Source organism: Cololabis saira, chromosome 20 (genome assembly GCF_033807715.1).
Source record: "Cololabis saira isolate AMF1-May2022 chromosome 20, fColSai1.1, whole genome shotgun sequence".
NCBI classification, from domain to species: Eukaryota; Metazoa; Chordata; class Actinopteri; order Beloniformes; family Belonidae; genus Cololabis; species Cololabis saira.
In genome coordinates this window covers 21,064,021-21,168,876 of record NC_084606.1, presented here as the reverse complement: position 1 = coordinate 21,168,876, position 104,856 = coordinate 21,064,021, and the positions used below count along the sequence as shown (strand labels likewise).

Here is a 104,856-nt window from a genome sequence, read left to right as displayed (position 1 = left end):
GAAAAGTTTGATGCCGCTGTCATGCCCACCCAGTGTGCCATCAAACTTTAGGACCCAAAGCTGATTCCCTCCCCTTTCGTTCAGCTTCCATAAAATATGTTCAGTCACAGGCTCGTACAGTTTGGGGAGAGTAGTTTCTGAGATGTATTTCCGACCCAGCCAAATGTACTGTGACTCCAGATGTTCAATTATGTGGTGAAATCCAAACGTCTTCGATGACTGACGGGGCTGGTCATGTCGGATAATGAATTCCACAATTTTGTCTGCTATTGCTTTGGCTTTCTGACTTTCTTTGGTGAATTTCTATCATTTATGGAAAAGCTATCTCCAGGGTTGACTGCTGGATTTTCTTTTTTCTGTCTTTGCACTTTGACTTCAAAAACTCCTCGTGCCCTTTCGCCTGATGGCTCATTAAATACTCAATATTACATTTTTAACATTTTGCAACACTTTCGAAACTGCACTCTTGCGTAATAAGTATCCCAGTGTAAAATTATATCATAGCGCTGACATACGGACAGACGGACAGACAGAGGATAAAATTATGATTCTGTTTGAAAAATTATACGGTGTGGAGTACTGCACAAAGAGACAAAAAGACTCACAGACCCCCATAATGCTGTTTTTGGCTAAATCAATCGATTGGAATCAGAGCAATGTGGTCCAATTCACTGTGCTCATGAATGATGCATGATGATTAAACTCTCCCCATTACCACAGTCTTCGTCTTTTGCACTGCAAAAACTAACTTCTAAGAAAATTTGCCCTAATTTTGATCTGGTGAGTTTTAAGAGTCAAGAAAAATGTCTTATCTCATTGGAAGTTTTGTTTTCTTAATATAAGACGGTTTAATTCGATTTAGGAATAGCCTATTAAGTTTATTTCTAAATAGTCTGTTTTTGCAGTCTACACTTTCTTCACTGTTAGATTTTTTTTCTTTTTGTAAATTGAAAATACTGTTTAAGTCGCATTTATATGCCTGTAAAAATGTTTCGTTTTACTCTACCCTGGAGTATTGCAGATGTTTTACAGATGTAATGAAAGCCGGCTAAATTTGCTAATATCCGACAGTGTTAGCGAACTTCAGAATGCAATGCAACGTAAGTGATGGACATTTCAATGTGTTCTCCTTTATTTCTCTGACAGGTTTAAATTGTTTTCAGGTATCGTCAGATTTTAGTGAAACACTGCATTGAAGAAGAATATCGTCACACAAATCTCTTGCTACCTTTTAGCAGCAGCTAACATTCATCTGCTTTCTGTTGAGATGTGTGCTGTATAGCACTGACTTATATTCAAAAAATTGCAAAACTTTATAAATAACTAGCAGTGAAGCCGGTCTAGATTTTTTAGATATAGAATTTCATGTGAAATGTTGTCATTATTGTTGCAGGATCGCATGAATCATTAAAACATGTCTAATAGAAGTCATAGTGTCTGACCATCAGATTATAATCAGTTCATCTTTCGAACCCAAACAGGCATCTGTGCCAAATTTAAAGAAAATCCCTCAAAGCACTTCTGAGATATCATATTCACAAGAATAAGTAGCACAAACCAAAAACACAATGTCTCCAGCCACAACTCTCTGCAGCAAGGAAGCTTAGAAATGTTGTGGAACTGATTCATGTGACAGTTCATATCTCTGTCTGTAACATAACACCATTCTGTTGTACACACTGTGTGCACGACTTGCTCTGTAAAGGAAGAACACTCTCCTTAAATTTGTGACATAATAAAAAAAAAATCAACTCGTCCATAACAGGTTTCAAAATTAGGTAAATATACCTCGAGTTAATAACAAATGGCATGTAACACTGTAAATGTTTATTTAACAAAAAGCCAAAATTCAGAAGCGGTTAGATAAATCGTAAGTGTTTCCTAACTGTTTCCATAGAAACTGAGGGTGACTAGGAGACAGTACTGTGAAATAAATATACGTAATTGATCCTCAGCAAGTATGACCACCTCTACAGGAGGAGGTTTTTTTTGTTTTGTTGTTTTGCAATTTGCCGATCTGGAGAATTCAGGTTTGTTACCACAATGTCAGGGAGGAAAGACATCAGCACTCAGTAACCTGGAATCCACCATACCATGATGAGAAAAAGCTTTTTCACATGTGAAAAACTTTCAAGGCATTTGCCGATATTCCCAGGAGTCGGTGTTCCAGCAAGTTCACCCCAAGGTCAGACGGTGGAACGGTCAGAGAAACTTATAAAAACGTAAGAGCTTGATCACAGACAATACAGGCCTCCGTCAGCATTTCAAATGTTCAGGTTAATGACAGTCCAGTTAGAAAAAGACTGGAAAAGCTTGGCTTCTTTTGAAGGTTTGTCAGGGGAAAAGAACATTGCAGATTAGCTCATCTTAGGTTTGTTGCTTCACAACAAATTAAATATGTCTGGAACAATGTCCTTTGGACAGATAAGATCAAAGTAGGGATGTTTGGCTATAATACAGAAAACCGCATTTGGCAGAAACCAAACACAGCATATCATTATAATACCTCATACCAACTGTCAAACACAGTGGTGGAAAAGTAATAATTTGGGTTTGTTTTGCAGCTACTGGACCTTGACATCTACCAGTCTTTGAGTCGACGAGAACCTTCTCTGAACACCAAAGTCCTGTAGCCCGAAAAGTGGACAGACGAGTTATGCCAGAAATGAATCACCCTAACAGGAATAGGAGTTCAAATGCAGCTTAAATATTCTTAAAACAGATATGGTCGGCAATAAGGCTCAGATGGAGGTGAGGGTTTGCAGATACAGGTGCAAGCGAGACAAGCTTGCCCTTAGGTCATCACAATCACATAAAACAACACTCAGAAATTAAATAACTTTAAGTGAGATTTGCAAAGTTACGAAGGTTGTTGCTCTGGTTTACCAGAAGAAAATCCTTGTTGGATGTCAAATTGGCAGCTTAATTCAGAGCAGACACTTAGTTCTGTTTTGTTTGCATTTTGGAAATGAAATAAAATAAACTCCATTACCCACGCTGTTGGAATGCCTGGAATCAGTATCACAAGTATCCCAGACACATTGTTTTAAAACATTTTTGGCATAAACTCCATAAAACAAATGAGAGTTCAGGATCTTCCCATGTTCTTTTATGACGCTGAAAGATATAGAAGTCTGAGCTCTGGCCCCTGTGCAGCTGATACTCGACAGCTACTGGCTCATCTCCATCTTTATCTTATCCATGCAAAATACTATTGCTCAAAGAGATTATTACATTTTAAGCAGTTAAGTATGGATTTTGAACCTCTCTGAAATCCTGTAATTTCCTTTAGGTTTTCAGAGAGGTTCAAAATCCATACTTAAAATCCATACTTAACTGGTGTAGAGAAAAGGATCATAACTGCTAAAAGTATTATGTATTATGGAACTATCCATATGATTTATAGTTTTGAAATCACTATTTAAAATCATATATTTGTTTTAAAGGGATCCAGTGAAGAAACGTCATGATAGCAGCAACATACTGTGACTTTTCTTGTGACAGGAGACTTCTGCATAAACTGGAGTTTATTGCTTTGTTTATCCAGAAAAAATATTATTGGAATAATCTAATCAACTAGAAAGGAAATGGTGAAGCATGATAGGAGATACTAAACTTCAGATGTGTTTCTGAGATGATACAGTACTAAGGCTCCAATGTCCAAAGTCACACCAAGACTTTTGATAAGCTCAGAAAATTCACCCACAAATCAACGGAGTGACTTTGATTTAAACCAAACTTTAGAATTCGTTAATACATTGGATAAAATCCCTCAAGATTTAGGTTCAAGAATATGTTATCACTGTAGCAGTTATATGTTGATTAACCGTTACACCATTTAGACTGCATTGGGAACAAATACAAATTCAAAACAGAGGAACGAGAACTGACCCCTGAGGGACTTCTTATGTAATACCTTTCTCAGAGTCAAAAGAAACTAGGAAATATCTAAAATAGGAAGATTAGCAATTAGCAATAGTGGATCTAAAACACTGTTTAGATTACTGGTGAAGAAACCAGTTTGTATCAGACTGCAAGAAGCACCTAAGAATATTATCGTTGAATATTATCTTAATTTCAATAGTTGAAAATTATGATCAGAGCAGTCTAGGAGATATAGTTAATTATGTTTGATTAAATGTTTTAGCTGAGAAGAAGTCCTAAAGATTCTAGACCACCTTGTGATTTACTCTTCTTTAGAGCTGTTTCTTGATATTTCAGTTGAACTGAGAAGCTACTGAATCCAGTGAGTCATTGTGGGTATCACTGGAAGCGCTGGAAACAAGGATTCAATTTGTTATTTAAATGAGAGTGGAAGGTTGGACCAGTGTGGTAGAGCAGCACAGAAACACTGTTTTTATCACTCCCCTATAGGTGATTGAGTCACTTTTTACATTCTGTAATTATTTTATTGATTCAGTCTCCTTTGCAAAGATGACGCTTAGAAAATGCTTCATAAACGCAAGCAAACATTCTTTCATATTTAGCAGAAAATTATGTTTTACAGCTAACGTGAGTCTTTTGTGCTGCTTTAAATTATCTTTGCCATTTTTTTTTAGACAATCTCTCAAATCTAAAATACTGACACAAAAACATTTAACACTGACAGATAGAAGTGGAAGTGGTAAATTCATGTCAGGCTCTGCAGGCCTCAGACTGTATAAGTACATTTTAGTTCTAGTTTATGGCAAAATACTGAAGAATTGACTAATTGTGTTGAAAGTTTCATGTAGCAAGATTTGTTGGTCTTGTAAGTATAACAATAAATCATCTGCATAAAGACTAATTTTATGTTATGAGCTATGGTCTTCAATTCCTTTTCTGTTTGGTCTTATTTCTGTTTCATGTGGCACAATAAAGATGAGAAATAAACAGAGCGAGAGGGAGAGAGAGTAAGCATTCTTTCCTGGTTCTGTGGTGAGCCTTTGGGATTCGAGCACATGTGTGGTTATTTCTCTAAATGAAATGTGAAGTGTTCAGCGCCCAGTTCTCATCCAGAGGATGAACGGTAAGGTCCTTGATGTGAAGTGACAGTGCTACCAATTACACCCTTGTGCTGCTTGTGGGCATGATCATAAGAATCACTAGAAAATTCAGAGCATAGCTTGATGTCATAGCAGAGATATTTCAATCTGGAGAAAATCTTCAAAGCAAAAACAGCATATAATCACTCACTTTCACTCACTCATCTTCTTCCGCTTGTCCGTTCCCGGGTCGCGGGGGCAGCAGCCTCAGCAGGGATGCCCAGACTTCCTTCACCCCAGACACCTCCTCCAGCTCTTCCGGGGGGAGTCCGAGGCGTTCCCAGGCCAGCCGAGAGACATAGTCTCTCCAGCGTGTCCTGGGTCTTCCCCGGGGTCTCCTCCCGGTGGGACATGCCTGGAACACCTCCCTAGGGAGGAGGGACATGCCTGGAACACCTCCCTAGGGAGGTGTCCAGGAGGATACGATACAGATGCACAAGCCACCTCAGCTGACTCCTCTCAATGTGAAGGAGCAGCGGCTCGACTCCGAGCTCCTCCCGGGTGACCGAACTCCTCACCCTATCTCTAAGGGAGCGTCCAGCCACCCTGCAGAGGAAACTCATCTCGGCCGCTTGTATCCGCGATCTCGTCCTTTCGGTCACTACCCAAAGTTCATGACCATAGGTGAGGGTAGGGGCGTAGATTGACCGGTAAATTGAGAGCTTTTCCTTCGACATCAGCTCCTTCTTCACCACGACGGTCCGGTACATCGACCGCATTACTGCGGACGCTGCACCGATCCATCTGTCAATCTCACGCTCCATCGTTCCCTCACTCGTGAACAAGATCCCGAGATACTTGAACTCCTCCACCTGAGGCAGGACTTCTCCACCCACCCGGAGAAGGCACGCCACCCTTTTCCGATGGAGAACCATGGCCTCGGATTTGGAGGTGCTGATTCTCATCCCTGCCGCGTCGCACTCGGCCGCAAACCGCCCCAGCACATGCTGGAGGTCCCGGTCCGATGAAGCCAACAGGACAACATCATCGGCAAAAAGCAGAGATGAAATCCTGTGGTTCCCAAACCGGATCCTCTCCTGTCCCCTGGCTGCGCCTAGAAATCCTGTCCATAAAAATTATGAACAGGACCGGTGACAAAGGGCCGCCCTGCCGGAGTCCAACATGCACTGGGAACAAGTCTGACTTACTGCCGGCAATGCGAACCAGACTCCTGCTCCGATCATACAGAGACCGGACAGCCCTTAGTAGAGGGCCCCGGACTCCATACTCACTGAGCACTGAGATATTTCAATCTGGAGAAAATCTTCAAAGCAAAAACAGCATATAGTTGTTTGAAATCAAATCATCTACAAAAAAACTTAACTCTGTGATTTTTTAATCATTTCTTTCATTTTTATTACAAACAAAACAAAAAAAGAAAGAAAGAATAAAGAATAAAAGAAGATGCGCCATCATTGACATGTTTTACTGCCATCCATCATGTGATCGGCACCACTACATACACAGTGACACAAGATACCCAGAAATCAAGAAAACAAATCCTGGAAAGAGGACAAAGTAAGTGTGAAAAGAGAAAAGTGCTTATTTTTGAAGTAACATTTTAGTTCAGGGGTTGCCAAACTATTGTTTAGAACAAAACACATTTGTAAAATGCGCTTAGACTACGTCCTTGAGTAAAGTTTATAGGATAAGTTAACTTCTAGCTAGCCTTCCTTTTCAGTTTTAACTTAAAACAGACAATTCTGACCAGAATTTACAGATTGACATCAGTTGCTTAATTCATCTTTGTGACTTTACATTTCTTCAGCTAATGTTTATTAAGGCGTTTTTAAATGATGTAATGTATAAAAGTCCAGTCTATGATTTTCCAGATAGCAACCATGTTCTTTAATGGATATAGATGTTCGTTAAAGCATTTAGGGTTACACATATTTTCTATTCATGTGTGTCCTTGAAAAGCCCCAAATCTAAAACGTACACAACAAAAATTTGCTTTCTTGTAATATATTCTGAACTATGTTCAACTTCTTCGTTTGCATTCACTTGTAGTGATGGAACAAATACAGTGAAAGGGGTGCATCATGTGTTGTGTTAAACACATTGTGTTGTTTTTCAAAGTTTTTTTTGTTACAAAAAAAAGTTTCTTTTGGTAGAAGCTCTTTCTCAAACAGCAACAGCGAGAACAACAGTAACATCGACAACAACAATACTTATAACTGGTAAGAGTAAAAATACAAGAGAACACGAATGAGTTGTTTAAATATGCAAAGTTTGTCACAGGATTTTGTAGAAAGTAACAGAAACTTGAAAAAGAAATAAAAAAAAAAGAAAATAAACAGGCGACTGAAAGGAGAAAGAAGGAAAGGCAAGGAGCAGGGTTGAGGTCGATAGGCTTTAATAACACTGACTTGCTTTTGAAAGGTTATAAACATTCATAGGGGGTTTCTGAAAAACAGCGACATCGCAAGGCCTTTTCTGGAACAAACCCCCCCAAAATACCTCAAAGCTCTGAACATAAACCGGAACCTGGGAAACGGGATGGGATGTCGAGAAACACTTTGTGGTCGAACGAGTCCTGAATATATTTATCATTTCATGCCTTTATGCATGTTTTCCATTTAAACATGTACCATTAAAAGAAAAAAAAAGAAAAGCAAAACATAGACAAAAAAAAAAAAGCTGGCGCTGTGCTTGGAGTTGCTTGGACTGTGAAAACAGAGATTCAGCCTCTCTCTGCGAATTAAGAATCGTATTTAAACGACTGTAGGCACAGCTTGATAGCATTTTTTTTCCTTTCCACGAGACAGCATTGTTGTGATTAGAGCATGCTTCGGGGGGTCGAGTGCAATGATAGAAATGAGTTTTATTTCACATGCAGCTTCCTGTTGAAGAATATGAAGAACAGGGGAGGAAGAGGAGGACGGTTATATGGTCGGGTGAGAAATCTAAAAGGTTAAGATTGAGGTGGATTTTAGCATTGTGTGAGCGTGTGTTTGTGTGTATGTCAGTGAGGTTAGAAACATCCCGAGGAGGAAGAGGCCCGTGTAAGGAGGCCGCTCATGAGGAGTATAATGGTTTGAGGCAGACTAAGAAAAGGTCACAAGAAATTAGGAGACAAGTTGGATTGTGTGTGTTGTATATGCGTGCTTGCTTGTGTGTAAAAGTGCCCACAGACAAGAGCACCTGTGTGTGAGTGCTTGCGTTTGAGTAATAGTAGTTATTTGGGTAGTACCAGTCAGCAGAGGAACATATTTTTAAAGGACTCTTGTGTTTGTGCGCCAAATGAAGCAACTACAATCACTAGCAGGTGTATGCGTTCACCTTCAGTCAGTCAATTTGTTGTAATACTTGAGGTGTGGTTTGCTGCTGCTAGTTTTTTGCTACCAAGACTTCATTCTTCTGGAGAAAAGTTGAAGATATTTTTTGCAGGATGTGGGTTTCGGGACGCGGGTGTGCATGAGTGCGTATATGTGTGTTGTCTAGTCGTCGATGCAGATGACCTCGCCGCTGCGCTGCTCCCACCGGTTGACCAGTAGTTCTGCTTCCCGTTCCTTCTTTACAGACATGGGAGGCCCGTTCAGTACTGCAGGGGGGAAAAAAACAAAAAGAGACACAAATTCAGTTCATCCAGTTCAACCAATTTTTTTTCTCTCAATGTTTTCTCTCCTTCTGGAGACGGAGGAGAGAAATTGTTTCTAGACTGAAACAAACTATAAATCATAACTAAAATGTAAAAGTACATTCATGTGCAAAGGTTAGTACCCTTCTTATCTTATGTTTAGTGGGTAAAAGATATATTTCAAAATCATCTGGGTCTTTGTTTTAGAAAAATACAACTGTAGATGAAAGCAAGTTTATTTATATCCCACAATTCAACAACAGGGTGATTCAGAGTGCTTTACAGAGACATTGAAACATCAGCAAAAGGAATGAAATAAATTAAATAAAAAGCATGATTTAAAGCATGATTTAAAATTTAAACAAAAAAGAAAGAAAGAAAAAAGAACAGATTAAGCAAAAGTAGTTAAAATACGATCAAGTTTTGAAACTCAAGCTTAAAAGTAGCACTGCAGATTTGTAACTTTATTTAAAAGCACCTGAGAACAGGTGAGTCTCCAACCTGGGTTTGAATAAAGTGTTTGAGTGTTTCGGCTGATCTGAGGCTTTTTGGGAGTTTTTTCCAGACATGTGGAACATAGAAGCTGGATGCAGCTTTTCCATGTCTGATTCTGACTCTGGGAACTGATACAAAACCAGATCCAGAGGACCTGAGGGGTCTGGAAGGTTCATACTGGGTCAGGAGGTCACTGATGTATTTTGGTCCTGGACCTTTCAGAGCTTTATAGACCAGCATCAGAACTTTAAAATATTCCCTCTGATGGACAGGCAGCTAGTGTAAAGACCTCAGAGCTGGACTGATGTGGTCCACATTTTTGGTTTTAGTGAGGACTCAAGCAGCAGAATTCTGAATGAGCTGCAGTTCTCTAACTGTTTTTTTATGGTAGACCTGTAAAGATGCTGTTACAATAATCAAACTACTAAAGATGAATGCATGGACTAGTTTTTTCCAGGTCCTGCTGAGACATCAGATCTTTTAACCTGGATCTATTCTTAAAGGGGACCTATTATGAAAAACAAGTTTTTTCTTGCTTTAACATATATAAAGTGGTCTCCCCTCAGCCAATTCAGAGAAGGAGGAAAGCAACCAAATTCTGCAGTGTCTGTACAGCCGCCCGGATGAGCCATCCAGTGTGATCTGGCTTCTACGAGCCGTTCAGATTCTGCTGATTTTCGTTACGTAACCAAAATGCAAACCACGCCCACAACTAAACACCGTGTAACTAGTGAAATGAGGAGGTATCATAGAGATAACTTCTCATTTCAACTAACTGGATCAGCCGTTGCTCATCCATGACTGTTTCCTACAGCGCTTTCAAACGGCTCAAAAATGTTCAGCTCAAAACGGTGCGCTGCGTCCCGCTGCGTCGCTGCGTCCCGCTGCGTCGCTGCGTCCAGTTAGGACAGTCCAATAGAAAATAAAGCAAAGGAATTGATTTTGTCGCTGACGCTCGCTCGCATCGCATGCAGTTAGGACACGGACACGGTGTAACTCCGCCGGCCGGAGCTTCCGCCATTTTTTCGTAGCGGTGTATCACGTCATTCAGGCAGCCAATCAGCACAGAGCCTCATTATTATAGCCCCGCCCACTCAGAATCCACCATAGAGAATGAGGTTAGAGAATGGGAAAATAAAGACATGGCTCAGAGGCTGAATTTCTAATTTATTTAGCAAAAACATTCAAAAGCTTGTTTTTAAGAAATTCAAGGCCTGTTTAGAATAGGGATTAGATGCCATAATAGGTCCCCTTTAATTTGATAGAAAGCTGACTTTGTTATCGCCTTAATGTGTTTTTCCAAATGTAGGTCTGATTCCATCACTACACCCAGATTTCTGGCCTGGTTGGTAGTTTTTAGGTGTATAGATTGAAGCTCTGTGGTGACCTGTAATTATTTCTCTTTGGTTCCAAAGACAATTACCTCAGTCTTGTTTTTGTGGAACTGAAGAAAGTTCTGGCACATCAAGTCATTAATCTCCTCAATGCATTTACCAAGAGCCTGTACAGGGCCTGTGTCTTCTAGAGACATTGTAATATATATCTGGGTGTCATCTGCATAGCCATGGTAACTTCATTTGTTGTTCTTTATAATCTGTGCCAGTGGGAGCATGTAGATGTTAAATAGATGAGATCCCAGGATCAAACCTAGGGGAACTCCACATGTGATTTTTGTCTGCTCAGATGTTAAGGTACCTATTGAGTACTTCCAGTTCTCTAAGTAAGGTTTGTACCAGTTTAGTTCTGTTCCAGAAAGACCCGCTCAGTCCTCCAGTCTTTGAGTAATGTATTGTGGTTGACTGTATCAAATGATGAACAAGAACATATAGCAGATTTCAGATTTATGAAACATAAACTAAGCCATAAAGAGAAGGGACACAAATCTAGTGTACAATACTAAGCGCTCTTTTCTGATTGCATTGAATTAAAGAGGGTGCATTGCTATTCAGTGCTGCTAATTATCAGCCCTTAATACTCGGAGAAATACCTCCCCCCAAAAAAAAACAAGAAAATCATCTCAGGCCCAGGAAGCTTCATGGAGGCTGTCTACATCAAAAATGACCAGCTAATCTACATCAAATACCTGAAAAATCAAAGATTCAAGGTTTTGTATTAATGGCCTTATTCAGGGGTGTCAAACTCCAGTCCTCGAGCGCCAACATCCTGCATGTTATAGATGTTTTCCTGCTTTAACACACCTGCTTCTAATTAATGGTCATCATCAGCTTGTCATCAAGGTCTGCAAAAGTCAATGAGTCATTTGTATCAGCGAGTGTTGAATCAGGGAAACATCTAAAACACGCAGGACTGCGGCCTAGATAAAGTCCAGATATCAAGTCTATTGAAATGCTGTGGCAGGACCTTATGGAAGTTTTACATACCGGTAAACTAATCCCTACAAACCTCAGTGAGCTGAACTGTACAGAAGAATGGGCTAAAAGTCCTCTAAACGATGATAGAGACTCATGAAGTCAAATAGTAAACAAATACTTCCAGCGATCGCTCACATTATTTTTCTTTTCTTTTTTTTAGCTTCACTGGTGGCAGAATTAAATATATTATACCGTATGTGTTGTTTGTCAGAGGTTGCATTTGCTGAATACGATCCACTATGATTTTTATTTTTTTAACAAAAACACAGGATTAAAAGAGGGAGAAATTATTTACAAAAATGACTGTAAATCTCTTCCACCTGTTTGGAGACCAGAAAAGCACATTTCTAAGCCACTGCTTCTCATATTATTGAACGTATAGAATGGTTTTATAGTATTAAAGTATCAAAAAAAATATGTGACTCTTAAAAGCATCTGAGTACTACCCTACAAAGACTTCAATTAATTAATTACAGAAGTGTTTATAACACTAAATCCTCTGGCTGTTGTTAAAGTGGAGGACATTTGCAAGGTGTCTTACAGCAAATAGCAGAAACAGACAGAGGAAGTTTATATCATAAATAATAGTTCTTAGTAGCTGTTTGAAGTGGCCACCTGGGAGCATTGAAGGAAAAGTCTGTTGCCGTTGAAGGAGGGAGGGAAGAAAGGATGTGATATATTTTGAAAAGTGAACGGTAGTGCATATTTTCACACACTGAAAGTGTTTTCACACATCCGTGGGAGGTGACCGACTACAGCGCTGCAGTTTGAAAACAGCTTCTTCCCTGGAATTTAAATCCTAAAATGTAATTTGCAGGATAAATACTGCTGAGTAATTGCTTGTTTCCATTTTACAGAAGTCATTTTTCCACTAAGAAATGATGTCTCTTTTCTTTTATCAGAGACATTTATTCTTTTGTTGGTGGCACCTTAGTTCCAGTTCCAAGCAAGATGAGAAAACACTAAAAGGTGAATTAGAAACACTTTGGATGACTGATCTCGTATGATCAAGCACGGATTAATCATTTGAAGGTTTGCACCTTGCACTATTCTTTGCTTGCTGAAGAAAGATGATTTGCAAAAGCATGTGTGGGCTTTGCACAAAAAGCTGGTGTGGATTACAAAGGTCCTTACAGTGATACATGCACAATCCCTCTCTATCACTGCAACCAGGATCTTCCTTTGAATACTAGGCCAAGTCGTACCCCTACATGGGGACAGGAAAGTCACTGAAAAGATCTTATAGTCTTTCTTTTATGGTTGTAACTGCATGTTTTCTGTAAAAAACTGGCGCAGCTTTGAATGTAAAAGGGAGATGATGTGTGCAATAACTACTGTGGAGAGCAAAAAAGCACATCTCTTTAAAAACAGAATCTTAATGGCGGCAACTGTGAGTATTATGTTGAACATTTGGATAATCAGAGACATGAAATCCTTCTAAAATAAGGTTTGAAACCAATGTATATTGTATTTTGGAACATGAAAATCAGCAATTCAGACATAATTGCTTCTGGAAAAATAAAAAGATATAGTTGTGGAGTCCAGCTGAGAAGAAATGTGAGGTGCAACTGTGTCTTTTGTGAAATAAATCTTGAGGTAAACGTGGTAAATGTGAGTTTGACATTGATGTGATTTTCAGTTATCTTCATCTTGGTTTTGTTTGCTGATGCCGGACATTCTTGTTTTGGCATCTAAATTTTTCAAAACGCTACAATAAGCAACATTATGAACGAAGATAACTCCACGACATGAATGATACATTTTAATTAAAAAAGTTGCATAATACAGTACAACAATGGATCATATTCTATATACAGCATCATGTTTACAATAAGGGCAAAACCTCAAAATGCATAACTGTTAACTGGGAGTGAGTGAGGCCAGCAATGAGTAAACATACTTTCACGCGCAGGCACATGAGGACACAGACTCACAAATACACACATGCAAGAAAACTAACATCTTTCTGCACGGCTGCACAGCTGGCCAGCTCAAGGAATCTGTGCTTCCCACATTTGTCCGCTATCATGAGTGCGCTCTGGGAATGGAACGGCGAGTTTAGCGCTGCTTTCAAAACAAAGCCAGGAATAGACCAACGGTGCACGGCTCTCGTCTGTGCTGCAGGGAAAGATAAACTGTCATAACGCCTCCAGGTGCAGATCAAAGATGCGATAAGGAGTGTACGGAGCTGAAGACGTCTGACAAAGAGGCTGAAACTGTGTGTGTATGTGTCTAAAAACAGAGTAGGGGCCACTTATGGGAAAATGTATGGCTTTTTGCCAGTAGAGGCCAACAGAGGAGATGGAGAGAAAGAGCCAGAAAAAGTGTGTGTGTGTGTGTAAATGAGGGGGGGCAGACAAAATCTGATAAGAGGGAAAACAAATCAAGGTAAAGACTGGGTGAAAGAGCAAGAGGAGGAAAGGATTCAGAGGCAGACAGACACCGAAAGAGTCATTCTTGGAGGATAAAACTGGACGTGCACATTCATACTTCAGGGCCAGTGGATCAGCAAGAAACACCAGTGCAGATCTCACGAATGCTCCAGATGTCTTTGAGACAATTCATCTACCAGAGATTGCTGACAAGCCGGATTTTAAGTCTGGGCCTTTTTTTGGTTCAGTGTTCAAAAAAACAATTGTAGCAACAAAAAAAAAAGTAAACTAATATTAAAGATGTTTAATAAAAAAGAAAAACCAAAGCTTTTAATTGTGGCTACTCGGTGGTGGAGTGGACTCCACCGACACCAGTAATCCATCTTCTTCATTGTTCCCTCAGAGAGGAGGCTTATCAACAATAGTGGCAAAGAAGGCCTGCAGATAAAACAAGTGGAGGAATTTAACGAAGCATGAGAAATACACAAGATAATCGATTCCCTCTGTGACATCCAACGTCAGACATTCTCTCTGCTGCCGTTTCTGTGCATCCGGTCCGCATCAGTCTGCCTGCAGCCTCCCCGTAGCAGCACACAGTGAGTTGACAGATAACGTTTTTTTTCCCGTCCAAGATAACATTGGCAGTGATATTGAGCTAAAGTAAGATCAAGCCCACATCTTTCGTAAAGGGTACATCTCCACAAGCTCTTAAACGTCAAACTAACTCGTCTCCGAGGCCTGAAACTGTAAACTACAATGGATGGAGCATTTGAAGCCCAGAGAGGCTGTTAAAGAGAAACATTCCAGGCCAACATGTCGAGCTTGGCCTCTACCCTGTAGATCCTGCCTACTATCTGACAGAAGTAAATGTTGCCATCTTGGCCAGAAACACACTATTATTGCTCGCTGAAAAGCTTTGAGCGGTTGCATCTGCACCAGAACCGTTCACAAAGAACTCCTGTGTGTCTCTGACCCGTCAGCTCTTCGGGAACTTCAAAATTTCAAAACAAGATTCTGTCCAGTAGAAAACGGTTTTGACAAACCAATGACTTGTTGGAATTTCAAAAAAAAGCTTAAAAGTAGGAAAGTTGGAAGTAAATCCATTTCATAAAGATTTTGATGTTGAATGATCCGTGTGGGAGCAGCTTCTTCTTCTTTGAAAAAATAAAAGCTTTGAATGAGCTTTAGTTGAATTTTTTGAGCACTTTGGTTTCCACAAATGTGCATTTATTTGCATTTCAAAATATTTAATCAAAACGGTTGATGGAAATGACCAAATTTGATAAAAAAAAGGTTGTTGCCATTATTTTGAAGGATTATGAGATTAATAAAACGTTGATGAATTTGTTTGATTTTGGGGATCGAAAAAGCATTTTTGAATTGAATTGAAAACAACATCTAGACTCATTCATGACCCACTGAAATTGTACGGTGGTGCATTTCTCTGCAGAGAATCAATGCTGCAGATTTTAACGCACTTATTTTCCTCATTTTGCGTTTTGCAAGAAAATGAGTCACCCCTATGCAGAGGCCCAATAGTGAAGGACCTGCATGTGTGAGGGTTTGAGTCCCTGTTTGCGAGCATGTCTGAGCGCCTCACACAAGCTTAATGCTGAATTTAACCCACTAACTATCTAACCACTGTAAAACAACGAGCCATTCAGTTGCTATTTCTTTGATTTATTGCCGGCTACACGCTTTAAGTCCCAGTTTAGAGCCTGTTTTCTTCCCCGCAACACTAACAGTTTACTTCACATCTGTTTGGTAGCATGGCTATTAACAAATCATCCCTTTTACAGAACCGATATGGCTACTATACTAGCTGCATTTATTTACATATCCATGAGAGCCCTGTTGTGAGGCAGAACAGGTGTTACAGGGCCGTTCTCCCTTAGGAGGAGCCCACCGAGGGGTAACAGGGGTGAAATAAGAGCTAAAAATGGGGAAAGGTGTAATAGGGTTAGAATGGCTTCAAATACATGCAGACAGCCACATCGGTCCATCACTGAGACTTGGACATTTTGGTCTAGGGGCTCGGTGGGCCCCCGGACAATGCAGTGGGCTGTCTGCAAACAGGATTAATGCAGCGCACCAAAGAAATAAATCCTTCCACGTCTTTAAATAGTTGTTTGATGTTGGACTGGCTGTGTTAGAAACTTATGAGTGATCGAGTGTGGCATTTCCTCAGTAACCCTGCCTAGGAACCTGGAGGAGACACCTGTGGTCACCACAACCCACAACCGCCTCCTGCAACAGTACAAGGTGCCATGAGCGGCAGCAGCAATGGCATTATTGTTTGTTGGCGTTTATTCAGTTTTTATTGAATAAAGCAACTAATTGCTAGAGATCTTAAAGACCTGCTGCGGGTCGTGGACCACGTAGTTGGGGCAAAGCATCCGCTTCCGATTGTAAAGCTCTGTGAGAGCACACACTTAATGTGCGTGTGAATGCTTAGCTGAGGAGTGGAGGTGGAATAATCTCTGTGGAGCTTTATGCCCCGATCTCTGCCTGGAAATGACTTATATAAGAAGGTACAGACTTTAAAACCAGAACAATGAGATAAAATAAGCTTAAATGCTGCCGGGGGGCCCCAGGAACCCCAATATTACTTTGAGCAACACTTCTTCTGTCACATTTATCCATTGGTCATATAAAAATAATAACATGTGCGGCATTACATCATAATTTGGCTCATTTAAAAAATGAATGCCCAAAAGTTTAGCTTACTTTGCAATATTGTTTGGTAGAAAAACATGTTTGTGTTCATCCAACTAAGGAGCAAAGAAAGTATTGATTTGCAACTGGAAAAAAACAGGAAACCTCATGTATCCACTTGTAACCGGTATCTATAGCTGCATAGGATAATCAGTTTTTGATAAGAATGCCAGAACGACTACACATCACAAATATTTACATATGTTCATTATTCTCAATGCAACACAAGCTTACAATGTTCTCATTGCAGGTCGCACCTCCGCATTCAGACCTAAAGGGAAACATCACCCACTTCCAGTTTAAAAATGCCCGCACTCTTCACATGAGTCTTGGAACTGGCAATTAGCTTTTGTGACATGCAGAAATGACGCAGAAGGGTTCACCCTGCCTCTCCGCTCGGGGGATGCAGCTCTGATGTACAGTACAGCTTTACTGCGCGCACACCGAGCTGGAAAAACGATGACACAGTCCAGTGTTTTATTTTCGCTGGGATCAGGGGACATTTTCCACAGCATGGAATCCATCACACTGTCACAATAAAGAGGCTCGATGAACAAAAATGTCTCTCCCGGCTTCAAAGAGAGTTTCCCTCTTTTCTCCCAGTGATAGATTACAGTCCTCTGTCTTTGAGGAAGAGCTGCTCATAAATACTGCTTTTGGTTTTGATGCGGTTTAAAAACAGGAAATGTGGGTACTTCAGAAGAGTGATATTTCCCTTCAAGTCACCGTCTCACTAAAAAAAGGTGCAATTGTAAGTAATATTTTACCACTTGTAATACAGTACATATTTCAATGGTACTCCATCAGAGTTAAAGTAAAGTTGCTACTGACTGCTGGACAAAAGGAAAAAAAAAAGAGTTTTTTTTTATGTCTATGGTTCTTGCTTCCATGCTCGGTTGGACTGAGGAATGCAAGACGGTCCACGGGGAAAAGCATTTTCAACTAAGAAAACTCTTTTCCCTTCTTTTTCTTTCTATTTTTTTTTTTTCAAGGTGATTTAGTTCCAGTTGGTCCTTCTCTCAGTTTGGATTTCATCCGCTTGCATTCGGCACATAAACTGAGTTTTTTACAGGTTTTCAGGTCGTGTGTGAGGTCCAAAGTGTGTGTACATATATATATAGAAATATATATGTATATATATAAATATAAACATACTGTATATGTGTGCGCGTGAGACTTTAAAAGGGAGACGGAGGAGTGGAGGACTACGGAGGAATGAGGGAGTGCAGGGTCAGATCGCGGGGACAGGCTTGTTCACTCAGCCGGCGGATGAAGAATTGATCCGGGGGGAAATCTTTTGGCTCGAAGAAGGAAACAGAAAAAGAAGTCTCAAGAAATCTGTGCGAGGAGGTATATAAAAATTAAAAAAAGAAAGAAAGAAATCCTCCTGTGCTGCATTTTTCTTTGATTCAACCTTCATACCTGAACTTCTATAAAAAAGAATTAAAAAAAAACAAAAAAAAAAAAAGAAACACTGACTGCATTAGCAAACAGCTCTTTTTCCCTCCTGTCTTCGGTCCACTTAGGTTGTTTTGGGCTTTATTTTCTCAGTGGCACCTTTTCACCTCTCCCTTTTTATTTTGGATCCGCTCCTGCAGTTGATTGCTTGTTTTCTTTCGTGGGTCAAAGAGCCGCCACTGCTTTTCATTTCACATTTCACGTCATTTTCTCTTTTTTTTCCTCTCTTTTTTTTGCCTCCCATCTCGAGAGCTTTCTTTCTCCCCTGATACTCCTCACATTCCAGCGGAGTCGAAGTTCTCAGGTCCTCCTTGGATTTCCTTCTCATGCATTAAGGTTCTTATCCCTTTTTTAAAGTCACCTCTCCAATTTTAAGACATTCCATAGTTTCAGGGTTTCTTTGGTCGGCCGTTGCGCGGCAGGTTCTCCACCGTGTTGCTTAGCCGGTACTTGACGATGATGCTGTGCACCGTCGACTTGGGCATCCTCAGCTCCTGGCCTATGGCCCCCTCTGACTTGCCGTCCTTCCAGAGGTCCACCACACGCTGCCGCTGCACCACATCGTGCTCCTTGGTCTTCTGGCAAACCCCGGCGGCGTTTGGCCCCCCGGCGGCTCCACCTGCAGCTCCCCCGGTGGCCCCAGCAGCAGCGGCGGCTTCTGTGGGGGCAGACAAGCGGCAGACTGTAGTGGAGGCTTGGAGAGGGGGGGAGCAGGACAATGTGACACGTTACTGGTCCCTTTAGGGATTTCTCTTTTAGTCTGTCTCCGTCCTCTGTTCAGAGGTCAGAGGTCAGAGCTACTGGAGCTGGTGGGGTCGGGAGGGGCGACCAGCAGGGCAGGCGTTCGCCGACATGAGGAACCCATGTGGTCCACTCCATCTCTTTAATTCTATGCACCTCAAGGATGACACAGATGTGTAGCTTCCTGGTGGCAGAAACGGGTTTTTCAAAATCCGCTATCGCTAATCCACAGTCGTGCACTTAGTGCATTGATACACCTTCCAGCAGATTTTAAAGAAAATAGCTGAAATAGACGATGTGAAGTTTAGTGCCACAGTGGAGATGCATTATTATGGACATGCTTCAAGTAAAGTCAGTAAAATGTTATTTATATAGCACCTTTCAAGATGAAAATCACTAAGTGCTTCACAATAAAAAAACAGTACAAAACATCAAATATAAAAACAAATAGAACTAAGGAGAAGCAAGTTGAAAGTTGTGTTTTGAAGTGAGTCTACAGATCTGAAGGGGAGAGGAAGGGGGCTCCAGAGGGACGAGCCGCTGCTGCCAAGGCCTCGCGACTGGTCACGTGACCTCAGGGACCCGCGGGGGCCGTAACGCTGCAAAGGGTCCCGTCGGAGTTTTCTACCGTCAAGTGCAGGAGCGTCTCTCAGGGCAGCGGCGTTAACTCAGGGAAGCAAAATCAGAGCTTCATTAACTGAACTCAGCCCATTCCTCGTGCTCACGTTTCCTCCCTCGGAGTCCAAACACTAAAAACAGCAGGACCCCAATCAGGGATCGTAAATGTGGTCTCATTTTCTGCGTGCAGGCGTCCCGCTCAAGTGTTTGGGGCTGCGCCGCCGCTCGGGCCCGAGCTGAGCCCCCGGCCGCGGGGGCCCCCCGGGCGAGCGAAAACCCACGGAGCAACACAACTTCGCGAGCGACTATTTTCTGAACCACCAACGCCGGGCCCAGCCCTCTGCCAGTTCACAAGTCACAGCGCGACGTTTACACAACCGAGCTGCTGCGGTTTCTGTCCCTCTCAAAATACCTTGGTACAAAGTCCGAATGTTTTCTTGGCACAGTCAGACTCAGACAGGCTGAGCATAATGACATTTTCAGAGATAGGCCCTGGCTCTTTATAATGCAATGCATTTGACAGATGTCTCAGTCTACAATTACAAAAATCAAGATACAGTGAGTGAGAGGCAGACGCAGCCTTGAGAGGTCCGACTGTAGTGGTTTTTAGGGCAAAGCTACTGGGGAATATCAGGTTTTACCAGTTATCTCTGCTATCTAAACATCTCCAAACACGAATACACATGCAGGGCAGGGAGTGCGTCTGGAGAGCATATGCTGTTACCAAACTAATTATAAGAAAATAAATTTGCAAACTGCCAGCGAGCTCTGACAGAATGCAGACGAGGGGTTCTGGACGGGAGCCCAAAGCAAAATAGATTTTCTGTCCTTCGTTTACAATTTTAATCCAAAAACCTTTAACTTAATAAGTAATAAGAGCCCTAATCAGGCTCCACGGAAGAAAATAAACATGCCCCCTCCAACAGGTTTGACTGAACTTAAGGCTGCGTTTTATCGTTGCACAATGTGTCGTTAGACCCTGTAACTGCTGAGCCGAGTATTTAGGTTTTGAGGCCGGGCATGTTCGGAGATGAAAATACCTTAATATAGCAGCACGGCACGTTTGTGTTTGATTTTAGTAATGTCTATTTCAGGTGTGTATCTGGCAGCCACATCAGAATCTCTGGAACAGATGGGTTGGGTTTTTTTTTCCCTTGTTGTTTTTCAGATATGCACTTTCTGGATCTCAAGGTTTCACAACCCGAAGCTGTTCAAGCAGATGAAGTCTCCGCTCGAGAGCCGCTTGGAAGCCGCCAGGTCGTCACTTTGTGCCACACATTCAGGGATAACAGTGAAATTTGAGACTTAAATCATGCTAGAAAATATGGCGTTCACATTTCCCAGAGACAGTCATTTCCACAAAGCTTAAGCAGACGTTTTCCATTATCTTTGCTGAATGTTTTTTTCCACAACAAAATAACCATAAAAAGACAGAATTCCTCCAATGGTATTTTTAAGGAAGGAGCAGCATTTTTGGTTTGATTTTTTTCCCCTTCCAACAGTTTCTGCTGCCAAGTAATCAAGTCTTGATCTCCAGCCAGATCGGCACAATTAAAAAGATGCCCCCCCCTCCAACACCCTATGAGCTGTGGTGAGGTGAGCTCACTGCTGACTGTTGGGCATCCATGCCGTTCGTACTTGGGCCATTGCATGAACCAAATTAATAGAAGAATCACCAAAGCTGTTGCAGCAGAGAAATCCGTGCTGCAGAAAAGGTCCTACACTTCCCATGATGCCAAATCTGCACGTCAGCCTCCGGGATACCATGACCCTAGTCTGCAATGCAAATATTCCTCACATCCAGTGATCTCAGGCGGAGGTTTGGACTGCCGCTGGAGCAGTGTGGAGTTTGTCCATCCAGAAGACCGTCTAAGAAGTTGTTTCTCAGGACGCAGATTCTTCACAAAGATGCGTCACGTCTTTAAAAATGTCTCCAACACCGACTTAGTTTTATTCATTCTGACCTCTTGCAGAGGACCACCATGCAAGGAGAAGATCTCCTCCACAGACAACTCTAGAGCCTCAGTACAGTTACATCTCTTTAAAATACATATTTCACCCATTTCAAAGGATTTAAAACAAGTAGAAAAGCTGCAAATAAAGTAAGTACTGTTTTCTTTGGCATTTGTCAGTGTTTCTAATACAGACGAGGTTTTATAACAGAAAAGCATCAAGCAGCATTTCTAAATGCAGTTCTAGACCCAGTTCATGATAAAGCTTCTGAATCATGTCCTATGTGTGGGAGTGACATATGAAAGTGCACACAGCTTCCCTTTTTTTAAGGTCATGTTCAAAAGTTTTGTCACAATAATCCTGCGCTCAGCTTCGGACTTTTTGCTGCTCTTTTTGTTCTGCGCCAGGAAAGAACTGGTTTCAGCCCGGCGACCTGTTATCCTCGCTGGGAATGAGGATTTTCTGGCGCCTGAACATGACGCAGCGATGAAAGATTATCTTTGGTTAAAAAAATAGGGGGCCGCGATGACGTTTAGCTCACCGTGATGAGCAGGCGCCCCCTAAGCGGAGGCCCTCAGTCCTCGAGGCTGTGACTCATCACGGCAGGTTTTGTCCCCATGTCACATCAACATAACGTTAATAAAACTAGAGACACAAAAACTTAAAAAAAGGGGGGGGGGCTAACATTTTCAGCATTTTCTTTCTAAAAAAAAACACCCAAAAAACACATTAAAAGCCAACCTGCATGAGTAAAACATGAAGACAGCTCCTTTAAACATGACAATCAATCACAAATTAGTTCTAAAACCACTTCTAACATTTGCCTTTGTCAAGAAGCGAAGCGTAAGAGCACAGAAAGGCCCTCTAAGTATGAGATTAACTCCACAACGTTGTCTAAATGAACTGAATCCGCCGTTCTAGTGGTGCTCTGACAATTATGAGCTTAAACTCATGTGGCAAGATGTGATCAGTTCCTGTGCCCGCGGCGGCACGTACGCTGAAATAACACCTCCTCAAAGAAGAATAAATCTGTCTCAAACAATCAGCCTGCCAAGTGTCAAACAGATGAAACAAAGAGGGATTTTCCTTCTGTAAATTATCCCAGATACTATAATTACCAAAGACTTAATATCTTATGATTTTCTTTTAATACCTGTAACTCACAAACCTGTTTTCCTCCCCCGCCTTCATTTCCACAAAGGTTCATTCTTTCCCCTCACAATGAAACAACAGTCCCTGTTCTTCCCAGGCGCTTTAAAGCCAGTAAATGCATGACTGCATCGTCGACGGGACGCACTGACCTGATATGAAGGATCCGGGTGGCATCTGACTGTAGTTGGCCCCCCCCATGTGTAGGGCGCTTGGGGGCGCCGGGGTGAAAGGGGCTCCGTAGTTCTGAGGGGTGGCGTATGGTCCTGGAGGGATGGGCTGTGTGAAGAGAAAGAAAGGCCTTTCTTCAGAGGAGGGATGGTGTTTTTTTTTGCTTTTTTTAATGGAAGACATAACAAAGAGGGAAAAAGAATGAACCACCTCTATGTTTTATAAGCTGATAATAAAAAAAGTAGCTGACTAAGCAGTTGTGGAGCGAAGAAGCGCAGGTGGGTGACAACATAAAGGCCCCAGTGTTTTCATTGGACGTCCTCCATCTATTATTTTTCCACTGGCAGCTAAGAGCAGGTTTCGTCTTGCAGGTTTGGAGTTCTGTTTGGATGTGCCTTAAATGTGTGTGTGTGTGTGTTTGTGTGTGAGCGCGTTGAAAAGCAGGCCCGCTGACCGGGGGGGTGTGCGTCTCGGTCCCCTTGCTGGCGAGTCGACTGAGGATGCTCCTCTCGGACATCTGCAGCCGCGCGGCGATGGGTGGGACTCTGGACAGCGTGGCCGGCAGCCGAGTCACGTCGGCCTTCATGTCACTCAGCAGCTCCTCCAACTGGTTCAGCACTGCAAAGGCAGCCCACACGGAGAGCACTCACTCGCTTGGTTTCCTTCTTTTAAATAGTCTGCATTTTAATCTGATTATTTCAGGCAAACATTTGTTTAGTCTTCCCAAAAACGCCCGTTCATTACAGTGAGTTTTTCTTATTTTCATGTTCTTTCAACACAGTTTGCTAAACTATCAGGCCTAAATATCATTTGCAGGTTCCCAACAATAACTAATCTGTTCAAGCTGCTTTATTTGAATAGATTTGCTGCATTTACTTTCCAAAAACACTGAGAAGCTGATATTTAAAAAGCAGCTTCTCGGTATTGCAAAAGAAGATCGCTGTTCCCACAGTTTTGTTTTTTCTTCTGACCTTTTTGTCATCACATCCCAACTTGAAATTAATCACCGACTGCTTGCAGTTGGGCAAAAAACAAGAAAAAACAAAAACCGGCTTCATGCAGATGTACAAGCTGAGAACAAGAACAGTAGTGTGCTGGGCATGTTATCCGTCTGACAGCGTGATATAAACATGGAAAGGCTTGCTGTGGAGCCAGCGAGGAAATGTTTGGAGCTATCACTTGACAATGTGAGAGCTTATCTGCTTGGCATCGCTGCAACAGGAAAAGATTGCACAACAGATGGGTTTATGTGTATTCCTTTCATGGATTGCCTGAGATTATCTGTCTGCTGATTTACTCTACTTTCTCAAACTTCGCATCCTTTCATTTTATTGGTCAGGCTTCTACGCTCCTATCTTTTTATGGACGCTGCCACCACAAAAGGATTCAAACGAGCTAATTCCATCCATCACTGCTGGCATTATCCTATCATTGCTGACCTTTATGCAGCACGGCGTTGGCGGGCTTGTTGCCTGCCAGCGACTCCTTGCTGAGGTGCTGGTGTGACTCCGCCAGGCACTCCACCTCTGCGAAGCGTGCGTTGAGCGCCATGGCCGGGTGGCTGGGGTCCTGGGTCATGTTCAGGTAGGCCGCCCGCCGTAGCTGCTCCTCTATCACCAGAGCCTGCTCCAACAGCTGCACGACGGGGATCGGGAGAGGGAAAGAGCGGTTCGTTAACGTGGGGGTCATGCGGTTTTCAATAGCGGAAAATTCAGAAGAAACACGAAAATAGAATACGACCACTGACACGACAGAGAATTGAGAAATTCCTAGACAGAGATATAAAGATAAATAAGCTGGGATGGTGAAATATTAAATACTGATAGGATTAGTAATTTAAAACTACTAGGGACTCCAAAATAACAGTGCAATAGCATTCCTCAGCCTCAAATGCCTGACCAAAGACACATCTGTCATTCACGTCCTGAAATGTGGTTTCCGGCAACCACTGAGTGATCAATACTCAACACCAGTGATTCATCTGGGGAAACTCAGCAGCAGAACGAAGCTTTAAGCTGAAAAGATCCCACAATCAGCATCTAAGTGTACATTGTTCAGAAAAGAGAGTTTTCAGATGAAAGGTCCCTCATGCATGTATTTCTGCACGACAGTCTTTAAAAGATTCAGCAAAATCGATGAATTGCTTCATCGGTTCTGAAGAATTCTGTTCCACTTCTGCAAACGACAGCTGAAACCGCCAAAGAATCAATACGTGCTCTGAATGCAGGCAATGAACACCAGTAAAAGGTGGGTGTCCAATTAAAAGTAAAGGAAATGCACTCCTTAAATAAAATCTCAGCATGAGCTACGACTAACGTTTGTTTCTCACGTCACACTTGTAGGAATCAAAAGGATCAAATCCACGAGAATCAGAATTCATAAGAAAAAATATTCTCATCCTGTGATACTTCTCTATAATTAGAGTTATAATAATAATAATACGAGCACTTTCTTGGAAGTGGAGATCTGACTGGTGATTCAGTTGTGTAGAAGTACATATTTATAGTAAAGGCGTTGCAAAAGAGGCTGCCCTGTTGCACAACCAACCACCACCCCAGCCGGCCAGGGGCAAACTGGTGAGAGATATAGGAATATTTAGCGCTGTCTTGTGGATCACTGATGTCAAATTTGCATAAAAGCTTCCAATAATTTAGCATAAGAGATAAGAAGACGTGCCAACAGTGGGAGATCCAGTAAATGAGGATGTGATGGGAAGGATCTGAAACATGTGAGCTGCTCAAAAACAGGATGACAGCTTTTCCTGAAACGCAGCGGTCAGCAGTACTCTGCAGCTCATATGTGGGTCCAGGGGCATCCGTCATCCGACCATCCAACGAGTCAGGTGGTTGGACCTCAAGACTTTTATTTTAGCAACCGAAACCCACATGTCCGCAGGACACGGATTTTTGAAGAACTGTAACGTACCCAGAGTGGTTTCAGTTGGTACGTCAAGAATAAAATTTTGTCAGTTCAAGACAAATTTGTTTTGACCACAATTTGGAAGCTTGAGTTTCTTTCGAGAAGTGGAAACACGTTATGGAGGAAAAAGAGCAAACTTCACTGAAAACCATGGGAATGCACATCTACCATTGCATCTGGAAGCGAATGTGTAACTCGTGTGTTTCTTACCTTAAAGCGGCGCGCCAGAAATTTATTCTTCATCTCCAGGAAGTTGCCTTTATTTGCCTGCGACTTGAAGGGCTCATTGACGATGGCAAACTGGGGGTCGTTCTGGATGTCCTGCCACCGAGCATAGCCGTGTCTGGCGCAGGAGTCAAGGCTCATGACTGACGTGTGAAGCAGCTCCTGTCTGGCCGCCGCCACAGCTCACAATCACAACTGCAGCGTCACAATCAATCCCAACAGCCTGTTGCTCAGCTTTAAGAACCTTTTAAACCACACTGGAATACATTTCAACGTTCATTCACCTCATCGCTCCTCTAAGAGTTTGGCACCACTTTTCTGTTCATAAAGTTGGTTTAACATAAAGATGGAAAGAATGTGGAAACAGCCAACGCAGCTCTACGTCAAGTTTAAACATCCATCTTTCAAAGCAGCTTCAAAGCTCTCAAACTAAATAAATCAATTTTATTTGTTCAATATTTAAATAAGCAGTTATTAAGTCAGTCTTAAACCCAAATCCTCGTGCTTCGGATCAACGCTTCTCTGAGGGGGCTACGGTGTGTTATTAACTCTAAGTTATTAAGTGTACCTGCATATTTCCAGGTCCACGATCTGCATCTCTAGCCTCACTTGAGAAGCTTTGCATGTTTTAAAGTTTACACGATCTGCATTTATCACAATTATGCAAAGGTTTTGCGCTGGTATTATGTGCTTCTCCAACTGGTGTCAAATGTCTAAAAATAAACTGGAAATGATGTGTTAGGACTTCTCTGATTTATGGGAAATACCAGCTTGTGCAATGAATCTTGTTCAATAGGAAATGATTAAACACAACAGGAAGATCTGCAACAATTACAAAAGAATTACAAAAGGATGCGCTTACTGTATGGCCATTGTGGGAAATAATACCACTTGCATGTCACACAAAGGTTATCTGTGTAGCGGGGCACATGACATGCCTTGAGCACAGAGGGACAGCGGACTTCTGCTCCCCATGTGTCATTTATATATCTACGTCTGTGCAGACAGTTTATTTTGGGCCTCGGCTGAGAGTTAAATCTATTTCGAAAGCATCCATCATCTATACCTGCCGCCTCCTGTTCAGGGTTACGGGGATCTGCTGGAGACTATTCAGATTTGGAAACAGTAATTAGGCCACGATGTATGTTTTGGGACTGTGGGAGGGAACTGGAGTATCTTCAGGAAACCCAAGCAAGCATGGCGGGAACATGCACGCTCCTCTTAGAAAGGCCCCAGCTGAGGATTTGAACCAGGAGCCTTAAAGCTGCGAGTCAGCAATGGCAACCACCAACCCGCCACGCTGCCCCTGTTTCATATAATTATAACCTCCCTCCCAATTACCATGATAAAAACAACTGCTCTGGCATTTTTGGCAAAACAATTTGGTTCTTGATAGGATTATAATAAATTACACTCTCAACTGTCCTTCCAGTTTAAAGTCGTTAGTCGAGATCACGCGTGTCAAATCCGGCCCGCCGAACTACTTCTGCGGCCCTCGAGAGATTAAAAGCCATCATCGTCTGATCAAAGCAGCTGCTCTCCATCATGCAGCGACCTTAAATCCCTTTGAGGTCACTCATGATCTTGATGTGGCCCCCAAATGAAGATGAGTTTCGATTATAAAGTGTTATAAAGTGTTGGATGATATAAAACATTGAAAACCATTCTGATTAAAAAGCTCAGCCTGCAAGCTCTTTGTCCAAATTTGAAAGTCTGGTATTCCTTTAAACTGAGAGGTTTTTATTTTCCTTCAAAGTTTCACCGTGTACTACATCAATGCATTTACTTTAGCGATAAGTGGGCCCGGTGTTAACTCGGAGAATAATGGAAAGGGCTAACATGCACAGCGCGTGGTCTTAATAACCATAACAGAGAGAATAACATGAACCAAATGACCTGCTGCATCAGCCGCCGCAGACAGTTTTCTGAGCACAGAGCACTCGCTGGCTTGTTGACTTATGAAGCCCGGTTTTCTGCTCGCCGACAGAAAAACAAACAGAGCGGGGTCACGAGGCGGGCAACCGCTGTCAAGGATACATCACGATTCCTGCCAGCAGCCAGAAGTCGTGCCGGCGGTGCCAGATCTCGTTCATCTTCCCCGAGGAGATGGCAGCCCGCTCCTCGTTCTGCCAAAGCGTGTGCAGCTCTGCCGGATGAAGCGAGAACAAGGTGAAAACGAGCCCCGCGCTCACACTCCCCGCAACCTGCCTGCGAGCGCTGTCCAACAAAACACCCACAGCTTTCCCGGGTTCGTGATCCAGTTTAAGATAAATTTGGTCCGCAGCTGCTTTTTGCTCTCAAAAAGCACGAGGCGTGTTTTATGTGTTCCTTTAAGCTTTTATGATGTTTAGACTTCCTCTTTGGTCAGCCTATTAAGTTATTTCCAGACCTACACCTTTCTCTCCGCTTTATTCACGGATTATTCTAAACAGAGAGCTTCAGTCTTCAGCTTTAATGGGAAAAGTGTGTTTGAATCAGATTGCAGTCGAGAGTCTTCTCTTGAAGTTAAACATGAAATAAAATCACAATTCTTCCGTTCAGATTTTCTGTCAGTGACCTTTTTGCTGTCCTGTTAAACATTCGGGGAAATGAGGAAAAGTCTGCTAAACAAAAAGTTTCCGACCACAAGGTTCCCTTATATTCGTAATCATCACTTGTTATTTCTTGTGAAATTTCATCAAACCAAAGACAAATGTGACCTAACAGAAAACATGCTTCACTTTTTTGTGTGGAAATGATCTGGAACCACACATCTAGACGGACCGACGCTGGGGTCGTCGTGTTCCTCACACTCAGTACTGGAGTTGAGGGGGGATGAGGGCGGATGGCATCCCCCCCTGAAATAAAAACGGTCCAAATCATCCCCCCTGTAAAACTGCCATCCCCCCTTTCCATCCCTTATGTCATTTCATCAATGAATGTGGTTTTACTGCTATTTCAACATTTAGAAACATCACCAGAAAAATAACACCAGAAAAATGTGACAATTTTCACCTGTTTCAAGTAAATTTTCACTTGAAATAAGTAGGAAAATCTGCCAGTGGGACAAGATTTATCTTCTCATTACTAGCAAAAAAATCTTATTTTAAGTGAAAATCTACTTGAAACAGGTGAAAATTGTTGTTTTATCCAGTGATGAGTCTTGTTTTAAGTGTAATGAGATTTTTTTTACTAAAATGAGACATTTTAACTAGAAATAAGACAAATATTCTTGTTAAGATTTTGAGTTTTTGAAGTGATCCATATTACTTATCCTGTGAAGGACAGACATATTGATAAGTTCAGAAAACTGTTTTTTATTGTTGTTTTTATGTATTTGATGTAAGCCCAGTGGATATTTAACTGCTGCTATGTCATTCCTGCAGTATTTCTACAGGTGTTTTGGTCAGTGCTATTATTTGTAATATATTATATTATTTGTAATCAGCACAAATTATCTGTCCCCATATGATAAAATCCACCATCCCCCCTGATTTTCTTTTACAACTCGAGTACTGCTCACACTGATGCGTCATTTTTATCATTCTGACGCGGAGGACGTCTCCTTAATTCCTGAGCGCCAACCTGAACTCTGATTAGTTCAAAAAGTTAATTTCAGTCCATGTTTGGGCGTTATGTTTAGGAAATAAGCATTGTTTTAGAAGAAATGCGGCCAAAGCAGATCAGAAACTAAGGGCGGAGGTATCTAATGGTTACCTGTGAAGCCTCCGTCTGCAATGTTGAACATGAAGCGTGGCCGCTCGCTCGCAGGCTTCCCGTTACCCTTCGGCGTTTCCTCCTTAGCAGGCTTGACTTCTCTCCCAGCATCCTTTTCACCCTTAACCTCTTCTGTCAACAAGAATGACAAACAGGGCATGAATCAGCTTTGTTAGACATATACTGCCACAGGAGCACGGGTACGATGATGTGCACCTTTTTTCATGTCGGCCACTTCTGTCTTATCTTTGGCATAAGTGGCGTCCGTTGCCGCGTTTGTCTCGTAATGCTTGTCTTTGTCCTTTTCTTCACCGATCTTCTCTTCCTCTGCGAACACAAACAAATATACGTCCCATTGAGGCTGTTTTACACATTTGCGGATTCACTCTTTTCTTGTGGTTTTTACCTGGTTTCTCCTTTTTGACGTCGGCTTCTTGTTTGGTTTGTGTCGCCTCGTCTTTACTCTCCTCTGACTCTCTCTCCTCCTCTGCTGCGGAAGCCGAGGCGTCGCTCGTTTCTCTCCTCTCATCCTCTTTCACGCCGCTCTCTTCTTTGCCGTCAGGTTTTGGACCGGGAGATGCAGCTTGTGTCGTTTCTTTAGACGAGGAGGACAGCTAGGGGAACGCAGAACGACGGGCTTGAACAGGTCTCACAATAAAACCTTCAGCTTTTGACTGACAGCCTCTTCAGTTCACGTGGTTTATAACATTTCCCAGCTATTTGTACGTCCCACACTTGTATCTTTGCATATTCTGGCCTGTGAACAATGGAAAGCTGTTAGTGAATGTATTCTGGTATTTGGATGGGATTCTTTCGCCCAAGGAGCCACTACTTCAGGGTTATTTTTACACTTCAGGACAATAACAGTGAAACTACGGTGAAAGCTTCCCACGCAATTATGATGTCATATTTGATTTCCAGTGAAAGTGTGAAAGTGAACAGCAGCCAACGTCTGCCTGACAGGAAGATGAATAACTCTTGGCATTGGATTTGATTTTTTTTTCTTCTTCGATGATCTACAGGGTGTGCTATTCATCACAAAATAAATGTAAAACCCCGACTCACAAGACAGCTTAAAGTTTTTGAACCAAAGAAAATTGAACCAATATTTCAGCTGTTGGTCCCGATGTCCCACCTTGTCAGCGTCTTCAGTCTTGTTCCCATCCACCTCTTTCCCTTCGTCCTTCTCCTTCTGTTTCTCAAGGGAGGCCTCAGCATCCGCCTTCTCCTCCTCCTTCCCTCCCTCCTTCCCATTCTTTTCCGACTTCTCTAACGGAGCAGGGGTCGCTGCGTGTGTTCATACAAATAGACACAAATCCTCATTATAGAGGTTCGAACCCGACACCGGCTCTGCCGGTATGCTACGGTATATTGTGGGCGCCCCCTGCTGGACGTGCAGGGTGGTGTTTGCAGGTCACCTGGCTCGGAGGTGCATGGCGTGTTGTTATAGCTGGCTTCGGGGGTGGGCGTGGCGGTCTTCACGGCGGGAGACGAGGCCCTGGAGAAGGATTTGTCCACGCTGATCTCAGGTTTGAGCTCTGGGAGACTCCATCGCCCGTTGATGTGCTCGAACTCCTGGACCTGAGCACAGAACAGGAAACACAGGCATCCTGAGCCCAGGTATCCCTCTCCATGCCTGCTAGCAAACCTCCAGACGATGAAGTATACACACCGAATACAAGGAGAGCATACTTGTTTAACTAACTACTGCCAAAAAGATAAACTGGAAGTCCAAAAACTTACCTTGTTTACGTTCTGTTCCTTTAGTGTTTGTTTTTATTGTTTATTCTCATTATCAATGTAATTAATCTCGTTATTATTGCAGTTCTGTATATTTATGACTAAAATGAACTTGCCAGAGTGCCTTTCCCTTTTTTCTGACTTTTCTTAATTTACACAATAACTCCATTGTTAATATCGTCACTTTCCTCCAAAAAAAAAAAAGAAAGAAAGAAAGGAGAAAAAACTAAACCTTGGCAATGCTCTCCCTTACTGAATAGCAGCTCTTTTGAACACACCACCCACACGTCCTGTGAGCCTGGCAGAGGATCAAACCTTCCCTGTGGCACAGTTAGCAGAACTGAACGTCTGCAGGTCTAAACAGGCTGGGCCCAAAACCGAGGAGGAACATGTTTGGATACACAAATAAAAGAAAGTGACTGAGTGAGAGTAGCGGCTCTGCAGATGAACCGCTCTGACACTTTACCGGAGAGAGGATGACCTCAGAAGAACTGCAGATGCCCTTTAATATGAAATACTCTAATAAGTTTACTAACCTTACCATTTTACTTATCTTCTGTTTTACTTATGTAAACAGCAGGTTTCCGTATAAATGTGTGAACCAATAGGTGAGTGGAGACTGCTAAATTAAAGGAACATTTGGGAGTAAATACGACTCTAGTTCAGTTGTTGCAGCTTTGCAGAACTTCAACATGCTAAGTCCATGACACCCCATAACGAACACATTAGCTGCTGAGTATCAAAACCAGTACTCGAGTTGTAAAAGAAAATCAGGGGGGATGGTGGATTATATCATATGGGGACAGGTAATTTGTGCTGATTACAAATAATATAATATATTACAAATAATAGCACTGACCAAAACACCTGCAGAAATACTGTGGAATGACATAGCAGCAGTTAAATGCAGCCTTCTGTAAGCTTTAAATATCCACTGGGCTTACATCAAATACATCAAAACACAACAATAAAAAAAACCTTTTCTGAACTTATCAATATGACTCTGTCCTTCACAGGATAAGTAATATGGATCACTGCAAAAACTCAAAATCTTAACAAGAATATTTATCTTATTTCTAGTTAAAATGTCTCATTTTAGTAAAAAAAATCTCATTACACTTAAAACAAGACTCATCACTGGAAAAAACAACAATTTTCACCTGTTTCAAGTAGATTTTCACTTAAAATAAGATTTTTTTGCTTGTAATGAGAAGATAAATCTTGTCCCACTGGCAGATTTTCCTACTTATTTCAAGTGAAAATTTACTTGAAACAGGGGAGAATTGTCACATTTTTCTGGGTTTATTTTTCTGGTGATGTTTCTAAATGTTGAAATAGCAGTAAAACCACATTAATTGATGAAATGACATAAGGGATGGAAAGGGGGGATGGCAGTTTTACAGGGGGGATGATTTGGACCATTTTTATTTCAGGGGGGGGTGCCATCCCCCCTCATCCCCCCTCAACTCCAGTACTGATCAAAACACGTTTGCAGTTTCCTTGTTTCACCCAAAACTGACACTTGTTATGACTTCAAGGAGGCGGGGACAACAGATGTGCTCTGACCTTCTTCTTGACCAGAGACATGACTCCGATACGGGTGAGGACCGGCTGGCGACACAAGCCCTCCCTCGGGACTCCGTCGGCGAACGTCTCGGCCCCGTCTGCGACCGGCTCGCACAAGTGGCGCATAAAAAGAGACACATAAGCTCTAGGGGGAGAAGAAGAGGCAGGAGGTGGTTGAGTGGAAGGGGACCAGATGAAGACGACACGCTTGATGCACAGCGGCTTTTCACTTCACTCACTTGAACTCCTTCTCGCTTTTGCCCTTGAGGTCTCTGACGAGCCACTGGGAGGAGAAGGCGTCCTGGGACGGCATCCCCCATCGCATCACTGCGTTCAGGAAAGCCTTGCGTTGGCGCGTGTTAAAGCCCAGAACCTATCAAAGGAAATGACAGCATGTCATAGATCCTCCTGAGAGAAACTGGCTCTGAAGAGTCAAAACAGATCCACAGATCTCCTTCTCATTAATATAACTGCAGATTACTGTATATTACATGTAAATGAAACATTTGTTTATCTTTCTTCAAACATCTGTTTATTTCTGTTTCCCAAACCTCTGATTAACTTCTTTAAACGCTGTCTGATAAAGTTAAGTAAACTGAATTCTCCCATCAGCCATTATCAGGATGATGGACGAGCTCGGAGGTTGTCGGAGATGTAACGGCATTGCTGCCGGCTCCAATTTAAGAAAACGCATTCGTCTTTGTTATTCTTAGAAAGAATGTTCAAGAATTCCAGTTTTGACTTTAAATTAAAAAGCATCAGACTCAATAATTTCACTCTAAATAAGCTTCAAAGTGAAATCAGGACCAGCTCCCAGAGATGTACGGACCTCAAGGTTGCCTCCCACTCTAGCCAGGAGAGGAGGCAGAGGTTTATCCTTGTCGTTCCTCAGCTGGCGGCGCGACTGCCTTCGACCTGCACATAAAAGTCAGAGTGCAATTTGAGCTGTCAGAAAAGGAAGATAATCTCGCTAACAGATAAAGTTTACTCTGAATTTACTGCAGGTAGACTTCAGCGGCATAGAATTGGAAAAAACTTAAAAGTCTTTTCTTGAAAATGTCTTTTGTAGGAGGTTTGCATTTTTTGGCAGTCTGACGTGTGTGGTGCTGCCAGGAAATTGTAAGTAAATCAATGTCAAACAGTAATTCAGAACAGACCTGAGAATGTGTCGTACAACATTTCACTGCTCCTGAGCTCTGCGTGAGCTGACACATCTTTCTATATTGCTTTTTCTTTCTGTCTGATCTCTTCTTACCCTCTGGCCGATCGTCAAAGTCTTCATCCTCTTCCTCGGAGCCCACAGAGTACTCGGACTGGTTATCTGAAATGTCAGCATGCCACTCTGAAACAGCACACGGTGGTCGGTCAATAGGCCAGGCCCATTCACTTCCACTGTGCAAACCACAACCCTAGCAGAAGGCTTTTAATATGAATGAATAATTAAAACGTCTCAATAAAATGATACTTTTCCATTCCGCTCCTCGTGCTCGGGTGACCTCCGGAGCTGCCCGGCCTTCCTCACCTTGGTCTTCTTGTGCAGCGTCGTTGTAGTTGACGGGCTTGCGGTTCCTCTTGCCTTTGCCCAGTTTGCTGGCCAGGTCCTCCTGCTGCTGCTCGTAGTGATGCCGCAGCAGCTTCTCCCAGTAATCCGGGTCCACGTTCTCCTCCTGCTTGATGATCTCCCGCTCAATCTCCTCGATCTGCAGCGGACACAAGCGGCAAAGGACAGAGGTTAGGGGACTGAGCGGTAAAGACGCTGTAATGTGAAGGTTTCTTCACTTTCACAACTGGACATCTGTGATACAGAGATCAATGAAGGCATTGATGGGTAGTGGAGTAATGAGAACATCTGATGAATGAACGAGTGCTGCTGAGTTTAAATAAAACAGAACAGAAACAGATAGTCAATCAAATTATTGGATTTTAACTGTAAAGCACTTTGGTGAACAGTGGTAGTTTTAAAAGTGTGATACAAAGATTGATTGATTGATTTAATCAAATCTCTTATTTAAAATTTGATATATTAGTATATTTCATCTTTTTTCTTTATTATAATTTAAGGGGGTAAAATTTAAGGGAGAAAAATGAAATTGACACCTGAAAAGTCTAACTATTTTATTTTAAAGTCAATTGTTTGTTGCCCCCCTTGTTTACAATCAATTCAGTTTACTTTTAGTTCGTTTTACGAGTGCATCGGTACTTTTAGATTGAAAAATGTGGTAGTTTTAGTCTCAGTTTTAGTTTTTAAGGGACTGACTTGGAGATATTGATGAAAAATCTGAGATGAAAGAATCTTATCAATGGTGCTATACAGTACAAAAGCCCTTTATTCTCTATTTTAAGTCATTACAATTAGAAAACAAAAACAAATGATGCCACATACACAAAAAAAGGCACAAAAATTAAAACAAAGTTACGTTATTTTGCAATTTTATTCCATTTCAGTTCTTTTTTCATTGATTGATTTTAGTTTTAGTCTTAGTTTTCAGTGACTATAATAAAATCCAGGAGCTCAACACTTCCTGGTTCTCTTTTTTTCATGTGCCAAATATTTTCAACGGCTGACAGATCTGGACTGCAGTTTGTATTTGTCTACGAAGTCGTGTCTTGTAGTAATAAACGCAGGATGAGGTCTGGCCGTGTCTTGCTCAAATCAGCAAGGGCTCCCCAGAAAACTAGCGTGTTATTCTAAAACCTGCATAAATCGATGAGCATTAACTGTCCCTTTAAAGAAGACGTTACCCCTCCCCATGAAATTATACGCCTGCATGCCGTCGCAGATTTTACTCTTTGAATCGTGATGAAACAAGCCTGAACAATGCAGTATTTTACATTTCTTTTCCACTTCATCTCCATCCATTTGAAATTAGTCCAGGTCCAGGCTTTGAAACTGCGGTGAAGAAACAAACTAACAAGTCTTATTTTAGCAACGATTTTATCCACAAGATCACGTCTGCTCTTAATACAGAGCAGCCCGAGCGCCCGAGGAGCAAAACAGTTCAGGACTGGTTTCCATCCGTGTCCTTCACGTTCACAGATCCATCAGGATTCTCCGAATTTCTCTGATAATGTATACACTCCAAACCACACAATTATATGTTGAGAAATATAATCCTGTCATTTATTTTCCACTGCCACAGACTTTACCTGCATCTTTACATCTGAAACCCTCTTAGATGATTTCTAGATAAATCTTAGATGTTTTTACTGCTTGATCCAATTTAATATGATGCTTTTTTTTTTAAGCACACAACTTTTGCAGAATTTTGTTGGCCCAGTCCAAACGTTTTTGACTCAAGCTGGAAAATAAGCTCGTATTTGTAGTTTCCAGTCATGAGACACAAAGCAGGACTACTTTTAGTTTACGACAACAAAAAGAAAAATCCTGGAAATAGAACAAATCAATTCTTGTCACGATGGACCTAAACTGAACCTGGGTCACTCACTCTAAATGAATAAATAAAATGTTTATTGCCTATATAACATTTTCAGCACCCTTCAGTTTACTTGAACAGATGCATGTTTGAACTGGTTTAGTCATAATCGCCTTCCTATGTGCACGCAACACGACATAATCAATCTCTACAGTTTATCGAACTGCAGTAACGTCAGAAAAAGTACGGATATCCCCCCTCTGCGGCGGCTGATTGATGTTTTGACTGCCCTGCTCTCCGTCTCACCTTGTCCTCCTCTCGGACCATGTACTGCGCCACTTTGAAGGAGCTGAGGTACTCGTTCATGTTCTGGACGTCGGAGTCGTCGGTGTCGTCTTGGCTCCGGTCCAGCAGCCTCTCGATGGCGACGCTGTCATAATGGATCACGTTGCCCTCGTCCTCAACCTTGTCCCCCGAATTGTTCTTCATACCTGTTAAACGTCAAATTTAAAAAGGGGATGAAACTTTTTCTTTTCTTTTCTCTTTTCTCAATTTAACATATAAAATGTAATTAAAGTTAAGATGTGCCGAGAAATTCCCTGACTAAATACTTGAATCCATGGAACGAAGCCTCCCAGAGCATCCACACATATAAACTTGCCCCAGCTTATGCAGTTTCCACATCAAACAGCACTTTTTTTAACCTTCTATCTCGTCTTTGAAGAGTTCTTCTGTCCCGAACTTGAGGATATCGTCCAGCTCCTGCTTGGACATGGAGCCAGCCTTGGATCCCAAACCGGGCCGCACCACCAGGTGGGTCAGCATCATCTTCCTCTTGGCCACCTGGGTGATGCGCTCCTCCACGCTGGCTCTAGTCACGAAGCGGTAGATCATCACCTTGTTGGCCTGTCCGATGCGGTGAGCCCGACTGAACGCCTGCGTGGGGAGACACGATTTCAGTTTATAAAGTTTTGATGAAGGAGCTATTTCTCTTCTACAAATGCCGGTCAGACATCACCTGTATGTCGTTGTGAGGGTTCCAGTCGGAGTCGAAGATGACGACAGTGTCCGCCGTGGCCAAGTTGATGCCTAAACCTCCCGCTCTGGTTGAGAGCAGGAAGCAGAACTGACAAGCACCAGGCGCTGCGGACGGACGGCAGGACAGACACGCACAAAGCTTTATTAACTGAGAAGTAGTCTTAAATGCATCTTTCAGTATTTAGATATTGCTTCTCCATTTTTCCTGTATGACTTTAATGGTGAATACATTTCTTTTGCAGTTAATATATCTTATTAACATGCACACATGAAAACCGAGGACCTGGCTCTCCAGATACATAATGAAGATCAGGAGTTCACTTGTTGCAAGAATAAAGCCAAAACGCTACAAAGCCATTCAGAACTATTGTGTTTAATAGATATCACACTGCAATGCATCTCTATCTCTTTTGAAATTCTGCTTTAACCAGCTCACTTTCTCGACCTCTGTTTCTATGAAGGGGGACGTGCCTGTGTGGCGAGACGAGTCCATAACTCACCGTTGAATCGGTCGATTGCCTCTTGTCTCAGAGCTCCTGTGACTCCTCCATCAATCCTCTCGTATTTGTAACCCTCAAAGTCCAGGAAATCTTCTAGCAAGTCCAGCATTTTCGTCATCTAAATGCAGAGGGAGACACTCGTGTGTTACACGTGAGCATCCATGCAGCCGCGCAGCTGGAATCACAGCCTGCGGCTCAGTCAGCTGGAGGTATCATACGACTAATCCCACCCACATTAGTGTGCGTGTGTGTATTTATGCTTTTCTACCCTTCTGCGTCACCTATTTGTGTGGGCGTGAGTGTGTACCTGTGAGAAGATGAGTACTCGGTGTCCCTGCTCTTTCAGTTTTCTCAGCATCTTCTGTAACAGCGTCAGTTTCCCAGACGCCTTAGTGAGAGCCGACCCCTCGTACGCACCGCTGGGTGTTTTCTGGGCCTCCTGCGAGCCAAAGATCAAATCAAATCCTGGCTCTCCTCCATTCATCCATTATCTATACCCGCTATATCCTTTAGGGTCACGGGGGTCTGCTGGAGCCTATCCCAGCTCATTTTCAGGCGAGAGGCAGGGGTTCACCCTGGACAGGTCGCCAGTCCATCGCAGGGCCACATACAGACAAACAACCAGACACAATCCAACCTATGGGCAATTTAGAATCACCAATCAACCTACCGGTACTATGCATGTTTTTGGACTGTGGGAGGAAGCCGGAGTACCCGGAGAAAACCCATGCAAGCACACTCTTGTCTACGCTTGGACGACTGCAACTCCCTCCTCTTCAGTCTCCCCCACAAGTCCACCCAGAAGCTCCAACTGGTCCAGAACTCAGCCGCTCGCATCGTCTCCAGAACTCCATCTATCAATCACAACACTCCTGTTCTCCAACAACTCCACTGGCTTCCTGTCAAACCCTGCTCCACACTTTCAAGGCCATCCACAACTTATACAAATAAAATGTAATACAGATCCACACTGATGGACTAATATGTCCTCCAAACATTGGGGACTCCTGAATGGGCCTATTACACTCAAGTCTAAGGGGTTAACCCTAAGGGGTTCAAAGGGTCAGAGGAGTTTGGGGTGACTGTTTAGCCTTTTTGTTTGGAAAGTAAGTCAACTAAATGAGATGAAACTGCTACCAAGAGACACATCCTAACCTAAAACTAGTTATAATTAATAAACTCTAACTTACAAACACAAAGTTAGTAGAAATGGTCATAAAGTTACGACAAACACAAAAAGTTGTTGCTATGACCCCAAAAAACTAAAATAAATGCAATTCATCCACCTATTAACCACCTCCATCCCCAGACTAAAACCTCTTCAGCATCTCCTTGGTCCGAACGGCACGCTGTCTAGAAAGATCCCTAACCACATGCTCAAACCATCCCAACTGGTTCCTCTCAGTCTGGAGGAGCAGCAGCTCTGCTGCAGCAGTCATCCCTCCTGGATGACTGAACCTCTCACCCCATCTCTAAGGAAAATCCCACCAATGCTGGACAGGAAACTCAAATTACAAAGCACACAGACTCAGGCAAAGGTGAAGAGCTGGTCCAACATGTCATGGTCAAGATCACTTATCTTAAAAATGTGCTGGAGTAATTATTATGTCATATTAGTCATATTGCAATTAACTACTTCACACTTTAAGGGGAAATTATGAGAGAAGCACTACCACTTTTCACCACCAGATGTCCCCATCCTGTAACTCAGGTTTAATTCAAAGCCAATTTTAAAGAGGAAAGTGAAATATTGGCCAAGGGAGACAAACTTAAACTTTTGATGACTCTTTTTACCTGACTCTGAATAAAGCGCGTGTTGGTGTTCATGCTCTCTCACCATGGAGGCGACAGGGAAGAGGTAGGGATGGTTGCAGCACTTCTTCAGGTCCATCATGATGTTGAGCAGAGAGACCTGGTTTCCTCCGCCTTTCGAGTTCAAGGCCTCGAAGTTCTTAGTCAGAATCAGCTTGTAGTACTTTCTGCATTCAAAATCACAGAGACAAAATCAATAGCTTTTGATTTTTCTATTGGAAACAACTGTCTTGCACATTAAAGTGCACCGAAATCGGCACGCTTTCATATCTGGATTTGTCTGTGTCGCACTTCTGCATAGGGCTCAGCTCCACTCGGACAATCAGCTCGGTCTTGGCCGGCATGTTCTTGAAGACGTCGGCCTTCATTCTCCGCAGCATGTGAGGCCCCAGCAGGTCATGCAGTTTCTTGATCTGGTCTTCCTTGGAGATGTCGGCGAACTCCTCCAGGAAACCCTCAAGGTTACTACTCAGAGACAGGGACAGGGGGGAAGACTGATTAAGGCCGTCTTTAATAAATACATGAATATCATCCGACTTCTTCTTTGGAAACATTTATAGCAAATGATTGGTGCAAACAATGAAAATGATACCGCCTGTTACTGTTTAAGCTTAACTTGAGAGGTGTGTGCTTGTGAACTACAGAGAGAGAAGTCGTACTTGAAGCGGTTGGGCGTGAGGAAGTTGAGCAGGTGAAACAGCTCCTCCAGGTTGTTCTGGAGAGGAGTTCCTGTCAAAAGCAGCTTGTAATCAATCTTGTAGTCGTTCAGACGCCTAAAGAACTGAAAATATAGGCAAGAAAACATCATTTACTCATGGTATACTTCCACAGAGAAAGCAAAGACACGAGTACACCATAAAAGAAGAAAATATGTTCTGCATATTTGTTTGACGTACTTGTCACAGACACCATCCCACTTCGTTCAGGTATTACCAGAAAATACGTGAACCTTTATTTTTTTTCACAATTATTATACAAAGCTTCAAATTGCAGAGATCAGCCCCGCCCCACCGCGACCCCAGTAATTGGATTTGAACGTGAGAAAATGAAAAATGATTATGAAAAAAAAATACAGTACAGTAGTACAGTAGGACAAATTGTGACTCGCGGGGATTTCACTGCTGTTCTGACTGCCGCTGCATCCTGACTCGCTCTGTAGCGTCTTTTTCTTCTAATGCTCGTGGTGCAGGTGTGTTGTTTCGAGAGAAGAACATAGTTATGGGTAGTTGTTGTCGCTCTTTTTTCCTCTGGGCAAAAATATTCTTATAAACCGACATGCCACCATGGATTATATTTGAGAACTGTAATGAACGATTCATCAAAGGGTCCCGTTCTTGAGCTGCTGCTGAAGCTCATTGGCCGTTCTCAGCATTGTTGCTAAGCAACCAACGTTATTGACACAGGAAGTGAATAAGCGGGGAGACTATTTAGCCAATGAGAATGCAGAACACGATGCACGCAGCTAGACCGTGAAAGGTGAACCGCGTTATAGCGAGGGATTACTGTACACTGTGCAGCGTTGCTATGAAGGTTTGACCGCTAGAGGGAGACGATTGCAGACACATAATCGGTACCTTGGACTGGTTATTCTTCAGGCGATGGGCCTCATCCACCACCAGACAGGCCCAGTCGATGGACTTGAGCGCCGTCTGGTCGATGGTCACCAGTTCATAGGAGGTCAGAAGGACGTGGAATTTGATGGTAGCTTCTCGCTGCAGAAATAAAAAGCAGGGAGGAAGAGGAGCTGATACTTTTCTGTGTGATGTTGTTTTGTTTCATTTATTTTGCAGTGTCGCTGAGTCCTGCTCACCCTCAGTTTGAAGGACTTCTTTCCTGCTTTGATAGCCGTGTCGTCAAAAGTGAACTCGTTCTCTCTGATGATGGCTCGGCTGTCTTTGTCTCCCGTGTAAGTCACCACGTAGAAGTCCGGAGCCCACATCTCAAACTCCCTCTCCCAGTTGATGATGGTGGAGAGGGGAGCGCTGACCAGGAACGGCCCCTTCGTGTGGCCCTGAGGAGACCGGAGATGGAGACGCCGTGTCACACTGTGATGCGTCCGGCAGTTGTGAGGTGACAGAAGTATTGGAAAGATAAAGGCTCATACCTCTTTGAACAGTGAGTAGAGGAAGACAATGGTCTGGATGGTTTTGCCCAGGCCCATCTCATCGGCCAGGATGGTGTCAGTGCCCTGAGCCCAGGAGAACCGCAGCCAGTTGAGGCCCTCCAGCTGGTAGAGATGCAGCGTGCCCCCCGTCGCTGTGACAAAGTCGGGCTGCTCCTCGTACTTTATTGTAGGCTAGAGGAAAATAACAACTTAATATCAAACTCTTAGGGCCCGATTTACTAAGATCCTAAATAAAGAGTACTAAATTGCGTGTGCACTGAAAAAGTTTGCACGTGCTGTTGTTGTGTGTTTTGCAGGTGATCAACTAAGTTTGCGTGCGCAATTGATAAAAGGTGCAAACAGCAGTATTTAAATTAGGTGTTGCGCGTCTTACGGTTGGCGGCGCAAACTTTGCGCCATGGAGAGTGGATGGAAAGCAGGATATAGTCGCAAGCGCAAAATGAAATTTGACGAGTTGGAGTTAGAGATATTAGTGGAAGAGGCAAATTGTTGTATTCAGCACCCCTGCCGTGAAAAGCACCCCCTCGTATATTCAATGATAAGTAGACCAAGAAAAAAAACAACACACTGACACTTCAATATATTTATATATACACACTCACACAAACACATACTTAGGAGTTTATATTATATATATTTACAAATATTATGGAAGACAACACAGTAAGCAGGCTATTAATTAATGACATCAATAACCATTTACCCGATTTTTGTTTTTTACCCGAATCCATGAGCGCATTTAAACATGAAACATTAACACAAAACTGGACGCTAAACAGAACATGGACAACAGAACATGAACAGAACACGGAATGAGAATATCATTTTTGTCAGACGAGGGGGTGCTTTTCACGGCAGGGGTGCTGAATACGGCACGACACCGGACCGGGGTATGACTGCAGAACAAGTATAGGCGCACAATGAGAAACACTTTTTTCTCCATGAAAACACGTGATTTATTTATTATCACAAATAAAAAAATGAATGTGCCTCCTGTGGCAACCTTTTGCTGAATAATACTCGATTTAACATTCAAATAAAATATTTCTCCTTTTGCATGTGGAGATTAGCACCTTCCTTTCGAACGTATTAAATACAGACGCAATCACAATCCACGCAAAAACTTTCAGGCTTGGTAAATCTCATTGCGCGTGGTAAATGGACCAATTTGCATCTTTCCCTCCCAGTATTTAGGACTTATTTCTGGTGGGTACGCCCCATATTGATTATTCATCAGGGCAAAAGTACTAAATGAACAGCGTGTGCTATTTTGCGCATTTGAGAGGCGCAGTCCTCTTTGCACGCTGTTAGTAGATCAGCTGGCACTCAGCTGGTTTGCGGGTGCTGTCAAGTTTGCACACGTTTTTACACACGCAAACCTTTAGTAAATCGGGCCCTTAGACTCTATTATTGTGCAAATATATAAAATATACAGAGATGGAACAAAGGTGGCATTGTAGTCTAGGAAAAAGGTGTTTTTCTGCTTACAATACACAAGTAACACCAAACAAATCCAAACCTAAACTGACAGAAACTAAAGTTAGTCAAACTCACGTCTGTGAGCGGTGACGGGGGAGACTCCTCTTCACCCTCTGAATTCTTGTTCTTCAGCTTCCTGGGTTTGTCTGGATCCTCCTTCATGATGAGATCTCTGTTAAACAGCAACAACGTTACCATCACTTCAGTAGATTTAGCCCCTCCCTGTCCCGATGTCCCTGCAGTCTTACCTGTGTCTCCAGTAGCTGGCCTTGTAGACGGCAAAGTCAGGGACGTCCATGTCGTCTCTCTCCCAGGTACACTGATCGTAGGTCAGGTCTCTCCACTTGACCAGGTAGTGGTAAATCCCCTTCTTATCCACACTAGGATGGAGGCAGAGGCAGGACGGTGAGTGGTGCTACGGAGGGATGAGTAGTGGATGCTCACGAGCTCGTCTCCTCACCTGTGGTTGATGATGCGGTGAATCATCATCCACTCCGGCTTGATGCCGTATTTGTAGTATTTGTCGTCCAGGACGGCATACTGAGGATCTTTGGCCCTCCTCTTCTCGCTCTTTCCCACTCCGTTCTCGTCCTCGCCCCCCGAGCCGTAATCCAGGCTCGGAGGCTCGTCCATGTCCGTCTTCCTCTGGTAGTTTCTGTACATCACCGAGTGGAAGATCTCCAGCTGGAGAGGGACATTTGGAGTTGATCAGGAGCAAAACACTGTTTTGAAATGTGTATGTTTGCACATCCTTGACAAAAAAAATTACCAATATCTGAAGGTTGCTATGTTTGTTAAACAAAAGCCAACAAATAGGATGAATTGGATTAGATACCATCCATCCCATCCATTTTCATTCTGTTACCGGGTTGCGGGGGCTGCAATCTTAGCAGAGATGCCCAGAATTCCCTCACCCCTGACACTTCCTCCAGCTCTTCCCAGGCGTTCCCAGGCCAGCTGAGAGACATGGCCTCTCCAGCGTGTCCTGGGTCTTCCCCGGTCACCCGCAGGAAGGGTCATAGGGGGAAATGTGGCCTCCACGACCCAATCCCTGGACCAAACCTCTGGTTTAAACATACCTGTCAAGTCGCCTGTTTTGACCGGGAAACTACCGTATTTTACCCCTCTTTCCTGACGCCTTCCCATATTAGTATTTTCCCGTAAATTTCCTGTTTTATGATATAATAATTTTTAAACAGCAAAGTGAATTGTCACTGGCCTCGCGAGAACTGCCACCTGCTGAAGCCTGGGTGGCAGTTCTTGGAAGTTAGTGGCAACAACGAGAACAAACTCGGAACAACAAATCCGAGATCGATGGATGAAACGAGGGTGAAGGAATTTCTGCCAAAAAAACGAAGACTTCGTGTAAATATCTCTAAAAATGGGAAAACGAACTTACTTTCCTAAAGAGGAGCAGGACGGGGCTCAGTTACGCGTTCTAAAGGATTTGTAACTGTGATTTTAATGTCTCTCACTGACTCCGTCAGCAGCACCAGCGCGGCTGGAGGAACAGAAACATGCGTCTGTGTGAGAGCTGCATGATGGCAAATGACAAATTAGTCAATTTAAAAATGTAAATGTTTCACTTGAAGACAATCAATGTGTATATAAACTGAAATATTTAAAATAAATACATGTGCTTCAATTCCCTTTTGTGTTTTCATTGAGGCTCTATTATAGGAATTACATACATAGGAATGTCCTCAACATTTTAGTGTCAACCAAGGTCGGCCTTTCAGACATAATTCAGCACATAATTGTAGTTTGTAGTTGACACATAGTTATTTTAGATTTCTTGTAAACCTGTCTTAAAATGTAATACTGGACCTCGGGTTGAGCTGGTGGGACAGCGGCGGAACATTTCCCGTATTTTTAAATCCAAAACTTGACAGGTATGGGATTAAATACCACTTTCTCTAATTTTGTTGGATTTTTTAAACTTCATCGGTGCTTTGCTTTAAGCTTGAAAGTTAAAAGCAGGTGCAGTTTGCATCAGGTCTTATTAGTTGATACGAATGTATATGTTTTTCTCTTCCCGCCTCACCTGCAGCTCAGTGATCCAGGTGCAGTGCCAGTACGACTGCGCCACCAGCTTGACGAAGAACTCCCTCTCGGCTCTGCCCTTCATGGGCGGTGGTGCGGGGGCATCGGCTGGAGCGTCGGGGGCGGGAGGAACGGGAATGGGAGGCGGGGGCTCGCCCCATCGCCAGTGAAGGATCCTCTGGACGCGTCCTTTGATTGGCGGGCACTGCAGCGAGAACACGTTCCCCAATCAGATCTAATCATCACAGCTCATTCAAACACGCTGCTGAGAGTTGGTGCGTTGCCTAGCAACAGAGTAATCCAAAAAGATGAATGAATGAGGTAAGAAGAGAGGAGAAGCGTCACCAACCATGCATCGTGGACACAGCCATTCTCCGTTGGGGATCTCAGGCAGAGGCGGGTTTAGACAGTGGATGTGGTACGAGGACGTACACGTGTCGCAGCACAGCAGTTCACCTCCGTCTTTGCACACCCGGCAGAACTCCATGTGGTCGTCTTCCTCATCCTCCCCACCAGTGGGGATGCCCGCCACGACATCGGCTATCACTCTGTCCTCACTGTCCTCCTCAAAATCCTCAAAGTCTTCGTCTTTTGCTTCCCACTGGATGCCTTCTTTTTCCTGGAGAAAACATTTCATTAAAACATCCTGACTTTATATAAAGTGAATGAATTTTGTTTCTCTTTTAATTCCTCAGCGGAGCTGTTGATCTCTATCTTTGAGAGTGTGAAGGATGGAGATCATGAAAGCAGATCACTGCTCCTAGTCAGCCCATCCTCAGTGAACAAAGGTTAAAGAAACAAGCACCTGCTTCATGTAACCCATCGGTGTGGGTCGTTATCCCAGAGCAACAAAGACGGTGGAAGCAAATGGCCATCATTTACAGGAGGATATTCAAGGGCTCATACCCAGAGACAGATGTTCTCCATATGTCAGTAGAAAAGGTTCAAAAAGGTCTTTATAATAACAATCAAGCAAGTTTGGGAAAAAAACAAAGGTTTTCAGTCTTAACTATTACAATCACTCTCCTCTGCCTCAAACGATGAGGACATTGCTGCTGTGACAGCACGAGTAGATGAAAATAAACTCTGACTCAGCACATAGGAATCATACTTCCACAACAACTTTCAACGGTCCTCTTAGACGAGGATTGTGACGGTACAGAACTGAGCAAAAGTCTTACAAAGGTTGTCAAGAAATGCTTTAAGATCAAAAGGTTATTTTTTTCTCAAAATCCAAAGAGAGAACAGAAGAAAAATCTGAATCAAATCAACATTTCTTTATCTTTCAAACAGCATCTCTTTTTTTTTTTACGTATTTGGGATCATAGTCTGGTGTTTGATTAATCAGTTATACCAATCAGGTGCTAATGACCATCAATGTGTTATCAAGACTTGGCAGGAGGCAGGAAACTGGCTGAGGAACAGCCAGGATTCATGTCACAGGTCATACACCAGGCCAAGACTGTCAATCACCAAGAGTGCTTCCACATGTGGATTTCAGACAATCAAGATGTCAAAAACGTGCAGCTCGAGCTCAAGCATGAAGAAACCACCAACACGGCACAGCGTATACACAGCAGACGTTCAAATGCACGTCATACTTGATTGATGTTCTACATCAGCTCTCTCAGAACCAGTAGAAACCAGTGAGACCCTGGATCCCCGTTTTACCGGTCCAATGTGGTCTCTGTGGAAGAACTGGAGCACAAAAGTCAAACCGGGATGCTGATGTTGAAGCTTCGGTTTTTCATCTGTTTGTTGACTTTGCGTTTAGTAAATTGAAAAATAAAACAACTTATATTTCTGTAAAGGATTGATACATTACAGCATTTCTTCCCACTTGCCTAAGACTTCTGCAGAGTACTGTATGCTAGACCACGTTGCATGTTGGGACTAGAGACTAAAGCCTCCTACCGTTGTTGCCTACCTAGATTTTACTTTGTTAGGTTGAAATTGGGTCCAAATGGTGAAAGAGGAGAGATGGAAGGAGAGAAATGAAAAAGAAGATGGACCTTTCTGAGAAAATGATTTTTATCTAATAACTGAAAAACCCTTTCCTAGTAAGGTCCTGCTTTCCTCGCCTTCGCCCATGTCGTCAAAACCAGAAAAAAGTCTATCTGTGCAACAACAACAACAACAGGAACGAGAACGAGTAAGAGTGACGGGAAATTCATCAGGGGACTGTTGTTTCTAAATGTCACTGTTTCATTGGTGTGGGTTGAAATGAGAAGTTGGGGAGAAAAAACTAATGAAACCAAAATCAGAGATTCCTATCAAACGTATTCAAACTAAAGAAACAAATCTTTGAGAAACCTACAGAGAAAAAGGAAATCCCAGACTGTGACTCATTAACAGAGCTGCTCGGTCCCGTCTGCAAACATCACAAACTACAAAGCAACATCAGAGCTTTGGCTGATGTTTGAATAAATGAATGTAAATGTGTGACGAGGAACAAACTTTGTTCACCATCTACTAAACGTTTAAAACGTCTTATTCCAGGTGATGGTTGTGTATAATTCTCAGGGTTTCATACCCATCCATTATAGAAATGTCCCTTGCACAAAAACGCAGCCTTTAAACGCTGAACTCACAGCTGGATATACTGTAGCCACCATGACCTCAACATTTAGACGTTGGGTTTTACAGCATTTGTTTAAATGAGTCAAACCTGAGTAGTGGAGGAATACAGTACTGTCACTGAGCCTCTTCCACATGTTGTGTGACATCATTCTACGGAGTAAACATTATTGCTCCATTCATAAAACAGCGTCCTCGGGACATCGTACAGCTGTTTCAGGGTTGTTTTCGGTCTATTCACTAATAAACCTGACCTTTACAAGGGAGCAGAGAAAACGTCTGGTTGCTTTGACGCACAGTCACGTGGACTTTCTGTTGATCTCTCCTTCTCTTCCTCTTCCTCTTCCTCCATCATGTTTTCAAAACAGTTTACTAAACCACAGCAGAGCCAGGCAGGCAGAGTGTGGACTGTCCCCACCTCCTCCCTTTGCAGGGTTAACCTTGCAGAGCTGGTTATTATTCAACCAACAATTATTTACGGCCTCTGAATCCTCCAAAAGCTGCTACTATCAAGTAAAACTCTGCACACAGAGGACAGCCTGTGTTTTCTTCCTTCCAGGCAGCGGTTTTTCACTTGCCTTTCCAGTTCAGCTTAATTGACTAATCTGTTTTGCCTCACTGATTCAGTACAAGACACTTCACTGTGTAATAGAAACTAGAAAGGGGCATTCCCACTTTTAACCAAGACGTCACTGAATCAGCCAGCACTCTGGGCTCTGCTTTAGCTCTCTGTCTCTGTCTCTGTCTGACAAATCCCTGCTGCTGGTCATTTTTCTTTCTCCCCAACCGAGGCTTGTCAAATCCCTATGTCCCTTGGACATAAATGCAGGAATAATAAAGTGAAGCTGAATCAGAAAAGAGGAACCGGTGAAGCTCCTGTACTCACACAATGGGGGCAGCTCCACTTGCCCTCGGGGGCCTTTTCCAGCTCTGGCTCGAGGCATACGAGGTGGTACGCCCGAGGACAGGTGTCACACAGGATGATCTCCCCGCCCTGCTGACACACCTCGCAGTAGTCTTGATGATCCGTCTCATAGCCGTCCCCCTCCTCCTCACCTGGGACTGGAGACGACAGGGGGGCGGCAACATGGGAAACGTTACGGAAACCGCAGGAAATAAAGGAGACGGCTGACTCAAAGGTAGCCGAGTGGTTCTGTTTGAAGAGCTGTAGGAGCAGTGTTATCAGTGAAGGGTGTGATGTGTCAGCTCTGCATCTGCATCGATGCAGTGAGCATAATGCAGCAGAAAGACACATCAGTGGCAGACATTCAAATGCGCTTCATTCTGAACAAGTACACTTTGATTTATGAGGCTCTGGATTGAATAAGTAGCTCAGAAACAGTTGATAGTGTGTATTATGAACACGCTTCCTGAGAGACTTATTTTTAAGTGGAGACACGTTACACGAACATGACTGCGGACCATTACTGCGTTCAAACACAGGTAGACATAAAAATGGTACATTTCACCAGCTGGTTGCCGAAGTAAAACAAGTAGGAATACTTCAACCGCTTGAAGCAATGCATTATTATTCTCACTGGTACAGAGCAGCAGGGTTGTTTTTTGTTTCATCCCCTGAACAGTCGTCATGAAAAGAGACAAAGGACAGATTAGAAACGTCTGCAGGAGCAGGATGAAGCTCAGTGACCAACAGCCGGCTGCTTTAAATTTATACTCTCTGCAGAGTCTCCTAATGTCTGAAACAGCACATAAGATCTGCTCTGAATGACTCTTTTGCGTTCAAATCTAATAAAGTAGACAGATGTTATTACATTGATTCAGTTACAGAGACTGCCCGGCGTTAATAATCGGGCACTCATTTAAAAGTGATGGTGGCTGTGTCAAAGCTGTATGATTGGTGCTGTATGTGCTTACTCTTCTTCTTCTTTTTGGCGGGACGCCCCCGCTTGTTCTTCTTCACTCGGCCGGAGCTGTCAGAGCGAACCGAGGAGCTGTGGACGCTGGAGTCCTCCTGCTCCGACTCTTCATCCTCGATGTCTTCGCTCTAACACAAGGAGACAATGGTGGAGGCGAGCATTGAAAAGGAAAATATGGCAGGTACACAGGTTACAACACACATAGGCATACACTTTTGAATTTATCGTCCTGAATCAGGTGTTTTCAGCACACTAAAACTCACAGAGCAGCTCTTCTTCCTCTTGGCACCTACAGGAGACAGCTTAATACGAATTGGTGCCATCTTCTTGGCTTTGGCTGCAGCCAAAGCTTTTTTCTTGTCTGAGACTCGTGGACTTTTACTGCGCTTCTTATAGCCTACACCTGCACGGAAAAAAGGATGCATCAAATATCAAAAATAAACGCATAACAATAGAAATGTCACTTTTAGAAATATCTTTGATTTAGATGTTAATAAACAATAACCACAAAGCTTAAGAGAAAAAGCAGTGTAGCTGATCACTGACCTTTCCCCTCTTTTGTCTTGGCCTTTCTAACTGGAGGAAGTTGAGGCGGGGGCTCGGGCGAGGCGGTGGCTGCAGAGACCTGCTCGGCAACAGCGATGGCGGCGGCAGCAGCAGCCGCTGCGACAGCAGCAGCGTTGCCTTTGAAAGGGTTGTTAGAGCTGAACTCCCTCCACTTGACCCCCAGGATGGTCATCATCTTTGACATGGGGATCTTGGGGTTCTTCTTGGCGATCATCGGCCTGGCAACAGCGGGATGGGACACTCAGCTGTATTTCTATGGGCTGTAGCTTTTTATTTCTTTGAGTTGGCAGAGTGGAGACGACCAGATCTGCCAAGCAGACGACTCCCCGACATAAACACGCGCTGGAAGGTGTTGATTACTGAACGTCAGATCAGAGTCAGCGCGGGTTTTGATTAAGCTGCACACACCGATGCTCAGGCAGCCCCCGACACACGGCAGCGCTGCCGCCTGACTGTCAGACGAAGAGCAAGAAATCAAACTCAGCACAAGCTGTTTCTGTGTTAGTGTGCCGCCGGAGAATTTCAGCTGGCAATGTTTTGATCGTTGTAGCAAGGTTAGCCTAGTCGTCATCCGAGCAGAAATTCTTGATCTTGCTGAGCCGACATGACACGCAACCACAGAACACAAAGAAATCCTTCAAATCTCCCAACTATGCCTGTAATGTGAACCACACACTGGAGCGGAGCTTCTCTCGGTGGGGAACCTTGTCACCGAGACATCAACAGACTCATTTGCAACGCTTTCTCTTAGTCTCTGTTATACTCCAGATCAGTCTCCACACTCGCCGTCTCCACTCAGCACAAACTAAGAGCTGTTATTGTAAGTCACTAATCTGCGTGGACGGATTAAGATGCGAGGCGGTTCTGGACTCAAACATGCAGGAAGAGCCCTCTTACTCCTGCAGCTCCAGGAGTCGGGACGGAGGCCGACACAAGGGTCGTTTGTGGATGTTTTGGTAATTTTGTTGCCACTTGTACTTATATTTTGAACCAGTAATCTTCAGAGACAGTATCAGAGAAATGCGGACACAGATTTAACACCACCGGCGTGCCAGCAGTCCTCGAGGGAGGTCAAGACCTCTGGCTGTTGACACATCTTGCTCTCAGCAGGATGTGGCATCAGGATGATGTCATGTGAAAAAAAAAAGGGATTTACCTCATAAACTGGCTGAAGGCTTTGTAGTTGGTGAGCTCCCTGTAGTCCTCCTCTGTGAAGGTATGATCAACATCCTCCAGACCCCAGTCTTTTGCCAGCTGGGCAGATGTTTTCTGCTCCAACGGTTGCTGAGAAGAAACCACCATTCGGACCATAAACAACGCTGGACTCGTCGAACATCATTCACAGGGGGCTTTTTTTGGTAGGCAAGGAGAGAACCCTTTACCTTTGTTGTTTCCTCCTGACTGCTGTCTCGGTCCCCATCATCTTTTTTCCTTTTCTTGGTTTTCTTCTCCTTCTTTTCTTTGTGTTTCTTCTTTTTCTTCTTCTCGCCAGAGCCATAGTCGCTGGCCACGCTGTCTGAATGCTCGCCGTAGTCTCTTTCCCTGTCAGAGTTCCTCTCTACATCGCTGTCCTGCGCAGCAGACGAAAGCACAACTGTTAAGACAGTGACCGCCGTCATCAGATAGAAACATCCAGACAAAACTTACAATCTTCTTGCGTTTTTTTGCTTTGGCCGGTTTCCCCTCTTTGTCTTTCTTCTTTGGGTCCTTCTTTTTCTTGGGTCGGCCTTTCTTCCTGCACGGGACCTCTCTGTCTGATATCTCTGCCTTGTCGTCTGGGTTAAAGAGAGCGTGAAAGGAAGACAGCTATCAGAATCAGTTGAACAATAATCTTGTTAAAACGCTTCCCAACAAGCCGGCTAATCCCTGCCGAACATAATTACACACAACAAAGGCTGAGTGATAGCCGCAGTGGCGTCGGCGACCTCTGACCTCATCTGATTCATAACACATGCTGAATTAGTTTGTCAGAAGGCTGCGAGTGGATCTGACAGCTGGTATCAGTGAAACTACGGGAAGCATTGGCTTACGGCAGGGCGAGCATCACCTTTATAATTAAGATGTTTGATAAGATCTCTCTGCCCTCATATCACACTCTGTCTTCAAACTAAATCTGCAACAAATTACAGTTGAGTCTTGCACCTGTTGATCAGGCCGACTTGCCACATCCCAATGTCTTAATGTTTTTCAATGTTTTTGTATTTATATTTATTGTACATTTATTGACACGCTTTTAATAGATTAGCCATGCAACAATAAAGGCATTTTATTAACCTTACCCTCATGAGTGCCTCAGTTCTCTGTCTACAACTATTTATTGTACATATTGATTGTATTATTATGCAATTTTATATAACGTATTTCTAGCACTCCTCTTCCCCTCTCCCCTCAAAGTGCCTTTGCTCTTTGTTTAGGCTGCATTTGCAAATAAGAATTTGTTCTTAAATTGCTTGCCTGGGCAAATAAAGGTTAAATTAAAAAAAAATGTTTGATAAGGACTCAAAGGCAGCTTCTTCCCTGACCCTGTGCAATAACATACACTGCAGTCCTGACGTGTACTGTATGATTTGCACATTTGATATGTGGCTGCTGCTGAGCAAAGTTTGGCTGTATCTCACTGTACAATAACAACAAAGCCCCTATAGAAAGCAATAGGCAAGAGTTAAGCTGAAATATATGACAGAGAAAGGCTGAAGGAGACAGCTGCTCGGCTCCACAGAGGAGCCAGCAAAGCGTTAAAGCGTAGCCACAACATGGGCTGCGGTCTCCGCCGGGGAGGCAGCTTGTTTGATAGGTTACACGTTTATGTGGGATTTTATTGTCTGCCAGCCTTTGTTGGTGCAGCAGCGGTAGCTGGAGCCCCCCTCCGACACGCCAACCGCCCCCCCCCCTCTCCCTCTCTCCACTCCCGTGCGCCGCTTGCCGGGTCTCCGTGCGGCGCGTGGCCGGCGGAGGAGCGCCGGGGGCCGGCGGCGGCACGTACGCGGGGCCCCCGGCTTCCGAGGCCGCCGGAGACATGAACTACAGCCACTTCCCCAATTCCCACCCGGGGACGGAGACCACCGCTGGCGTGGGTTAAAGTCCTCCCTGGGAATACTAATCCGTGTCTAACGAGGGGGGTCGAGCTACTTAAATAAAGACTTGTATTACTCATCCATGAAATCACAGCCTGCTTGCGTCTTGGGCCACATTCCTCAAAATCCTTATTTCCCCATTTTAGTTACAACATCACAGTCATCACACCACTTTCCCTTTTCACTAATAAATCATATCCCCGAGGCTTATTTTAAAAGCCTTTTCTGAATACTGCAACACGTTTAGCAAGTTCAGAGTCACAGAAACTTCCAGACCGTAAATATTCCCACTGCGTTTAAACGCACCATCGTTTAAACACGCAGGTTTTGGGGAGAAATGTCGATAATAAACACGTTTATTGAGGGTGTTTTGGGGCTGATACGTGAGCAGTCACGCCGTTATGCAGCAGCAGTGTCCTATTTGGACCTGTCACCGCGACAATGCGGCGGGTGGTGACAGTCATTTCGCAGCATCAGCCTATAGGAGCAGCTGGGTGTCAAACTCGCAGCCTCCGGCGGGGGATCCGTGTTCCTGCGTGTCGCTCCCGCAGCGAGCTTTATACCCTTCAGGGCAGGGGCGAAAATCCCGTTTCATAGTTGGGGGGGACAATAAACAGTAACATTTTAGAGAATAAATCCAGGGGGGGACAAGGAATAAAAGTTTTAGCCTTCCTTTAATACAGCATTTTGACATTTTCATCTCTATCTCGCAAACAGGCAGAAGACCTTTCTTAGAGTAATACAAAACAATGGTATTAGGTGGAAGGTGGCAATAATACAGCACATCTGACATAATACACTGCAAAAACCCAAAATCTTAACAAGAATATTTGTCTTATTTCTAGTTAAAATGTCTCATTTTTAGTTAAAAAAAAATCTCATTACACTTAAAACAAGATTCATCACTGGAAAAAAACAACAATTTTCACCTGTTTCAAGTAGATTTTCACTTAAAATAAGTAGAAAAAACTGCCAGTGGAACAAGATTGTTTTGCTTATAAGATAAATCTTGTCGCACTGGCAGATTTTTCTACTTATTTCAACTGAAAATTTACTTGAAACAGGTGAAAATTGTCAAATAACAAGTTATTTTTCTGGTGATGACTCTTGTTTTAAGTGTAATGAGATTTTACTGTTTATTATTGTTTTCGATTTCGGTTTCGGCCGCAAATTTTCATTTTGGTGCATCACTACTAAATACTACTGCATTGTTCCAAAATTATTAATTCTGTCTCAAATTATTCTAGGGGGGGACAGCTTTACTAATGGGGGAGACTTGTCCCCCCTGTCCCCCCCGGGATTTTCGCCCCTGCTTCAGGGCGACCTTATTAACCCCGCGCCTCCTCCCCCTCCAGCTATTTACACGACCTGGGTGTTTAGGAGCTGTCAGACAGCCTCATTATAGGACAAACACTAACTTTTTTATTCATGAAGTTATTTTAAACTTTTTTCCTGGGATGCGCACGGGATGAAGAGGAAGTGGAGGAATGACAGATGTGCGCACACGAGACACAGGCAATGCATTTTGCTTGTGTGTGTGTGTGTGTGTGTGTGTGTGTGTGTGTGTGTGTGTGTGTGTGTGTGTGTGTGTGTGTGTGTGTGTGTGTGTGTGTGTGTGTGTGTTTATGTGTGTGTGTATATGTGTGTGTGTGTGTGTGTGTGTGTGTGTGTGTGTTTATGTGTGTGTGTGTGTGTGTGTGTGTGTGTGTGTGCGTGCGTGTGTGTGTGTGTGTGTGTGTTTATGTGTGTGTGTATATGTGTGTGTGTGTGTGTGTGTGTGTGTGTTTATGTGTGTGTGTGTGTGTGTGTGTGTGTGTGTGTGTGTGTGTGTGTGTGTGTGTGTGTGTGTGTGTGTATGTGTGTGTGTGTGTGTGTGTGTGTGTGTGTGTGTGTGTGTGTGTGTGTGTGTGTGTGTGTGTGTGTGTGTGTGTGTGTGTGTGTGTGTGTGTGTGTGTGTGTTTATGTATTTGTTTCAAACTGGAGTTTTCCAAGCGCGCACTCGACGCTTTGCAGCTTCTGGTGTATTATAGCAGCCAAAAACAAAAAAATAAGAAAAAGAAAAGAAAAGAAAAGCATCTACAGCAACTATAGATGCAACAACTGGACTAGTGTTATTTTTTCTTTCAGTCCCAACTATCAGAGAGTGCTCCTTTCCGCCTGTGCGCGCACCCGAGCGCTCGCTGGTCTCCGGTGCTCGGTCCCTGGACACGGACAGGCGCGGATAACGGGGCTACTTCCAAACTGCACCTCTCTTTTTTTTATCACCCCCCCTCACCCCCCACCCCCCAGCTTATTTTTTTTCCCCTCCTCTACAAAGTGTGTTTTTATTCCCCTTGCGCGCTCCCGCAGACTTTTCCTTTACTGTACCTGGCGCGGCCGGCGCTGCAGTTTCCCGAGGCGCCGCCGGAGAGTTTATGTCGCTTGCGTTCTCGTCTGGGTCTCCGTCGTCGTCTTCTTCATCAAAATCTCCTCCCTCGGAATTAACCACCATGCCCTCGTCTTCCTCGCAGGAGCGGAGAGGAGAGGACATTATATCCCCGACATCGGATCCGTCCTCGTGTTTTAAAAAAACCCCAAAAAGCGTATTCTTGTCCGAATGTGTGATATTTATTTCATATTCAAATCGGCACAGTAAAAAGTGGGGGGCGTTTTGGAATATTTTACACTAGGCAGAGCAACAAAGATGGCCGCCCTCTTATATTTATTTTTTAACAACCCCCCCAATAAGAAAAAATCCCCTTACATAAAAAATGGCTGACTATATTATTTCAGAACGCACCCCCCTCCTCCTTTCTCTATCTCTCCCCTTCTCTCTTTCTCCCTCTCCGCGCCCCCTCCCTCCTTAAAAACGTACACATTGTTACAGGAGAAAAAAAGGGGTGTGTGACTGCATGTAAGTTACATTGTTACTTGTTTGTTTCTTTTCTGTCTGCACCCCCCCATCCTCCTCCTCCTCCTCCTCTTCCTCCTCCCCCCCTCTTTTTCTCCCCTCTCCCTCTCTCCGAGTCCGGATCAGTCACGAACCCGACCTGTCCCTGCCACTTGCAGGGATCCCAGCGGCGGCTGCACTGCAGAGCCCGACACAGATCTGTCAAATATGGCCACCTTACCCCCCCCTATCCCAAAAAAAAAAAAAAAGAAAAAAACCCACCCCCGCCGCAGTGGAAAGGAAAATATATTTTGGAGCGTCGGCTGTGTTGAGTCCTGGGGAGGGATTTGGGAGAGAGGGAGGGTTGGGGGGGGATCTGCCGCAGCCATGCCCAGACTTACATCAGATTGTATTGCTTAAAAATTAACTGCTTGTGGTGAGGATGGGAGGGAGTCGGAGGAGGCGAGCTGCGTCTCCCCGCAGCCCCCCGGCCGCGCAGGCCCGACACGGACACGGGGGTCTCCTGCTGCACCGACCAGGCTGGAGCTGGGGACTCTCGCTGGCAGCAGGACGTGTCAGCTGGATGGCAGCAAGGCCATGGGAATCCCTCCCCAGCCGGCCAGCCCTCACTGGCTGCTGCTCCTGGCACTTTGGGTTTCACAAAAAGGGAATGTCCCCCACCACCACCACCACCCACCCCACTCCCCACATCCAAACATCACGACTAACTAAGGTTAACATGCAGACACTCTAATTTCACTGAGATGAAACATGAAAAAATATATCTTGTAAATAAAAATCACTCGATTGCTGTCATTTTTGCTTCATCGCATTCAGCCAAAAGCCCCACCTTTACCTTTATTTCCCTCAAAACCTTTGATTTTGTTTACTTCCATATGATTGCAAAGATGTAATGAAACTTTTATGACATTAAATAACACAAACATGTGCCTAATGCATTGGTGGGGTACCTGAGTAGTTCCTTTGTTTCCGGTTAACCATTTGAACACTAGTGCATATTGATAATCCTGGAAAGCCAAAAATAAATTCAATGATCAATCAAAACAGAATGAAAAAACTGTTACCTTAGTTACTGAATCAAACAGCAAGTAGCCTACTGGCCCATCTGATGATCCTGTTGATTAGCTACACTAGTATCCTTGAAACATACCTGTTTGGCATTTAAAGCAGCACAACGTAACTTTCAGCTTTTGTTGAGTTTGGCGGCTCCTTTGGACAAAAGCGGTAGTGCTTTACCAGTAGTGTGGCAGGGTTCCTACCATGCTCCTCAAAGTTACATAGTGCCAGTGAAGGCGATACAGACCCCTCAGACCATGACAGAGGTGTCATTTAACCTGTTGGAAGTTGATGTACCATCACAATGACTCTGGAAATATTATATTAAGGTGGAAAAGTTACGTAGTGTCGCTTTAAGGCAAAGGTTCAGGGCTTCATTCTCTAACATGATAGTGTGGGGGGGGGGGGGTCGTGGAGGTTCAAAGCAAGTCTCAGCTTGGGCCTTTTATATGCTGAGTTTGCACGATCCACCTTTACCAGTGTGGGTTTTCTCTGCACACACACACTCCCACAATCCAAAATAATGCATGTTAGATTGATAGAGGATTCTGAAATGACATCAAGTGTATTTCCTAATAACATCTGACAAATGTAGATAAAAAGCTTGTCATCGTTTCCTCTTTTGGTGTGCACACTCCTCTCTCTGCTGCAACAGGTACAGTATCTGAGCTGCTCCAGCTCCCACAAATGAGGAGAAGAATTCATGGGTGTCTGATCCAGCAGCCACATTTGCCAAGTGAGAGTCAGTGCACGGCAAAGGCCGTGCAGGGAGAAGACGTGTGTGTACGTATGTGTGGTGGGAAAGAGGCTGAGTCTGTGTGACTGCAGCCCCGGAAATAAGCCTCTGGCCGGTGAGGTGTTTCATTGTGCCAAACTTAGAGGCTGGCAAGACGGCCTGTAATTGGTGTGCAGCTGAAAACGCCTCACCCATCTGATGTCACAACTGTGCACGTGTGTCAGTAAATTAAGTGTAAAAACAAACAAACGAGGAGGTGAATCCAGCCATGAGTCTGAGAGCTGCAGGCTGTGACCGCAGCACTGTGCTGACAGTAAACCCTCCGATGCCACCCCGTGTCCGTCTGGCAGGGAGGCATGTTAGGGATGAGAGAGGAAAGTGCTTCCCCAGGGTGCCGTGCTCCAGCTAACCCATATTTTATGCAGCATGACGCACAGAGGAAGACATTGGCTCCTGCGCTCCATTCAGAGCAGGGCTGTCTGATCCGGGGGACCCAGAGAAGAGGTACAGGAAAGATAAAACATGCAAGGGGAAGGAAGGGAAAATACACCAAGGAGACGGAGAAGTCTTTATTGCTTTAGTTCTTTTTATTCAAATTAAGCACATTTCCTGACATTAATATATGACTTCTGTTGACATTTATTGTCATTGAAGTGTTTGAAAAGGAGCTGACATGATCATTTTGTCTGTTTGAAATAACAAATACTGAACAACTACAATCTGTGAGATGCCATTATGTTTCCGCAAGAAGACATACGTAGAAATAACACAAATATGAGGCTAAAATGTGCTTTCCCAAAAGCTAAAAAGATGTATGATGTGTTTCTCCACTGTGAATGAATGCTGTTTGTCTTTAATGTAGAGATAGCACCATGCATGGGTCAAAATGAGGAAAATCATTAAGAAAATTAGTAGGTCTCCTTTCGATGCAGAAATTAAACTCTTGTTTAAGCTGTTTGGATTTTAAGCAAACATGCGCAAAAAGAGACATCTAGTGGTTATTGTCATTTTTTTTTTTTTTACATTTGGGATCAAGCTCACCTTTAGGTGCAGGGTAAACCTAAGGGGCGAACAACAAAGGAGAAGCATTTAAGAGCCCTCATGACACAGAGGTGTTGAAGACCAAGTTAAAGTATAAGGAATCTTTTATAATGTACGACTTGTGTTTATCAAATTGGCCTGCTGTTCAGACTTGCTATCTTGTAACGGGGAGACATGCAGCTTTTTTGGTTTTCAGACCTTGTGACTGCAACTACACCAACCTGACAATGACTTTGTCACCTCTCTGGTCTCCAAAACATCTTCTGTCAACAAAATACATATAAAAAAGGACGTGTGCAAAACACGAGTCACATATTTGATATCAGATCGATGGAATAAAACCAGCTGGTTTTTGCTAGGTTTTTGTGCAGGGTCTCCTTGAGTCCCCGTGATGTCACTCCATGTATTGCTCTTTCAGCTCAAATGAGGACAAGCCAAATCTAGCATGTTATCATTTGATTTATTATGATTTGGTGTGCATCAATGACTGCTGCTGATTGGCCTCCCGCCAATCAGAAAATTCACTGTTTGGTTAAAAGTATTATGTGTAAAACCAGCTTAACCCTCAATTGAACTGGCATAAAGTTATTTCTTTTTGTAAAATGCAACACGTAAGAAAATATATTTTACAACAAAACAGCAAATTTAAAGGAGCTGTATGTAAGAGCAATAATAAAACGAATCATAAAATGACCCCGATATGTCAACAGACATTTAAAAATCATGTTCATTTCAAATACTTATGTCACTGACAACAGCACTCAAGCCAGGATATTCCAGTTTAAAAAGAGGAGTTGCAGCCCTCAACTGATGTTTATGTTGTCATTTTTTGTTTTGGCCTGAAGCTCCACCCTCCACCTATCTCCCAATCACCAAGTCAGTATTGTTTCGGCATCCGGGTTGCCAGCTCGGCTCTAATTATCGCAGCCATGGCAGCCTACGTTCCTGCTGCATTCTGCAGCCTACCTGGCAACCTCTGGTCGGGGGGAGGAGGGGGAGGGTACACGCCGCTCAACAATATTTTGAAAGTGACTGCAGTACCAGTTTTGGACATTTCCTACAGACAGCTCCTTTAAGAAAACAAAATTAAAGATTGGAGCACCTTTAATTCAATATCGATTAACAAATTTGAGAACAAACACTGATGTCACACAAGGATTACTGCCAGTAAAGTGTGACTCTGAAAAGTAACAGGTACAAGTACAGAACCTTGGGGAACACCATGACCAAGTCTGTCATATGAGGGAGACTCCTCATTCACACGGACAAACTGGACTCTGTCAGATGAATATGATTTAAACAAGGCTATCATAGTTCTTTTAATCCCAATAACATGCCCAATCATCTGTAACAGAATGTTCTGATCAGTTGTATCAGATGCAACACTGAAATTTAACAAGACAAACGTCGACACAAGTCTGTTCCCTGCCCCAACTGGGAGACTGTTGGTAACTTAATCAGTGCTATTCCTGATGTGATTTAAATCCTGACTGAAAGTTTACGAGCAAATTATTTCTGTCCAATTGATGAAACTGATTATTTGAAAAAAAAACTTCTCCCAAAACCTCTAAAATGCCATAAAAGGGAGATTGGATATAATTATATTACGTTTTATGGTTTAGAGAAAATCATCATTCCTTCCAGCTTGGAAAGCTGGAAGGAATGTACGCGGAATGTCGCCGCGTACCCTACGCCATAGGCTCTGCGTCGATTTAACGCAGAACCATAAATCAGCCTTCAGTGTGTGCTCTGTGTGCTTTTTCGGTATGCATTTTGTGGTATGCGTTCATTGTTGTGTCTAAAAATGATGCGCAGTCAATCAAGCCAATCAGAAATCAGAAATCAATCAGAAACGGTACAGATATTTTGTGATATTTTTTTATATATATAAAAAAATTAAATTATAAAAAAATCAAGGATCCCCATAACCTTTGATAGGGTGGGCAGGACGCACCTGCCCCCCCTAAAAAAAAATTAAATAAAACTGGGTTTGTATGTGTATATATATGTATGTGTATGCGTATGTATGCATATATATATGTATATATATTAAATATAGTAACAATGCACATATACATGCCTTAGGTTCTTACCAGCATGGTATTAACCATTAATATGTTTGCAGACAAGTTAAAAAAATAAAACATAAAAAAATAAGATAATGGCCTGAGTCATATTTTAAGTTTATAAAACATTATTTTGTGACAAACATGAATGTGATTGTAGAAGGCCCATAGAGTTGTGGCCCGAATGAGGAGAGAAAACAATTGGACAATTATGATGACAGAGGAGATGAAGATAATGATGAAGTGAGAAAAGTGGAGGACAATCATGAAGAGAAAGGACTCTGAGAATCGTGGTGAAACATGAGAAGAGAGGAGTCGAGGACACACATGAGGGGAGAGGAAACAAAAATAAACAAGAGGAAAGACAAAACAAGTTCAAACAGGACGACAGAGGAGTCAAAGACAACACAAGGACAGAGGACACAAGGACAGAGGAGATGAGGGTAAACAGAATAAGGAAACAAGAAGAAAGATGAGAAGAGAAGCATGGAGGACAATAACAATGAAAGAGGATTCAGAGTCTAAAACAACAGAAGAAGAACAGTCAATATGTCATTGGATTTAGCACTGGCATATTTCACAAATACTTTACTTGTTGTCATAGGTAAACACGCACCTCTCAAAAAGTTTAGGATTAAAGAAAGATCAAGCCCTTGGTTTACTACAGAACTGTCTCGTCTATTCAAGGAAAGGGACAAAGCATGGTCACTAGCCAGGCGTACTGGTCAAGCAGCAGATTGGCTAACTTTTAGACAACTTAGAAATAAATGCACATCCTCTGTATGGAAAGCAAAAGCAGACTATCATGTAAAGTTGATTGCCAGCTCTTCTTCCAATCCCTCAAAATGTTGGAAAGGAGTAAATATAAAAGATAAAAAGTCCTCTATAGCAATTCCATCTCATATCATGTTAAATAATTGTTTGGTAAATAAGACATCAGATATTTGTCAGGCTTTCAACACCCAATTTGCTTCTGCTGGAAATATGTTTGATGTCAAATATCCAGGAGCAGCCTCCTGTTCCAAGTCCTCGGCTCATGCATCTACTCCCTTTTCTACTTCTTCTGCCTCTCCTCAGTTCACTTTTCAGGCCTTTACTCCCTCCTCTGTTAGGAAGGCACTACAGGCCATCGATTGTAGGTCAGCAACACGGGAGGACAAGCTAGATCCTTACTTTTTAAAACTTGGTGCCACTTTTACTTCAGAAACGCTTACTTATTTTTTTAACCTTTCTATCTCAAGTGGAATTGTCCCTCTATGTAATACCACTGCATAAAGGTGGGGATAAAAATGATTTAAATAACTACCGACCAATTTCCAAACTACCTTGCCTTGCTACAGTACTGGAATCTCTTGTAAATGAGAAGCTCAAATTGTTCCTCTCAGAATATTCTGTGTTGAGTCCAAATCAATCTGGCTTTAGAGCCCAACATAGTATCATCACTGCTACTACCATGGTTTTAAGTGATATTATTTCTGATATTGATAAGAGGAAGTACTGTGCTGCACTTTTTATTGATCTCACAAAAGCGTTTGACACTGTTGACCATGCTCTGCTCCTTCAGAAATTATGTGACACTGGTTTTGATTTTAACTCTTGTAATTGGTTTTGTGATTATTTGTCTCATAGACAACAATGTGTGATCTTGGGAGATGAGCTTTCAATGTTCCTGCCACTGTCAAAAGGGGTTCCTCAAGGGTCTATCTTGGGTCCTATCCTGTTTTCAATCTTTATAAACAATATTACATCGGCTTTGACGAGCATTAGCGCTCATCTGTAGATGATACAATTCTATACTGTTCTGCTGATACTGCTCAGTCAACTATTGAAATGCTTCAAATAGCTTTTGACAGCCTACAAGATACACTTTTCAAGTTAAAATTATTACTGAATCCAAACAAGACTAAATGTATGTTTTTTTCCATAAATGATGTTGACATCGACATGCCGCTGCGCATCAGGACCCAGGAGGGTCAAAATATTGAAAGGGTTCCAGAATATAAATATCTTGGTATTTGGCATGATCAAAAACTCACTTTCAAGCATCATATCACCATACTTGTTACAAAGCTGTGTCAGAAAATTGGGTATTTTTATAAATACAGAGAAAATGTTCCTATGTCCTGCAGAAAGCGGGTTATTGAGGCAGATCTTCCTGTCAGTTCTGGATTATGGTGATGTTATTTATCAACACGCATCTGCTTCCATCCTAAAATCAAATGATGCTGTTTATCACTCAGCTCTAAGATTCATCACTGGTGACAGTTATTCTACTCATCACTGCATCTTACATGAAAAACATGGGTGGACTCCCCTTTCTGTCAGACGTGATAGGCATTGGTCTCTCTTTCTCTTATAAAGCCCTAATTGGAAGGCTTCCTCATTACCTTAGCTCCTTACTGAGGTGGCATAATGGTAGATACTCAACCTGCTCCTCTGATTTTCTTATGTTGGAAGTGTCATGTCCACGGACGGAATTTGGAAAAACTGCATTTAGCTACTGCGCGGCTCACAGTTGGAACTTTTTGCAACATGCATTGAAGTTGGAAATGTTTGTGCAGCTTGGTCAATTCAAATACTCGATTGCTGACCATTTTACTCATGTTTGTAATTGTTTTTAATTTTACTCTTTTATTTTTATTGTATTATTCTTTTTATATGGTTGTTGTACATGCGGCATCATTGTAAATGAGAGCTTGCTCTCAATGATTTCTCCGAATTCAAATAAAGGTTGATTGATTGATTGAATTATGTTTTTTTTACAGCACGTTTCCATGAAAGGCTGTTTTTAAGCAGGAGCAAAGATGGGCAAGATGATGTGTTCTTTGTGAACAAACACATGAGAAGCGGGTATAGATATGAAATTGTGTAAAGGTAAATCTCCATAAATGATAGTGATAAACACTCCATGAAGAACCATCATTCATCAAAACTGATGTAACCAAAAGGCCAAATGACTATGCTACATAAATTGGTGGAAACACATGCTGCCTTTTCCAGCATCCATGCGTGGATGAATTTTTGGAGTGGGTTCAAAAGCTGAAAAGCAAAAATAAATGTAAATTGTAATTACTAAATGTAAAATAAATGAAGTTGAAAAAAGTCATGAAAAATCTTTGTTTGAAAACAAAACAAGTAAATGGTCAAAATAAATGTAAGAATGGCTGCATTTAGTTTAAAAAAAATTATCTATCTATCTATCTATCTATCTATCTATCTATCTATCTATCTATCTATCTATCTATCTATCTATCTATCTATCTATCTATCTATCTATCTATCTATCTATCTATCAGAACAAAATATACAGAAACATTAAGTTATAGAAAAAAACTAAACTAAACTGTGACACAGATTATACAAGTGATGTAGATAAAAGATACATAGAGAGAAAGACATAAAACAAATTACCCCAAAACAAAAAAAGAGGTCTTACAAACACCTGGACCTGGGCCTGAACCTATAACTTTTAAACCCAAACAAGACATCTTAAAAATAAAGTAAAAATAATAATAATCATACACTGTATAATGAATTTGGTAAATCCCGGCTGGTCTCGCGATGTTTTCTGCTGGTCCGTCACAAAGACCAGTCCGGGAGAAACAGGAGGCGAGAGGAACCAAGAGGTTATGGCAACAATGATAGAGGAGAATGGTCCTTCGACTCATGTAAGTATTTCTAACATGTTATTTTACGAAAACTGTGATTGCTATTAACATTTTAAACGATTATTCACGCCTTTTAGCATATTATAAATCAGGAGACAGATTTGTCAATGCCTTAGATGCAGCAAAACGTTAGCCGGCAGCTAACAAATTAGCTCGTAGGTTTCATGGGTCAAATGATCTGAAATCAAAACACATTTCTGTAAAAAAATGCAACAGAGTTTCTGAAAGACATTTAAGGATTAAATGCATTTTTAACGAAAAAATGTTTAACGAAAAGCCAAAAACAAACCTAGAAGTCTAACAAGATCAACACACGTTTATCAGAGTCCACAGTTTGTTTCATTAGTAAAAAAAATAAACATTACAATTAAAAATGGATCAATAGCAACGATACATACGCAATATTTGAATGTCTACACAATGAGAAAAGCATTTGCACTTTAAATTAGAAGCGTTTTGGGTGTCTGAATGGATGAATTGAGTATTGATTGCAGAGTAAGGTCCAGTCTTGTTTACAGGAGCGGCCGGAAGTGTCCTCGTCGTCTCAGGCCAGATTGCAGCTGGAGGGGCTGCTGAACAAGAACATGAGGATCCGCATGACCGACGGCCGGACCCTGGTGGGGCTCTTCCTCTGCACCGACCGGGACTGCAATGTCATCCTGGGCTCAGCTCAGGAATTCCTCAAATCTACAGGTATGATCAGTACTCGAGTTGAGGGGGGATGAGGGGGGGATGGCATCCCCCCTGAAATAAAAATAAAACTGCCATCCTCCCTTTCCATCCCTTATGTCATTTCATCAATGAATGTGGTTTTACTGCTATTTCAACATTTACAGTCATCACCAGAAAAAATAACACCAGAAAAATAACTTATTTGACCATTTCCACCTGTTTCAAGTAAATTTTCACTTGAAATAAGTAGGAAAATCTGCCAGTGGGACAAGATTTATCTTCTTATTACAAGCAAAAAAAATCTTGTTCCACTGGCAGATTTTTCTACTTATTTCAAGTGAAAATCTGCTTGAAACAGGTGAAAATTGATGTTTTTTCCAGTGATGAGTCTTGTTTTAAGTGTAATGAGATTTTTTTTACTAAAATGAGACATTTTAACTAGAAATAAGACAAATATTCTTGTTAAGATTTTTAGTTTTTGCAGTGATCCATTTTTCTTATCCTGTGAAGGACAGAGTCGTATTGATAAGTTCAGAAAACTGTTTTTTATTTTTGTGTTTTGATGTATTTGATGTAAGCCCAGTGGATATTTAAAGCTTACAGAAGGCTGCATTTAACTGCTGCTATGTCATTCCTGCAGTATTTCTGCAGGTGTTTTGGTCAGTGCTATTATTTGTAATATATTATATTATTTGTAATCAGCACAAATTATATGTCCCCATATAATAAAATCCACCATCCCCCCTGATTTTTGAGTACTGGGTATGATGATGATGAGGATGAAATTTTGGTAGAAATAATGATTTGCCATTTAAAACATGGCTTTGATTGTAATTTAACTTAACATTCAATATAGAGACTGATCAGCATCAGTCAGTTGGAGCAATTGTGTCCACTGGCATATTTAACTGATGTTGGTCTAAGCGACGTGGAGACGAGGAGAAGAAATTAGTTAAAATCAATGTGCAAATTGGAAAATTAGATAAAAGGACAGAGTTGAGTGATTTTTATCTGCAAATAACTGTCCCGAGTCTCTCCATGTGTTTGTCTCTGTTTGAATTCCTATTTTCTTGCTTATGAGGAAACGTACAGTAATGTGGGCTGGGTGGAAATAATTATTTTAAAATGGTTTGACTGAAGCTTTTGGATTATTTAAATGTTTTACCAATTACAGGACAACTCTCTCACATCATTGTGAGAGAACACTGATGGATGTTTCCTTAGTGAGAGAATAAAGTATAGTTTTCACTTTATGTCCTCAGACACCTTCTCCCAGGGTGAACCCAGAGTCTTGGGCCTGGCGATGATCCCCGGCCACCATGTGGTGTCAATAGAGGTGGAGGCCGACAGTCTAGAAGACGTGCAGGGATTCGGGGTCGGCCACTGACAAAGCCTCATCACCTAAACGGGACTCATGTGATGGATTCCCACCGAGCTGGGCGTTCTATGGCTGTAGCCGAGCCCCGATAGGTTGGACATCTTCATCGGAGGAATTTTATATTGTTACTTTCAGATAAAGAAACTGGAGTTTGATATTCCCTCCTGACTGAAGGAAGAGTTTGCCGGCATTAAGTGTGAACATTTTGTGAGTTGTGTGGAAGTGCATCTCAGTATCTGCAGTAAACATTTGTTAGTATTTTAAAATAAATGTCTCTATTTGAGGCGCTTGTTGCTCTTCTTGCATTGTTATGCATTAGAAGTTCAGACAGCTAGACTTTAATGTGTGCAAAAGTCCCTGAAAACGAACTATCAAAAGGGCAGGAATGAACACAAACGGTATTGTTTCTATGCTTTAATACACTCGAGCAAGTCAGCAGGTACAATTTGGCAGCAGGAAAATTGATGCCACTAACAGAAACTTTGAAACAAAACACTTCCCCTTGATTTTAAATACAAAGAGCCCATCACATTTTGGTTCACACATCAAGCCGTAGATGCAGTTACAGTCACTGCATCCTTAAATCGGTTAATTACAAAAATAACTTAGTCTGTGCAAAAAAAAAAATCATGTATTTTGTGTGGCTGCAACACTTCCTCATTTACAAACTGCACCTGAAACACAACCGTCCAGTTTGTGTTTCTGTCCCATCTATTAGATAAATATTATCCAAATATTCTGTTAATGAAGTGCGTACAAATTGACCGGAGAAATTCAAGCTCCAGGTCAGCCAAATGTTTGACATATGCACCTTTCTATTTATAAATCCCGCTCTCACATAGCCACCAAAGACACATGTGGTTCGGCAAAGAATATCTGAAAGGCTTTTGAAAAGCCTGCAGTAACGTTTCAGGAGTGGAGAAGCTCTGGAGTGGTTTTTCAAACACAAAAAGTGCAAGTTTTTAAAAAAGCTTTTTAGAAATCAGACAGGCAAAGAGATCTACTAGGAGAATGCTTGACTCAGCCATCTGTTGCTATGTTTTAACCAAAAACTAAGTTACTTTTGATGTTTGTTTTCAAGAAAAAAAGAAAATCAGATTCAGTTATATCTGCTGGATGCATCCTTTCTACCAAATTGCACACATTTCCCCAACTTAAAGAGCTGCTGAAACCACTTCTGGATGAAAGCAAACTCAAAAACAATCATGGAGCCCCTACAATGATCTAAGATCCATAAGATTCCCGCGTTTTTACACTCACACTTAACTTGTTATAGTGCTTAAGTCTCACCATTAATATAACAGTTCAGAAAAATTGATTTCTTGGAGTCTTTAAAAAATAAAATTCTTTCTCTGGACATCACGGTCAACAATAACAAATGAGTTCACTCAGAATGGAACTCCTTTGGAAGAATACTGTGAGAGAGAGAGAGGGTTAAAAAGAAGAAGAAAACACTGATGTGTTTCATGTGTAACATCCCATCAAGAGTTACTGCATCCAAAAAGTTAAGGTTAAAATAAAAATAAGTAAAATGGCACAAAGAAAGAAATGAGTCATAGGAGACCCATCAGCTGCTTTCAGCCACCAACTTTATATTTCCAAAAGGAGTTGATGTGCTGGCGTAACTCAACTGGAGCCACAGTTCTGGTTTTTTGTGAAAAGTCCATATTAAAAAAAAAAAAAAGAATTTTGAGTTAAAGGACCATCCAGGCTGATTTACAAACTTTGAGGAGGATTTCTCCAGAAATTCAGCATGAAAACAAAAAGTCCAAAAAAATGGCACTGCCTGCCCCTCCTCCTCATTCGTGCTGTGGTCAAGTCCTGCTCTCTAGTTGTACTCGAACTTGAAGTGGAAGCTGCCGCCGGACTCGAAGGGGTTGTAGTGGAACGGCCAGGTCCTCTGTCCGCCACCGCCACCCTGCTGGTTCTCCGGGTCCAGCGGATCTTCACCCGAGTCGAACTTCTGTCTCATTTCTGGCCAGATAACGGGAAGGATGCAGAAGACTGATTAACATGAAGAGCAGTTCAGGATTCAATCACAAGACATTCGCCAGCTCTAACTGGTAAACTCAGTTCTACTCGCCGATAACACTAAGAATAAAAACAGAAGGATATCAGTGTGTTTACTTCTATGCGCCATCTGATAGCAAGTAATTTTTATAAAATCAAGAACCTCAATTTTAACTTTATTGCTCTAGAGAGCCAGAACAGAAAGTTGCACAGTGCTGCCTTTTGTCGTTGGATAGAACTAGTTGTGCAATTTAGGCATTTTGTTGGCAATGTGGCGTTATTTTAGGCTGGAAAACTGCAACGTGCTCATTTTTCCAGGTTGTGGTCTACAGATGTAGCATAAATGTTGGCAAAAATAACACATGCAGTTTTATCAAGCATTTAAAGAACCATTACAGGAAAAGAAAAAGGGAAAAAAAAATAAACAAAAAACAAACCAAGTCAAAGGGAAAGGGGGACAATTTGCAGAGGAATTGAGAGAAATTCCCCCCAGAAAGCTGGAAACCAGAGCAATAACAGACTAAACTTAAGAAATTATTGTTCTAAATGACCAGACCCCATTGGTGGTTGAAAATGTTGGTTTTGGCTGCAAAACTGAACATCCGGGGCTGCGGTACAGTTACAGATGGCTGAAACTGCTCTCTCTCTGGATAGTATGAGACTGGTCAGGATTTATGTCAGCTAAATGTTGGAGAATCAGGTTTCAATGTCAGAATATGAATGACTCATATTTTTCCATATTTCTAGGAACATTTTAACTTTCCTCAGATTTCCTAATTTAATAGATACTTTGTTTGATGTCAGATTAAGAACATAAACCGTTTAATTTGTTGAAATGATGATGATGATAATAATAACACCAACATTGGTTCAGTACTTGCATTGGCCAATACTCAAAACTGAGATGAAGGAAAGAAAATAAATTGTACTAGACCATCTTTAGTTTGAACTAATATTTAGTTATTTTAAAATCGGGCACTAGTACAGCAGAAAACCAGTTAGATCTTTTTAGCTTTTAATACTTTGTTTTGCCAGTTGTTCTAAAGACAAGCACCAGGAAAGCCTTTGAAATCATTTTGACTTCAGTGTGGCAAAAAATCAGAACCTGAACTTTTATTAAGTGCCCACAAGTGACTCGTACTTAAAAAACAAACAAACAGCGTGATCTCCAGACCTGGGTCAGTGAGGACTTCTTTAGCTGACGCGATTTCGATAAACCTCTTTTCCGCTTCCTTCTTCTCAGACTCGGACTGGAAGTTGTCGGGGTGCCACTGCTTGCCCAGTTTCCGGTACGCCTTGATGATCTCCTGCTTGTTAGCGCTCCTGAGGACGATCGGGGTCGTTAGTGTTGGTTTTGTAAAGTGATGCACTTTGAACTTGGTCTGAAATGAATCTGAGGGAACTGGTTACCTGCTGACACCGAGGATCTTGTAGTAGTCTCTCTTACGGGAGATCTTGAGCATCTTCTGAGCTCGTTCCAGGCCTTCTCGGATGTCGTTGCTGTCACCATCGAACTCTCTGGCCTCCTGGTAATCCTCCACAGCTGCAGTAACAGAGAAAAAGCTTAGCTCACTTAGCTTATTTATGAGTAGAAGGTGGTCCAGTGAGGCTCAAGGGCATGTTTGTAACCTTCAAGCTCAATCCAGGTGATCAGATCTCAATATCTGGCTCGCACTTGTAGATTATTTGTCCCATTACCTTTCTCATAATCCTGGTTGAGGATGTAGGCCTCTGCTCGGTCTCGGAGGATGTTGGCATTGCGGGGGTCTCTCTGGTGGGCTTCTGAACACACGTCTATCGACTCAGAAGTCAATTTAAGCTACAAAGAAGTGTGGTGGGAAGCATGAGACATGTTAGAACAATTAAGACCGAACTGAGGTTTCTTTACAGTTATGACATCATCGTTCTGTCTCACCTTGACAAGGCAGAAGCAGATCCTCTCTTTTGCCAGGTTGGTATAATACTGGACATTAGGTTCTGTTTTCATGACGGATTCATACTTATCAATGCCATCTTGATACCTAATCATGGATAGAAATTAACAGATGGAGAAATTTAAATGATCCAGTTCCAGCTTACAAGCATTTATGACAGGAACTCAATGAGGCTGATGTTACATTTATATTTGAAATGTTGTTAAACTGATCAGGATGCTGAGGAAACGGCTGCAAACCGATCCCACAGATGCACCGACCTGTGCTCCTCAATGAGCTCCTCTGCCGAGTCCAGCTGCTTGCTGAGCTTCTTCACCTGCTTGTAATGGCTGAAACACTCTTTGTCGTCCTGGTCGAGCTTCAGACACTCCCTGATGTGACTGCGCAGACGCAGAAGAGACAGATGAGGGTGAGGAAACGACAAAGGGAAACAAGGGAGTCAAAGCGCTTCATTTGCCGACTGCTGTCGCCTCACTTGAGTGACTCGTGGTGTTCTCCGAGGCTGTAGTGCAGCATGCTCAGCTTCAGGAAAGCTGCGCGGTTGTCGTTGCGTAGCCTCGTCGTTGGCGTTAGATCCTGGATGGCCTTCTGTGGATCCCCCATTCGGATGTAACACTCTGCACGAAGCTCCCGGGACTCTGGATCCCAAGGTGAGATCTGAGCAAAACACGAAATCATGAAGTAAAATGTCTTAAAAGACTCATTTAAAGCAAAACAGACTACAAGATGTGTCAGTTAAAAGGTTTTGACACCTCAAAGAAGGACATTAATCATTTAATTCTTATGTCAAGATTAACAGCACTTACTTCTATAGCCCTCTCCAACACATTGATGGTTGCGCTGTAGTCCCCTTGGTGGTACGCAGCATGGGCTTCCTCCTGTAGCTCTTCCAGCTCATTTGCTTTCATCAGCTGCTCGTGAGCTTCTTCGTGGTCTGGAGAGCGCTGCAGCTGAAGGGCGGGGGGAGGGGGGGGGGTCATTTGTACTTTAATGATATGCATAATTCAGGAAAGAACACATGCCGAATCAGAACCACTGCAAAAGTCCTACCACTGCTTCAAAGTCGTCTATGGCCTCCTGCGTGTTGCCCTGCTTCAGAAGGATATTCCCTCTCTGCAGCCTGGCCTGAAGATGCAGGGAAACAGATTTGGCAAGGTAAGAAGGGGAAAATGAACAATATTTTTAAGATTATAGAGCTCATGAGGAAAGTTAACTTACAGCCATGAAGTCGGGCTTGAGCTCTATGGCGCGGGTCAGATCTGGCAGAGCAGATTTGGACTTCCCCATAGCCAGGAACACTGCAGCTCGCTTGTAGTAGGTCAGGTAATTCTTGGAGTCTCCCTCTGGAAAATGTCAGAAACACTCCATCTCTTATTTTGTCAAAGTGTCAAATGTGACACTTCAAGCCACACGCGTTCAGACTGTTCAAAAAGCACGCCTTTCGTACATATCATTTTGCACTAAAAGTGGGGGAAAATAAGTAATATTAAAGCAGACTTAAAGAGGTGCTAAACGTGAGCGAGTGTCTGCATGTTTGAGTGTAGTCTTACCCACGGCTGAGTGGTAGTGGGACAAGGCTTCAGCCAACTGACCCGCTGCCAAAAGCTTGCGGCCCATCTCCAAGTGGTGCTCGATCTCGGCGTGCGTTGCACCCAAGACACCTGTAACACAAATCTGTGATTGAGCCCCGAGAGGAATATATACTTATTCACATGTTTCATGTAAGAAAATCAAGAAACTGTGATGACAAGAATGAAGTAGCTGCACACATTTGCAGTTTATCTGTGTGTTACTGCTCAAAATGTGAGGGATCTGTTACCAGAACCCCTTAAAAAAATACTACAAAGCATTGATATATCAGTGCTTCAAGTACAGACCTGTGCAAAACTCTTATTAACTCCTCCTCGTATAATAGTAAACTATATTTATAAAGCACTTTTCTAAACAATGTTTCAAAGTACTTAACCTGGAAGCAGGTAATTCAATTCAGCTGTAAAGGCACTCTGAAGTAGAATTAAACTGAAAATGTGTCCAATTAATATAAAGCCAAAAAAACTGTTAGAGGGAAAATATTTTCCCATAATGTGGCCTGTTTGATTTGTTTCTTTTCTTTTATTTATCTGCTTTTCTCACCATTCTTTGCTGCGTTATGTGAGCCGTGTCAAGGTCGCCTCATCTGAATCCACTGTACGATGATGTGATCCACAGCACGCCTACTTCCTGATTGTACTCTGAAATCTACACCCTTTTCTTCTGTAAATACACACCCATTTTTTTCATGTCTTTAAATAAACTTTGCTGGGGGCAGGACCGTTGTAGTTCGCTGCTCGTGCGCCTACCCTTGCATGCAAGAAAATAAGATGTCTCAGCCTCTTTCTTCTGATCACTGAGTGTTTTTTTTTCTCTTTAGCAGAACAAAACAACTTTTGGACTTAATTTAAAACAAAAATCAGCAATTAGCAGATTTTCCCTCAGAAAATCATTTCTTATGTTTTATAAACGCTTTACTTTTTCCCCACTTCACCTGCATGTACTTTTTTTTTTTTTTTTTTTTTTTTTAAGGTTTTAACAGGTTTTAAAATTAAGTCTTGGCTTCTGTTGACTTGAAGTTAATCACAACAACCAAAGTGAGGACAGTACATGAAACCAAACTGAAAACACAACTGGGCCAAGTCCTACAACACACACATTATGGACTAAACCAGGGGTCACCAATCCTGGTCCTCGAGGGCCGGTGTCCTGCATGTTTTAGAGTTTTCTCTGCTTCACCTGATTCTTATTAATCATCGTCATCAGCTTGTCATTGAGGTCTGCACAATTCTGTTAACGACACAGTCACTTTTATCAAGGTGCAATGAAGCAGCGAAACATGTAAATGGCTTGACCCAACAACGAGGTCAGAAACACGTTGGCGTTAACATTTCTGTTTGTTAAAGATATTTAGGAGTGTGTTGTTTAAAGATATTTAGGAGTGTGTTGTTTAAAGATTTTTAGGAGTGTGTTGTTTAGGAGTGTGTTGTTTAGGAGTGTGTTGTTTAAAGATGTTTTATAAGTGATTGTTAGAGATGTTTAGGAGTGATTGTTTAGGAGTGATTGTTTAAAGATGTTTAGGAGTGTGTTGTTTAGGAGTGTGTTGTTTAAAGATGTTTAGGAGTGTGTTGTTTAGGAGTGTGTTGTTTAAAGATGTTTAGGAGTGTGTTGTTTAAAGATGTTTAGGAGTGTGTTGTTTAGGAGAGTGTTGTTTAAAGATGTTTAGGAGTGTGTTGTTTAAAGATGTTTAGGAGTGTGTTGTTTAGGAGAGTGTTGTTTAAAGATGTTTAGGAGTGTGTTGTTTAAAGATGTTTAGGAGTGTGTTGTTTAGGAGTGTGTTGTTTAAAGATGTTTAGGAGTGTGTTGTTTAAAGATGTTTAGGAGTGTGTTGTTTAAAGATGTTTAGGAGTGTGTTGTTTAGGAGTGTGTTGTTTAAAGATGTTTAGGAGTGTGTTGTTTAAAGATGTTTAGGAGTGTGTTGTTAGAGATGTATAGGAGTGTGTTGTTTAGGAGTGTGTTGTTTAGAGATGTTTAGGAGTGTGTTGTTTAGGAGTGTGTTGTTTAGAGATGTTTAGGAGTAGGGGTGGGCAAAAATATTGATACGGCAATATATCGCGATACATAGTCTCCCAATACGATATCGATATTCAATGTATGTATCGCGATATATTGCCCTATCAATATTTTTGCCCACCCCTAGCTGCACTTTATTTTGTGATTTCAGTGTGTTTTTTCATGCAAATATGTTGCATAATTAAAATGGAAAGTTTGAATTACATTGTTTTGACTCAGTCTGTCCAATGCATTATCACTATCATCTGATGTACATATATACAACTTGGATTTTAAGATGTGTAATGCATTTTTAAATTTTTCGGTGAACTATGTAGAATATCGGGATATATTGCATAATCGGGATATCGCAATTTGTATCGTGGCTCAAGTATCGTGATGCGTATCGTATCGTGAGGTCCTTCCCAATACCCACCCCTATTTAGGAGTGTTTGTTAGAGATGTTTAGGAGTGTGTTGTTTAGAGATGTTTAGGAGTGATTGTCAGAGCTGTGTAGGTCTTGTCAGAGCTGTGTAGGTCCTGTCAGAGCTGTGTAGGTCCTGTCAGAGCTGTGTAGGTCCTGTCAGAGCTGTGTAGGTCCTGTCAGAGCTGTGTAGGTCCTGTCAGAGCTGTGTGGGTCCTGTCAGAGCTGTGTAGGTCCTGTCAGAGCTGTGTGGGTCCTGTCAGAGCGGTGTAGGTCCTGTCAGGTCCGGGTCTCACCGGTCAGCTGGAGGTCCAGCAGCACCCGCAGCAGCGACAGGGAGCACAGCAGTCCTCGGACTCCCGCCCGCCGACACAGCTCCATCTCCCGACGTTTTCACGGCGTGACCCCGAAGTGAACTCTCTCTGCGGCTTTTCTCGATCGGGAAACTCCGTCGGGCTTCATGGAGGAGACTGAATCTGCATCTTTTCTTCCTCCGGCAGCCTTGAAGGAGCAGTTTATTTACGGTCCCACTCGAGAAGTACTCCGTGCGGGAACGAGTCGCATCGCTGGAAGGTTCCCCCTAATTAACCCACCAGCTCAACCTCCACCGGAGCCGACGATAACGAGGCTTTATTTTAAACCAAAGCCGCTTTTTGTAACCTAATAGTAGAAAAATCAAGTCATTGTCAGCCGGTGCACTTTATAATCGACACCTTTCTGCCTGCTCTCGCCGTCTCCTCCCAACGGGTGTGGTTGGTCCGCACGGCTCACATCCGCGTTCGTCCGCGGACGTGGGCTGCTCTCATTGGAGAGACTATTTTAACACCAGAGGCACTCCCGAAATGTGTCAGCGCATAGATGTATTTAAAGCAAATTAAAGCAAGAAAGACTATCTTGTTGTTGCCTGAGGCATACTATGCAAGTTTTTTCCTGCTTATGACTACAGTTTGGGCTTTATTTTATTTTATTTTGAACTGAGAGTTGGATGTAGTGTTATCACAGATAGAAAAACAAAACACACATTATTTTAGACCGGGGGTCAGCAACCCGCGGCTCTAGAGCCGCCGTAGTGGCTCCCTGGAGCTTTTTCAAAAATGTTTGACCTTTTTTTCTTCTTTTTCTCTTTTTTCCTTTTTCCCTTTTTTCTCTTTTTTCCCTTTTTCTCTTTTCCATCCATCCATTATCTATACCCGCGCTTTATCCCTTGCGGGGTCACGGGGGTCTGCTGGGGCCTATCCCAGCTCATATTCAGGCGAGAGGCAGGGGTTACACCCTGGACAGGTCACCAGTCCATCACAGGGCCACATATAAACACACAAACCATGCTCACAACCACACTCACACTCACAACTACGGGCAATTTAGAATCACCAATTAACTTAATATGCATGTTTTTGGACAGTCGGAGGAAGCCAGAGTACCCGGAGAGAACCCACGCAAGCACGGGGAGAACATGCAAACTCCACACAGAAAGGCCCCTGCTGGGCCTGGGAGTCGAACCGGGAACCTTCTTGCTGTGAGGCAACACTAACCGTGCCACCGTGCTGCACCCTTTTTCTCTTTTTTCCTTTGTATTTTTTTATTCTTTCTTTCTTTCTTTCTTTCTTTCTTTCTTTCTTTCTTTCTTTCTTTCTTTCTTTCTTTCTTTCTTTCTTTCTTTCTTTCTTTCTTTCTTTCTTTCTTTCTTTCTTTCTTTCTTTCTTTCTTTCTTTCTTTCTTTCTTTCTTTCTTTCTTTCTTTCTTTCTTTCTTTCTTTCCTTTTTAATCTCGACATTTCGACTTTTTTCTCTACATTTCGACTTTTTTCTCAACATTTTGACTTTTTTCTCGAGATTGTACTTCAACATTAATCTCGACATTTCAACTTTTTTCTCGAAATTTTGACTGTTTTCTCGACATTTCGACTGTTTTCTCGACATTTCAACTTTTTTCTCAAAGTGCATAATGAAAAAAAAAATCTAACCCAGTTATAACTAATAAAGATACATGCAGCATGTGTTGTCGTCATTCTAAGGCTTATACAAGACTTTTCATTTTTTACGGCTCCAGACATATTTGTTTTTTTGTGTTTTTGGTCTAATATGGCTCTTTCAACATTTTGGGTTGCCGACCCCTGTTTTAGACAGACAAGCCGAAGCCGGAGAAGCATAAACAAATACCACCAACTGTTAAGCACGTAGGTGGAGGGGTAATGATTTGGGGCAAGTTTCAAAACCAGAAATAGGTTTTTGTCCTTTGCAGAACAGAAGTGAGCATTTTATGTCACTTTTGACTGTTGTCTCAACTACAAGGTGTGATTGGGTGTAAAAAAAAAACAGAAAATAGGCTTTTGCACCTTTGGAGTAGTTTTCTTCACTCTCCAGTTCACAATCAGCCTGGAGCAAAGACATTTAAAGTCATCCCTTCAACTCAGGCAGGTCTTGGAGATACTGGGTTCTGGGTTTGGAAATCATCTGAAAATATCTCCCAGTGACTTACTTCCTGCCGAACACAGGAGATCCATAGACAGATTTTTGGAGGGGCTGAATGTGGTTGGGCCGTCGTAATCGCCACAAGGTAGATTTTTAAGTTTCTTAGTATTAAGAAAAGGAGATAAAAATGTTCAAGTGACCTTCATTTTTAATCATTATCTTATTTAATCTGTGATAGAGAAGAATGTTTAATAAACAACTTTATAATGTAAATGCTGCTGTTGGGGAGAGGTTGTGTAAACCTGATATGTCCTAATAAGTAAAACTTCAAACCTTAAAGAAAGAAAACAAACTTTTATTGTGTGCAGTCATAAAAAGAGACAATTACAATTAAATCCAAAATAACCAGTCCTCCACCCTCTCATAGGTACTCTACAAAACTGTACAAAATACATGTAAATAATAAAGTCATTGGTTCACCTTTGACCTCAAAAATGTCTGGTCGTGTTTACACAGATCATCAAACAATTCAATGGCTTTAAATACGATTGCCTGTGAATGTGTTTGACATCATCGAGGAGACGTGAATATAATCACTGCAAGCTTTCAGTCTGTTTTTCTCACAGCTGCTCACAATTTCTGTGCAGCGGTGCAAATTTGCTTCCATCAGTAAAAATCTGATGCACCGTCCGTCTGTCAGCAGGCATTGAACCAAGAAAAGGAAAGACAAAAGTTCCAAGTGAGGTGTCAAAACAGAAAGCCTGAATTCATCTGCAGAAACTGAGGTGAAGATGACGTCTCGGCTGTCAACATCCCGCTCAGACGTATGCGTTGCGGCCGTACGTGCTGGCAGCCACGCTCCTGCTCGGTGCGGCCCCGGAGTACGCGGTCCCCCTGGTTTGGTAGTTCCCAGGGCTGCAAAACAAGGCAGTCAGAAACACATGTCAGTGGTTAAGTCATTTACTTTTTTGTATTCAAAAGATCACCCTAGATAACATTTGTATAACTGACATTTCGGCATGTTGTAGTGTGGAAAATGCAGGTTTTACTACAGTTATACCATTAACAATGCCACTTTCCCTTTCATGTATCCCCATTAACCCTGAGAGTGTGGCAGTGATATATATTTCACTGAGTGGGCTGACCAGAATACATACCCCCACCTTCGTGAGACACGGAAACGATATAGGTGAAATAAAAAATAAATCGATTAAGTGCGACGCACAACAAAATGAATGTAAAAACAGACATAAAGGCTTAATTACACATATATTCTCCAACATAAGCCCTGATTATGGTGCTTACGAGGTTGTACATCCATGACTAAAATGTGAAACAAATCAAGCGCACAGAGATTTATGGCGACCACAATGATCCAAATGTGCAAAGGTCTCATGTCAAACAGACACTACAGAGGCACGGTGGCTATTAAGAGATACAAAAGGACCAAAAACAAGACCAACAATCTGTAAAATGTACAAAAAGAAAATCGCTACTAATTTGTACAAACTATCTACAATGCACCCAAGTGGAAAGTTGTAAGATAAAGGGGAGGGGTCTTGTAGGAATCCAGAGCTGTCTATGATAGACTCTAAAATGAGTTTGTGGTTTTCTGACCATGACTAATAAATAAATAAATAAAAAATAAGCGAAAGACATCTTTTCACAATAAAACCACAAGTCTGGTCCTGTTGGGTCCATTTGAGGCGACATGTTGTCTCGCCAACATAAACGCACCTGCGCATTTCCTTATCTGACCACCAGGGGGCGCTAAACCCCCTCTAAACTCCAACTCCGTCATGTCTGAGCCCAGAAGATGTTCCTGTTCCAGATCTCAGGTAATTACACTCACTTATCCGTTTTTTTAATGACTAAAAACACAACTATGGTGCGTCAGTGGTGTGACCCATTCAATTCCTCATTTATGAGTCAAGTTTTGCCACAAATAGGTAACAGGCAGCCTTAAAATATTCTCCTCACAGCTTTTACATGGCATCAGATAATCCCCCTTTTGATTAATTACAGTTAATGAACAACATGTTTGACAATGACCTAGTCAAAATGTAACTGCATATCCCAGACACCACGACTATCACACACAACATGTGACCGAACCTTCAGCTGAACTCACTATTTTTCCTCTGTGGCCATTTTGCAGGAGCAGGTGAGGCAGGCCCCCCCAGCGATGGCGAGCACAGCAGAGCACCAGCCGATGTAAAGAGCCTCTCCTATTTCAAATCTGTGACGAAAAGCAGAGTTAATGCCATTTAAGACGCAACATAAGGCCTATTTGTCCCGCACCCCCATCACTGGCTGCATCTCACTTTGTCCCGGGGTAGAAAGGGTCAAAGAAGTCCTGAGTGATGTTGAAGGCATACCAGGAGACTGAGACCATGGTGCACACACCTGTTGATAAAAGAAAATACATTTTTTAATAGCTGAGAAAGCTGAAAGGGAGTTGCCTGATAGTTAAAAACAAGCCTAAAGTCTTAAAAGATATAAAGAACAGATTTGAATGTGAAATAAAAGATTATCATGATGTATTATCATGCTTGAGAAGATTCTTTATCTGATGCTTTTATTGGGCTGTATATCAACAACAGGTCATAACTATAAGACCTGAAAGAGCAGAAGTTTCCCTGGCATTGCTGATCTTCTTTTTTTCTTTTCTTTTTTGGTGTTACCTTGAAGAATGAAGAGGACTCCGGCCGTGCCTGCAATCCTCCCTTTGAGAGCGTAGTTTTCTCCCCCTGCTTTCGAGCACTGGATTCCAATCAGGGCCCCCACCAGTCCAAAGGTGCCAAACACGATGGAAATGATCATCAGGGCACGAGACGCCTGGATGTAACCTAGAAAAACAAAAACTCACCAAATTCATTTCCGTCACCAGTTTAAAAGAATCTAGTTTAGTTTCTATAAAATCTCCAAATTGTCCTTCACTCCTTTCATTCATTTCATTTTTTTCAGCTGCAGTAACTGGAGATGTTTTTTTTTTTTTTTATTGATTTAATGTGAAAAATGCAAGTCTGATCCTATATTTTTTTGAACATACCATTCAACGCGAGCAGGGACGGGAACTCCCTGCAGTTGTGCACCCCAGTTGAGTCAGTGGCACAAGACATCCACAAGTTCTCATAGATGGTGGAGGTGGTGATGACGTTCCCATCCACGGTGGAGGTCTTCCAGTAACGGTTGGGCAGGGTGATCCCCACCATCACCCATCCAATGAACCCCAAAAGCAACGCCACGACTTCCACGATTGGATCCATGACCCTTCCTCGGCCCGGCAGTCAGTCAAAAGTGTATCCAGATCCCGGATTTATTCCGTTTAAAAAAAAAAAAGAAGAATAGGTCGAGTTTGTCACAAAGGTCAGAGCATCTGTCGGGTGTGTGAGAGTGTGTGGTGTGGGTTATAACGCTGTGTCCGGGTCAACAGATATGTATAATGACTTATATGACTTGCTGTCTCTCCTCCCCCTTATACTCTCTCTCCCTCTCTCCCTGCTTCTCTCTCTTTCTCTCTCTCTCCCTTGCACACACTTTTTTTTTTTGTATTTTACACCCCTGAAACTGAACAGGTGTTTATCGGTTCGCTCTCAGGGTCCAATGGTCACCCGTTGTTCTTAATGTCACAGGGCTGTGTATGTTTTTGGTCAGATTTACTTGACTTATTCGAGCTTTGAGAATCTATTAAATCAAAGAATAATGAGCAGCTTTTAGTGGAAATAAAACAACAATCATCATGTATTATTATGAGTCTTTTTTTATCATGAAGATTTCCCACAAATGTAAGTGTAATTCTTCATGTTGTTTTATTTGAGGCCACATTTATTGTTTGGATTTGAATACTTCAAGGCCACAAGGGCGAGAACACCGATCGTCACACCCAGCTTTTCGAAACAATGTCCAACCTTAGTGTCTGATTTAAAGACACAACCAGCACCTAGGCAAATGTAAAAAGTTTTCTGTCTTTGTCTGAGCTTATTAACAATCCTGCTGATAACTTTGGGGTCAGTGCCACCAAATACCGGGGCACACGGAGTTCAAAGCACCGATCATGTCAAGATAAATCTTAACCTGGATTTCAGACCAAGCTGTCGACTGCGTAGAGGTAAAAAGATTTATAATCCGAAAAGCTCTTTTCTTCAAAGGTCAACAATGCACCTCTAAAAATAGAATAGCAATAAATGACACTCAAGCTTCTCCTCAGAAAAAAGGGACTTTTTTTTGTGGAAATTAACACGTTACAGTTGAAACCTATATGTAACATTTCAGGAGATATTAAGTGGCCTTTTTAAGAGACAATTTCAAATGTTAGACATTTAAAAAATGATGACCAGATTAGTTTCATGTAGATTAAAAAAAAAAAATACTGTCTTTGACATTATACAAGTAGGATTCATCTTAAACCAAGTAAAAGTTCAGCAAAGCTAAATAAATTAGCGTTTCTATTTAAAGCAAATTTAATGAAATTATCTGTTAACACGAAGTGTTTTTTTTCCCTTTTTTTAATTCACGAGTGAAAGTAAAGTTTCAGGGTGGTGAACATATTTAGTTTTTATCAGGACTAATGTCAAAATATAAATTATTCTTACAAGACCTGTTACAAGTTTAATCTAATTAGACCTGTTACAAGTATATAACAAGGCTACTTTATTATATTGGCCTCCGGCCTGCAGTCTGTTTGTGATATATATATACATATATATATATATATATACATATATATATATATATATATATATATATATATATATATATATATATATATATATATATATATATATATATATATATATATATATATATATATATATATATATATATACATTCCTTAAAAAAAGAAAAGAAAAGAAAAAGTTAACTGACTAATCATTTCAGCTGTAAACTATACGTGCCTATACTTGCAAAACTCAGGTTCCTAAAAAGCTGGGAGGCCGTGTGAAAATATCCAACAATAATAATAATAATAATAATAATGAAATATGAATTCACCTATTCAGTTTAAAACATTTAAATGAAAGATGGGCTCGTTGACTTCTGAGCTGCCTCACTTGTTCTCTCAAGTGCATCTTTGCACACACAAACCATGACAGATGAAAGATGTGTGATGATAATAAACTACATGATTCTGCTCCTTTTTCACCTGGAAAAGTAAATGTCCATAATTCTAACATATAAAAATGAAAACAGCATACAGATATCCTCAGGAAAAGATTCTCCTTTTCACCTCTACCCGTCTGAAATAAGCTCAGGTCCACAGAAGATGACAGATCTGTTGAGGCAGTAATGAATGGTGACCAGTGCCAGTTCTGGAGGGTTAGTTTTCAGTGAATTCTCTTTTTTTCAGAATTACATGGTGATATAAGAAAAGTCTTGAATTTTCATGTTGAAAAAGCCTGTTCATACAGATCCCGACCAATTACAAGAACATTTTATGCTCATAAGAACATAGGTAACATAGGAAACACTATTTGTATTTGTACACTTTTATTTTGTGTTTTTTGATGCATGGCGCGGGATAATGAGACCAAACATCCCAAATCTTTTCTGTAAAAAATAAAACAAGCAAACAAAAAAGTTCTTAGTGAAATTCAATAAGAATTATGAACATGTGGTGAACATCAGGTATATTTAGGTGAGGTGAACTGTAGAATTTTTTTTTAATTATAATTTATATAGGTCTTTTTTTTCATTTTTTTGGTTCAAATGTTGAGACAGGAGGAAGCCTTAAAAAAAAAATAATCTGTCAAGTTGTTAATGAGAAACAGGGGTGGGATTAAATAAGTTTTCTTCTTCCCACTCCCTTTCGAGTGTTGACGAATTAATTTGTATTTTGAACCTGCCCCTGATAAACCTGATAAAAGGTATTTGTTTAATTTTATGTTGCACGCAGGTCACTTATGTTTATTGCTCGAAATAAATATGAATTGAATTGAATTGAATTGAACATTTCACAGCCTTTAGAACCTTTATGTCTGTTTTGTTGTTTGTCTCTGAAACAAATACAAAAATACAAGAAGCCATCTCTCTTAAAATAGAGTGGAATCCAAATTAAAGTCAATGTAAACATCTGTATGGTATGATTTCCTTAAAACGGGGTCAAATATGGATGGTCAATAAACCAACAAGACTAATGGTGCCTAAAGGTGAAATTCTTACTCTGCTCTCCTGCTGTCTCTTGCTCAAGCTCCACGTTACGTTACACTGTGTGAACATTAATAAGGAAGGGTGGATTTGAGTTGAAGGAATCCATAAATCTTTCTTGTCATCCTAATCTTTTCACAGGGAAACACCATATTTCCTGAAACAAATGACAAAACCTTTTCATTTATAGTTTAACCATTACAATGAGGACATTCTGCAACAGCATTGCAGAAAAAAGTTTTATTTTAGTTATTTACAAGTATTCTTTACTACTTTTTTTTTATTTCAGGTTCTCAAAGTGAAGGGGGATGCAAACAAAAAACAAACAAAGAGAGATCAATATAATATAGTAATCTTATATAATTTCTAAATAACCAAAATGACACATTTTGTGATTATTATATTGGTTTACACGTTTATTTACTTTAGCTGTGAAAAAACAGTTGGTCTGGATAAGATTTCTAAACAGGATGTTTATCCATTTTCATATGAATCAAAATTACTATTCAATTTTGTTTTTAATGTTCTTTCAGTAAAGGTCAACTTTCACCCCACTCCAATAATACCGTTCTCAATATTGTGGACGTCTTCCAGTTGCTTACTGAGTGAAACCAAAGCAGAAATTCAAACTGGAGTTAAAAATAAACCAAGAAGTTAACCTATTTGCCTCATCCGAGTTGCTTACAAAAATTGGGTCCTGCCCTGCTATAAATGTCCCATTTTATGACCATCTGTTTGCAAGTCCCGTTTTACAGCTCGGCCGCAAGATTTGTTGCTGATAAGTTTGTGCTTTCAGATGCAAAGTCATTCTGAGAGCTTAGCTTTGCCACAACAAAATTTTATGTGATTTTTTTTCAGAAGTCCAGAACATTTTCATGTACTTTCCAGGAAAAGGTTGTGAACAAGAGAAGGGATGATCATGTGATAAGGCTGCACATGGATGACCACTTAGATAAATGTTTGAAAGGATGTGGCTGCAGGTTTAAAGAGTTAAAACAGCTTGTGATGATTTTAAAATCATCCATGTTAGTAAATAGGTTGGTTTTACTGCAGAAATGGTTAGGGTTAGGGTTAACAGTTAGGTAATAGGCACATTTGTGCATTTATTCCAGATTTGGACATTTAAATTTATACATACACTTCAAATATAAAGTAAATATTTCTTAAACATTTGCTTGCTCTGAAACAAATGAATTAATTATTGCTAATCTGTAATCATTTCTAAGTTTTCATTTATTATCTTCTTCCTTAAAAGTAATAACATTTCATGACAATTGTTTTCTATATGATGTTAAACAATTTTTGGGCTGAGAAAGAAATATTTTGTTGATTTCTCATGAGAACTTTCTGTTTGTCGTATAAATCAGACCCAACCGTCTCAAAGTGACATTCAAGTTTATAAAATTAAACAAATAAAAAAAGTGTCATAGTCCTACACCAATCAGCCAATCAGGTTCAAGTAATATTTAAAAGGCTGAGATCAGTGGGTTGGGTTGTTGCTAGGCAACTCTTACATTTGATCAAACACTCATTCACAGTAGTGTTTTTGGTTCTGCTGTTGTTGATCTAATGACATAAATCCTGAAGCCAGAATGAAACAAACAAAAATAAAATTCTGTGGGGAAATAAGGACATAAATACTACACATTAACTGCAAATAAAATTGATAAAAATCAACACTGCCAATGCCATTAATCACATAAGGTAGCAGACAACAGAGTGCTCTTGCCCCGGACTGCACAATAACCTTAATAACCCAGTTACGGTCTGTTTCTACAAGGTGATTACACATTATAATTCTTTAACTACTATTAAAGTCAGTGAGCACGCAACGAACATTGGCCCCATAACTCAAACTCCTTGAAGCAGAGCTCCATTATACCAGATGAAACGCTTTGTGTGTTTAAACAGTGTTTTAAGAGTCAGTCAAAAACCACCATCTTAATTTACTATGGTTTTTATTGGCTTCCACTCAAACGTGTTTTTTTTAGTTTTCTTTACTTTAGTGATCACTTTCACACCGAAGACAGGTTTTACTGACGAATCCTGGGAAGTTTCGGTCCCGTCAGACGGGTTAATGAGTAACATCCCATAAGTCTGATAACACAACCTTCATCAGCCTTCCTGTTGTAAAAACAGAGCCGGCAACTCAAATCTCTCTGTCTGGGGGATTAAGATACGAGGATTAAAGCGACCGAGAGGGACCGAGAGGGACCGAGAGGGCACATGCTCCTTAGACACTCACATCTGGAGCTTCAGTGTCAAGCACTCCAGCAGCGTCCACCAACATTCAGAGTCAATAAAAGACTAATAAACGAATCAGTAGTGCTAATCAACAAATAATGGCAGCAGGTTGGAATAAATGGAAATTTTCCCTCTCTCTCATGACAGTAACTGAAGTCCCGGCTACAATAATGTCCAGGTTATAGACTCTGTCCTGTTTTCAGCTTGTTCCAAATTTTATCAAGACAAAATGTGTTTCATTTAAGTGCATATTCATGCACTTAATCTGAATATTTGCTTTGTGAGGCTTAAAGATAAAGAACTGGTTATAATTAATCTAAACAGACTGAAAGTTGAGGTCCAAAAAGCTGCAACAGAAGAATTATTGTGAACATATTTTCCAGATGATAACAGAGGGAGTGTCTTCCCGGTCAGCTGAACTGTACTGAAAGAATATCAGTTCAAATCAATAATTTGAGAAAGAAGCAGGTTTATTACATCAATCATCTCTTTAATTATGCTTTAAAAGTACTTGTACTGTGCTGCAAAGCTCTGGCTGAACGATCCAGCTGTATCCAGACTTTCAAATGGACTTTGGTTTCCTGCTGCTGCTGAATGTTGCACAGAAATAGAAAGAAAAGCAGAAGTGCGCCGGTTCATGAAAAACAACACAGAGACTCGAGGAGTTGTGAGGTATCAATATTTTTTGTCAGTATCAGTTTAGTGATATCTTGGCAATCTTCAAAAAGGGTAAAAAACAAACTTCAAAGAACCAGTCAACACTAAGGACTGCTTAAACTACAAATTGTTGCATTTTTAGTCTTTTTTAGAAAAAAAAGACCTTTGTATTTAAACGATTCATGAAGTACATTTTCTACTGTCGTTGTTGCTATAGTTGTGATCCTTAAATAGGAATATTTACCTTGTTATGGCGATTGTCATTTTTTAATCGCTTTTCATGTGAGCAGCCATTAAACCTTTGTTGGATGCTACTTTTATAACCTCTCCTGATGCTTTCACCTGTCAACCATTAACCTAGAATCCTCCAGAACAACATACTGTAGCTTGAAAGTTCTGTTGACCTTTGATTTTGTTGCTGATACAAAAATATTGGATTTGTGGAAATGTTCTGAATAAAATTTTGGTCGGCTGGTGAAGAGACGGGAAATATTTTGCTTTGTGCTTGTATTTGTTGAAGATATGTACAAAAAAAACATTTTAGAAACTCCTCCCAAGTTTTCTGAAAACACAGTTTGCATTTTGATTGTTTCACGTCTAACCGTTTCTGAATTTATTAGAAGATGTTTGTTTAATTTGACATCAAACGCATGTGGTCGACATGTGATTCACTTTGCTGCAGTTGAGCTGCAGCATTTTGAGTTTAAACTGCAGCTGCACCCAAATACAACTGCAGCATCAGCTGATCTGCAGAAAACTGTCTGGAAACCAAAAGGACGCTATAATGGCAACGTTAACCCTGCCGAAACCTGAAATCAGATGTTTTATATTCAAAATCAAATTCACAATCAGCAAAAAAATAATATTAATATCCCATATTAAACAAAATACATGTTTCAATTGCTCAATCATAATTATTGATTAAACAAACAGTTTAACAGTCACCTTATGTTACCCAGACTAACAAGAAGTTGTTATGATACTGCGATTTCACAGAGGATTTAAAGTTATATAGCTATGTTTAACATCTGTAAGTAATGTCATGCATGCATGTGTGTGTATTGATCCTAGTGGGTAAATAATTAACTATAAATACATATTTATATGTTGATCTTTAATATAGACGCCACACCCTGTGTGAGGCAAACTCGCCTCCAACAGATTCACACAAAGAAGAAGAAGAGACCCCCAGTGGTTGATGTGAAATGATTTGAGGATCCACAAATTGAAACCCTGCTAAACCCTCGACCACATACACTGAAGACAGACCAGTGCATTTAAGAGGTCATATAAGTTTCTTATATCTTATAAAGGTATCGCATCAGCACTCTCAACTTCAGCTAAGCTAGTTAAAGTGCAACTGGCCTGTGGGGTTTCCATATAAACGTTTACTATGATTAGACTTGAAAGAATATTCATGTGGTTAATGCATTTAATTATTTAAACCTCCAAAACTTGATATTTCTTTATTTTTTTCCCCTGCTATCAGCAGGGCAGCTTCAGAGTAGGAGTCGTGGAGGAAGATGAGCAGTAGGAGTAACTGAAACATGTTTCTGTTTCTTCTCTGATTCGTCGTGGAGGATGAGGGACCCTGAGCACAGAGCACTGATCGATACAAGGCTCCCCTGTTGGCAATTAAGTTGTGTGTATTTCACCAAGATCTGGCTGCAGGAACATATTTTCATAAAGAGAGACAGACACTACAAAAACAAAACAAAAAAAACCCAGCAAGACCAAAGACTTCGGTACTGAACAACAGCTAGTTGTTAACAACATGCTACTGTGAAGGAGCATTTATTCAGTCAGATATTGAACGGTTAGCTGTGACCTCTCCCCCATGTTGTCTACTGAGAGAGTGCATGGCCATTAACACCGGCGCCAGGGCAGCCGACAGTCCTGCCGGGGCCCGGGACAAAATAATCTAAGATGGGCCCCCCTGCGCACGGATCTCTCCTTCTCCCTCTTCCTCTCCTCTCCCTCTGCTCTTCAGGTTTGTATACAAGGTAATGGACGTTAAAATTAGAGCTAGCCAGTTAGGTTAAGTTACAAGGTTGGTAAACGTTGGCTGCCCTGTTTCTTACCTTGCTCTACGCTGACTTTATTAATTCCAGCTTCACCGTCACCACCTTTTTTAAAATATTTGTGTAGAGAATCTCTGAGGCCTCTATTTTCTTCTTCTCTTCTCTCTTCTTTTCTGAGCACCGGACTTGTGCTGACCAGACATTTTGACCATTCTAATGGTTGAATTAAATTATATCACATTCTGATCAGCGGCCAAACCATTTTTGTGTTGGGGGTTCTTGACCACAAGGACAATTAGGAAAAAAACAAATAACAAGCTTTTATGTAACTCAAATACTACATATTTTTTCCACAAATAGGCATATTTTGAAACATTTTGAAAAATGATTCCATAATTTAATGAGAATTAAAAAAAAAAAAAATCTCTTCAGTTCTGCCCCCCTCCCCCCCCCGGGCCCGTTTGACCCGTTTGTCCCCCCCTATCGGCGGCCGTGACCAGCACTACATGTGATGTCATCTGCTTGATTGTTGCTTGGCTACAAACGCAACACTCAAAAGTTAAATATTCCAACTTTCTATGAACAAATTGTATTCATCCTTTTTTTAAGTTTTACTTACATTCTTGCATTTCATAATGCAACATAACTTTCTGTTGGACATGAATAAAATATACAATTTGTGTGCTATTTAAGTCAACTATATGTATGATTAACAGCTTAGCAACAGTTTTTTTAGGAACACTGATGTTCACTTAGTCATTTTATTCAACAAGATGGAAAACAATTAAATAGAGCAGATGTCAATAATCAGGAATGCATTTTACAAAAGAAAAATATTATTTTCCAGAGAAGTGCATCACATCTCTCGGAGTCTTGTTCAGAACAAAAAGCCGTTTGTCCTAATTAAATGCGAACACGTGCTTGTTGTTCCATGGCGGCAGCATCTTCCTCACTGATCCAACACTTGACCCGGTTCTTCTTCATAGTACAAAATACATGTTGCACTGCACCAATACTTCCTTAAACAACTCAGAATCATTTAAGTTACAGAACCATGTTAGAAAGATTTGCTCGTTATTTTTCTTCTACAAAATGTGAATGAAATTTAAGCTCGTTATACAAGAATAAGAGAGTGCCATGCTAGAGTGTCTGAACAAATAAAAAAAAAAGTAAATAGATTTTCCAACTTTAACGTATTAAAACAATTAGATCACTGCAATTATTGAAATCTTTCAACGCGTTGCAGCATATATCAAACCTCAACCATATATACACACATCCATTCCACTTTAATTTTTAGTTTAAGCAGATAAGTCCACAAAATAATAAAGAAGCCAAGATGTCGGACATCCAGATTAGGATTTGGCAGCTCCCTTCGACACCGCCAAGCCGATGAGGCCTGCTAACCCGGCAACGCCAAGACCAATTCCCCCGACAATCGCCATGCCAACCAAGCCATCTAGACAAAAACAATGGGCAAGAGTCAAGACTTAGATTTGTAAATAAAATATCAAATTAAAACTGTTTCATCAGGAGATATTTATTACCTTTTTTTAATGCCTTGTCAATGAGTTTCTCAAGCTCTAGAGCCTGCTTGTTTCCCGGCTCGTTTTTGAGAAGAGTCCGGATATACTTCAGGGCTTTCTCATATTCCTTGAAAAAAAAAAAAAAAATAAAAATCAAATGTCATGATTAAAAACGTGTGGTTGTTAACTCTTGATCTTATTTACGTCCAAGAAAATGAGATGAAGTACGTAAGTTTACAGTAGTTTCAGTGTAAAAGAAGTGAAGATCATCTTGACCCGAAGTCCATAAAAACCTGATTAGTTATCTTTCAAGGACGGTCGGGGAGAGCAGAGACAGACACACCGCTGCACTAGAATGCAGGTGAGGAGCCGTCGGACAGACACAGATCACATACTTATAGATTTTAAGATTAACATTGATCCTCAGTCTTACTACTAAATGAAGGAATATATTTGTCGTTTTCCTTAACGACCTTTCAAATAATACACCCCAACTTGATATTTGTATTACTGGAGGAGAGGTGGTCCCATTGTTAGGGTCTGTTTTCCATTCAGTTCTGAGTCAATAGTATCAGCAGTAAAACTGCCTGCGTTGCCCCTGTTACACTGGGGATAGTAATGTAGACTTTTATGATGCCAAGAACATCCTGATAAATCGTGCTTGTGGCATTATATGTGAGCATTTGTACAGACTCATATCCGGCACTTTAAAAACCTCATATTGTACATTTCTGTTTATACATTTTATCTCTTTATATATTTGCTTTTATATATTTGTATTGTACCAATCAGCACAACAAATTCCTTGTGTGTGTTTAACAAACTTGGCAATAAACCCTTTTCTGATTCTGATTCTGAGTCCCGGCCCCACACTCATTATATGGTCATTCTGTAGTATGTGGGTTATGTAGTTATTTTTGTTTGCCCTGGCTGTTCTTGTTATAAAACTGTCAGCATATACAGTTGTGTGAAAAAGTGTTAGCCCCCTTCCTGATTTCTTATTTTTTTTGCATGTTTGTTGCACTTAAATGTTTCGGATCATCAAACAAATTTAAATATTAGACAAAGATAACACAAGTAAACACAAAATGTAGTTTTTAAATGAAGGTTTTTATTATTAAGGGGTAAGAAAAATCCAAACCTACATGGCCCTGTGTGAAAAAGTGATTGCCCCCTAAACCTAATAACCGGTTGGGCCACCCTTAGCAGCAACAACTGCAATCAAGCGTTTGCGATAACTGGCAATGAGTCTTTTACAGCGCTGTGGAGGAATTTTGGCCCACTCATATTTGCAGAATTGTTGTAATTCAGCCACTGTTCCATGTTTTCTCCATTTGTGGATAATGGCTCTCACTACTACTGTGGTTCGCTGGAGTCCCAAAGTTTTAGAAATGGCTTTGTAACCTTTTCCAGACTGATAAATCTCAATGACTTTGTTTCTCATTTGTTCCTGAATGTCTTTGGGTCGCAGCATGATGTCCAGCTTTTGAGGATCTTTAGTCTACTTCACTTTGTCAGCCAGGTCCTATTTAAGTGATTTCTTGGTTGAGAAAAGGTGTGGCAGTAATCAGGCCTGGGTGTGGCTAGAGAAATTGAACTCAGCTTTCCAAAGATGTGATAAACCACAGTTAATTTATGTTTTAAATATTTAAATTTGTTTGATGATCTGAAACATTGAAGTGTGACAAACGTGCAAAAAAATAAGAAATCAGGAGGGGGGCAAACACTTTTTCACCCAACTGTATATTAATGGTTAGCACCATCATTTGCCAAAACCATATAGAGTACTGTATGTACTTTGATCTTACAGAAATATTTTATTGCATCGTTCTTTTTTTATGATGCATTGTGGGATATATAGCATGCTAATCAGAGCTCACTGCACATTCAGACAACCCTATAAGACAAAAATCTACCGGGTAGACAGTATCCCATCTACTCACACATTTCAAGGCTCTGAAGTGATTACACATGATAAATTCCTATTCAGTGTACTGATAGCATTTGAAACGGGTGCTATAAAAAGGTGAACACACTATGTAGTTTACCCTATATTGTCGAGGGGGTGATTTTGGACACAGCACCTGTGAGCTCACAGATGCCACAGATTTAAAATTAGATTCTTGGCTCATTTATCAAAGAAAGTAAGCTTAAATGATTTGATGGGGAAAAATTCAAATCTTTTTTTTTTTAAATCATCAAATGGAAATCATTAAAACTACAACTGTGTAATATCATCCGTTTTAAAATGACGATATGTAACATAGCATAGTTCAACTCACTCCAATGCCAGATGTAGAAGAAAGCATTGAATAACAGTGTCCTGGGACACATTAGGATCGCCTGTATGTTTATTTTGACTTCTGAAAACCTGATATAAGTTGATAATTTCTATGACTTATGAACGACAAACAAGTATTCACAACAATAACTTTAGAAAGACTGCTCACTTTGAGTCGGTAGTTGGCAACTCCAAGGTAGAACAGAAAGTCCCGCGAGTCGTCCTTTGATGCTTTCTGAACAAGTTCTACAAGACAAAAAAAAATAAAAATATGTGTATATGTATATATATATATATATATATATATAAAAATAAAAATATATAAATATAAATAAAATATAATATAATAAAATATATAAATATAATATATATATAAAAATAAATGTAAAAACATACAAGGACATTTGATTAAATCATTTTTGTACAAAAAATGCATTGTTACTCACAGCAGGCTTGTGAGTTTATTATTATAATCAACTAATCAGTTACTTAAACTAATCACAACTTTATATATTTGGTATAACTACTAATATATATATATATATATATATATATATATAAATATTAATATCAATAATAATATAATATAATTTCCACACTGACCAACCCTGCACAGAGCTCAGTCAGGTTCTTCTGGAATCTGGAATCATTGGCGTCTCAGTCTTTATGTAAATGTGATTACTGTGGATTTTATCCTTATTTCTTGTACCCTTTGTCTGTTGTGCTATGGACCTTGTGTTCTTAATAAAGCTTATATATATATATATATATATATATATATATATATATATATATACACACACACACACACACACATACATACATACATACATACATACGTACATACATACATACATACATACATACATACATACATACATACATGTGTGTATATTCACTCCTTCCATATCAGTTTTATTGTTGTTTTTTCAATATGCACAAGTGCTAATATAAAACCAACTGACATGTTTTGAGTATCTGTTAACACAAGTGTTATGGATTTTACAGCTAAGCATTGCTAGTACATTTGTGTAAATGATCCAGTAACTTGGATGAGGTGATTAAAAGTGCCAATGTTGCTCATCCACAGCCAGCTGTGCCATAACATAACATACATTAAATGGAGAAACAGACAGCCAAGTTAACATAATCATGACATTCCTATGTCAAAACTTACACATCCTGTTTCCGCTGGGCTGCTTTTGTTTCCTAACAAATGTATTTAAAAGGTAATGAAACATTAACTTACCCTCTAGGAAGGCAATTCCCTTCTTGATGTCGTTGGTGTATTTACTCCTGATCAAACACCAGGCATATTCAAACTTGGTTTCTTTGGAGACTGCCCCCTTCCCCAGCTCATTGTTGTATTTCTTCTCAAATTTCTACCATGAAGGAAACAAAACAAACATGTTAAACTCACCGCAGCAGAACTAGTTTGACATTTCCCTCATTTACAGTAACCTCCCAGGACTTATGAGCAATAACTATCACGCTAAAGCCATGTCCTAATCCCAGCGTGCTGTTGCCAATAACCATACTGCAATGATCCAATCCACGGTGACATTACTGTGGACTAAATTAAAAGGTCAGATTTTAATCATAAACATTAGCATTAGCTGGCTACGTGACATGACAAAAGTAGGCGTCAACATGTCGTTTTTCCACTAAGTGTTAGCATTTATCAAGTAAACAGATGCTATGAAGCCATACACCACACCCAGCCTCGTGATTATAAGTTTGTTTTGTAAGATAGGAGTGAAATAACGTGCCAACTTACTAAGAGGTCTTCGGGAGCTACCACATCGCTCAGCACAGCCTCCATGTTTCCAGCGGACGGAATTAGCGCCGCCCACTTTTAACCACGTGACACAACACTGCCTACGTCATCTACGGTTCCCCACGATGCTCTTCAGAGATGTCAAAAGTATTCACATTCATTACTCAGGTAGAAGTATAGATACTAGAGTTTAAAAATACTCCTGTAGAAGTTGAAGTATCAACTCAAGTTTTTTACTCAAGTAAAAGTATAAAAGTACTCGTTTCAAAACTACTTGAAGTATAAAAGTAAAAGTAATGTAAGGGGGAAAAGGCCATTAAGGACAAAAGCCATTGAAAATGAATGCATCTTAGTATAATGCAAATACATTAAAGAACCATATATGTGTACTATTGAGCATTAACATGTGTTTCAGAGAGCAGAAGATATGATGACTAGTCGCCTATAAGTATTGTAATGGTGCAAAAAGTCAAACTTCAGAGGCATGTTATCATTTATCCTAACCTTTATTGGAATGTACATCCAAGTTTAGTTGCAGGAATCTGAGGGAACGGATGTAAGAACAAAACTGGACAAGAACATCTGAAACAACCACAACCAAATTCACTCTATCTGGATGGAGCAATTTAACTGGATAGTTTTTTTTTAAAGGCCGAAATGAAATAGAGTAACGAGGCTATTTTTAAAATGTAAGGAGTAAAAAGTACAGATAATTGCGTGAAAATGTAAGGAGTAAAAGTAAAAAGTCGTCTGAAAAATAATTACTCCAGTGAAGTATAGATAACCAAAATTTCTACTTAAGGAAGGTAACGAAGTATTTGTACTTTGTTACTTGACACCTCTGATAATAATGATAAAAATAATGACAGCAATAGTGATGATTTTAATGAAATACTTGTTTTACAAAATAGGTTTGATTGATTTCATTACAAGTTTCAAAATATTACTGTCATTTAGTTATTTCTTGAGCGAAACAAATTCTAGACAGTCACTTCTGAACACGTTGAAAAATAAGCAATAAACAATTTTGTTTACTTAATGAAATACATTTAATGTGAAATGTGAGTAGTCTTTATTGTGTTTGTAATATATGTTTTAAACAGGGTATTCAACCTTAAGTCTACAGGCACTAGAAAATAAACTCAGATGTAAAACATTTGTAAACATCATCATTTGGCATAGTAACCTCATTGTTTTTTTTATATTTTTCTAGGTAGATGTATTACAAGTGCATTTAACATGGAATTATAACACTCGGTTACATGTTAGTACTTACTCCCTAACAGCGTTTACAAAGCAACATAAAAATCTGTTATATATTCACAGCATTGTCTTTTTGGCCCGGTTATAATAACATCAATGACACCTCTGTCATCGAAAGATGTTATGCTCACTGCTTCTTTGCAAGGACATCAGGAGAAAAGGCTAAAGGCAACAGCTCCCTGATGCTGGTTTCCTTATAAGATCCATCCGGCTTGGTCAAATACACAGTCCAGTCTGATCCGAACTGTTGAGAGAGACGGAGAGATGCGCATGAGTGTATGAGGATATACTGGCACCGGTTCTGGTACTATCCTAAAAGTCCTCATGCACAAACAGTCTCAGTCCAGATTGTTCTTACTTGTGGTTCAAAGGTGGTGGAACATTTGTTATAATCATCAAGAATTTCAACATCAACAAACTCATCTCCTCAGGGGACATAATGCTTCCCTTACACAACCAACATACACTTTCTTTCCCAACTTCTACATCTGTTTTTGTACCAAAGCCTTACAGCATGACTCATCACTGCACTGAAACTGAAACATGCCGTTTATAGAAGAGGGCAAAGCTAGGTTACATTACAGGATAAATGTTTTTTTATACTATGATACATGCACAACATGGCATTAGGAATAGGTTTGTGGTCTTATACTTGGTTTAAAAAGCAGGACATGACATGCTGAAGCAAATGTAAGCCAAACTTCCTAAACTGTTTCTTGTTTAATCTGGGATAATTTGCTTAAGAATGACATTTTTATTTATTGATCCAAAGCAGCACTTCTTCCTACGGAAGTCTTAACACCTTACTGCTCTAGATTATAAGTATTACTGATTAACAAGACTGTAAAATACAGTGGTTCCTATTGTACATGCAGCCACGGCCTGCTGTAATATCAACAAGGTGTGTTTGTTACGAGAATGTGTCACTCTTTTACATCGGGTACAAAATCTTCCTTCCCCTTGGAAGATTCTAAATTCCTTCCTCCCGCTGTAGGTCAGTACAGAAACATGACTTATTGTAGGATTTTTCTTTTCTGTCAATCCATTCCTGATGAACTCTGGAAATTTGAACCATGGCTAACAGTTTCCCACCTCATGTTTATGTTAATTTACACTGCAACACTCCCTTTGGGGAACAGTAAAAGTATTTTTCAATTAAATTCAGTTTATTGAATACAAAAGTCTCACTGCAAGTTTTTCTGAATCTTTTTTCTACATTGTTAGCTTTTTACTGTGCACATCAAACTAATAATTCCAACTGTAGCAAGAGGAAAGCTTGAAGAACAGGACGGTCTTTCAGTGAACTCATGATCAAAGTACAACTCCGGTCATTTCCGAGACTTTATGTATCAGGACATAGTGAAATATCACCAGGTTCTTATCAAGTTGTACATTCAAATTAGGTCAATGCAACCTTGTGTTGTTATTTATTTCATTCATTCATTCATTGCGTTGAGACACCCGAGATTCTCCATACCAGCAAGCTCCCAAAACTTCTGCTTTTACAGTGTTAAAACTGCTTTCTGCTCTCCCTCTGAATTCTGATGCAAACAGAAATAATGACCTTAATTTTCACACAGTGTTTCTTTAATTTGACTTAATTTATGAGTGTGAACATGCAAATATTTGCCATATCTCTATGTGGCCCTGTGATGAACTGGTGACCACTCCACCTCTTGCTCTATTACAGCAGGTTTAATACATGTAAAATTGAAATGATAATACAGTGTAATATATCGTGTGCTGTTCTTCATCTTGCTGTATTTATCCAATATTACGACCTGGGCTTGTATACTACAGACGTACTTCAACAAAGCAATGACTGAATGATGAACGACCGAATGAACAAGAGAAGATTCTCTGATAAGAGCATGTCTTCTCACTTTGCAATCTACATTCATTTATTTATTTACTAGACAGCAGGGATGTTAATGGTCTTGTTGGTAAATTGAGATGAAATATAAAAAACATATTCTGCCTTCGGGTTTCCATAGCTACGCAAAGTATAAACTGTAACTTCGCCGTTATGTTTTGATTAACTCCAACTGCAAAGCTTCTTAGGATGCACATTGTACAGTTCAGCAAGTGGAGATATTTGACAGATTCTCTGAGCATTTCTAGTCAAAAGGTTGGATTTTTGGTTTAAGTCCAAATCCATGCGAGACCAACTGTGAAAAAAATGAATCAAGCTTTTGTTATGATTAAATTTGGCAACAACAACTCCAAAAGTCTGCATATAAATGCACTGGATGACTTTTTAGATAGCGAGTGCATTACTCCAAATCTGTGAGACCACATCCAGTACTTCTGTCTGATCATATCAAGATGTTTTTATAGTATTATTTGATCTTGGATATGATCATGAATAGAATCTGTGAAGGCGTTTACAGACACTTTCACCAGAAACTCCAGACATTATCTGCTCTGAAGCAGGTAAGAAGTTCTGAGTAAGTTACCATGAGGATCTGCCAAGGTTAAGAGACCATGTCAAAGCCTGACCTCACTAACCCGCTCATCTTGCTTTGCAGTACAACCCTCAAGTCAGGAGCAGATGGATTTTTAGCCTCAGCGTTGAACAAGGGTGTACTCTTTTTCCAGACATGGATCTATGATAAGCTGGAATCATCTTGCAGCTTATCACAGCATAATGGTTATCTCTTCTGGTCATAAAAGAGACATCTCACCTCCAGGAGAACCTGTCGGCATGCTCCACAAGGTCCAACAAATTGGTCTTTGATGTCACTGCAAAGAGGAGAGAGGATGATTGCATGGACGTGGCCCTATTTTATTAGTTATCTGTATAAAGTTTGAGGATCTTACCATGTCACGGCGATGGCAGTGAACTTTCTGTGTCCCTCAATCACAGCTCTCTGGACGGCCGTCCTCTCAGCACACACCGTCAGCCCATAAGAAGCATTCTCCACGTTGCAGCCTGAAAACACATAATGTGTAGAGTCTGGAGTCTTTCCCAGTGGAACAAGCAGTCAGATCATTAAAGAGGCTTCAAAAAAGTCATTTATTGTCTGTGTGTATTTTCACATGTTCTACTTTCCGAGTGGTACTTTTGATCTTTATTGTTTTGTCTCCATCTTCTGTCTGCTAAAAGAAACATCTGTTCTGGCGTCACACATGGCAAGTGTTTGACAAATAAAGCTGGAGCTATAGTTGCGGTAAAACTAAGTTCTGCATAAGATGAGATCAATTTTGCAGATCTCTTTTGTTAGTCTCTCTGCCAACAGTACAAGAACAAATAAGTACTAAGATGTAACTGTGACAATGTGAAAAATGCAGTATGAAAAGTATGACACTGTGAAAGAAAACAATGCATTTATTTTTACTATTAATTTTTCGAGACGGTAAAAACCAAAGATATGTTTCATTTCATGAACTTTACTTTTTTCCCCCTCTCTCTTTTGCATTTTCAGGCCTGCATCTGTTAAGGAAATAAAATCACTGACAGTGACAATTTAGGGAAAAATATGGTAAAAAAACAAAAACAAAAAAAAAAACAATATTACTCAAAGAAAGGTCAGGGAAGATTTGCACATTTCTCCCTCTATAGTGTATAATATATTTGACTGATTCAAAAAATATAGAGAAGATCCAGTGCATGAAGGGTGGCAACCTTGTCCAGAGATTGTGTTGATGCCCTGGCCGTCAGCAGTGTCTAGATTAGACCATAACACAATGGAAATGAGCACTGTTGTCAGATAGATCAGTATTCTTGTTTTTCTTTGTTGTTGTTGTAGGAAACAGATGCCATGTGGTCCAAACCAAGGTTTAAAAGACCGTCCAGACAGTCTGGACGGTCGTGTAGCTATGTATTGTATCAGTCCCCACAGCAAAAGTAACTTTCTTTTCTGTCTTGGCAGCATTAACCCTTGCATAACCCTATACATACCTAGCATAACCCTAGTTATGCCTGACTAGTTGTTTATATATATATTTTTTATAATGTTTTGGTTTATATATAGCTTTTGTTTCTTCCCTTTTTGATTATGGGGGTGCTTCAGAGGCGTCAAAAATTCATGTATCAAATATGACAGGCCCTGTATTATAGGGTTAATGAAGAAAGGTACACAGAAATGTTGTAGCAATACAACCCGTGGTTCCCAGTCATCACTTTCTAAGGGCCTCTAAGAGAGAACGTGTGGTGTATTCTCAAACATGCAAAAGCGATGACCCCACACTGTTACACGCCTTAAAACATACCTGCGTAAAGTATCGGCCAAAATAACACCCGAAACACACCATCACCTGATAACCTCATAAGTGTTGGGACAAAGAAAAGCAAAACTACAACATTTCAGAAGCATACCATCCCAACTATATAAAAAAATGAGTATATTTTTTTGTATGTATTTTTTTTATTATTTATACTTGTGATTATGTTATTACTGTCTTACAACTTAATATTGTTTAAGGTTGTTTAAGATTTAAGGTTTATTATGCATTATTATTGTGGTTTTTAATCTCTTGATGATATGCATTGGTCAACTGATGATGAGTCTCAGTTTTCAGGTAATTGTGATTAGAAGGTAACTAGAATTCTTTGTGTTTGGTTGTTGAAAGTAAAAGTTGAGGAAGTCGCATGTGAATAACTGACCCACCTGTGATTATAGCGCCATCTGCTGTCAGGATGGCGGCACCGACGGGGAAGGCGCTGTAAGGACAGTACGCCATATCACGGGCCTGCAAGCACTTTGAGACCAGCTCTTTCACTTTATCTGCAAACAACACAAACCATGAAAAGTTTATAAAACGCGACCTTTGTTTTAATTGTGCACTATAAGTCAGACGGGTACAAAATAAGGACGCTGACAGTGTGTCCAGAGGTTCATTTACCTGTCATCGTCGATTAAATCTGTCTCGCAGGGTTTTTTCTGGACTGTGAAACTTTAAGCAGCTAAAACTCCTTGAAATGTTTCGACTGTGTCAGTTTGACTCGTGCTGCTGCCTGGGATAGTTGATGGTTTGAACACCAACCACGATGAGTAAATGGTCTCATGGCACATGGTGCACATGATGTTTACTCTCACCTGATTGGCTGACAGGACACAGCGTCATCAGCCAAATCATATCGGATTCCTGCGAAAGTTTAAACTCAGAAAATAATATTTTTGAGAAAAACTCAAAAACTAAAACCAACTTTAATTAATATGACGTAACTGCTTAATAAATAAATAAATAATCTGTAAGATCTTTCAAAGTCCCAGTCAGAAACTGACCCCTGAATGTTTGACTTTGTTATATAAACAAAAGGTGACACAACTGTGGTTATTTCTCAGGTAACAGTGAGTTTGTTGAATTGGAGGCTGAGCTGGTTAGAGACTGAACGAGAGGGAAAATACATGTGTAAGGATGTTCAACAAGGTGTATCAATGCCGAAGAATTGGAAGTGGAAAATTAGATTGACTGTTGAAAGCAAGTCAACTTTGATTATTTCTTTATTGTTTTATTTGATGAATATGCTGCTCTATTCTGACTTGTAGCTGATAGAAAACCTTTCAGAAATATATGGAAAATGAATAGTTTTTCGTACCAGTACTTACTGAAAATTAGGAGCACTTTTAAATGTAAAACATAGACTGCCAGCCATTATGACCTCAGTAAAAATGACTATAACAGAACATGTAGTTGTTGTCAAATTCTTTATTTAAACACAATGATGTTCAATCAAATATTGCTTAAAGTTATCAGATAGATAAATAAACACATATTCTAGAGAAAGTGATCATTTGTTTTGAGCACAATTTCAATAAATGTAAAAAAAATACATGTAATACATTTTTAAATAAATGTATGAAAAAATGTTGTTATTGATCTATGATAAAGCAAAACCTCTGATCCAGGTGTTTCTCTCACAAAACCTATTATAGTCTCCTCTGATTCGGAGACTATAATACACCTATTTGGAGGGATATGGAGAGATTTATCATGGATAAATCTAAACGCACTATCCAAATTAGGCCTAAGGATGTCATAGTGAAGTTTGAATGTAATGATAAAGTTTTGACCTTCATAATAAATCTAATGCTCCTTTTAGGGTAATTTAATATACATAAAGCAAGGACCTCCAAATCTCTCCCAAACTTCTGTGTTTTCTTAATTGACTTTCCTTTATATGTAAAAACCATAAAGTTAACTGCAAATAAGAAAGCAGAACTACCATGGCTACATCTAGAAAATCTATTTCTGATTGATCCTGAATGACGAGATTCCCAATGAACCTTTTGATTATTGTATAATTTTTACCTGGTTGTAGAATATTATTTATGTTGGTGCTGATGTCTGTTTGTATATTTGATTTTATTTTTGTGGCACCTGTGTAAGTCAGGTAATAAAAAGTTTTCCCACACTCGCAGTGTTTCTCTATCCTCGTAAATATTCCTCCACAGCATCCGATGTAATATTCTGTTTAAACTCAGGATAAAAAAAGCCCAACATAAACATTAACTCATGGACAACGAATCGTTATATACTGTAGGTTGTCAAAATTTGATAATGACATAAATAATATAGAGATTCATAGCTTTGTCAAATTCACCTAAATGAGCACTGAGACACAAAACAAAAGAAAAACTAATAGAAGCTGTTAAACTAATGACCAAAAAAACCCACAAAGGTGGAATCAAAAAAGAAAAGCAAAAACTATGACTAATATCTTAAAGATTTATGTTGCAGTAGAGTTGAAGACAAACTGTATAGCAACTTTAAATCCCAGTCTATGATTAGAGGATGAACATAAACTGTACTGTTCATGCATTCTTTAAGTTTTGTGTCCTTGAAGGTCTTTAACATTTCAAGTTTTTGAGCCGTTTCCGCTCTACTTGAAGTCCTCCCGTCGATGCAATCCACTTCCGTTCTGGCGGACTAGTTCTATATTGCTAGCTAGCACTGGCGTTGTGCCGAGTGCCGACATAGCACTGACAAAGAGGATATAGCAACTACATGGATATTTCAAAGAAGAAAAGTGGTTCGGGAACGACGTGTGCGGTGGTTAGTTGTAAGAACTTGAGAAAGCACCTGAACGAGTGGTTAGATAGAGAGTGCTACGACCACAAACCAGCTACGAAGAGGCAATGTCCATGCGCTCCATTGTTTACTTTTTTTCGCAAGCCTGATACCGACTCGGAATCAAGGACCTGGCTGAAGACATTGAATCTAAAAAAAACAACCCGCAACATTTTTGTCTGTTCGCATCACTTTGTTGACTAAAAACCAACAAAGGATAATCCTTTCCCTGAGTTGTGTTTGGGTTACAATCGCTCTCCCCAGCCAAAAAGGCGTATACTCACCCGGCGGACCGCTGCCTCCCCCCCAGAGAAAGAAACGCACACTTGAATCTGAGGGTAAGTTCAGAAACTTTAGCTATGAAGCTGGTGTGTGGTGATCATCATGGGTTAGGAGATGGATGTGTTGGCATGGTGTTGGTTGGGTGATGGTGGAGGCATCAGCATTAAAGCAGAGCTGCAGGAGGCTATTCCCAGGGCAAATGAAAAGTTCTGCCATTGGTGAGGCAAGTGCGTTCTTCCTCCACTCTTCATGAGTCCTAAAGAGTTTCAACTCCTGTGCCGGTTCTGGAGTGGTAGAAGCTGGCTTTGAAGTTGGTGGCGGCTAGTAAAGATCCTTCCTGTTGTGTCGTTTGAAGCGCACATACTTCATCTTCCTCTGACCAGCTTTTCTTTTAGACCTAGCATTCCACTGGTTCTGTCTGTCAGTGCAGGCAAGCCCGGTTTTCCCCTGTCTCACAGCATTTTTTTGTACCTAGAGTGATATAGTAAAAAAAAAAAAAAGTGCATAGATATTATAATGTGTTCACTGCAAACATGTTATGGGGTAAGGGAACTTTCAGATTCATATTCACAATGAAGAAAACTCACCCATAAAACTGCAATCTGTATTCAAAATCTTGTAAAGTTGTAACTTTATGAGTGGTATTTGCACAAAGAAAATACACACTACATATTATATGTTTGATTTGACTTAAACAAATGTTTACACATTTTTTATTTATGCACAACTGTAGAATAATATGCACACATTTGATTTATGTGCACAAATTGGATTGACAGTTCCCTTACCTCATAACATGTCATATGATATAATACATTTTACACAATGACATAGTTGTCGACATTAAATGCTCACGAGCAGCGAGCCTTTGCTTTAGGCTAGCATCCATGCCGCTGTGTTTACAACGGTAGACACTGCACAAACCACTTCCGGCGGAAATGAAATGCATTTGTGTAGGGTAATGGCGGCGCCCAGGTCTTGGCGCGTAAAACTTGTCTATAGAATATTGTTTTATAATCTGAATTTGTTTCAAGTAAGTCTACAGGATTGATAATAAGCAGAATAATTCACACATAAAACATCAAAACATAAAATGCATTAAAGTCTAAATGTCAACAACTACCGTTGCGCTTTAGTCTTGTGGCGGGCGGGAACTATCTTGTACGCTTGTTACTCTTTGGCTGGCGGAAACCGGATACTCGTCACTGATACCGACGACGCTTTTTTTCAAATGTATTCAGTTAATGATAATTACGTTCACGCAGGGGTTATTTTCGTGTATTTTATTCAGAGTAATTAATATAATAAAAAATAAATGAATACAAAGATTTGAGCACGGCGAGTGGCCGTGTTTCCTCCGTCCTCTGATTGGCTGGAAACCCGGAAGGAAGTCAACAGAAAGATTTCTGGCGCGAAAAGTCTATTTTGTTCTGAGCAGCTGAAGTATCAAAACATCAAAACATTCACGTTGCTAAGCTTTTATTTAAGGTTGTTCCGGGCATCCACAGCCAGCATGTGTGAAAAGATGAAACAGGTAATGATTCATGATGTTTACGTGCGTGCTATGATGACGGGACACCTGGCGGAACCTGTTAAAACACCTCTTAAACACCTGTTCAACACCTGTTAAATACCTGTTCCACGTGTCTGCAGGTGAACACCTGGCTCGGTTCCGTGTTCGGGGAGCAGCCGGTGCCGCAGTTCGAGGTGAACACCAGGACCGTGGAGCTGCTGCACCAGCTGGCCCGGGCCAGCGAGGCTCGGTGCCGAGACTCGGTTCTGCTGCTGGAGGATCGGAGGCAGAAGACGGCGGAGTACCTGGCTCAAGGTGAGAGAAACACCTGGGGATGAAACATCTGGATGAAGGTGAGAGAAACACCTGGATCAAACATCTGGCTCAAGGTGAGAGAAACATCTGGAGGAAACATCTGGATGAAACACCTGGTGGAGGTGAGACTGAAAACATCAGACTGATGATGAAACTGATGTTTTCAGTCTCGTGTTTTCATCCTGATGTTTTCAGTCTCATGTTTTCATCGTGATGTCTTCATCGTGATGTTTTCAGTCTCATGTTTTCATCGTGATGTTTTCAGTCTCATGTTTTCATCGTGATGTTTTCAGTCTCATGTTTTCATCGTGATGTTTTCAGTCTCATGTTTTCATCGTGATGTTTTCAGTCTCATGTTTTCATTGTGATGTTTTCATCGTCATGTTTTCAGTCTCATGTTTTCAGTCTGATGTTTTCAGTCTCATGTTTTCATCCTGATGTTTTCAGTCTCATGTTTTCATCCTGATGTTTTCAGTCTCTCGTTTTCATCCTGACGTTTTCAGTCTCGTGTTTTCATCCTGACGTTTTCAGTCTCGTGTTTTCATCCTGACGTTTCAGTCTCGTGTTTTCATCCTGACGTTTTCAGTCTCGATGTTTTGCAGTCCCGTGTTTTCATCTTTAGTCCCTGGGGCAGGTTGATGTAAAAGACAGGTTCCAGACACATGCATTACATACAGTCCAAGAAATG

The 104,856-nt window shown here is 41.1% G+C and overlaps 7 protein-coding genes across 10 annotated transcripts in view; 2 read left to right on the top strand and 5 right to left on the bottom strand.

Moving 5' to 3' along the window:
* Window positions 1-6,384: 6,384 nt before the first annotated feature.
* chd3 (chromodomain helicase DNA binding protein 3) lies at window positions 6,385-55,975 on the bottom strand. 4 transcript variants are annotated; one of them, XM_061710572.1, is made up of 40 exons: window positions 55,628-55,975; window positions 51,834-51,961; window positions 51,569-51,757; window positions 51,343-51,470; window positions 50,166-50,404; window positions 49,883-50,022; window positions 49,618-49,747; window positions 48,629-48,804; window positions 45,515-45,784; window positions 45,167-45,370; window positions 43,583-43,806; window positions 43,371-43,502; window positions 43,198-43,294; window positions 41,623-41,814; window positions 41,329-41,529; window positions 41,093-41,230; window positions 40,178-40,299; window positions 39,810-39,983; window positions 39,544-39,685; window positions 38,014-38,145; window positions 37,707-37,824; window positions 37,187-37,311; window positions 36,873-37,104; window positions 36,475-36,659; window positions 34,317-34,494; window positions 34,050-34,136; window positions 33,624-33,709; window positions 33,034-33,167; window positions 32,795-32,939; window positions 30,907-31,069; window positions 30,624-30,775; window positions 29,895-30,102; window positions 29,705-29,815; window positions 29,489-29,620; window positions 27,830-27,938; window positions 25,778-25,910; window positions 24,088-24,283; window positions 23,103-23,266; window positions 22,630-22,756; window positions 6,385-8,568 (listed from the first exon to the last, which is right to left on the bottom strand). In XM_061710572.1, exons 1-40 carry the CDS (start codon window positions 55,788-55,790, stop codon window positions 8,465-8,467), a joined length of 6,210 nt encoding a protein of 2,069 aa, XP_061566556.1. In that variant the 5' UTR covers window positions 55,791-55,975; the 3' UTR covers window positions 6,385-8,464. The 4 variants fall into 4 exon arrangements, with proteins under 4 accessions (XP_061566556.1, XP_061566553.1, XP_061566554.1 ...); XM_061710569.1 differs by lacking the exon at window positions 6,385-8,568 and adding an exon at window positions 15,225-18,674; XM_061710570.1 differs by lacking the exon at window positions 6,385-8,568 and adding an exon at window positions 15,225-18,674 and having other exon boundaries at window positions 29,489-29,617.
* An 8,658-nt stretch (window positions 55,976-64,633) lies between these two features.
* naa38 (N-alpha-acetyltransferase 38, NatC auxiliary subunit) lies at window positions 64,634-67,050 on the top strand. The gene is made up of 3 exons (XM_061709707.1): window positions 64,634-64,717; window positions 65,236-65,410; window positions 66,652-67,050. Exons 1-3 carry the CDS (start codon window positions 64,679-64,681, stop codon window positions 66,774-66,776), a joined length of 339 nt encoding a protein of 112 aa, XP_061565691.1. The 5' UTR covers window positions 64,634-64,678; the 3' UTR covers window positions 66,777-67,050.
* Window positions 67,051-67,850: 800 nt separating this feature from the next.
* dnajc3b (DnaJ (Hsp40) homolog, subfamily C, member 3b) lies at window positions 67,851-75,476 on the bottom strand. The gene is made up of 12 exons (XM_061709706.1): window positions 75,014-75,476; window positions 72,262-72,372; window positions 71,930-72,054; window positions 71,762-71,836; window positions 71,518-71,661; window positions 71,187-71,368; window positions 70,972-71,091; window positions 70,693-70,798; window positions 70,476-70,596; window positions 70,188-70,320; window positions 69,952-70,100; window positions 67,851-68,741 (listed from the first exon to the last, which is right to left on the bottom strand). The coding sequence occupies exons 1-12, from the start codon at window positions 75,096-75,098 to the stop codon at window positions 68,596-68,598; spliced, it is 1,497 nt and encodes a 498-aa protein (XP_061565690.1). The 5' UTR covers window positions 75,099-75,476; the 3' UTR covers window positions 67,851-68,595.
* Window positions 75,477-77,462: 1,986 nt separating this feature from the next.
* Window positions 77,463-80,585, bottom strand: cldn15a (claudin 15a). Its single transcript, XM_061709979.1, has 5 exons — window positions 80,181-80,585; window positions 79,813-79,977; window positions 79,453-79,534; window positions 79,260-79,367; window positions 77,463-78,043 (listed from the first exon to the last, which is right to left on the bottom strand). Exons 1-5 carry the CDS (start codon window positions 80,395-80,397, stop codon window positions 77,947-77,949), a joined length of 669 nt encoding a protein of 222 aa, XP_061565963.1. The 5' UTR covers window positions 80,398-80,585; the 3' UTR covers window positions 77,463-77,946.
* Window positions 80,586-88,698: 8,113 nt separating this feature from the next.
* fis1 (fission, mitochondrial 1) lies at window positions 88,699-93,848 on the bottom strand. The gene is made up of 5 exons (XM_061709779.1): window positions 93,782-93,848; window positions 93,254-93,386; window positions 92,174-92,250; window positions 89,745-89,850; window positions 88,699-89,656 (listed from the first exon to the last, which is right to left on the bottom strand). The coding sequence occupies exons 1-5, from the start codon at window positions 93,824-93,826 to the stop codon at window positions 89,553-89,555; spliced, it is 465 nt and encodes a 154-aa protein (XP_061565763.1). The 5' UTR covers window positions 93,827-93,848; the 3' UTR covers window positions 88,699-89,552.
* A 572-nt stretch (window positions 93,849-94,420) lies between these two features.
* zgc:103586 lies at window positions 94,421-100,070 on the bottom strand. Its single transcript, XM_061709962.1, has 5 exons — window positions 99,890-100,070; window positions 99,655-99,771; window positions 97,865-97,976; window positions 97,729-97,786; window positions 94,421-95,288 (listed from the first exon to the last, which is right to left on the bottom strand). Exons 1-5 carry the CDS (start codon window positions 99,894-99,896, stop codon window positions 95,172-95,174), a joined length of 411 nt encoding a protein of 136 aa, XP_061565946.1. The 5' UTR covers window positions 99,897-100,070; the 3' UTR covers window positions 94,421-95,171.
* Window positions 100,071-103,683: 3,613 nt separating this feature from the next.
* haus1 (HAUS augmin-like complex, subunit 1) overlaps window positions 103,684-104,856 on the top strand; it is an 8,163-nt gene continuing 6,990 nt past the window's right edge. The window contains exons 1-2 of the mRNA XM_061710021.1: window positions 103,684-103,874; window positions 103,994-104,168. Of these exons, the coding sequence (XP_061566005.1) occupies window positions 103,854-103,874; window positions 103,994-104,168 (196 nt within the window). The 5' untranslated portion in view covers window positions 103,684-103,853. The remainder of the gene's footprint in view (window positions 103,875-103,993; window positions 104,169-104,856) is intronic.

What these genes read in the sequence shown, in the direction of transcription:
- dnajc3b (XM_061709706.1), bottom strand. Translation starts at nt 75,098, where the DNA reads ATGGAGCTGTGTCGGCGGGCGGGAGTCCGAGGACTGCTGTGCTCCCTG. An exon ending in CCACTACCACTCAGCCGTGG is followed by an intron (nt 72,055 to 72,261) that starts GTAAGACTACAC and finishes GACATTTTCCAG; the next exon opens with AGGGAGACTCCAAGAATTAC. An exon ending in GAGCTCATTGAGGAGCACAG is followed by an intron (nt 70,799 to 70,971) that starts GTCGGTGCATCT and finishes ATCCATGATTAG; the next exon opens with GTATCAAGATGGCATTGATA.
- chd3 (XM_061710569.1), bottom strand. Translation starts at nt 55,790, where the DNA reads ATGTCCTCTCCTCTCCGCTCCTGCGAGGAAGACGAGGGCATGGTGGTT. An exon ending in CGCCAAAAAGAAGAAGAAGA is followed by an intron (nt 48,805 to 49,617) that starts GTAAGCACATAC and finishes TGTCGTCTCCAG; the next exon opens with TCCCAGGTGAGGAGGAGGGG. An exon ending in GCCATGCACCTCCGAGCCAG is followed by an intron (nt 30,776 to 30,906) that starts GTGACCTGCAAA and finishes GAACACACGCAG; the next exon opens with CGACCCCTGCTCCGTTAGAG.
- cldn15a (XM_061709979.1), bottom strand. Translation starts at nt 80,397, where the DNA reads ATGGATCCAATCGTGGAAGTCGTGGCGTTGCTTTTGGGGTTCATTGGA. An exon ending in GTCCCTGCTCGCGTTGAATG is followed by an intron (nt 79,978 to 80,180) that starts GTATGTTCAAAA and finishes TTGTTTTTCTAG; the next exon opens with GTTACATCCAGGCGTCTCGT. An exon ending in AGTCCTCTTCATTCTTCAAG is followed by an intron (nt 79,535 to 79,812) that starts GTAACACCAAAA and finishes TTTTATCAACAG; the next exon opens with GTGTGTGCACCATGGTCTCA.
- naa38 (XM_061709707.1), top strand. Translation starts at nt 64,679, where the DNA reads ATGGCAACAATGATAGAGGAGAATGGTCCTTCGACTCAT. An exon ending in AGAATGGTCCTTCGACTCAT is followed by an intron (nt 64,718 to 65,235) that starts GTAAGTATTTCT and finishes TCTTGTTTACAG; the next exon opens with GAGCGGCCGGAAGTGTCCTC. An exon ending in GGAATTCCTCAAATCTACAG is followed by an intron (nt 65,411 to 66,651) that starts GTATGATCAGTA and finishes TTATGTCCTCAG; the next exon opens with ACACCTTCTCCCAGGGTGAA.
- fis1 (XM_061709779.1), bottom strand. Translation starts at nt 93,826, where the DNA reads ATGGAGGCTGTGCTGAGCGATGTGGTAGCTCCCGAAGACCTCTTA. An exon ending in TTGCCAACTACCGACTCAAA is followed by an intron (nt 89,851 to 92,173) that starts GTGAGCAGTCTT and finishes TTTTTTTTCAAG; the next exon opens with GAATATGAGAAAGCCCTGAA. An exon ending in TGACAAGGCATTAAAAAAAG is followed by an intron (nt 89,657 to 89,744) that starts GTAATAAATATC and finishes GTTTTTGTCTAG; the next exon opens with ATGGCTTGGTTGGCATGGCG.
- zgc:103586 (XM_061709962.1), bottom strand. An exon ending in AGATGGCGCTATAATCACAG is followed by an intron (nt 97,977 to 99,654) that starts GTGGGTCAGTTA and finishes ATGTGTTTTCAG; the next exon opens with GCTGCAACGTGGAGAATGCT. An exon ending in GCCGACAGGTTCTCCTGGAG is followed by an intron (nt 95,289 to 97,728) that starts GTGAGATGTCTC and finishes CTCTCTCAACAG; the next exon opens with TTCGGATCAGACTGGACTGT.